At 31.5% G+C, this 128,808-nt stretch overlaps 13 protein-coding genes, 2 long non-coding RNA genes, 1 other non-coding gene and 1 pseudogene across 40 annotated transcripts; 8 read left to right on the top strand and 9 right to left on the bottom strand.

Annotated features, from left to right (window-relative positions):
* Positions 1 to 1,812: 1,812 nt before the first annotated feature.
* LOC107889522 (3,9-dihydroxypterocarpan 6A-monooxygenase) lies at positions 1,813 to 3,965 on the bottom strand. Its single transcript, XM_016813965.2, has 2 exons — positions 3,010 to 3,965; positions 1,813 to 2,844 (listed from the first exon to the last, which is right to left on the bottom strand). The coding sequence occupies exons 1-2, from the start codon at positions 3,916 to 3,918 to the stop codon at positions 2,200 to 2,202; spliced, it is 1,554 nt and encodes a 517-aa protein (XP_016669454.2). The 5' UTR covers positions 3,919 to 3,965; the 3' UTR covers positions 1,813 to 2,199.
* Positions 3,966 to 8,483: 4,518 nt separating this feature from the next.
* LOC107889523 (uncharacterized) lies at positions 8,484 to 9,704 on the top strand. The gene is made up of 2 exons (XR_001681770.2): positions 8,484 to 9,078; positions 9,218 to 9,704. It is a non-coding gene; the product is annotated as an uncharacterized lncRNA (long non-coding RNA).
* A 4,446-nt stretch (positions 9,705 to 14,150) lies between these two features.
* LOC107891901 (3,9-dihydroxypterocarpan 6A-monooxygenase) lies at positions 14,151 to 16,076 on the bottom strand. Its single transcript, XM_016816829.2, has 2 exons — positions 14,979 to 16,076; positions 14,151 to 14,857 (listed from the first exon to the last, which is right to left on the bottom strand). The coding sequence occupies exons 1-2, from the start codon at positions 15,900 to 15,902 to the stop codon at positions 14,243 to 14,245; spliced, it is 1,539 nt and encodes a 512-aa protein (XP_016672318.2). The 5' UTR covers positions 15,903 to 16,076; the 3' UTR covers positions 14,151 to 14,242.
* Positions 16,077 to 39,557: 23,481 nt separating this feature from the next.
* LOC107890340 (uncharacterized) lies at positions 39,558 to 40,490 on the top strand. Its single transcript, XR_001681925.2, has 2 exons — positions 39,558 to 39,791; positions 40,227 to 40,490. It is a non-coding gene; the product is annotated as an uncharacterized lncRNA (long non-coding RNA).
* A 2,048-nt stretch (positions 40,491 to 42,538) lies between these two features.
* LOC107889525 (3,9-dihydroxypterocarpan 6A-monooxygenase) lies at positions 42,539 to 44,391 on the bottom strand. Its single transcript, XM_016813968.2, has 2 exons — positions 43,405 to 44,391; positions 42,539 to 43,316 (listed from the first exon to the last, which is right to left on the bottom strand). Exons 1-2 carry the CDS (start codon positions 44,311 to 44,313, stop codon positions 42,702 to 42,704), a joined length of 1,524 nt encoding a protein of 507 aa, XP_016669457.2. The 5' UTR covers positions 44,314 to 44,391; the 3' UTR covers positions 42,539 to 42,701.
* Positions 44,392 to 44,636: 245 nt separating this feature from the next.
* On the bottom strand, positions 44,637 to 46,545 carry LOC107890341 (3,9-dihydroxypterocarpan 6A-monooxygenase). Its single transcript, XM_016814797.2, has 2 exons — positions 45,566 to 46,545; positions 44,637 to 45,439 (listed from the first exon to the last, which is right to left on the bottom strand). The coding sequence occupies exons 1-2, from the start codon at positions 46,514 to 46,516 to the stop codon at positions 44,828 to 44,830; spliced, it is 1,563 nt and encodes a 520-aa protein (XP_016670286.1). The 5' UTR covers positions 46,517 to 46,545; the 3' UTR covers positions 44,637 to 44,827.
* A 3,496-nt stretch (positions 46,546 to 50,041) lies between these two features.
* TRNAL-UAA (transfer RNA leucine (anticodon UAA)) lies at positions 50,042 to 50,124 on the top strand. The gene has a single exon. It is a non-coding gene; the product is annotated as a tRNA-Leu (tRNA).
* A 2,272-nt stretch (positions 50,125 to 52,396) lies between these two features.
* LOC107889529 (ras-related protein RABA4d-like) lies at positions 52,397 to 56,436 on the bottom strand (annotated as a pseudogene).
* A 1,034-nt stretch (positions 56,437 to 57,470) lies between these two features.
* On the bottom strand, positions 57,471 to 60,511 carry LOC107889526 (transcription factor bHLH130). Of its 7 annotated transcripts, none has more exons than XM_016813969.2 (6): positions 59,562 to 60,493; positions 59,021 to 59,286; positions 58,739 to 58,909; positions 58,573 to 58,638; positions 58,426 to 58,494; positions 57,471 to 57,779 (listed from the first exon to the last, which is right to left on the bottom strand). In XM_016813969.2, the coding sequence occupies exons 1-6, from the start codon at positions 59,959 to 59,961 to the stop codon at positions 57,690 to 57,692; spliced, it is 1,062 nt and encodes a 353-aa protein (XP_016669458.1). In that variant the 5' UTR covers positions 59,962 to 60,493; the 3' UTR covers positions 57,471 to 57,689. The 7 variants fall into 7 exon arrangements, with proteins under 7 accessions (XP_016669458.1, XP_016669461.1, XP_016669459.1 ...); XM_016813972.2 differs by having other exon boundaries at positions 57,471 to 57,775; positions 59,562 to 60,491; XM_016813970.2 differs by having other exon boundaries at positions 59,021 to 59,274; positions 59,562 to 60,491.
* Positions 60,512 to 66,610: 6,099 nt separating this feature from the next.
* On the bottom strand, positions 66,611 to 70,399 carry LOC107889527 (OVARIAN TUMOR DOMAIN-containing deubiquitinating enzyme 4). Of its 8 annotated transcripts, none has more exons than XM_041076604.1 (8): positions 69,969 to 70,373; positions 69,174 to 69,318; positions 68,176 to 68,586; positions 68,008 to 68,106; positions 67,766 to 67,887; positions 67,428 to 67,468; positions 67,029 to 67,127; positions 66,611 to 66,919 (listed from the first exon to the last, which is right to left on the bottom strand). In XM_041076604.1, exons 3-8 carry the CDS (start codon positions 68,573 to 68,575, stop codon positions 66,748 to 66,750), a joined length of 933 nt encoding a protein of 310 aa, XP_040932538.1. In that variant the 5' UTR covers positions 68,576 to 68,586; positions 69,174 to 69,318; positions 69,969 to 70,373; the 3' UTR covers positions 66,611 to 66,747. The 8 variants fall into 8 exon arrangements, with proteins under 8 accessions (XP_040932538.1, XP_040932539.1, XP_040932536.1 ...); XM_041076605.1 differs by having other exon boundaries at positions 70,131 to 70,373; XM_041076602.1 differs by having other exon boundaries at positions 68,008 to 68,586; positions 70,131 to 70,399.
* Positions 70,400 to 74,590: 4,191 nt separating this feature from the next.
* LOC107889530 (protein cornichon homolog 1) lies at positions 74,591 to 77,243 on the top strand. Of its 4 annotated transcripts, XM_016813978.2 has the most exons (5): positions 74,591 to 74,870; positions 74,945 to 75,126; positions 75,677 to 75,799; positions 75,933 to 76,029; positions 76,908 to 77,243. In XM_016813978.2, exons 1-4 carry the CDS (start codon positions 74,796 to 74,798, stop codon positions 76,009 to 76,011), a joined length of 459 nt encoding a protein of 152 aa, XP_016669467.1. In that variant the 5' UTR covers positions 74,591 to 74,795; the 3' UTR covers positions 76,012 to 76,029; positions 76,908 to 77,243. The 4 variants fall into 4 exon arrangements, with proteins under 4 accessions (XP_016669467.1, XP_016669470.1, XP_016669471.1 ...); XM_016813981.2 differs by lacking the exon at positions 75,933 to 76,029; XM_016813982.2 differs by lacking the exons at positions 75,933 to 76,029; positions 76,908 to 77,243 and adding an exon at positions 76,596 to 76,816 and having other exon boundaries at positions 74,605 to 74,870.
* A 2,423-nt stretch (positions 77,244 to 79,666) lies between these two features.
* LOC107889532 (transcription factor bHLH48) lies at positions 79,667 to 85,822 on the top strand. 4 transcript variants are annotated; one of them, XM_016813986.2, is made up of 7 exons: positions 79,667 to 80,676; positions 80,813 to 80,941; positions 81,054 to 81,119; positions 83,258 to 83,326; positions 83,440 to 83,511; positions 84,364 to 84,568; positions 84,685 to 85,612. In XM_016813986.2, exons 1-7 carry the CDS (start codon positions 80,179 to 80,181, stop codon positions 84,768 to 84,770), a joined length of 1,125 nt encoding a protein of 374 aa, XP_016669475.2. In that variant the 5' UTR covers positions 79,667 to 80,178; the 3' UTR covers positions 84,771 to 85,612. The 4 variants fall into 4 exon arrangements, with proteins under 4 accessions (XP_016669475.2, XP_016669477.2, XP_016669478.2 ...); XM_016813988.2 differs by lacking the exon at positions 84,685 to 85,612 and adding an exon at positions 85,670 to 85,822 and having other exon boundaries at positions 79,668 to 80,676; XM_016813989.2 differs by having other exon boundaries at positions 79,670 to 80,676; positions 84,666 to 85,612.
* A 202-nt stretch (positions 85,823 to 86,024) lies between these two features.
* On the top strand, positions 86,025 to 88,764 carry LOC107889531 (exo-poly-alpha-D-galacturonosidase). The gene is made up of 3 exons (XM_016813984.2): positions 86,025 to 86,637; positions 87,695 to 88,026; positions 88,120 to 88,764. The coding sequence occupies exons 1-3, from the start codon at positions 86,075 to 86,077 to the stop codon at positions 88,647 to 88,649; spliced, it is 1,425 nt and encodes a 474-aa protein (XP_016669473.1). The 5' UTR covers positions 86,025 to 86,074; the 3' UTR covers positions 88,650 to 88,764.
* A 389-nt stretch (positions 88,765 to 89,153) lies between these two features.
* LOC107889533 (putative pentatricopeptide repeat-containing protein At3g13770, mitochondrial) lies at positions 89,154 to 92,476 on the top strand. Its single transcript, XM_016813992.2, has 2 exons — positions 89,154 to 89,771; positions 90,170 to 92,476. Exons 1-2 carry the CDS (start codon positions 89,276 to 89,278, stop codon positions 91,612 to 91,614), a joined length of 1,941 nt encoding a protein of 646 aa, XP_016669481.2. The 5' UTR covers positions 89,154 to 89,275; the 3' UTR covers positions 91,615 to 92,476.
* Positions 92,477 to 107,067: 14,591 nt separating this feature from the next.
* On the top strand, positions 107,068 to 113,362 carry LOC107889534 (uncharacterized). Of its 6 annotated transcripts, none has more exons than XM_016813994.2 (9): positions 107,078 to 107,289; positions 108,538 to 108,656; positions 109,134 to 110,411; positions 110,506 to 110,797; positions 110,942 to 111,151; positions 111,273 to 111,446; positions 112,146 to 112,346; positions 112,459 to 112,572; positions 112,769 to 113,362. In XM_016813994.2, the coding sequence occupies exons 3-9, from the start codon at positions 109,324 to 109,326 to the stop codon at positions 113,111 to 113,113; spliced, it is 2,424 nt and encodes an 807-aa protein (XP_016669483.2). In that variant the 5' UTR covers positions 107,078 to 107,289; positions 108,538 to 108,656; positions 109,134 to 109,323; the 3' UTR covers positions 113,114 to 113,362. The 6 variants fall into 6 exon arrangements, with proteins under 6 accessions (XP_016669482.2, XP_016669483.2, XP_040932530.1 ...); XM_041076596.1 differs by lacking the exon at positions 107,078 to 107,289 and adding an exon at positions 107,297 to 107,770; XM_041076597.1 differs by lacking the exon at positions 107,078 to 107,289 and adding an exon at positions 107,403 to 107,609.
* Positions 113,363 to 113,696: 334 nt separating this feature from the next.
* LOC107890124 (AP2-like ethylene-responsive transcription factor BBM) lies at positions 113,697 to 116,426 on the bottom strand. Its single transcript, XM_016814632.1, has 9 exons — positions 116,143 to 116,426; positions 115,965 to 116,075; positions 115,807 to 115,871; positions 115,693 to 115,701; positions 115,370 to 115,458; positions 115,208 to 115,281; positions 115,040 to 115,090; positions 114,864 to 114,940; positions 113,697 to 114,640 (listed from the first exon to the last, which is right to left on the bottom strand). Exons 1-9 carry the CDS (start codon positions 116,424 to 116,426, stop codon positions 113,697 to 113,699), a joined length of 1,704 nt encoding a protein of 567 aa, XP_016670121.1.
* Positions 116,427 to 119,566: 3,140 nt separating this feature from the next.
* LOC107889535 (probably inactive leucine-rich repeat receptor-like protein kinase At5g06940) lies at positions 119,567 to 122,769 on the bottom strand. The gene is made up of 2 exons (XM_016813996.2): positions 120,310 to 122,769; positions 119,567 to 120,210 (listed from the first exon to the last, which is right to left on the bottom strand). Exons 1-2 carry the CDS (start codon positions 122,594 to 122,596, stop codon positions 119,837 to 119,839), a joined length of 2,661 nt encoding a protein of 886 aa, XP_016669485.2. The 5' UTR covers positions 122,597 to 122,769; the 3' UTR covers positions 119,567 to 119,836.
* Between the last annotated feature and the right edge of the window lie 6,039 nt (positions 122,770 to 128,808).

Raw genomic sequence — 128,808 nt, 5'->3', positions numbered from 1 at the left:
AGTCTAATTATTAATAAATGCATAAATTTATAATTTTTTATTAATTTGTTACATATAAATTTGTTAGAATTTAATTCTCATATTTCATAAAAATTAATAAGTTAATCCAATTATTAATTTATTTCATATAAAAATTATTAAGTTAGTAGATGGCTTTGCCTTTGAGACTCATGGACTGAGGATAGTGCATCCATAGATTTTTATACATTGCATTATTCTTTTAAGGAAAATTTTTGATGTACTACTGGTGTATAAGTTTTATTCACCATCAGTAAATAATAATATGACACCTTATCATTAAATAAAATAAAAATAGTAAAAAATTTATAAATAAATACTAATAATTTTATTTAAACATAATTAAATAATAAATAATTATTAAAACTCTATGCCCAAGATCTTAGACCCTAAACGTAAGATCTTAAACTTTTAAATCCAAGATCCTAAATCTAAAAGTTATTAATATTTATTTATAATAGTTATAATATTTAAATAAAATTATTAGTATTTATTTACAAGTTCTCCATATTTTTTTGTTTAACTTAATGATGATGTGTCATGTTATTATTCACTAACGTGGATGAGACTTATGCACCTACAATCAATGTTTTTTAAAGTGGACTGGCGCTCAAACCGATTAGGCCACAATCCGCCAGTCCTACTGGTCTAATTAAAAAATTATTAAAAATTTAAAAAAAATTTAAAAATTCTAACTCAACCATCAATTCAACTAGTTTTAACTGGTTCAATTGAATTCTCAATCTAACTCGTTCAAAATTACCTTTCAAGTCAGTACTCTAGCCAATTTCCAATCTAATCAACTCACCAGCCGGTCTACTACATACAATACATTATTGACTACATACATGAAATATATATCCTATTTTTTTTACTATTTACAATTAATTATTATATTTATTAGTACAAAATATAGATAATTATTATATTTCATAATATCTTCACGATTCATATGTTAATATCTATTTCGCAAATTAAAATATATAATAAAGACAAATAAAATTTTAAGAAAAATGACATGATTATATACTTTGAAGTCTTTTGTTAATCTTTTATAAATTTAATTTTATCTAGTATTATAATTAATCAGATGTATATTATTTATATTTGTAGTTGTGATGAATCTTATACTTGATAACCTAAGAAAAATCATATCACTCCTTCCCATGGCTTTCCTCACTTCTTCCACCCAACTTATTAGAAACTTCCTTGAGCTTTTTTATTCCTTCCATGCAAACCCAGATTCTTACACAACCATTGAAACTTGGCAAAAGTTTTCTTCAAAAACTTCGTATACGGGTCTGTACAGAGCAATAAATCAACTGAGCCATGCATAAGAAACATGACCTGGTTCTCAATAAGAGCCATGTATACGCGTCTGCATTTGGTTGGTGTGGCAAACCAGAAATGAGAAGCCTGATCAGCAATAGCTACTCTGTGTTGGTCGGACATTATGACAATATACCATGTTTATATACTTATCTGAATAGTTATGAGATGTTACTATTTAGATAGCTAGTAGTGTCTATGGAAAGGCATGTAATTTTGCATAAATACAAAGGATACACAAACATACGATGAAACTCTAAAATCATTATTCTATTTTCCTTTTATCTTCCAGCGTTTATATTGTTATATAATTAATTACCGTAATCTCATTATACACTATTCGATGAATTATTTTCGTGAATACAAAATCACAAATAATTATTGAAATTTATTTTATTTGTATGAATAATCTTTAAATAAAAAAGGCAACAAAATTTGCAGAATGGATGAAATGGATGTAATTAGTTAAACTGCAAAGGAATAGTTTCATTCATCTTATTGGTTGTTCATTTTCTTTGGTTATACCCGATGGTCCAAAAAGGAGGAACATATGTGGCAGTTTGAGATACGAACATGCACATCGTAAACTCATAAGACAAAGGAATTTATTGACAAGGCGATTTGGCAATCGCAACAGAAGTAATTCTAAGAAGAAACGAGTTCCATACGAAGCCACACAACAATGGCAGAGCGCCTAGTCATCCCACATTTTACAACTTATAAGAATAGAAAATGTGGACACAATCGACGGTTTACATACATCCTTATTTATACTAATATTGCACTTTCTACTACATATTTAGATGTAGTCCAAGCATGTCTGCAAGGAGAAAAGGGTGGGTATCGGAATACTCATAGTGCTGGAAATGGAGATAGCCTTGTGACTGGGTGACAAACCAATGGATGAGCTCTAAGAAGAGTCATTCCAGCTTTTTCCTCCATATTAACAGTGCCATTTGCTCCATCTCTAACCTTCCAATCAAAGCATTGTACCATTATGCCAAGGACTGTTGGGACAACCTGTAGTGCCAGCGAAGCTCCAGGGCAGCTTCTTCTTCCACTCCCAAATGGCAACAGGCTGAAGTGTTGTCCCCTCACATCCAAAAACTGGTTCTTGCCTTGCCTCCACTCTTCACTAAGAAATCGTTCTGGTAAGAACTCAAGGGGGTTCTCCCATTGATTGGGGTCCCTACCAAGAGCCCACACATTGACAAAGAGCCTGGTACCTTCCGGAATCTCATAACCACCAATGACACAATCTTCTGTTGACTCTCTCACAACTAATGGTCCACCAGGATGAAGCCTTAATGTTTCTTTTACTATAGCTTGCAGATATGGGAGGTTTGATATGTCAGATTCTTCCAGTATTCTGTTCCTTCCAACCACAGAGTCAATCTCCGTTTGTACTTTCTCCATCACATTTGGGTGATTAATAAGCTCTGCTATTCCCCATCCTATTGTAACCGAGGATGTATCCGTCCCAGCCCCAAAAAAATTCTGAAAAATTCACGTTATGTCATCGTCTATCCTCTACTACTAACAGTTGATAATAGCAAAATATAACTAGAATGGTTAATAATTTTTCATGGTCAAACTAAAATATGGCTATGTTACGTGCATGTAAATGTTATTTGCACAAAATATGCATCTAAGTCAAATTACCATAACGAATGCTTTTACATTCTCTGCGGTCAATTTCATCTCAGCATTTTGGTCTTCTGATATTCCGATCAAAATATCAAGTACATCTTTCACAGTGTCAGCTGCAGTCGATTTATTCTTCTTTCTTGCTTCCTTGTGTTCCAATATGATTTTCTCCATCAGAATATCATATCTATCTCGAACATCCTTGAGCCTTTTCCTAAACCCTTGCAGATCTAAATTTTTACAAAACCAAAGTAAATCCGATAGATTAAACTTTGTGCCAAGTTTGTTCATCTCTTTCACTATTGTCTGCACTTCATTGGCTTCATCTTCTTTATCTGAACACCTCTTACTAAGTAGCATTCTTGATATTATGTTGTTGGTCAGCCTCATCAGTTCCACTCCAACATCAAGTGCTTCACCTGTCTTAGCTTTGTCTTGTATTAATCTTACAAATCTAGTCATCTCCTCACGTCTGACGGGAAGGAGTTGGTCCAAGGTTCGAGTCCCCAAAAGTTCAGACATGCAAAGTTTCTTCATGTACTTCCAAAGGGGACCATAAGGTGCCATGGCCATATCAGCAGTACCATATGTAAGGTAATCAAGATTGACCATTTTTGGGCGGTTTAAGAAAGTAGTTTCATGGTTTTTAAATACTTCTTTTGCGGTTTCTTGGGAAGACACAAGCAGACAAGGCTTTGATCCGATGTAGAAGTAGACCAAAGGTCCAAAGCGGTCTGAAAGTTTGTTAAGAGCTTGGTGAGGTATGGGGCCAAGGAGGTGCATGTGTCCAATAACTGGAAGGGCACGTGGGGTGGGTGGAAGATGGGGTTTTTTCCCTCGTGAGTTGCTAAGGATGGCTCGGAGAAAGAAGATGGTTATGAACCAGATAAGGAAGAGAAGAATGTATTCTTGTGAATCAACCATGTTTGAACAGTAAGAAAAATATATGCAAGTTGCAAAAACTGGGGTTTCCTGCATATTCTTATATAAGGTCCAAATACAGAGTTGTTCTATCAAAATCATTTTGCAGCAGGAGAGCAAGGGGACCACAATATATGAATGCTTCCATTGTGTAACAGCACTATTTTGCCCGGCCAACGCCCAAATTAGGCAACCTAAACAATATCCAAACAGTCCATTATACAATCCAAGTTCAAGTCCAATAAACCCAAACATATTTTACAAAAAATCAGACCCAAAATAAACATGGCTCAATGGCCCAAAATGTTAAACATTTTATCCAAATTCACTTTAAATATTTCATTAATTTTTTATCCAAATTCATCAAAAAATAGAGTTTTTTTAAAGGTAATGTTCTGCATTTGGAAATTTAAGAAGCCGTGCCCTAAGGTACTAGGTTTTGATTTTTCCTCGTTTAACCTAAATAGTGGAATATCCTTTTAGAACCAAATACATAAGTTTTAAACCAAAAACCTTATTCTCGAGAATTCGAGGTGTTGTGTCATAACTTACTAGATGTGATATTTTGTTACCTCGAGATGAGATTTTTAAAATAAATGCAATATTCTATATTTGGAAATTCGAGAAATCTTGCCCTAACTTATTGGGTTTCGATTTTTTCGCGTTCAATCTATATAACCAAATATCCAGTTTTAAATAAAATTAAAAGGCAAGCTTATCCTCAAGGGTCGAGGTAGTGTCCCAACTTACTAGATGTGACATTTTGTTATCTTGAGATGAGAAAGTCTTTGGCATACGTTTTAATTTACCCAAACGATTTTTAAGTAAATATTACCACAAAGAGGGATCGTATTTTAAACTCTCTTCAAGTTTTTAATTTTCGACACTAAGATGTTAATTAATCAACTAGGTACCAATTTTGGGCGTTACGAGGGTGTTTATCCTTTCTCGTACGTAATCGACTCCCGAACCTGTTTTTCTAAATTTTTTAGGCTAAAATCGTTGTTTTAATAAATTGAACCGTTATATTTAAAACAGCCATTTTACGAGGTGACCCGATCACACCTCATCAAAAAGGATTGGTGGCAATTCCTATTTTTTCATTTTCGAAATTAAGTCGACTTTTTTTCAAAAAATAGTTTCGACACATTGAATCACTGATATTAAGTGAGAACTTTGAAACTTGATGATAAATTACTCCTTTTTGCAGTGTTTGAATATTTACTGAAGTTGATCAAATTAATTATATTCCCTATACTCATAATCACAACAAACATACAAACATGAAGCGACTCCACAAATTTAAATTGATGGTCCCAATATTATGTTTTTATTTTATGGGAGGATGCATGTATATTTCTCCTACCATTTCTCTTGTTTTCTAATGGTCCCCATATTATGAGCTCTTCCTCCTCTCCGCCTAGCTTAATTATTATACTTATATCTTTAAATTTTCATGAAGTCACAATGGAAAATGGACCAATATGTAAACTATGGTGTCAAACATCGGCTGATGCTTTCTATCTTAATTTTTAAAAGTTGCCATTATTTGATAAAATAGGTAAATTTCTTAGTCGATATTTTTTCTACATTTATAATAATATTCATACTAATTAAATTAAGGCTCAATCCGTTATTATAATAAAGGTTTAACTTCAAGAATTGCTTCCTCTTTACATTAGAGGAATTGATAATAAAAAGTTATAATAAATTTTCTAATTATAATTAAATAATTATATAACTTACTAATTAAGTATCTAATTTATATATATTTTTATAAATACAATCATTTTAATTTTACCTAATAAAAACATATTTTTATATTAAATATTACAATTTTAAAAAAATTAACTTACAATTAAATCATCAAATTTACGTTTATTAATTATTACATCAAATTAATCAATCAAAATTTATAATAAAATATTATAATATTTATATTTTAAATGATTTATGAGTAAATGCAAATAATAAAAAAACTAAAATAGTGAAAATAATATATTTATACTCTAATGACATTACACTTCAATTTTTATATTAAATTTAAAATTAAATTTTTATGTTAATGTAGCATAATGAATGTATACAAAATTAAGATAAATCAATATATTACATAATTTAATAATATATATCAAGTACATAACGAATGTAAATAAAATGTATACTTAATATATATATAAAGATTTTAACTGAATATCAACTTAGCTGTTAAATTGCTAAAATAATTTTATTTTAACAAAATAATAAATATTAAGTTAAAGATATTTTTATCTTTTTATATAAAATTTAGAAAATATTCATACTTATTACTTATGCTGAGATTTGAACTAAAAACATTAAACATAAAGTCTCTCAACTTTACCACTTCAATTAAAATAATAATTAGTTTCATTTTAAATTCTTAATAAATGTATTACATAACTATTTTTACCCTTATAGTAAATATGTCATATAATGAGTTATTATTTCTTTGGTCGTATCTATAAATCATAATAAAAGTAGGATACAATGCTAAAGCATTGCAGATGTGTTTTGCTTAGAATCTGACATCATTTTTACCCCTTGTTTTTGCTGTTAGATGGAAAAATAAAAAATGGAAAAAAATTTTAATTTTGAATTGAATTATTAATAAATAAATTATAAAAATAATTTTTGAAAACCCCCAGCATGGAAAAGGTTCTAGTATACAGATGATTGGAGGAGCGGAGATCAAACCAGTAGCTTTCAGTGAATAATAGTATATTAATTATATTTCCACGAGAAGTAGTAGTGCATTTTTTTTATTTTTATAACTTGATTGAGTTGGTCTTTCAACTTAATCAATATTAAATTTTATTATAAAGACATATATCTGTCAATAATTTTGTAATTATTTAAATTAAAATCTTGGGGAAAAAATAAAATGCATGAGTGCTAAGGTAGGTAGACATAAAATTCTTTGAATGTAGATTCGTTCATTGATGTTAATTTATATAATTTTTTTCCATTCACAACATAGATGTTACATAATCTAATAATATTAAATTCTTTCTGTTGGGTGGCAAAATTGATTTCTTGGATTATGATGAGGCTTGCTGAATAATACTTCAATTTTCTTTTAAACAAAATTTAAAATAAAAAGTAGTTGTTCTATGAAAGGGGGCCAAAATTTATGTTTAATTATTTTTATGTAGATGTTAATTAATTTTTGTAGGATGATAAAGTGGAGAATAATTTGAAGAAAGAGCTTAATAATTGAATTATTAATATCTTCAGAACGTCTTTTTCTATCTAAATCTTTCAACTTATTTTATTACTGGATTGTTTAAATCTTCTTTGAAATCAGGTTCTTAGATTCAAACTTTAACAATAAAATTGATTTGGTCCACTTAATTTTCTCGTTAAATAAAAAAATATTATATATTAATATTTATACATTTTAAAATTAAAATTAAAGAAATATTTAAAAAAAAACATTTTCTATTGTTTGATCTTGATTGACGTTAGGTTGAATTGGCCATATTCAAATTTAAAAACTATAGTGGGTTCAATCCATGATGAGACCCATCAAGATGGTAGTAGGAAGCAAAGCAATCTACAGCAATGGTCAATGAGATTGAAAACAATATATGAAATTTCCTGGACATTTCATTGGTGAATCTAAGAAATTAGCTCAAACTAGTTTTTTTTTTACTCTGAATTAATTGTATATATATATTTAGAGTATAATATATTTAATTTAATGTTGCAGAAGTAAATTACTAAAATTAATAAAAACATTGTTGTTAATCTAAATATTTTTGTTATGCGATGTATTTTCTTTAGCTAAATATCATATTGCTTGAGAAATAAATAAAAAAAGAGGTGTTTGTGACAAAGTTGGTAAGAAGCCAAAACATTGTTATTCTTATATAAGATAATTAATTGATTCAAATCAAATTAAAGATAATGATAAATAGTAATGCAATTTGTTGAGTCTATCATAGCATTTAAATAAGAATGTGGGCAGAAATTAATTTTATAAAAATAAATATTTGAGAAATTTAGGCTATTAGTCAATTATATCAAATCATTCTAATAATTTATGAAAAAGAAATATCAGTTGAAATATGAAACTGTATGTTTCGTTGATGAAGGCCATTATTTTCATCAAAAAGTCCAGGGCTAAATGAGGAATATAACAATTCATAAGTGAAAATCTTTAAAATTTGCATATTTCACTAATTTTCTAAATAGGAACATGCTTCCATGACCTTTAATTTTTTTCTATTTGTCTCTTATAGATTAAAGTGTTTGAGGAAATTGAGAGAGAGGGAGTAGTGAAGTAAGTAACTTAGATTTTAATTACTGGACATTTTTGTAGATGAATGTGCTTGTTTCAGTTATGAATGCTTGTGATCTGTTTTGTAATCGCCTTTTCTCTTGGTTTTTGATTTAACATAGTTGTTTTCTATTTGATTGCTGAGAAAGTGAAGGAAAATAAAGGAAACTGTTGGTTTTTGTTCTTTTTTGAAAGGTTCAAGCTTGATAGGCTTCCAAAAGAAATATTTTGCTTCTCATGGTCGTTCTTCAGCCGCAAATAAGTAGGTCTAACGACTTGTTCGTGAATTTGAAAGTGTTGTTTTATTAAAATAAGAAAAAAAAGTAATTAGTAAGTGAATTAAATCAAACCTGTAAATATTCTAGTTGATTTCTTTGAGTTTTGGCTTTTGTCATTGCAAAATCAAATCTTGCGTAATATATCTATCAATTTAGTCCAACTTTATTGTTGCTTAGCTTAGCATTATGGCTGAGTTGTAAAAAGTTTGGTCTAAAAAAAAAGTGCATTTGGAAAATGTTGCTTTTAAAAATTATGGTTTGGGAATTTTAAGCTTTTAGCATTGCTGTTAACTACTGTTATGAAAAATTAAAATGTCAATTTTAAAAACATGATGTTAGAAGAAAGACGAGACAAATGAGGTTTTTTTGCATTTTTCTTTTTCAAATCATATTTTCAAACAGCAAAACCATCAAAGTGCATCTTCTTGATTTGGTTCAAAAAGTATTTTGTCGAAAAGCTTTGGCTACTTTTTCCTGGTTTTTGATTGTCTACTGCTTATTGTATGCTTTCCAACAAGGTGAAAAGGGCTCATCCTTTGCAGGTTTGGGCAGCTGGTTTTGCTATTGCTATACTGAAGCAACAAGGTTTGGGCAGCTGTAGCCTGGGAAATGGCTACTGGTTTGATTGCATATTGATTATCTATACACCCAAGGCAACACAATTTTTGATGCATCATTTGATATTCTTTTTAATGCTTGGTATCTAAATCAAACTTCTCTGCAGATATTTGAGAAGAACCCTACCAAGATCAAGAATTATGGTATATGGCTCCGCTACCAAAGCCGTACTAGTTATCATAACATGTACAAGGAATACCGCGACACTACTCTAAACGGAGCTGTTGAACAGAAGTACACTGAGATGGTTTCTCGCCACAGAGTTCGGTTCCCATGTATCCAGATTATCAAGACTGCAACTATCCCAGCCAAGCTATGCAAGAGAGATAGCACCAAGCAGCTCCACAACTCTAAAATTAAGTTCCCATTGGTGTTCAATAAGGTAAGGCCGCCTACCAGGAAGCTGAAGACCACTTACAAGGCATCAAAGCCTAACTTGTTTAAGTTCTCTCATTGCAATGAAAAGAGAGTTAATGTGGTTTATAGTTCTAAAATTTTTGGTAGTGAACACCTGTCAGTTTGTTGATTGGATATTGTTTTTCATTTGAGAAGCCTAGGCCACATCTGACTGGTTGAAGTTGAATTTTCTTTAATTTACTATCAAATTTTGTTTACTTCGATGAGCTGGTTTGCAATGTTTGAACTTTATTGTCCAGTGTTTTTGTTTCTCAAAGGCAACTAGGACGCTTTAGTAAAAGAAATTGCTAGCTTTATTTCACAAGTTTTCTAATAAATTTGATGGTGTATCATTTTTTTGGGACTTGAATTTGGTAACTGATACTACATTGGGGCTTAAATTTATTATTGATCCACTAAGTTAGGCAATTATTCTTACACTCGGGTTTGAACTAAGCAATTATTTTTGTTTTAAGGCTTGAATTTTTGTTTTGTCCAAGTTAAATCCCAAAACATGGCAATGGTTCCTATATAATGGTTTAAAATTTTTTTGTCTAACTTTTTTAGAGTAATATAAGAACTTGGCAACTTGTACATGCTTGATATTAAATATATATATATAATAAACTCAATTAAACAATGAAAAGATAATAAATTCTTAAATACATATTTCTTTAATTTAAAACAGTTTTTCGGAAATTATTTTCAGGAAATTTGCTAAATAACAGAAAATATTTTACACAGATTCATCCAAAAATCAGAAAAATAAATTATTTTTCAGAAATTATTTTCCAAAAAATATTTTACTGACAAACCAACGGAGCCTTATTTTATCATCTAAATTTCAAACCGAAAAGGCTGAATCCCTTAATCCCATAAATAGAAATTACATGATTCTTTTATAAAGGTAAATGGCTGTAAAAATTTCATGCTGAACAGCCGGACCAAAAGGATAAATAAAAACAATCCATGTCAGCCTTTAAAAAAAGTCCACAACACATACTTAACAGAACTTTCATCATCATTATCAATTAGAATTAATTCCTCAATTAATAACATTATTCACAGTTGTACGAAAAAAAGCAATCAATATTTTTAATTGAAAATTGTTGTTCTATGGAAAGGGGACCAAAATTGATGTTTATGTTTTAAATAGTGAATTTAAAAAAAAAAGTGTTCTATTAAAGGGGACCAAAATTGATGATTTTGTATTCAGTTTTGGTCCCCCTTTCATACAAAGGGTTTTTTCATTGCTAATGTGTTGACAATTAGAGCTTCATTGGGTTAGTGCTAAGCTAAAGTAATTTCAAATGTATAGGATAGATATTTGTAAACACTAGTTTTCTTTGTAATTTTCATGAGGTAAATAATAGCAAATTTATAAATAAATAAAAAAGAAAAAGAGAGTCATGTTAATTATTTTTGTTGTACGATAAAGTCGAAAATTTTAGGGAAAAACTCTTTGGTTGGCTTCAATAATTGAAAATTATAATATCTTTAGAACGTCCTTCTCTTCCTAAATAAGATACTAAACTTATATTATTTTCTTTAAACTTTTCTTGATTGATATCCTACCTAATATGTATTCTATATAGATTTGTGGTAAAATAATTTATATATATATATATTATGACTAAGATATTATTTAAGTTTGTTTAACTGAACATGAAAAATAATTTTTTCGGAATTTGTTTTTCTCAACCATATTATTTTTAAAGTTCAAATATGAATTCTCTCTTTAAAAGTACAATACGCTTTACCATTGCACTTAATACAAATTATATAAAATATTTTAAATATATGGAAGAACATTAGCAAGACTTAATATCTTGATTCTGGAAGAAGCTACATGGGGCACTAGGTACTTGCTTGGATTTTAGTATTGTCTTTCATCCGCAAACTAATGGATAGTCTAAGCAAGTCATTCAGATCTTAGAAGATATGCTAAGGAGTTACATTATCAAATTCTGAAGTAGTTGGGAGGAACATTTGCCTCTAGTTGAATTCGCTTATGATAATAGCTTTCAGTCAAGTATATAAATAGGACCTTATGAAGCTTTCTATGGTTGTAGTTGTCGAACACCATTATGTTGGATTAAAGAGGTGAAAGGAAAATTTTGGGTCCCAAAGTGATATAGGAGTCTAAGGGGAAAATTAAATTATTCCAGGATAGGCTAAAAGCGGCTTCGGATAGGCAAAAGTCATATACAGACCTAAGGAGAAAGGACATTGAATACAATGTTGGAGACCAAGTCTTCTCGAAAATGTCTCCATGGCAAAAAGTGTTGAGGTTCAGACGAAAGAGCAAGTTAAGCCCTAGGTTCATTAGACCTTATCCTTAAGAGAGTCAGTCCAATGGCATACCAATTAAAATTACCTCATTAACTGGACTGCATCCATGACGTTTTCCATGTCTCCATGATGAGATGATACTGGTCTAACCATTCCCATATTATACCAATTGAAGATATTGAAGTGAGACCAGATTTGTCCTTTGAGGAGGAATTCGTACAAATTCTAGATCATGACGTAAAGGTTCTGAGAAGGAAACGAATCTCATTTGTTAAGATTTTGTGGCGAAACCGTGGCACTGAGGAAGCCACATGGGAACCGAAAGAAATGTTTCATCAACAATACCTTCATCTATTCGAAACAAGTAAATTTTGAGGACGAAATTTCTTTAAGTAGAGGAGAGTTGTCACACCCCAAAATATAAAGGGTTAGTTGAAAGGATTAACCAATAAAATAAATAGGGTTGAATCAATTAAGTGTTTAACGTCCTTCCTAGAGATATTAGGTTGAAGCTTCCGTCCTCCTATTTTCTTTCATTTTATTTTTGGCAATCTAAATTGAAAGCCACAACTAAAATATGTACTGCCATGGATAAAAACTAAACAAGAAATAGGGATTATATTTTAGTTTATGGAATATGTTGCGGTTAATTCTTTAAAAAAATCATATTTGATTCATCTCAAAAGTATTTAATTTATTTTAACTCAAAATATTACATAAATTTTTTATTTTTGTAAATTTAAGGCTTAATTCATTAGTAGGTATTTTTGTCTATTTTAATACATGTATTTGACAAAAGTAATACATTTTGATATTCAAAGGTAACGTACTCAAAGGTAACATTTAATTTTTTAGAGTTTAAGTCAGATTTTAGGGTTCTAATGAAAATTAATTAATTTTTAATATTATTAAAATTCAACTTTCATGATTTTGTTAATAGAATAAACTTAGTGTTAATCGTAAATTCGTTTATTTTTGAGTTAAATAATTTGATGACTATAATTTTTTGTGAGATTTAGGGATAAAAATTAATTATTAATAGTATTAATTAATTAATTATAATTTTTTATTAAATTAATCCTAAAATTTAAATTAAATTAAATATAATATTAATGTTTTTAAATATCAAAATATAAAACTTTTCTCAAATTGAAAACCACATAACTTTAATATTTCTGTCAGTTCAAAATTGAGGATTATGAAAGGAAGTTATTTGGCAAAATAAAAAATAAAAACTTTTGGACATTAAGATTAAATGCTAAAAAGATTTAAATAATTGGGTAAGGTCATTAATTCGTTAATCATATATTCATAATTTGTCAATTATGTTGTTTCTATATGAATGATGCCATCAAATTTTAAAAGAAATGCTATACTGCCGTAAGCTTTAACAGTGGTCCAGGGGATTAATCAAAGTTGCATTTTCTCATTTATGTAATTCCAAAATTGTCGATTATCAATAATATATTTTACAAATCTATTGTCATACCCTTTCACAAATAGGTTTTTTTAGATTTTTTAAAATTCAGTTGAGTTTTCGATTTTTTTATATTAATTTTTAAAATTTATTTTGATAAAATAAGTTTTATTTTATGATTCTTGAATATTATTTGACAATATTTCAAGTCTTTTTATAAATATTTCTAAAAAATAATAAATTTTAACAACTTTTAAATTATTTTTATTATTTTAAATATAAAATATTTATTTTTATACTATAAAAAAACAATAATTTAATTTAATTCAATTTTAAATAACCATAATTTTTAAAATTATATTTCATAAACCGTTTAAATAGTAGGGTTGAAGTTAATTTTGGATTTGAATCTTTTTGTTCAACCCACCCAAATACCACCCACTCTTAAAGAAATAACCTAGGCGGTTATAGACATTCAATTATTCAATGGGCAATGTTGTAGCTTCAGAGTCATTAAGGCATTAGTGATAATCATTTCATCTAGTTTAATTTCATTTAATGATTCAACTCTTTAGACTTATTAAATCTCAGAAAAGAAAAATCACATCCAACCCATTTTTCGAACTCGGTAACTTCATATTCAACCTACACTCTTAATCGAGCCTAGGTCTCGACTATAATTTAAATTTAATTACAATTCTTGATACCCATATATCCTATCGGGTGTTGGAGTTGATATCGACGTTAGGGTTAAGATTTAAGATATTGGGGTTAAAGTTACAATTTAGGATTTTGATATAAGAATTTTTGTGGATTTGTGTAGATAGATTTTCTTTTTATGTTTTAAATTTGGTGGGGAAAGTATGAAGTGGAGTGATGATATATAATAGACAATGGAAATAGAATTCATTATTTGGCAAGTATGTGTCCATAATTACATTGAAAAGTCCAAGATACTTTGATCTAATGAAGCAAACACAAGTACATTGAGTAATGTTAAATAAAAACAAGCTTCAAATCTTGGGCTCATTCCTGAAAAGGATAAAAACGGGTATTGGGATAACACAGGAGAGGAACTGCAAATGCACCCGAATAACCAGTTCCAGCTGCTTCAGTATCAACTTTCTCCGCCTCTTTCACTTTCCAATTAAAGCATTGTGTAAGGGCTCCAATGGTGGCATGCATCACAAACATAGCATGAGATGCACCAGGACAGGCTCTCCTTCCACTGCCAAAGGGAAGGTAATGAAAATCCTGGCCCTTCATTTCAGTACTGTTGCCTAAGAAGCGCTCAGGCATGAACTTTTCAGGTTCCTTATAGCAATTGGGATCCCTCATGATCATGTAGACGTTAATGAAAACTCTAGTCCCTTTCTTGAGATCGAAGCCGTTGATTTTGCTATCTTTGTTTGGAACCCGGCGGAGTAAGGGCCCTGGAGGGTGTAGTCTTAGGGTTTCCTTCACTACTGCTTGCAAGTAAGGGAGTTTTGGCACATCAGATTCTTTGATTAGTCTGTTGTTCCCCACAACTGAGTCGAGCTCTTCTCTAAGGATTTTGAATATGTTGGGATGGTTGATAAGCTCCGCAATTGCCCATCGTATTGCCGCCGCTGTTGTATCCACACCAGCCATAAACAATTCCTATATCAGCAGAGCAAACATTTTGTTTGATTTCAATATGATGCATATATAACAGATAATGTGATGGCTGGAGGGTGACTGTTTTTGTATGGAGTGAGAAATTAAGCAGAAGTTTAGTTACCATGAAAAAGTTCTTGATCTGATCCCTAGTCAACTTCACTTCAGCATTTGTGTCTTTGTAACTCTCCAACAAAATATCCATCACATCTTTTTCATCATCATTTTCACTAGTTTCCAGATCATTATCTTGATAATCCTTCATAATCTGCTCTATCATTTGATCATAACCCTTTAGAGTCAACTTAAGCCTCTTTCCATTACCGAATAGGTCGAATTTCTTCAAAGGCCCAAACACTTCTCCAAAATGAAACTTTGCCGCATATTTCATGGAATCTGTAATAAATCTTCTGATTTTCGCAGCTTGGTTAGGATAGTTTGAACATCTCCTTCCCATTGCCATTCTATAAATCATGTTATTTGTCAGCTCAGTTACCTCTGCAGCCAAGTCACATGGCTCCCCTGCTTTAGACTTGTTCAGCAGCGATTTTAAGAGTTTGCTAGTCTCTTGCTCTCGAATTCCGTTGAACCGATCGAGCTGCGAACCCGTAAACAGTTTAGTCATACATAATTTCTTCATGAATCTCCAATAAGCACCATAAGGAGCATTAACGAAAGAACTGTCTTCATATATGTGGTAATTAGTGGGACCGGGTTGGAACTTGGAGGCAAAATCAGCGTCAAATGTTCTCAAAATTTGTTGAGCTGATTTTGCATCCGAGGCCACAACGAAGTTAGCAGCTCCGACCCGTATCTGCATTATGGGACCGTATATTCGGGCTAGAGATTGGAAAGATGTAGGCAATCCAGATTTTAAGAGATGAATGTGACCGATGATGGGAAAAGCTGGAGGGGTGGGCGGATACTTTGATTTGGACTTGAAATTTCTGAAAGACTTAACCAAGAAAAGTAGGAAAAGAGTAGAAATGATGAGGATTAAGAGGTGGTGGAAGTAGTCGGTGAGGCAAATAGAAAGAGTAGGCGCCATGAAATTTTGGTATGGTGCATGAAGAGATGTAATTCTGCGTATGTACTGCTAACTGACTTGCTTATATAATTGGACATTCGGTATTGTATCAAGGCAAACTCTACTCTTCTAATGGTTTATTTATTAATTCTTATGTCTGTATGAGTCCAGTAGAAGTCTACATTCAAAAAATTTATATTTGGAAAGAAGATCAAAAGGAATATGTGTGCATTTCAAAAAAAACAAAAATCAGGATTTCGTGGCTGAATTTCTTTTTTTATATATGGATCAAGAGTCTTGTAATTGATATTTTACAGTAAATAATTACAAAATTTTTATGCTAACATGAAAAATTAGTCGGACCAAAAAGATAATTAGAAACAATCCATATGTTGGATTGGTTAAAAAGAATTCCAGAATACATACTTTAACACAGCTTTCAGCATCATTATCGATTTCGATTAAATCCTCAACTAATTACATTACTTCTAGTTAAAAGTTGTTGTTCTATGAAAGTGGATCAAATTTAATGTTTATGTACTAAACTATGCTTTTTTTTATTAAAAATTTTGTTCCTCTCCGGAAAGGGGACCAAATTTGATGTTTACGTATTATCAACTGAGTCATGTTAATTAAAAATATATTTGATTCATTTCAAAATTATTGAATGGTGTATAGTTAATTTATTTTAACTCAAAATATATTTACTCTACGTAATAACTAATACATAAATTGATTAATTTTTGTTTAATAATATTTTTTTCATATCGTATTACGGGAAATGCAAGAGGTATTTATACATATTCCTACTATTGCTATTACAGCTCACAATAAGACTCAATATTTTGTCTCGGTCTTAGGGCCGATAATACTAACATTCCTTGTCCTTAGTGTTGACATTCTCTAGGCATCCCTCGGTTTATTTGCTTTCTAATCCTGGGACTAACTCCCCCAGCAAGCCTCGTACCTGCTAGTCACGAGCAGGGATCCCTTGCAGGGCTCATGATCCCTTTCTGTAAACATAGCTCGCGACCTCATTCCTGCGAGGCTTACATGAGCTCTCCTTGCAAGCTATCTTTGCTAATATCTAACATTCCAATAGGGTCCCTAACGAACTATGTCTATAGGCGAATATTCTTCTTTCTGGACAAGTATATTCGGGTTAGAGATCTGGATCCTATTGGGTCATTTGGGCTAGCGGTTCCCAAATCCTAACAATTTTAATAACCATAATAACTTGCTTTCCATTCTTTTTTTTTCAAAAAATAATTTAATATGAAAGTATATATTATTCAATTTTTTTCACCCTAATATCTTAATAACCATAATTACACAGTGAAAAAAAAGAAGAGAAAGATCAAGTGTTTTTGGTTTTATTTTAATAAAGTAATATAAATACAAAATCTAAGGCTTAGAACTATTTATTTTGATTTAATAGCTAAGACAATTTTGGTTCTCATGGTTCGCATTTTAATAGTTTTCACTATAGTTGCCACCGTTGAATTTATATTAAAATATTATTTTGTTTCATACAAGTAAATATTGACTTTTATAAAATTATTTATTTTTTTATAGTTTTGGATAATCGATAAATATGGTATTTTAAATATGAGAAATTATATAGTACATTGTGTGGAGTTTTTAGACTCTATAAGTAGGTTGACAAGTGTCTTATAGAGATAATAAAATATTAAAAGAAGAATTAATTTTTTAAGGTTGCTTATAGAATAAAAAAAATACATTGCAATGTATCAAATACTCACCCTCCAAATATCTCAATTTTTAAAAAGAAGGATAATTTATTTCTAACTTTTTAATGAATCAGATGGCTTATAATAGACCAAGGACTATCTTCGATTGCTTGCTTCATAACCTTCTCTGAATCAAACAATTTCATGAATCAGATGGCTCATAAATAGAAATTACATAATTCTTTTATAAAGGTAAATGATTGTAAAAAATTCATGCTAAATATTCGGTCCAAAAAGATAACTAAAAACAATCCGCATCAGCCAGCCTTATATGTTGATTGATTAAAAAAAGTCCACAACACATACTTAACAGAACTTTCATCACCATTATCAATTTGGATTAATTCTTCAATTAATAACATTATTCACAGTTGTACCAACAAAAACTAGTATTTGCAGTTGAAAATTGTTGTTCAATGGAAGGGGGACCAAATTGATGTTTATGTATTAAATAGTGAATTTAAAAAAAAATTGTTGTTCTATTAAAGGGGACCAAAATTGATGATGTTGTATTCAATTTTGGTCCCCCTCTCATACAAACGATTTTTTTTATTGCTAATGTGTGGGGAATGAGAGCTTCATTGGGTTAGTGCTAAGCTAAAGGAATTCCAAATGTATAGGATAGATATTTGTAAACACTAGTTTTCTTTGTAATTTTCAAACAAAATTGCAAATGTATTCTCCGCAACTTCCCTTACACAGATCACTTGCTTCTGCTAGATACCACTCAAAATACTCACCATCCCTTTCCGATCAAGGGCTTTATCCGCAGTGATCCTTCCCACTACCATAAGCTTCATCAATTGAAGATGTTGCACATTAACTCCTTCCAATTGAATTACTATTTAACAACTCCATTATAATTGAAAAAAATATATATATTATCATCGTATTTCAAAAAAAAAGAAGACGGACAAACTTAGATCAAACAAAGAAATTGCGATGAAGAATTTTCGATCCCTTTGCAAATAAATGATAAATAAATAAATAAATAAACTCAAATCCTAACAATCAAAAGGATTTAGACTCAAAATCCTAAAGCAAAATTCTTTAAGATTCAAAATCAAAGAAAGCCTATATTGAAATTAAACTTAACCTAGAAAAGGAATCTGACTCTTCTTAAAAAAGACGGAAAAACTCAGAGAGAAAACTTCCAAGTTGGTAGTTTCTACAAGAGTTTAATCTTCATTTAAACTTTACACAATTAAAACAAAAGAATCCTAGTCCATTTAGGGCAATAGTCGATAGGGAGCAAGAAAGCTTCTCATGCGCACTTTTCTAGGCCATATGACCTTGCTTGTGCAGCAAGGCTTAATGCCTTATGTTTTGTAGGCTATCCTTAATTAGATAAAATAAAAAAAGCTTAATTACTAATTAGTGTCGAAACCATTTTTTGAAAAAACGGGTTGACTTTATATTTTGAAAAGAAAACGAAAATTGGGAGTCGCCACCAATCTTTTTTTTGTTTAGGTGTGATCGGATCACCTAAAAATTTGGTCATTTTAATAAAACATTTTGATTTACTAAAACAACGATTTTGGTCTACGAAATTTAAGAAAATGGGTTCGGGAGTCAGTTACGTACGAGGAAAGATTAGCACCCTTGTAACGCCCAAAATTAGTACCTAATTGATTAATTAATGTCTTAATGTCGAAATTTAAAAACTCGAAAAAAATTTAGAATACGATCCCTTTTTTATGTTGATATATACGAAGAATTTGCTTGAGTAAATCGAAATGGATTCTAAAGACCTTCTTGTCCCGAAGTAATAAAATGCCACATCCAGTACGGTAGGACACGACATTTCAAACCCTCGAGAATAAGTTGGCCTTTTGATTTTCAAAACTCACGTGTTTTAATTTTAAAAGGTTATTCGGTCATTTGGATCAAACGAGAAAAATCGAAACCCAGTATGTTAGGGCACGATCTCTAGAATTTCCAAATACAGTACATTGCCTTAATTTTCAAAATCTTTCGAATAAATACACATGTAATGTTTAAAACTATGCATATTTATTTTATTTGGATTATAATGTAAAGAATGGACATTTAAACACGGCTCGTGACATAATTGGAATAATAGTAGAATGATAACACGAATAAGCGATATGACTATATATAATGATGAAGCAGCAATGACAATGATCAATCAAATTTAATATTAATTAAGTAATAATAGTAATAAAAATGAAATAAAATGGTGATAAGAAAGTAGGTAAAATGCATATACATGAAGTTAAATTTAAGTGTTTGAAAACGAAAGAATGAAAAATAAATAAATTAGTATAAGCAAATATAAAATTAGGTAAAAAAATGAACATAAAATATTAATAACAATAATATTAGTAAAAATAATAAAAATAAATAATATAAAATTTGAAAGTATAAAAAGATATAAACAAATAGATAATAAAAATGATAATAATAAGGGTAAAACTAAACATAAAACCAAGCTATAAAAAATAATAAATAAATAAACAAACAAATAAATATTGAATATTAACTAAATCAGTTTAATAGTATAATAATAATAATAATAATAATAGTAATAATAACGACGCGAGTAAATACGAAAAGGAAATATACAATGTAGTATAAAATTAATATGATGATAATAATAGTGATAATACAATGATAATAATAAAATGGAAGATACTAGTGATGATACATTAATAGGAATAATAATATAGACTAATAATAACAATAACAGAAAAATAATAAAATAATAATAATAATATAATGAATAATGACAACAATAATATAAATAGTAATAGAAAAACAATAATAGAAATAGCAACGATAATAATAAATAATAAGAGTAATAGTAATAATAAATAATAATAATAATATGTAATAATACTCTAAACGTAGAAGCATATAACAATGTATGTATAGAGAAATAAATGAATAAACAATAATAATGCAAGTAATAAAAGCATATTATGAAGATATCAATACGTGAAGAAATAAAAATAAAATAAAATGCTGAATATTAGATAAATTAATTTTAGTAACATAATAATATTAATATGGAAGGACTAAATTGAAATCAAAATGGGATTTGAAAGCTTAATTTGGAAAAGAATAAAATAAGGGATCACATTGAAAGGCGCGGATAATGTGGAGGGACCATATGGGGGAATATCCCCGCCCTCCAAAATGCTGCACTTCATGCAAGATTAAATTGAAAACTAAAATAAGTTAATAGGTACAAAATAAAATAACTTAATCGCAAATTGATTAAAAAGTGAAAGGGCTGAAAGTACAATTATCCCTTCCGCTACAAAACACATGGCTCCTTGCTAGGGGGGTCGGGTGGCCTACTTCACCCCAAAACGACACCGTTTTGCGTCTGGAGGTTTAGAGCCAAAACGGTACCGTTTTGGTACCATTATTTAAATTAAAATTTCAGTTTTTTTTTCAACACTTTCAAAAAAAAAAAAGAAACCAGGTTACCATCTCTGTTATCTTCAAAGTGCTGAGATCCCTTTAGGCTCATATTTCACTCAAAAGGAGACTCGGAGTCAATGGCAGCGTCGCTCACGTTATTGATATCTAGAGACCTGTTGTAGGTACGAAGGTAGATTCTAAAGAAAAAATATTTCCAAAGATGATTATTTGAATGGTACGATCATGAATGAAAAATATTCGAAAGAATGTCCAAAAATAAAAGAATCTAAGAATAATTGTTTGTACGGTATGAAATGGAAAGAATATAAAAATATTTACTCAAAATGATAACAATCATGCATTTTATTGAAATAAAGATTTTGGATATAAGCCTATTTCACAAAAAGATTCTTGTTGCTTCTAGGCTTAAAGCAGCAATTGTAATACCTCCTACCCGTATTCATTGCTGAAATATGGTACAAGATATTATTGGAGTTTATGAATTAATTTAATTTTTTTACTCAATATAACCCCCTTATAGATACCTAACCTTCCCTGCAATTTTAAACCAAAAACAATCCACATCAACCAATCCAATTCAATATATTTTCAAGATAGATTAACGCATATAGATTCATGCATATTTATAAGATAATGTCATCACATACCAAAACTAGGTTTGTTAACCATACCTGTAGCGACGTAAATTTTTTTTTGCTTTCGGTCGCTAATTGAGGCGATTTATTGGAAATTTGAAAATCGATTTTCGATTTTATTAAAAAGGGAGTCGCCACCGGTCCTTTTTTCTAGGTGTGATCGGACACCTAATAAATCTCTTTTTTAAAAGAAAATTTATTTTTTTAAACAAAAAGAAGGCCGAGTTTAGGTCTACGTCAAAAACCAGAGTAAAATTGGGTTCGGGAGTCGGTTACGCGCAAGGAAGGTATTAGCACCCTCGCGACACCCAAAAATTGGTATCTCGTTAAACATGTGTTGTCTTGATTTCAGAAACACGAATTCAATTTGACATTTAATCGTGATCCGATTGAAAAATGAGAATTTTTAGTTTTCGATTTTTTTAGAAGGGGGTCCCGTTTTTAACACGAGCCGACGAATTTCACCCAACATAGCGATGAAATCGATGACTTAATGTTAAATCGGTACATGGCCTTATTTATTGAAATTAAAAAACATGAATAAAAATATTTTTTTAAATAAAAAATTCATAAATAAATAAACGGTGCAAACAATGATATAATGAGGTGATTAATAAAAAATATTATAACATAATATTAGGATATTAGAGTAATAATAAATAATATTTACAATAAAAGAAAAAAAAGAATAAATGTATTAATACCATAATAAAATAATATATGTATAATAAAAAAATAACAATATGCACAAAAAGATGTATGTATACCAAATAATACATAATAATATTAAAATAAAATAATAAGTAACAATAGTGAAAATAATAAGTATAATAATAAATATAATGATATATAAAAATAATACTATATATAAAAAGTATATATATACACGTATAATAAAATATATACTAATATTAATAATAAATATAATAGCGGTGAAATAGGTATAATAATATATTAGATAATAATAATAATAATAATAATATGTGAAGGTTGAGAAAAATAATAATATAATAATAAAATCCGAAGTTTTAAAATCATAAAGGGGATATAAATAAATGGCAAAACAAAGTAAAATACATGTATGTAAGAAAAAAAGAATAGATAAATAAATATAAAAGAAATATAATAGTAATAGTAATAATAATGCAAAGCTAATTAATTTAATAATATGATAATAATAATAGTAAAGTAAAAGGAAAATAATGAAAGGGAAATACCGGGAAATATATATAAAGAAATGAATAATAGATGGATAGACAAATAAATAAATATTAGTAGCGTGAAAATGATAAAAATAACAAATATTTAAATGAAGATAATAAGAACAACAAATATTTAGAAAGTAAGTATTAAAATCCTTAATATATATGTGAGGGATATAATATAATAAATAGATGAATAAATAATATGTTAATAATAACTATAATAACCGATGGAAGAAAAAAAAATTAAAGGCATAAAATACAAAATGCAAATAAAGTGAAAATAATAACCATTTAAAAATTAAAGGAAGATAAATAAATAAATAAACTAGACAAAACAATCATACATATAAAATAAGCTTTAAGTTAAATAAAGGATTAGATTGGGATTAAAATAAAATTCAGAGTCTAAAACATAAGAAAATAGATGAATAAACAAAAAAGGGACCGAAATGAAATACGAGCAAAAGTGGAGGACCGAATTGGGAATATTCCCACACCATCAAAACGGTGCCATTCTAACAAGTACTAAAATGTAATTAAAATAATATTTTAGGCAAAATTTAAAAGTAACAATGAGCTGATTTGAAAGGACCAGAAAGGAGGAGGGACCATTTGCACAATTTGTCCCAAAAGCAGAAACATGCTTGGCCTAGGGTTTGTGACGCCGTTTCATTAGTTATTAAAACTAAAAAAAATCATTTTGAATGGCCATCTGCCGTTTTCTACAAAAAATCAAAACAAATCCCTAACCCCCATTCTTTTATCCCTCATTTGGAAGCCAGTCATTCTTAGCCCACGATTGGAAAAAAAAGGTTTTCCCTTTATTCCCTTTGAGCTCGGTCTCGGCGACGGAGAAGGAGACTCCGGCGACGTGACCGTGAGGCGATTTAGGTAAGTTTCTTTTCTTCTTCCTTTTATTTTCGTACATATATAAAAAAATGAAGAAAGAAAAATAAATAACGCTTTAAAAACCGAAAATAAAAAGGTCACCTTTAGAAAGTTTATTTCTCTCTTTCGATTGATTGTCTCTGTTTTTGTATTTTCTTTGTATTTGACTGCTTTTTTTTTGCTTCGATCTCTGCTCTCTTTTTTGTTAAAAAATCTTGTTTTTTTATTATTATTGCAATACAATGTTTTCTTTGGATTCCAAAAGACCTCCCTTTTACATTCGATTTTTGGTGGCTTTATAGTCGATTTTACATTGCTTTGGCTACTGTTTATTACGTGTTCGTCCTTCTTTTTGCAGGTGACGGAACAAGAGTAGGGCTGGTAGAGGCAGGTGGTGTCAGAGAAGCATGGAGGTTGGCGATGGCGTGTGGGCAACGGTGGTAGAGGCGCACAACGGCTGAAGCTAGGTTTTTTGTTTTCTTTAGGTTTGGGTTAATTGGGCTAGGGTTTAATTGTTTGCGTTTAGGGATTTAGTTAAAATGGGTTGATGTAATTGGGGTTTGGGTAGGTTTAGGTTTTATTTTTTTGTTCAAAATTGGGCCTCAACAATACCAATGGCTAATTTTACATTCATTTCACGTTAACATTTACTTTATTAGCTTATACATGCCATTGATTTCCAAAATAAAGTTTCTTGATATACCGAAATCCTGAGGTTGATAGTGTGATGTGTCTCCGACCAAATCCGACCTCTGAGCTCTTAACACTACAAAACAGGGGAAAATGAAACAGGGTAAGAACTTTATGCTTAGTAAGCTCATGTAACAAGAATTATACTTACCTAATATTTTCAAAACAATACAATAAACATTCCTATATTCATTCAATGCATTATTACCCTAACATGCACAAACTAAACATTCAAGTTAGTACAATAATTTCTATGTACCAATAATATATACCATGATTGATGAACTCATCAATACCATAATTTTCATTCCCTTATTATTTTTTCATATTTATCCCGTTGAATTTCTCGGAATTTCGATTGATTTTCAGAGATACACTTTTAGTGTACATTTTCGAGTCCGTCAATTCATATTCATGTGCGCACATTTCCATTTCAGAGAGCACACTTCCGCGAACCTCATCCTTACAGCGGGATTACCAGTCCAGGCTAAGTCCCCTGTAATATAAACTCATAGAGTATTGTTGGGATTACTAGTCCAGGCTAAATCCCCTGCAACGACAATTACTCTAATGAGCTTGGATCTGAATTACCAGTCCAGGCTAAATTCAGACCCTAATTCGGATTACCCGTCCGGGCTAAATCCATTTTCCACATATTCTTCAAGAGGGCTATATCAGAATAGGATCATCTGTCCGGGCTAGATCCTTTTTACCGTCAATTCCTATTCAGAGATCCATCGAATTTTCCTTTCATTCAACCAGGATTTCTTCCCATTTTATCAAATATATCAATGTTTCATTAATTTTCATACAATAAACATTCAAATCATATTCACATCAATAACATACATTTCAAGCATTAAAGAATATAATTCAAGTTACACGAACTTACCTTGATACTTGTTCGTGTACAAAAATCTATTAATCTCAAACTTTTTCCTTTCCTCTATCTAGCTTCTTATTTTAATCTTCTGGATCTAAATAAATAAATTTAATTATCAATTTAATACATTTCATGTTCATATGCAACATTCTCTATAATTCAACTATTATTTATAGTTCATTTAAAGTTATCTACTTGAGTCATAGTCACTAAATTATTTTTATCTTGAGCTAAATAAGTCCAAATTAAGATATTCTAATTTTCCTTGAAACTAAACTCACATATATTCTTACCATAAAATTTTCAGAATTTTTGGTTTAGCCAATAAGTACTGTTTATTCTTTAAAGTCACCCCTGTTTTGCTGTTTGACAGTTCTGACCCTTATTCACTAAAAATTAATTATCTCTTCATACAGGATTCAAATGATGTTATTGTTTGTTTATCTTAAAAATAGACTCATTCAGTATTCTATACATATAAATTTAAGCCAATAATTATTTTTATTCAATTTTTTATGATTTTTCAAAGTCAGAACAGGGGAACCCGAACTCATTCTGACCTTGTCTCACAAAATTCATTATATCTCAATATTTACAAATCCATTTCTTACACCGTTTCTTCTATGAGAAACTACACTCAATAAGCTTTAATTCTATATTTTTTCATATTCTAATTATATTTCCACAATTTATGGTGATTTTTAAAAGTTAGTCTATTGCTGCTGTCCAAAACTGTTTTAGTGCAAGCTGTTTATTACCATTTTTCCCCTAGGCTTTTAATAAATGATAATTTCATCCCTACTCAATTAGCCTCTCAATTGAGATGATTTTTCTAAATTAGCACTTTATTCTATCACCTTAAACTATTTTAAAACCTTTAAGAATCATAATTTCAGAAATAGACTTTAATTCCAAACATTTTCACAATTAGGTCCTAAAAATCAATTTCTATTGAAATTACCTAATAAAATCATCTTATAAACAAATTAAAGCTTAAATTTCATGCTATTCAATCATAAAATTACAGAAATCAACCATGGTGACTTTAAATTACATCCATGAAATCAAAAACTAATGAATTTAATAGTAGGACCTAGTTGTAAAAGTCCTAGAAACACAAAAATTACAAGAAATAGGCAAGGATTAACTCACTTGGTGAAAAAATTATGGAATACCAGCTTAAAGAGCCCTCCTATGGCGTTTTTAGCTACTGGAATTGAAGAGAAATCAAGATATTTCATATTTAGTCCTAGCTTTATTTAGTTAATTTTGCAATATTCCAATTTTGCCCTTAATTTATCAATTTTCCTGCTGATTTCATGCCCTTGCCGTCCAGCCCAAATAAATTTTGGGTCTAATTTCCTTTTAAATCCTCTCTCATTAGACACTTCAGCTACTTAATCATCCCATCGACTTTTACACCTTTTACAATTTAGTCCTTTTCATTTAATTAACTACCCAAACATTAAAATTTCCTAACGAAATTTTAATACCACGTTACTAACATTTTATAAATATTTATAAAATTATTTTCGACTCAGTTTTATGAGATAGAGCTCTCGATACCTTATTTTTACCCAATTTATTCAATAATTTCTTTTTCTAACAACCACTAAATCGGTAAAATTTTTCTATCAATATTTTCATTCGATTTTCCTATCATATCAATTTTCATGCAAAAATATTGAAATAAATTTCTCTTTAAATCAGATTTGTGGTTACGAAACCACTGTTCCGATAACCTCGAATTTAAGCCATTACAACTCTGCCCCCTTTCAGGATTTTCGTTCTCGAAAATCTTAACAGTAAAGAGATTTGGGTATTGTTTCCTCATTGCCTCCTCTGGTTCCTATGTCGCTTCCTCAATCCCGTGCTTTTGCCACAATAGTCTCACCAAATTTATCTTTTTATTTCTAAGCTCTTTTGTCTCCCGTGCCAATATCTTGACCGGTTCTTCACTGTAAGTCATATCCGATTGGATCTCCACTTCTGTCAGAGAAATAACATGTGAAGGATCCGATCGGTACCGTCGTAACATAGATACATGAAAAATATTATGGATTCTATCAAGTTCCGGTGGTAATGCCAATCGATAAGCGACCGGTCCAATTCTTTCTATGATTTCATATGGCCCAATAAATTTTGGACTCAGTTTACCCTTTCGAGCGAATCGGAGGACTTTCTTCCAAGGAGACACTTTCAGGAATACCTTGTCACCAACTTGAAATTCAATCTCTTTTCGTTTAAGGTCAGCATATGATTTTTGACGATCGGAAGCTGCTTTTAGACTATCTCGAATAACCTTTACTTTTTCTTCTGTTTTCAAGATCAAATCAACCCTATGTATCTTCCTTTCACTGAGCTCTGTCCAATATAACGGTGTTCTACATTTTCTACCATACAAAGCTTCATACAGAGCCATTTTAATACTAGACTGATAACTGTTATTGTAAGCAAATTCAATCAAAGGTAGATACCTCTCCCAATTACCTTCAAACTCTAGTATACAACATCGGAGCATATCTTCCAATACTTGAATTACACGTTCAAATTGATCACCTGTCTGAGGATGAAATGCAATGCTGGAATACAACTGAGTACCCAAGGCTTCTTGCAATTTGTCCCAGAAACTAGACATAAATCGGGGATCTCTATCTGATATAATGGAAACAGGCACTCCATGTAAGCTGACAATCTCACATATGTACAGTTCAGCAAGTTTATCTAAATAATAATCCATACGTACGAGAATAAAGTGCGTTGACTTTGTCAATCGGTCAACAATCACCCAAATAGCATCTTTTTTCATCGGAGACAACGGTAACCCCGATACAAAATCCATAGTGATCCTTTCCCATTTTCATTCCTGTATAGTAATTGGCTGAAGTAACCCCGAAGGTACCTGATGTTCAGCTTTAACTTGCTGACATATTAAACACCTTGATACAAACTCAGAGATATCACGTTTCATTCCCAACCACCAGTACATTTTATTTAGATCATTATACATTTTATTACTTCCCAGATGTACATACATAGTACCGCTGTGAGCCTCGCGTAGAATCTTCTGTATGAGCTCTGAATTTTGAGGTACACATACCCTACCTCTGAATAATAAACAACCATCAGAACAAATCTGAAATTCAGAATCATTAATTGACTCACACTGTGCCCGTTTAACCTGTAACTTCTCATCATTCTTCTAAGCTTCACATATTTGCTGTAGAAATATTGGTTTAACTCTCAATTCAGCTAGGATTGAACCATCATCAGTCAATGATAACCGGGTATTCATAGCTCGTAAAGCAAACAGAGATTTCTGGCTCAAAGCATCAGCTACAACATTAGCTTTACCCGGATGGTAATTAATAATAAAATCATAGTCCTTTATCAATTCAAGCCACCTGTGCCGTCTTAAATTCAAATATTTCTGTGTCATCAAAATATTTCAAGCTTTTATGATTAGTATAAACATGACATTTCTCATCGTACAAGTAATGTTGCCATATCTTCAGCGCAAATACAATAGCAGCTAATTCAAGATCATGTACTGGGTAATTTCTTTCATGTGGTTTAAGTTTTCTTGAAGCATAGGCTATTACTTTACCTTCTTGCATTAAGACACAACCTAAACCATTTAATGAGGCATCACTGTAAATAACAAATTCCTTACCCGGTTCAGGCTGTACTAATACAGGTACTTTCGTTAGTAGATCTTTTAATCGGTTGAAACTCTACTGACATTCATCAGTCCACTCGAACTTTACATCTTTCTGTAATAATCGAGTCATCGGAGAAGCTATCATAGAAAATCCCTGTACAAATCTCTGATAATAACCAGCTAAACCAAAGAAACTTCTAACTTCGGATACATTTTTCGGTGGACTCCAATTGACAATAGCTGAAATTTTACTTGGATCTACCCTGATGCCTTCGGCAGATGCAATATGTCCTAGAAAACCCACTTCTCGAGGCTAAAATTCACATTTACTGAATTTAGCATAAAACTGCTTCTCTCGCAGAATTTGCAACACAATTCTGAAATGTTCTGCATGTTCTTCTTCATCCTGAAAATAAACCAAAATATCATCAATGAATACTACCACAAATCTGTCTAAGTACGGTCTGAATATCCGGTTCATCAAATCCATGAATACTGCAGGTGCATTAGTTAACCCAAACGGCATAACCAGAAACTCATAATGCCCGTACCTGATTTTGAAGGCTGTTTTTGGCACATCTAACTCCTTTACCCGTAACTGATAATAATCTGATCAAAGATCAATCTTTAAAAACACTGTAGCACCTTTCAACTGATCAAATAAATCATCAATCCGGGGTTATGGGTACTTATTCTTTATGGTTACTTTATTAAGCTGCCGGTAGTCGATACACAATCTCAAAAACCCGTCTTTCTTTTTCACAAATAGTATCGGAGCACTCGAAGGTGAATGACTCAGTCGGACAAAACCCCTGTCAACAAGCTATTGCAACTGTGTCTTTAACTCCTTTAATACGGAGCTATGGAAATCGGAGTAGTTCCCGGAATCAAATCTATAGAAAATTCCACTTCTGTTTTTGGTGGCAACCCTGGTAATTCCTCTGGAAACACATCGAAAAAATTCACATACTATTGGCACTGCCTGTATCTTTGACTCAGATACCTTGGTGTCGAGTACATAAGCCAAGTAAGCATCATACCCTTTTTTACATACCTCTGTGTTGCCATTACTAAAATCACATTAGATAACCCCTCTGTCTGATCAGATTTAACCCGGAGTAACTCACCATTCTGACATTTTAGCACAATATATTTCTGTCTACAATTTACTACTGCATCATACTGGGTTAGCCAATTTATGTCCAATATCACGTCAAATTCATCAAATGGCAGTAACATCAAATCAGCCGGGAAACAATAACCTTTTACCATCAGTGGATAATTTTTACAAATTTTATCCACCAAAATAGATTGACCTAGGGGGTTCGAGACTTTAACCACAAATTCAATAGGTTCAATAGATAAATCTTTAACACATACAAGCTTTATACATATATATGAATGCGTAGAACCAGGATCAATTAATGCAGTAATATCAATGTCAAGTAAAGAAAATGTACCAGTAATAACATCGGGTGCTGAGACATCTTCTCTGGCACGAATGGCATATGTCCTAGCAGGTGCTCGTACCTTAGGCCTGCCTACAGTATCTTTTGTAGCTCCTCGACTACCACTGATATTACTGGATGGTCGAGGTGGTCTATCTTTCGAAACTGGATTACTCGGCTTCGATATCTGTTCAACTTCTTTTTCAACCCTTTTTGGACAATCTCTGAGGAAATGGTCAAAAGAACCACATCAGTAACAAGCCCTGCTCTTTAATCGGCATTCACCAAAATGGATTTTATTACAATACTGGCATCTCAGCTTAGGAGTGCCAACACTGCTAACACTGGTCACTAACGGAGTGGAAGGTCTTGGATTAATGCGTTGAGAACCTCGCTCTCTGCCTGAATACCCAGTGGCCGAGGTAGAACGATCCTGGTACTTCTTCAATTTCTTTGAAGCAAAAAACTGGAATTTTCCCATCAGTCTTTTACTAAAAATTCTAGCTTTCCTCTCAGCTTATTTTTTTCTTTGCTGAATTCTTCTGCTTTATAAGCTCTCTCTACCAATGTAGCAAACTCTCAAATTTCAAGAATTCCGATCAGTAGCTTGATGTCTTCATTCAACCCTTCTTCGAATCGTTTGCACATTTCAGCTTACGACTGTACCCATTCTCGAGCTTATTTACTCAATCGGACAAATTCTCTTTCATACTCAGATACCGATCTATTGCCCCGTTTGAGCTCAAGAAATTCTTTTCTTTTCTGGTTAAGGAACCTCTGGCTGATATATTTCTTTTTAAATTCATTCTGAGAGAACTCCCATGTAATTTCTTCTTTCGGAACAACTAAAGCTTTAGTATTTCACCGATGATAAGTTGTGTCTTTTAGCAGTGAGACGACACATTTCAAACATTCTTCTGGTGTGCAAGATAGTTCCTCCAAAACCCGAGTAGTATTCTCTAACCAGAATTCAGCCCGTTTGGAATCATCATCAACTGCTGCTCGAAATTCTTCGGCCTCATATTTTCGAATTTTATCTACTGGAGCTTTTCCTTTTCTGACAGATTCAGTACCTATACCCTGTGAGATCTCGGGAACCGGTGGAGGAGCAGGAAGGGGAGCTTGAACTTACTGCACTACAGGGTTAGTTCTTAAGTATTGATTAAACCATTCATTCATCATTTGAAAGAAGGTTGTTTTTGCCTTCTCCCCTCGACCCTCTATCCCGGGCCTTCTACTGCTAGTTTCTTCTCTTTATACTGAAGCCAGAGCATGACTCCCAGCTTCCTCAGATTGAGCTCGGTCGGATGATATTACTATAAGAAAAACACATTTTAAATGGTCAAGAGATATCACGCTATCAATAATAATTTAAATGGCATGTATAGCTAATCCCGTATTTGCTACATCAGTCCTAGAACCGGCTAAACCATAGCTCTAATACTAACAAATGTAATACCCCCTACCCGTATTCATTGCCGAAATAGGGTACGAGGTATTACCGGAGTTTATGAATTAATTTAATTAAATTTTTTTACTCAATATAACCCCTTTTATAGATATCTAACCTTCCCTGCAATTTTAAACCAAAAACAATCAACATCAACCAATCCAATTCAACATATTTTCAAGATAGATTAACGCATATAGATTCACGCATATTTATAAGATAACGTCATCACATACCAAAACCAGGTTTGTTAACCATACCAATGGTTAACTTTACATTCATTTCACGTTAACATTTACTTTATTAGCTTATACATGCCATTGATTTCCAAAATAAAGTTTCTTAATATACCGACCTCCGAGCTCTTAACACTACAAAACAGGGGAAAATGAAACAGGGTAAGCACTTTGTGCTTAGTAAGCTCACGTAACAAGAATTATACTTACCTAATATTTTCAATACAATACAATAAACATTCCTATATCTATTCAATGCATTATTACCCTAACATGCACAAACTCAACATTCAAGTTAGTACAATAATTTCCATGTACCAATAATATATACCATGATTGATGAACTCATCAATACTATAATTTTCATTCCCTTATTATCTTTCCATATTTAGCCCGTTGAATTTCTCGGAATTTCGATGGATTTTCAGAGGTACACTTTTAGTGTACATTTTCGAGTCCGTCAATTCATATTCATGTGCGCACATTTCCATTTCAGATAGCACACTCCTGCGAGCCTCATCCTTACAGCGGGATTACCAGTTCAGGCTAAATCCCCTGTAATATAAACTCATAGAGTATAGTCGGGATTACTAGTCCAGGCTAAATCCCCTGCAACGACAATTATTCTAATGAGTTTGGATCTAAATTACCAGTCCAGGATAAATTCAAACCCTAATTCAGATTACCCGTCCGGGCTAAATCCATTTTCCACATATTCTTCAGGAGGGCTATATCAGAATAGGATCACCCGTCCGGGCTAGATCCTTTTTACCGTCAATTCCTATTCAGAGATCCATCGAATTTTCCTTTCATTCAACTGGGATTTCTTCCCATTTTATCAAATATATCAATGTTTCATTAATTTTCATACAATGAACATTCAAATCATATTCACATCAATAATATACATTTGAAGCATTTAAGAATATAATTCAAGTTACACGAACTTACCTTGATACTTGTTCGTGTACAAAAATCTATTAATTCTGAACTTTTTCCTTTCTTCGATCTAGCTTCTTATTTGAATCTTCTAGATCTAAATAAATAAATTTAGTTATCAATTTAATACATTTCATGTTCATATGCAGCATTCTCTATAATTCAACTATTATTTATAGTTTATTCAAAGTTGTCTACTTGAGTCATAGTCACTAAATTATTTTTATCTTGAGCTAAAAAACTCCAAATTAAGATTCGCTAATTTTTCCTGAAACTAGACTCACATATCTTCTTACCATAAAATTTTTCAGAATTTTTATTTAGCCAATAAGTACAGTTTATTCTTTAAATTCACCCCTGTTCTGCTATCTAACAGTTCTGACCCTTCTTCACTAAAAATTATTTATCTCTTCAGACAGGATTCAAATGATTTTCTAGTTTGTTTCTCTTAAAAATAGACTCATTCAGGATTCTAGAAATATAAATTTAAGCCCATAATTAATTTTATTCAATTTTTTATGATTTTTAAAAAATCAGAACAGGGGAACCCGAATTCATTCTGACCTTGTCTCACAAAATTCATTATATCTCAAGATTTACAAATCCATTGCTTACATCGTTTCTTTTATGAGAAACTAGACTTAATAAGATTTAATTCCATATTTTTTTCATATTCTAATTCTATTTTAAAAATTTATGGTGATTTTTCAAAGTTAGTCTATTGATGTAGTCCAAAACTATTTTAGTGCAAGCTGTTTATTACCATTTTTCCCCTAGGCTTTTAATAAATGATAATTTCGTCCCTATTTAATTAGCCTCTCAATTGAGCTTATTTTTCTTAATTAACACTTTATTCTATCACCTTAAACTAGTTTACAACCTTTAAGAATCAGAATTTCAGCAATAGATTTTAATTCCAAACATTTTCACAATTAGGTCCTAAAAATCAATTTCTATTGAAATTACCTAATAAAATCATCTTATAAACAAACTAAAGCTTAAATTTCATGCTATTTAATCATAAACTTACAGCACTCAACCATGGTGACTTTCAATTACATTCATGAAATCAAAAACTAATGAATTTAATAGTAGGACCTAGTTGTAAAAGTCTTAGAAACACAAAAATTACAAGAAATGGGCAAGGATTAACTCATTTGGTGAAAAAATTATGGAATACCAGCTTAAAGAGCCCTCCTATGGCATTTTTAGCTGCTGGAATTGAAGATAAATGAAGAGAAATCTAGATATTTCCTATTTAGCCCAAGCTTTATTTAGTTAATTTTGCAATATTCCAATTTTTCCCTTAATTTATCAAATTTCCTGCTGATTTCATGTCCTTTCCGTCCAGCCCAAATAAATTTTGGGTCTAATTTCCTTTTAAATCCTCTCTCATTAGACACTTAAGCTACTTAATCATCTCATCCACTTTTACACCTTTTACAATTTAGTCCTTTTTATTTAATTAACTACTCAAACATTAAAATTTCCTAATGAAATTTTAATACCACATTACTAACATTTCATAAATATTTATAAAATTATTTTCTACTCGGTTTTATGAGATAGAGGTCTCGATACCTTTTTTTACCCAATTTATTCAATAATTTCTTTTTCTAACTAACCACTAAATCGATAAAATTTTTCTATCAATATTTTCATACGATTTTCCTATCATATCAATTTTCATGCAAAAATATTGAAATAAATTTCTCTTTAAATTGAATTTGTGGTTACGAAACCATTATTCCGATAACCTTGAATTTAGGCCATTACAACAATCTTGTTTTTACTCTAGATTAGCTCTAAAAGTACGAGGGTCTCTTCTATAGTCTCATGGTTCAAAACACTCCCAAGTATATAAGGGTAGATGCTCGAAAAATTCTATTCGCGAGTTTCCTCTTCTGATACGTCGTTAATGTTCAGATTCCCCAATATCAGGTCTTGTATTAGAGTCCTGAGCTCGATGTACTCTTAGATCTCATGGCCCTATCCATAATGGAACTCATAATGTTTGCCCTTTTAACAGAAAAGTTGGGTTACGAATTTTCTACACCAGAGGGATCATCGAATTTCACGATACCCAATTTGATAAGTCTTTCGATTAACTTTTTAAAAGCGGTATAGTTCTCGATGGAATGCCCCGTGATTACCACATGGTACTCATATTGGCCGCTTGCATCATACCATTTACAGTATGGAGGCTGTATTGGTTCCACGTAAAAAAGGGACACAACATGTGCGTCAAACAAAATTTAATACAACTCCCTATATGTGATTGGGATGGATACGAACTGGGGTTTTTCTGAGTTCAGTCTTGGATTGGGTTCTTGCCTTGGGGAGACCTGATGGTTGGTAGTTACCGTCCTTGGCTAGCTTACTGTAATCGGCTCCGAATGGCCCTTGTTATACCTACTTGTACTATTCACTTCTTTTTTCTTCTTCTTTAGGGCCTTTAAAGAGTCCACTCTCCCCTTTCCTTTGTTTCTGCAAGAACAACAGGTTTGGCTCGATCATCCTCCAGGTTAAAATCTGAACCTATCGAGAAGTTCAACAGTGCCGAGGTATCAGTCTGATATTGAGGTCCGATAATGATAGGTACCCCTTGCGTATCTGGTTGGGTCCAGACGCTTATTGGGGTAGAACCTGGGGAATAGATGATGTTTTTATTATCATCCCCACTATTGACCATTGGGTCATTCCTTTTTTCAAGTTCTCCGGCTACTAACTGGGTTAACTGACCCATTATATTGCTTTGGAATTCTAGCATTTGTTCTCGCATCTCTCGTTGAATTTTGGTCAATTGCTCCTGGATCTATATTTGCATTTGTTCTATTCTTTCCAACCTTCGGTCTATGGCTTTTGTTCTTACGCAAGTACCGTAATGATTCTTAGTTTAGTAGACTTTTGTCGGTTCCCAGGTTAGCTGAAATAAATTTATCTAATTAGGGTCCCTTTATGAAAATCTAATGCATATGATGAAATGCAATACAAATGCATGGGATGGATGCAGAAAGAAAGAGAGGCGTTGATTCTGGATTCAATTCTATTAGAACAACTTTTCTAGAAAACAAATTTATTTACATAAAACGGATTACATATGCGGCTTTGCCCTCATATTCCAAGCGAAGACACCTATCTTCCTCTTCATATCCAGATGTTGTGGTCGAGTCTTGCGAATTTTCCAAAAGATGTCCCTATTAACTCATTTTTACTTGATCTTGGCTGCGACTCGTTGCTCACTTATCCCTGCGATGCTCATCAGCTTCTTTAAAACACGACAGCTCTCGAATAATCTTTGTTAGCTTGAATCCTCAAGCGATGAAGCAAAGTTGTGTATCCCTTCATGGACTATCAGCCTTCTTTTATTGTTTACTCGGACCCTATTTGGACAACCGTATTATATTCCACTTTATCAAGAAATCCATTCTCTCATGACAAGCTTTTCTATTTAGCAATCGAATATGAATCAACACCTTCTTTCTATGATGATGTAATGCAATGCAATCGTAGACAAAACAAAATAAAATACGTCAGTGCCGAAGAAATAAAATAGAACACCTATCTAGGTGACCTCTAGGGTTTGGCGTGGCTCTACCTAAGGTGGGCTTCTAGGTCCCTCTATTTGTGGTTCGGTTCTAAGGAAAGGGTACCTGAACCAGCAGATTCCTCGATCTTCACCCATCATAGGCTCATATGAATCGAGTTCAGTTCAGGGGAATACATTTCCCTATGGCTACACAGAGATGAAAATCTCACGAAGACATAGGCACAGACGTATCCCGAAAGTGATTCACTATCCTACACAAAAGTGAATACCTCACGAAAGAGTAGTTTCTCACTCCCACTTAAAAGGGTGATATCGACCGATCATGCAATGCAATATGCAAAAAGATGCCTAAACTCAAACCGATACAACAAATATAAATCGCAATGATGAGGATCGTAACAAAGACGGGTGAAATATAAAAAAGATCTCTGAAAGGAAAATGCAATGCAATCTCTAAAAGAAACACATCAGTACAAAAACATGAATGACAAACAGAGCACCTAATCGGGTGACCTCATGGGTTTGGTGTGGTTCTACCTAGGGTTGGCTCTTAAGGCTTATTATATGTGGCTCGGTTCTAAAGTGAAGGTACCCGAATCGGTAGATTCCTCGATCCTCACCCATTATAGGCTCATATGGATCGAGTTCAGTTCAGGGGAATACATTTCCCTATGGCTGCACGGAGATGAAAATCTCACGAAGACATAGGTACGGATGTTTCCCGAAAGCGATCCAGTATCCTAAGCGGAGGTGAAAACCTCACGAAGGAATAGTTTCTCACTCCCACTTAAAAGGGTGTGACCGCGCGATCATGCAATGCAATGTGCCCAAAAAGCTCGAAACAAATAAAGAAAATATGGATAAAATGATGAAGATCGTAACACAAAACAGATTAAATGCAATGAAAGGATCGTATATTAAAACTAAAGTTTCTATTTTCAACAAAAAGACAAAAAATTAATCAACTTGTGGCTTGACTCTCTTATTCTTTCCCCAGTGGAGTCGCCAAGCTGTCGAAAATATTTTTTGAAAAAATGGGCCGACTTTATATTTTGAAAAGAAAACGAAAATTGGGAGTCGCTACCAATCTTTTTTTTTTGTTAAGGTGTGATCGGATCACCCAGAAATTTGGTCATTTTAATAAAACATTTTAATTTACTAAAACAACGATTTTGGTCTACGAAATTTGAGAAAACGGGTTCGGGAGTCGGTTACGTACGAGGAAGGATTAGCACCATCGTAACGCCCAAAATTGGTACCTAATTGATTAATTAATGTCTTAATGTCGAAATTTAAAAACTTGAAAAGAATTTAGAATACGATCCCTTTTTTATGTTAATCTATATGAAGAATTTGCTTGAGTAAATCGAAATGGATTCTAAAGACCTTCTTGTCCCGAAGTAATAAAATGCCACATCCAGTACGTTAGGACACAACATTTCAGACCCTCGAGAATAAGTTGGCCTTTTGATTTTCAAAACTCACATGTTTTAATTTTAAAAGGTTATTCGGTCATTTGGATCAAACGAGAAAAATCGAAACCCAGTACGTTAGGGCACGATCTCTAGAATTTCCAAATACAGAACATTGCCTTAATTTTCAAAATCTTTCGAATAAATACACATGTAATGTTTAAAGCTATGCATATTTATTTTATTTGGATTATAGTGTAAAGAATGGACATTTAAACACGGCTCGTGACATAATTGGAATAATAGTAGAATGATAACATGAATAAGCGATATGACTATATATATAATGATGAAGCAGCAATGACAATGATCAATTAAATTTAATATTAATTAAGTAATAATAGTAATAAAAATGAAATAAAATGGTGATAAGAAAGTAGGTAAAATGCATATACATGAAGTTAAATTTAAGTGTTTGAAAACGAAAGAATGATAAATAAATAAATTAGTATAAGCAAATATAAAATAAGGTAAAAAAATGAACATAAAATATTAATAACAATAATATTAGTAAAAATAATAAAAATAAATAATATAAAATTTGAAAGTATAAAAAGATATAAACAAATAGATAATAAAAATGACAATAATAAGGGTAAAAATAAACATAAAACTAATCTATAAAAAATAATAATAAATAAATAAATAAACAAATAAATATTGAATATTAATTAAATCAGTTTAATAGTATAATAATAATAATAATAGTAATAATAACGACGTGAGTAAATATGAAAAGGAAATATACAATGTAGTATAAAATTAATATGATGATAATAATAGTGATAATACAATGATAATAATAAAATGGAAGATAATAGTGATGATACATTAATAGGAATAATAATATAGACTAATAATAACAATAACAGAAAAATAATAATAAAATGATAATAATAATAATAATAATAATGACAACAATAATATAAATAGTAATAGAAAAACAATAATAGAAATAGCAACGATAATAATAAATAATAAGAGTAATAGCAATAATAATAATATGTAATAATACTCTAAACGTAGAAACATATAACAATATATGTATAGAGAAATAAATGAATAAGCAATAATAATGCAAGTAACAAAAGCATATTATGAAGATATCAATACGTGAAGAAATAAAAATAAAATAAAATAAGATGCTGAATATTAGATAAATTAATTTTAGTAACATAACAATATTAATCTAGAAGGACTAAATTGAAATCAAAATGGGATTTGAGGGCTTAATTCGGAAAAGAATAAAATAAGGGATCGCATTGAAAGGCGCGGATAACGTAGAGGGACCATATGGGGGAATACCCCCGCCCTCCAAAACGCTGCACTTCATGCGGGATTAAATTGAAAACCAAAATAAATTAATATGTACAAAATAAGATAACTTAATCACAAATTGATTAAAAAGAGGAAGGGCTGAAAGTGCAATTAGCCCTTCCGCTACAAAACACGCGGGTCCTGGCTAGGCTGTCGGGTCGGCCTGCTTCACTCTAAAACGACGCCGTTTTGCGTCCTAGAGCCAAAACGGTACCGTTTTGGTACCACTATTTAAAATAAAATTTTAGTTTTTTTTTTTTAATTTTCAACACTTTCAGGAAAAAAAATAACCTTCAACTCTCTCTCACTCTCCCTTCATCAGAACATCGATTCCGGCGAAAAAGCCACCGTGGTGGCGATGGACGAACCACCAGGTGAGACTTTTGCTCTCTTTTCCTCCCATTTCTGTATTTTCTTTCTTCTAGCTAATGAAAATAAGGAAAAATAACGATAAAAAAGAAAGAACAATAGATAAAAGCACTACCTTCTTTAGAAACTTTTATTTTTTGATTGCTTTCTGAGTTTGTATTGATTTTTTTTGCATATGAGTGTTCATATATAAGAGAAAATAAAATAAAATAAACCCGAGAGAAATCAAAGAGAAACGAAATGAAAATCCTCTTGCAAATATTGCTCCTTTTTCTAAATTACATGGTAAATTCAGCTTTTATAGCCTTTTGTACATGTCATAGTTTTTTTTTCTTTTTTACTTTTCTTATTTCTCTGCTTTGTTACTATTCAATCACTTTTCTGTATTGTTTTGCTTTTGCTTACCATTGTTTCTTTGCTATTTTGGTCTTCTTTTGCAGGGATGGCAGAGGAGTTGGTGGTGACAGACCACGGGCGACGAGCGCAAAGGAGGCAACGGCGCATTAGGGTTTTTACTTCTGCTGGAGTTGTTTAGGCTGTGGGCCTATTAGGCTTAGGGTTTTTTTAATTTTGGGCCTAATTGTGGGTTTAGTTTAGTGTTTTGGTTTGGGTTTGTAATGGGTTGTATTGGGTATTGAGTAATGGGCAAAATTTGGGTCTTACCATTAGGATTTCATATTTATTAATAATTTAATTTAATTTAATTTAATTTTATATAATTAAATATATCACATAAGCTAATGTTAATTTCATTAAAATCAAATAAATTATACCATATTCGAATATATGTATAAATATATTTAAATATGGATTACTTTGACTCTAAATTTAATTAACTATGATGATATCTTAATTTTATTTTTACTTTGGACCCATTTTTTAATTTATTCATTAAAAAAATTATATTAACTCTATGCCGTCTCTTACTCTTTCGAGAAAATACAGTTACTTCAATTAGTAATGTATGCAATCTTTCTCTGATTTTATTATCTATAAGTGAAGTTATATTATGTATAAATCAAATACCCATCGTACCTCTCAATTGCATAGCATTATGAAAGCTATATATGAAAATCCTAGAATGTGTTTGTTTTATTAAAAACAACTTTTGAAAAATAATTTTTAAAAAATGGTTTAATTTTTTTTTGAAAAAATTGATACTTCTTTTGTGTTTGGATGATTGTGTAAAATATTTTTCATTGTTTGAAATTTTTTCTTGAAATCTTTTTTTAAAACTTGTTTTCAGTGAAACAAATACAACATAAATCATATTTGTTACATAATATTATATTTTATAATAAATAACATCTTATATAAAAAAAATTTGAAGGAATCTTATATAAACTTAATTATAATTAATGCCTAATTAAAATTTAATTTGAAGTTACATAAAACACACACATATATATATACAAAAGTAGATAGTGATACATTAGAGATAAAAGAGATAAATGAAACTAAGTAGGATTTAAACAAATACTTATATTTATATTATTTAAATATTTATATTTTATACTATAAAACATTTATTACTAAATATTTATAAATTTTAATATATATTTATTATTAATTTATTAACAATGTTCAATAAAATATTAAGAAAATTACTTAAATTTTTAAAGTATTATTAATTTTATATTTTATATTTAAAATAAAATTTATATTAATAATTTTATTAAAATAATAATTTATATTAATTACATTAACAATTTATTTTATGATTAAATAGAAATACGTATGTTTAGTAATATTGAAAAATGTAATATTTGATATTAATTTTTAAATATTTTTAAAAATTAAAATTAAAATCTATTATTAATATAATAACATTTGTCTTTTTTAAAAAAAAATTAACTTTTATATAAAAAATCAAGTTACTAATAAAGGGTTTTTCTCCGAAAAACAACTTGCTTTTTTCAAAAGGGGAAGTCATTTTTCAAATGGTTTCTTTTTCGTTGACTAGTATGTCATTTATCATTAGCTAAACTATTTTCCATGAAATAAGAATATAAGAAAATACATAAAACATTTTACATAAGTTATTTTTGTGTCATATGTGCTATCCGTATAGTATATTTGTGATCCTTTAAGTTACATCCATTCACGGTGTTTGATCATCGCTATTTCAAGGTTCCATTGTATCTCCAATAAAAATAATGATCATTAGTCATACCAGTAAGAATTAAATCATTTGTCCCAAACAGATGAACCATGATCATGTTCAATTTTCATAACAAGTACAATGTGTTTGAGACAGTACTATTAATTCTTTATTCAAATTATGATTTCACTATGTATAAAAATAATTATATCATCTATAAGTTATATATCTAACATACTGTCCTATTGCTTATTATTTCAAGACACATCAATTATCAAGACACCAAAATATATATCATTCACTTATTAAATACTAATTAATCAAAATATTAATTTCAACCCATTCAATTATCATATGAAAAACTGAAAAATTAATGTCTTAGAACATCAAACTTAAGATGATGGAACTGAAATGAAATCTAAAAGCAATTTGGTTTTTCAACCACTAGCAAAAGAAAATTATGTCTTCCAAAGCCTCCAACCATTAAGGCATTTAATGCAAAATTGTTGAATAAGGATGGAGGATATTAGAATGGAAAGCAACTTCTATTGAGGTCATAAAGGTAAACAAGTGGATCATATTCTAGGCTGAATATAAACTAGAAAGTCTAATTTATCTACTGTTGAAAAATGTGCCGGACAAATTAAAATATTGCCATCACGGAATTGTCCTATTCAACATTCAAGTGCATTTTTCAATCAATACAGTTTTCTTTTACATAATTCAAAGGGTAATATAATCTGCTCGAATGAAACAGGAACAGAAACAATTAGATTAATAAACGCAAATCAAACAAGTTTTCAGATCTTTGGGCTCATTCCTGAAATGGATCAAAACGGGTAATGGGATAGCACGGGAGAGGAGATGCAAATGCACCCGAATAACCTGTTCCCGTTGCTTCAGTATCAGCTTTCTCCCCATCTTTTACTTTCCAATCAAAGCATTGAACAAGGGCTCCAATCGTGGCATGCAATAGGGACTTAGCAAGGGAGGCACCAGGGCAGCCTCTCCTTCCCCTGCCAAATGGAAGATAATGAAAATCCCGGCCCTTCATTTCAGTACAGTTGCCTAAGAACCGCTCAGGCATGAACTTTTCAGGTTCCTTATAGCAATTGGGATCCCTCATTAACATGTAGACGTTGATGAAAACTCTAGTCCCTTTCTGGATATCAAAGCCGTTGATCTTGCTATCTTTGTTTGAAAGTCGACGGAGAAAGGGCGATGGAGGGTGTAGTCTTAGGATTTCCTTCGCTACCGCTTGCAGGTAAGGGAGTTTCGGCACATCAGATTCTTTGATGAGTCTGTTGTTCCCCACAATTGAGTCTATCTCTTCTCTAAGGATTTTGAATATGTTGGGATGGTTGATAAGCTCCTCCATAGCCCATCGAATTACCGCTGCTGTTGTATCCACACCAGCCATAAATAATTCCTATATCAGCAGAGCAGGCATCAAATTGTCATCAATGGTGGTCGACTGTTTTTGTATGCAGTGAAAATTTAAGCAAAAGTATAATTACCATGAAAAAGTTCTTGATCTGATCCCTAGTCAACTTCACTTCAGCATCTGCGTCTTTGTAAGTCTCCAACAAAATATCCATCACATCTTTCTCATCATCATTTTCACAGTTGTACTTCAGATCATTATCTTGATAATCCTTCATAATCTGCTCGATCAACTGATCGTAACCCTTTAGGGTCAAATTAAGCCTCTTTCCTTTACCAAAGAGGTCAAATTTCTGCAAAGGACCAAACACTTCTGCTAAATGAAACTTTGCTGCATATTTCAAGGTAACTGTAATAATTTTTCTGATCTCTGCGGCTTGACTAGGATTGTTCGAATATCTCCTTCCCATTGCCATCTTATAAATCGTGCTATGTGTCACCTCTGTCAGCTCTGCTGTCAAGTCACATGGTTCCCCTGCTTTAGACCTGTTCAGCAGTGATTTTATGAGCTTGATTGTCTCTTGCTCTCCGATATTGGTGAACCGTTGGAGCTGTGAACCCGTAAGCAGCTTGGTCATGAATAATTTCTTCATGAACTTCCAATAAGCACCATAAGGAGCATTAGCGAAAGAACTGTCTTCATAGATATGGTAATTAGTGGGACCGGGTTGGAACTTGGAGGCAAAATCAGTGTCAAATGTCCTCAATATTTCTTGAGCTGATTTTGCATCTGAGACCACAACGAATTTAGTAGCTCCCAAGCGTATCTGCATTAAAGGGCCATATTTTCTGGCTAGAGTTGCGAAAGATGTAGGTAATCCAGATTTCAAAAGATGGATGTGACCAATGATGGGTAGAGCTGGAGCACTGGGTGGATACTTGCCTTTGGACTTGGAGTTTCTCAAGGACTTAACCAACAAAACTAGCAAAAGAGTAGAAATTATCAGGAGTAAGAAGTCTGTGAGGACAAGAGTTGGCGCCATGAAATTTTGGTATGGCAGATGATGAGAAGTAGTTTTCTTTTGTTTTACATATGGGCTGATAACAATCAGACTTTTATGATTGTACTTGTTTACATCAAGTGGCAAGCATTGTTATTTTAAGAAATGGTGACGATATTTACATTCATGTGATACTCGCCTCATTTATTATTTGTGTGTTAGGTTTGTGCCGGGTCTAAAATTTGGAAAGTAGAACAAAAGGATTATTTATGCTATTTAAAAGGAATCGGGTACCTACCATTTCATTGCATGTTGAGCTTAATGGATCTTGATTTCAAGTCTTGCAAGTTGAAAAATTAGACTCTGGAAACCAACTCGACTTCAAAATAGTCAGGGCTCAATATTACTACGGGGAACTAGAGTCCAAAAAGAAAAGAAATTAACTTGGAACAATTATTTCAAAACCCAGAAATTTGCAAACCCAAAAGCCATACATACTACTCTGGGAGAGTTTTATTGAGAGTGCTTGGAACATTTATACGACACAGCTTATTTTTCATTCCTGAAATGGATCAAAGCGTAAAATAGGGTAACATTCCATGGGAAGTGCCATCGCACCTGAAAATCCTGACCCAACAGTAATGTCAACCTTTGCCCCATCTTTAGTTTTCCAATCAAAGCATTGAACCAAGCTCCCAATTGTCCCATGCATAACTAGGTAAGCATGTAAGGAACCAGCGCATACTCTTCGACCACTCCCGAATGGAAGGAACCAAAAATCCTGATCCCTGTTTCCTCCCGAATTCTCCAAAAACCTCTCTGGCAAATACGTATCAGGGTCACTCCAGGCTTCAGGGTGTCGCATAATAGCATAGGCATTGATGAGGACTCTATCCTTCACCTGGAGGTCGAAGCCATTGATGTTGCAGTCTTTGATGCATTCCCTATGGAAAATAGGCACCGGAGAATGCAGCCTCAAGGTTTCCTTGGCGATTGCTTGCAAGTAAGGGAGGTTTGGCACGTCGGATTCTTTGACTACCCTCTTGGTGTTGACTACTGAATCGATCTCTTCCCTTAGCCTCTTAAATACTTGTGGATGGTTCATCAACTCTGCCATGCCCCATTGTATGGCTGCCGATGATGTATCAATGCTTGCAGTAAACAGTTCCTGTCACATATTTGTTGTTAAGTTAATCAATGCAACTTTTGATTATGTATGCTACATGTAGTCCAGCATAAACTTTAGCTTTATTTTACAATTTGTACATTAAAAAGTAAAATGAACAGAACTCACAAAAATGAAATACTTGATCTGTTCTCTTGTTATCTTCAATCCAGCATTCTTGTCTCTATAAATTCCCAACAGAATATCCATCAGATCTTCATTTCCAGATCCATCATCCACCCCATAATTTTCTTCATAATCCTTTATAATCTGTTCCACTAATTTGTCATACCTTTCAAGTCCCTCTCTAAGCTTTTTCCCATTACCAAAAAGGTCGAATTTCTTCAATAGACCATGCACTTCATTCACTCCTAGCTTTGCCGCCAATCCCATTATCTCCGTCACCAATTTCCACATCTCATTGCCTTCACTATTATCTTTTGAAAACCTCTTGTTCATTGTCATCCTGAATATCAAGTTGTTGGTTAAGTTGGCTAACTCCGCACTTAAATCACACCACTTCCCTTCCCTGGATTTCTTAACCAATGATTTCAACAGCTTCACCATCTCCTCTTCCCGTATATGGTTGAAACGGTCAAGCTGTCGTCCTGTGAAGAGCCTTGTCATGCAAAGCTTTTTCATAAACCGCCAGTAGGAGCCATAAGGACCAGTGATGAAACCAGCATCTTTGTATATGTTGTACTGGGCTGGACCAAACTCGAACCTTGAAGCAAACTCAGCGTCATGGACTTTCAGTACCTCTTTGGCGACGACGGCATCTGAAACAACTATGAAGATGGATTGGGCTATATGAATGCGCATGAGGGGACCATACAGCCGAGCTAGGGCTTGGAAAGACTTGGGCAAGGAGGAGCTTAGGAGGTAGAGATGGCCGATAATCGGGAGTGCCAGAGGGCCGGGTGGGTACCGGATGGACGATTTCGGTTTTGCCCACCTTTTTATGAGCAAATAAACGATGATAATTGAAAGGACGGAAACCAACAAGGGGTTTCTACAATGCAAGAACTTGCTGCTTGTCGCCATGGCAGCACTACTGTGGGTAATGTAAGGGAAAACCATATTTTCTTCTTATAAAAAAAAACATATACGATGATTCAAGTCCTGCTTATGCTATATTTATTAGCTACCATAAGCATATGGCTTGATTAAATGAGTATTTTTGTGTGTGTAAAAATAATACATTAATCTCTATAATTATAATTTTGCATCCCATGCATTTATCGGATCATCGGTTTCATTAATTTTTTTTATAAACTACTACCTAGTAATTAATATAACTGAATGTCAACCGATTCTATGCATGTAGTCACATGGACTAAATTCATATAAAATTAAGCACGTGATTTACCACTGTAATGGTACTTTTTTTTGTTAATTAAAGCTTCTAATATGACTTTGCTTCGAGTCTAATTGCTTCGCTAGGACGACATGGGATTTCCAGTAAGCCAACATTATTTAGAATGGAGAATTCGATGATTGGCTTACAGGTTTGTTCAAACTTCAAATTGCCAACACTTTTGGTAATTCATTTGTTGGATTTCCCAGGATCCGACTCTAGCGGCTAAAACCATTGGTTCTACTATGTTAACATTTTAATTCTTTTTATAGATTAAGCCATTATAACCAGAAACAAAAAACAGTACAAAATTTAAATTCAATAAAAGGATAAATTAATACTCGAAACATAAAGTCATGTTACAAATTGCTCAACCATGCAATAGCTCAAACACATGATGAACCGTAAGGTGATAAGCTGCGAAATGAATCGTGAAGTGACAAACTGCGAAATGAACTATGAAATGACACAGTCAAGTGGTGAACTACGAAATAGCAAAGTGCGAGATAACTTCGCAGGTGGCGAGATGCAGCTAATGTCTTGATGCATGCAAACTCAGCTCGAATGCATGCGTCACTGGTTTGGTTTTTGTTTAGTTCCTTTATTATGTTACTTTGTTGAAAATGAACTTAGTTGTTAAGCCTTGTTGTGTTTGGGTAAAGAATGACATGTTTAGTTGATTTATTTTGGTGTACAAATAATGTTTTCAAGTTTCAAGATAGTTTAGTGGGATTAGTTGAGTATCTGGTGGTGTAGTTCACTTTAAATGTATTGTTTTCTTGTTGAATGCTAGAGCCAACAGATACATGCTCCCTTGCTGCACGTTTGTGCTTATTGTTGTCTATTCATCTTTGATAACATTACCAACGAGCCTATTCTTCCGTCTCCTTAATCTCAGAACTTCATTATTACTTGGAACCAGTTTGACTTGGTTTGTCAATAGTTGTATGTCAAAAAGAATTCCCAACTCACCTGTGACTTACCAAGGATGATACTGGTCTAACCCTTTTCCTTGTTTATCAATCAACAAAATTTGATCTCTCTTTCTTTAAGGAGCGTAAAAGCCTCCATAAGTCATAAAGAAATTATCACAATTTTTAGCTATCATTGCTTCTCTGAAATATATAGGTTTGTAAAATGTTGAAAAATGCCTGTTAGTTGCCAGTGAAGTGCCAAATGGATCAACAATTAAAAGAATCAAAATAGAGATTGACACGAGAGTTCATTACTAGTTCGGAGAGATTGACACAAGAGTTAATTACTAGTTCGGAAGATTTTATGTCTGTGGAACGCTATCCAAAGAATAATCCATTATCAATCACTAGCACAATATATAATTTAAGTTTAACTTACTTATCAATTTACAACATCACTCCTAAACATCAACTAAGACGACTCTCGCCACTTAAACTTTCGTCTTAAAACTTAATTACAAACTGAACATAAAAACAATTTATATATAAAGTAATCGCACTAAAATTAAGTTTTTAACATTGAATGGATAAGTGATCTCTCTCAATCATACAAAATCAAGTAAACAAACCTTCTTTAAAGTCACTATAAGCTTGCAATTCTTTAACTAGAGTTAACATGAAAACCCTAGAATTGTACTTGAATAATCTCAACTCTTCTGCTTGTTAAAGAGCTTAACGGGTCAACTATTTATCAACACAAGTCACTTCTTCATCTAGATACTCTATTAGTCTAGCCCAATCAACATTAGTTGTTCTGGTAGTTGCAAACCCAGTTACAACTGGTTCAACAACTCACACTTGGTTCTGATCATTAGCTTCATAGTCCTCAATATCAAGATTCGAGTCAACAATTGCATGTTTCCCTCTGCTCCACTTGTGTGAATACTTCAACTCAGGTTATGGTGGCATAGTGACATCTCATTCCTGAACTAAGTCTTTCTTTCGTTGCAACAAGATTTAGTTGAGTGAGAGAAATAGTAGCATGTGCCATTTATTTCTAGGTCTCTACGTGTTTGACAATCTCATCAAAAATTAATTTGACAAGATCAATTGGAATAAAAGATGTTACCGTGTAAAGAATAGTTTCCTTCTTTTTGTTAACAACCATGCTTGATATGGTGATAGTCATTTCCTAGTTACAATGGATTGTAGTATAGCATAGGTTGGTTGAAGCTCTGAAGTTCTAGAATTAGCCCCTTTGGTGCCCGACACATCGATCTCTAGAGTCTCCACAGCTTCTCCTTAAACGTACTCCGTAGTTTCATTCCTTGAAGGCTAAGAGGAGTCTGGAGGGCACCTACAAGGCATCATCGCCACCACATCAGGGCCCCTAGACCACATCACGCACCTAGGTAATGTCGGTCTCTCTTCCTCCCTGGACACTAACTTTGTTTGCCATCTCTTCCAACCAAGATCCCAGCATCAGTCACTCTTGAATACAAACGCTCTCCCCATTACGGTCCTAGAACTAATTTTTTTTATTTTTTAAAAAAAATATTATATTGTTTTATATTTTTTAATATTTTTAATATTTTTTAGTTATTTGCTGGCGTGATATATAATATAAAATAGTTGAAATATTAAATTACGTCAAACTTGACATGCATAATTTACATGAATGGAGCATGAAATATAATGGTTGAATTATTAAAATATTAATCATATAAAAAGTTATGAAATGGTATAAAACCATTTTAGTTTTACATTGAAATAAGTGAATTTCTCCTCTAACATAAAACAGTACAACATCAGCATCATTATACACGTGACATGCCACATCATTACAATAAACTAAATTAACAATCGTTAGCAAACACATCATTATGGTTGTGAGGACTTAATAGGTAATGTAAAGTTTTGTCCATCAAAAGAATTACTTGATGTATTTTCTTAGTTTGATAGCTTGATTGAGTTCAAAACTTTCGTCAAGGCTTAACTATTTCTTTTGAAAAATTATATGATTTTTTGAATCCTTAAACCTAAATTTTCTTTTTAAGGTAAAATTGTTGCAATTCTTCTATGCACTAAAAAAAATTGTTACTTGAAATTCATGATATCTTAGGTTTAAATCTCTAGTGTTTTTTTTATTAATTTTATATAAGAATAAAAAAAAGTAACTTCTAAATAATATGATTTACTTTATAAAAATATTGTATTTTTTAGCTGAGTTGGTGATTGAATAACTCGTGACACCAACTCAAGACGGGTTGTAATGCTGAATTGCAGGATTTCTGGTTAGCATTATATAGCTTTATGCACAAAGGTATCCCAACAGCAGGTTTGCCCGAGAGGTTAAGGGGGAAGACTTAAGATCTTCTGTGCATAAGCACGCGTGGGTTCAAACCCCACAGCCTGCATTATAAATTCTTTTAATTATATTAAACAATGACAATTTGGAAATCCGGGGATATTGGAGACAAAATATTCAGAATGATTAGCGGCTGTAAATGTCGATAAACCCCTTAGATATCTATTATATGAAATCCGGTTGTTTATGCCAATAGCAGATTCGGATTTTCGTGTTTAGTTATATCACCTCTTAGCTATGATTTAACCATTTTACATAAATGTATGAAAAACATAATAAGCAATATTATTATTAAATATAATAATTAATAATTATTTTAAATAAATTTTATATAATTAAATCTTTCATAGACCGAGTCAAGTCTAGCCACATCTTGATTTCAAAAAAAATTTCAAGCTAAGCCTGCAACTTGCCTAAAAAGCTCATTTTAGCTATTTAAAAATTATTAATATATTAAATATTAATATTTATAATTAGATTTAAATTTAAAAATACTTTTATTATTTAAATTGAGTTTGAACAAAAAAATATATATTATTCAAGCTCAAGTCTAGTAAGGTCAAGTATATTTTTATAATATACTAAATATAATTATGTCAAATTATAAAATAAAATAATATTATATTATTTATTTTAATTATATAAATATTAATTAAATTTAACTAATTAAGTTGATAAAATAATAAAAAAGGGTTGTGACAAATTTAAGGATTCTTATAATTTCATCCCATTGTCTAATTAGGTTTACGGACGCATAAGAATAAGATTTAAGAGAAATTATATTAGACCTATCCATAGGTCAAGTAACCTATTTAGTATATTATAAAAATATATAGATTACTTGACCTATGGATAGGTCTAATATAATTTCTCTTAAATCTTATTCTTATGCGTCCGTAAACCTAATTAGACAATGGGATGAAATTATAAGAATCCTTAAATTTGTCACAACCCTTTTTTATTATTTTATCAACTTAATTAGTTAAATTTAATTAATATTTATATAATTAAAATAAATAATATAATATTATTTTATTTTATAATTTGACATAATTATATTTAGTATATTATAAAAATATATAGATTGAAATTTAAGGATATATAACATATCAATTGTTATATATAAATAAATTATGAATGTATAATAAGTATTATAGAATTGTAAATTATAACATGCATTCTTTTATGAGTGACATAACCTAATATATACAATTAGTATATACATGTAATTAAAGGAGATTATTAATGATACGTGATATTATATATAACTAATTTTATGGTATATTATAATTTATAAATATATACAACTAGTTTTTTACCCCGTACGAAGTACATGTTTGGTTGTATATATCAATTAAATGTCGTAACATTTCAACAATACTAATATTGAGAAAGTAATAAGAAACCAACATTGTTTTCTGTAATTTTTATTCTGATTTGAGTTATAAATGCCATTTATTTTTATCAACAAGTGTTAAGTATAGTGGTAAAATATATTATACTCTCACAGAAAAATGTAAGCCCAAACCTTGAAGATGACATTGTTAAGAGGGGCAACCACATATCCCCTAAAGGAATTAATCTTCATGAACCGTAAAACAAACATAAAAGATATTTTAATTGTACAAAAAAAAAACCAACATTGTTTTAAAACATCAATTAATATTTTTATTATTTAAAAAAATATATATATATATACGTTAATTCTAAATATGAATTACTTAGTACTATATTATCATTTTAAAAATAAGCTGTCCTCAAATATGACTTATGCTAAAATATTTTGCTTCTATATTGTAATTTAAAATTTAATTGTATATTTTAAATTGTAAAGAAGAATATATTTTTTTTAATGGAATATTAAAGTATTGATTTTTTAATGTGAAATTTTGACTCGTATTAAAATAATAAATTATTTTATTTAATTGCTTAATATTTTACTATTCAGATTTTATTTTCATTGAACTTTTATTGTAAATTAAACCAATTAGTAAATATTTTTTTAATTTATAAAATATATTATTTAATAAATTTAGAAATAAACACAGAAAATCGCATATGATAACCAGTTTATATTATATTGGATTTTTTGTCTTTTTTGAAGAAAACAAAGTTCATGGCACTAAATTTTTGAAAGGCTATCATATCTTTATTCTTCACAAAATTTTTGAAAGAACGATAGTACTTTTCCACTATAGATTTTAGGGTTTTGATAGTGTAATGAAAGGTAAAATAATATTTATATGCTCAACAATTTAGATGTTGGTAAATTAAGTGGGAATAAAACTACTAATTTTGTTCATTTGGAGTGGGAAGGGTAATATTCTTATTAAGAGATATATTTAATCAATTTTAAAAAATTGGGTGGGTGCAATTGCCCCCTTAAGCGCGTAGATAGATGAATTACAAAACTGAACCTAAATTAACATTAGGATTATCCGCAGCAGCCACCTCTACTGTCTTTTTGCATCTCCTGATTGGGAACAATAATCCGGGTTCCCTTAAGAAGTGCTGCATTGCCATTAGGATCTAACTCATCATTAGCAGTAAGTGTTTTCTTGCTGATTATTCGATATATCTCTGTTAGAACCGTAAAAAAAGCTGTTTCAACATTGGTAGATTCTAGTGCTGATGTCTCCATGAAGAACAGGTTCTCTCTTTGTGCAAACTCTTGTGCATCTTCTATTGGTACCGCTCTCAGGCTTCCCAAGTCACACTTGTTTCCCACAAGCATGATCACTAGATTCTGATCAGCATGTCCCCTCAATTCCTCTAGCCACCTTGCCATGTTGTCAAACGATTGCCGCTTGGTCATATCATAAACCAACATCGCTCCTACTGCTCCTCGGTAGTATGCACTTGTCACAGCCCTGTACCTGATTTCATAAAGCAACAAGGGTACTTCAGCCGCACATCATACATTATGAAGGAAAGCAAAAGCTTGATGAAACAGCCGTTGCCATGTTTACTTTGGGGTCTTAATCACTGAGTTAAAATGATTAAGGACCAAATCTAAATCACTTAGTATGCCAAAGAAGATGGTTTGATTTTATATAGTTCCACATTGATGAATGGTTTGGTTTTATATAGTTTCACATCAAAGCAGCCTGCACGAAGACTGTCAAATATAAATATTAGCAATCTCTGCTTGTTGCCACAGCAGGATGACTAGTTTTTTTTTAAAGCAAAGTAATTGTCATCATCAACATTTAAGATGAACAACCATAACAAACTGATAAATCAAATTTCTTCCTTTCATTTATGTGAATGCACTAATAAGTAGCATTTCAAGATTAGATTGGATGCAATGTGTATGACCAATAACACCCATTTTGCCAATATGCATACCACATAAAGGAATCTATATCAGGGTTTATCTTATAGATTCAATCTAATTCTGGCAGAACTTGTGGATCTCCCTAGACAACAAGTCACTGTCCTCTTAAAAATCATATACACAAATCCCTTGATATGCTTGAGCTCCTCTAGAAATCGCAAAAATAAACTAAATATGTCCGTGAATGCACTAGCACATTCAGATAAACACATGCATACATGCATGCAAATAGGTAAAGGTATATGCATCCATGTAATGAAAAAACAAGCATACTTATACATGATAGGCTCATCCATGTGCTTGTGCAAAAACACATACAAAAAAAAAATAGCAGAGAGCTACAATAGTAGTAGACAAGTGACCAAAAATGATCTTTCAGTAATTGAACTCGATAGGGAACAAAATATCTGGCAAAAATGTTGAGCAGCTTCATCTAAAATTTCAACACTTCTCTACGGCTTTTCAGTCGGGATAAGAAAAAGTAATCTTGAGGCAATAGAAAAAAAAGGATGCATGCACATTTTAGTTAAGACTTTCTAGATGCAAACAGAAAATTCATGTTTCATCACAATTCAAGGATTATTTCAAGGTCCTTGAAGAATACCAAGCATATAGGTTTTTGTCGTATTGCAAGGCTGAAGTGTGTTTAGATATAGATATATATGTAAATAAAGATTTAAAGTAAATAAATTGTTGTGAAAATCTTATAAAATATATTTTATTTAATTTTATTATAAAATAGATTTAAAATATTAAAAAAATAAAAGTTTAAATAAAAAAGTTTCAAAGGTCTTACAACCTAGATTGAGTTTTGAACAAGCTAAATTTTTTGTCATTCAAGCATGGCTTGATCCATAAATAAATAACTTAGCATGAACAGATTAAGTTTAAATATCACATATAACATTAATCTAGCAAACAATATATAAATTCCTTAAAATAAAATAAAATATCAATTTTTAATAATCGTAGCATAGTTGCATATGTAAATTTTTTATGTTAGAAAGATATCCAGTCTAACTAAAATAATAAAAATCAATATAGAATTATTTCATATTACAAAAGAAAAAAGGGGTTGTATACAATAATAATAATAAAAGGAAAATCCATGTCGATCCAAATTTAGACAACTATTTGGACCAAGCCATCAAATTAGTCATTATATATGCATATACATATGCATATATTTCAAACTAGCAATATTTTTAACTTTGCTCTTCGTATCTATTTCCCCAGCCTAGCAATAATCTTGGCTTTGCCCCTGCTTATATCTATATGTAATTGTGTTCTCTCACTATGAAGGGTTAGGGTAAAGAATACGAGAAACAGTAACCATTATGCAGAGGGTTCACCATTGAGTAAAATGATGCAGCAATAAGCTAAGAACCCAGGGCAGTGATATATGGACAAATCCAGCCCAAGAATAAACCATAACACAAACAATCCATCAAGTCTGAAAATCCTGAAGTCTAACTTTGATGTTTTACTAGTATGTATGATGTTGGCATTGCAACATATAAGAGTAGGAAACAATACAACAGCAGCCAAGATCATTACATTTCACTTCTCATTTAAAAAATTAGCATCTTAACCAGCAGAAAATTACTCTACATTAGAGGACTAAAATTTTCCAATGAATTCCATCTAAAAGCATTCCTAGAGAGCACAAACAATAAAAAAACCTGGTAAGTGGTTGTTGGCCAGGTAGCTCAGCTTCTATGACATTGCAACTAACCATTTCAATCCAGCATAGTGATAGGATCAGAAATAGAATTTATAGGACTCAAGTTCCACATTAAACAACCTTAACACCGGCACCACTCTCCCATATTATCATTACAGGATGTATGAAGGCATTGTCTTCCTATCTTATTCTTGGTCCATCCAATGAAACATTGATCCAGTTGCACCTTCTAATGTATATTAAGTTTCCTAATTACCTAGCTAGAAATAATGATAGTGCCCTAATTTCCTAGCTTGAGATAATTAGACTTGGTCTGCCTAATACAAATATTCCAAGGATAGAAAGAAGGATGTAACATAACTGTTCCTTGACACTTTCTACTCCAATTCTTTATTTCCATCAATTATAACAATTATGCAAATTCAATAAAATAAAGTAAAATAACTAACTGAAAATTTCAGGGGAAAAAATCGCACCTTTCTTGGGCAGCAGTATCCCAAATCTGCGATTTAACAGTCTTGTTATCGATTACAAGGGTTTTAGTCTGGAATTCAACACCAATTGTGGCTTTTTGAATCCACACTGAATTCGTTCCTGGCGAAACGAGCAAGCAGCTGAGATTTCCCAACTGCTGAATCCCCAATCAAAACCACTTTGAATACATAATCAATCCTTTGGTTATAATCGCCATATAAGTTTGACATTGTCACCACCCAATCAGATGCCCACTGAGATGAATCCGCCGCTCAAAATCCACGAATTTAACCCGATCATAAAATACAATGATAAATATTCAGATTATTCGTGTGGATCTGGCACAATATGCAAGAAATGAAGCCTCGCATGGCATAATTATAATCACAGTATGAAATGTGGAGAATGGCTAAAAGGGATGATGGAGAATGGGAGATTCGAACCGGTAATTAGGGTTAGGGTTAGGGTTATAGGAAGCCAGTTAACGAAGAAGAAGATAAAAAAAGTTTGGATTCAGTGAAACAGTAAATTTTCTTTTATTTATTTATTTTTTGGGCTAATAGGTGAAGGAGAAAGACGATCACTTCCCCATCAACGGTTTTTAGTTTCTAACCTTCTACCTATGGCTATTCTTTTATTTATGGCTTAAATATTTAAATAAACAAATAAAACTCTTGATAAAATCATGTAAAAATCAATTAAGTTTTTAATTAAAAATAATATTCAATTAAATCCTTCCAATTATGAATTCAACTCAAACAACACAATGGTTAAAATATGATGCTAGTCCCTATACTCTAATCAAGTTTGAGATTTTATCCATGAACTTAAAATGGTAAAAATAATTAGAGGACTTAATTTAAATATATTAAAAAAGTTTTATTAAATATTTAAATTAATACAATGTTAATGATCTTTTTATCAAAATATTTAATAACAAAATTCATGAATATTTAAATAATTTTTACAATTATTTTAAAACTAATACAAAAGGTTAGAATATTTAAATTAAAAGTATATGAAATGAAATTTAAATATATTAAAAAATATATATTAAATCTTAATATTTTAAAATATAATTAGTTAAAAGTAAAACTATCATTGGACGTTCAATTAATTTTAATTTACAAAACTTTAGACTATAAGAAATGAATATTTTTCTTAAAAATATGTATATACATTTGTCCAATTTATTTCCCAATTACAAATGAATAATATTTTCCATAATCTTTAAATTTTCGTAATATTTAATTATTTTAGTTAATTGGCATAATTTCCACGATTAACTTTGTATTACATAATGTTATTAATTTTATATTACATAATGTTATTAATGATAAAAAGATCTTTTTTATTTTTTATCAAAATAATATTTTTATATGAAAATAATAAATATGATTTTATAAAATTATATAAACTGATTTTGTTATTATACATGTGATGTGCAACAATAATTTATTAATAAATTTTATTTCAATTTGAATGTGTGGGACTATAATTAAGTTGAGTGGGTAATCCATATTTTAGAAATTAAGAGTATACTTATTTGAGAAGGTTTCCTTATTCCAAAATTTTTGATACAATCATAAAGGCTGCCAAAAGCCATCTTTAGTCAGTAATTTGGATTCAGTAATGTGGGTTTTGAATAATTAATATGGAAGTGGATAAGGATTGTTGAATGACCAAATCTTTATTTACTCTCCCCGATATGGGATGATAAACAAATAAAAGTTAGCCACCTACACTTCCGCTATTTTCAACTAACCAAAATCATAACCACCTGAGAAATTATAACCAAGAGTGCAACCCTCTACGTCTACTCTCCCCTGACTTTTCATCTAAATATGTTGATTAAACTATTTAGTATGTTTAAGCACTTAATTTTAAATAAATACAATTATTATTGAAATATTCCAAAGCTTTTATTTGAGTTGTTGAAATATTAAAATTGTTGTTGTACGACTTTCTTTGTTCACATTACCTACACTGATCGAAAGCTCTTCTACTTGTTCTCATCTACAATTCTTTTTTTTTTATATTTTATGAAACAGCTTTGAATGTCACGAACTTACGAATCAAAATTCAAACAACTTTTCTTTCCAATCTCCGACACCGATCATCAAATCAACTTGGATCTAAGGCATGTTATTCTACTTGCTGATGAGTACTGGTCCATCATACCAATCGTTGGTTCGTCATTTAGAGCTTGCTAGTCAAAAGAAAAAACATTAATAGTTCACTGACTTGAATGAAAACTTTCGAATAGCTCATGGTCATTTTGTAACTTTTTGAAATTGAGTGATCAAAACGTAAACTTACTAATAGTATAGTGATCAAAATATAAACTTATTAATAATTTAATAACGTTGAATAATTTACCTAATAAAAAAACAAAATACATTCATGTTTGATAAATACTTGAATCTATATAACATAGAAATGCAGTACCAAAAAAAATGAACAAACTGAGAAGAGATTGTAGTGTGAGAAATGGTAATATGAGGAATGCAATGCATAAACCTGTCCTATACAATTTTCTCTTTATTCCGATACTGCCATGAAGTGGGAAGCTTTCTTAGCTTACACGATTAAGAATTCTGTGATGAAAACGCAACCAACTTTTTACATCACAAAAAGGAAAATTTTTAAACAAAAGAGAGAAATCTGAAAAACAAAGTAAAATCATAAAACTTGATTAGGGATCGGCTTCTGAATATTTAAGCACTTGCAGTTTGCACGACGGTCGTTTAGCGTCTGAGAAACAGATAATATTATTGCAAGTGTAGGATGAAATAAAAAGCAAAGAGCACCAGAAAGAAATGTTGAATTGGAAATTGAGGTTCTCTTTCAGTTACCTTGAACTGTTTCTGAAGGTCCTTGATGTAGTCCACAGCCAAATCTAACATGTCTGCTGTGTTTGTTTGCTGCTAAAATGGAACCCCAAAACAATCAATTTCCAAATCTAGAACTGCTAAGGCGAAAAAAAACAAACGAAACCATACCTTGTCCATGTTTGGGACAAGCTCTTGTAGCTTTCGCATTCGTTCACTAATTCGGGTTCTTCTCACCTGGAAGTAATTTACCCTTTATGATCCTCTCTAATGCAACTCAAAGTTACAATGATGTGTTCATGCATGTACACTAGTATGAGATGAAGGTATTCTTTACCCTTTCGGCAATGCTTCGAGGATGTGTAGCGCACCCACGCTTAGCTCTAATCTTACAAGGGACTGGATCTTGAAAGCTTAGAAACTTCTCCATGGCAGGCGTTTCATTCGATGTCTTCGGCAGACTCAAATGGTGAGACAATACATGAAGACGACTTCCACTAGCACTGTTCTATTGATAAAGAAACACACATAAACGAAAATTGATTAAGACAGCTCTAATCTTCATTTATCGGAGGAATTTAGAAAAGCAATATTCGAAGTTAAGCAACTTCGATCATACCTGGTTGGCGGAAAAGAAGTTGGAGTCGTTATCTTGTGTCGTTTTCGAGCCAGAAAAGTTCTCTGGGAAGTTTGCAGAATCGTTCCAAGAACCGTATTGGCATCCAGTTTCGAGTTTAGCATCATCGACAACTTCGGAAATCTGTGACAAGATGCCCAAGGATGAAGGTAGTCTTGATGAGAAGCTAATCTGATTCTTCAATCTGTTTGAACTTGAAGATGGACTTAGCTCTCCATTTGTATAGCTTCCCAAGCCTGCAATTTCACCTGAAGCCATTTTCAGTATATTTTAATTTGCAATAAGTTTAATGATTATCAGCTTGATAGATCTATAATCCAACACCATATCTATTCAGCACAATCAAAATGTCAACTTTAAAGGGTATAGGTCGCTATCCAATGTCGAACGATAAGAGAAAAACAAATATCTTCTTCTTTTTTTTTAGAGGGACTGGTCCGTACCAACTAATCAAAATGTTCCAAAGCATTCAAAACCTCAAGAAAAGAAGTTGGCAATCATAGATGGGGACAAAGAACAATACCAGTTTGGACAAATAAGTTGGTAAATAGCCCTGGGGGCGAGCTGCTTTGCCTCAATAGGCTGGACGTAACCGGTTTCCCACAACGTGGATCCATTCCCAATAAGAGATATGAGGTATCCATAGCAGAGGAGGTTTGTCTGGGATAATGAGGGGGTAATCCGGGAAACGTCCGCCGGGAATTCGCGTGGTCAATAGTCGCCTCTGTCCCAGATTTATCCTGGCTTGGATTCATGAATCTGTATGTCAATCTGTCGGAGTGGGGACCGCCTTTGCTAAGGCCGGTATCAAGGCTTTCGCTGAAAGTAGCGAGAAGAGAATTGGGAGCAGAAAGGAAACGCAACAACTCCGAATTGGGTTGGCTGTTTTGGTTTTGACAACTTGGAGGGGTACTTGAATCCATCGCCAACTTCCTCTAGTTTTGCCCCTGTTTTACTTGTGTGTGAGAAGTTTTAAGCTAGAGAGGCATTGTACGTAGCAGAAGTCAGTGTGGAAGGGGGAATTTAAGCATAAAAATTGCAGGAAGCAAAATTTGAGCTTGATTTGTAAGCAGAGTGGGATAAGATCTTGAAGAAGAAGCAAAGCCCAAGATAATAAGTTGACAAGGGAAGGAGAAAAAGGAAAATAGAAGAGTGTTCCAGGGAAAAAGTGGAACTTGAAAGTTATACAAAGAGATGGACTTTTTGGTTAAATAAGGGATTTTGTGGGCAGAGAAAAAGGGAAAGAAGAAGACGATGAGAGAGATATGGAGTATGAGGGCAAAAAAAGCAAGGAAGAAAGGGGGCGCTGAAAGTAGAAAAGCGAAACACTGAAACAAATGAGAAGGAAGAAAGGCTGCGATAGTTATCTGCTTTGCTTTGGTTTTGTGTTGAAATGAAAGCAGTCAATGTCAAAGGGCAAAAGTACAAGGAGAGGGAGAGTCATCAATGTAATCCATGGCTTCATTTCATGTCTTCCCTTTTTTACACCTATGCCCTTTCTATTTTCTAAATCAATAAATATTACTCTTCTTCTTCCAATTAGAGCACCTGCCTAACATTTCAATTGCACTCAAAACATTTGTTTTATTTTTTAAATTTTAATTTTTTTATTTTTTAAATTTTAAAATACACCTCCAAGTCTTAAAATCATTGAACTTATTAGTGTAACGTTTTGAAATAATAAAAAATTACTCACTTGGTTATAATTTAACTAAAAAAAATAACATTGCAATGAATATAAATTTAACAAAATAATTTTAATAATATTAACAGTTAGACTTAAATTTTAAAATTCGTAAAGTAGAATGAGTAAATTCTAATCTTATGAAAAGTATAAGGACTTATAACTTATTTTAACCTAAGAAGTCAAAGTTATTCATCTTTTGATTTTTAGTTCATCTAGTTCAATTACTTTAAAAATTAAAACAAATAATAAAGAAAAATATTTGATACACTATTAATGAAGTTTTTAGACTTCACAACTGCCGAAGTGATGACAATTATTTTATAGAGAATATGATAAACTATATAAAAAAATGGGACACATAATAAATTTTTAAATCTACTTGTGAAATTAAAAAGAACATTATTGGTGTACTAAATAAATATGAACGAGAAGATGATAAAATTCCAAATTTTTTGTTAAAATATTTGAAATTCCATTTTTTAATTCTCAAATTTTGGTTTTCTACCATTTCAAAAAAAGGTTATGAATATTATTTTGTTATACATCACCAATTCCACCGTCCCGTTTCAACCCAACCTAAGGTTTTTAAAATCGGGTAGGTAGTTAAATGAGTTAGATTTTCGATTTTTAATTTAATTAATTTTGTTTAATAAATTATTAAAAACTATAAAAAAATTAAAAATATAGAAAATTGGTTCAGCATGTTCTTAGCCCAATTTGTAGGTTAATGATCTAACCCTTTATTTTGGACAAGTACATTAGACGGATGTTGGTCTAATTGACTAATTTGATTCAATTTTTAAAAATAATGATTCAATCAATTAATCTAATCTACTTCTGTAACCATGCCGTAAATATATGCATGAATTCTCTCTCAAATATATTTTGTGTTTAATCTCTACCATAGGCATTACCCAAATTTATTTATCTTAGTCAAAATATATTGAAATTTTCAATCCAATTATCTTTTACATTAATTTAATCCTAGTTCTAAATATTTTAAAAAAATATATTTGTGATTGTACTTATAAATTCCTAAAAAATATTTTTAAATAAAAACTAATGAAAATGAAAATATATGTTTATATTAAGATTTAAAAATTGTTAAGTATAGTTCTTAGTATAAGAAAATACTTTTGCAATAAAATAAAAAAGTGAATGAAAAAAATTATAATTGAATTTTTTATACAATATTAGAGATGAAGATAGAGTAATCTAATTTGAATTTGTGTTAAATAAGTGCTTAATAAAAGTTTTAATCATCATCATACAAATCTAACATTTTTTTTAATTGAGATTTATATTATGTTTTATTTTTAAAAAAATAAAAAATAAACTTTTTAAGTAAGTAGTTAATTTTTAAAATTAAAAGATGAAAAATAATATTTTTAGAATGATTAATTAAACGTTTAATTTTAATTTTAATTAATTAGTTGTTTGAAAAAGTGTACAATGATATATTCCAAATCAGCAATTTTTTAAAGAACCAAATTAAGACACGCACTTTTTAAACCTACAACCAATTCTCACTGTAATTCCCACCGTTTTGTCTTGGAAAATAAAAACCGTGTGATGACGTTTTCTTTAAATAATTCAGTGACGTATCATTTTCTCTTGTCGGCTAATTTATCAGCATAAGCTGAAAAAGAAATTAACAATATATGTTTTTTTAATTTATCCATTTACATTATTTTTTTAGAGAGAAAAAAAATGTCTTACAAAGCACGCTTTCAACTACATCAATAAAAAACGTAGTTTACAATACGGTTTTTCCTGAAAATTAACACATCAGTTTTTATAGTTAGAGGGTTAAATGTTAGTAGTTTTCTACTTGAGGACTCAATCATAAAATTACAATTATCTAATTATCTAACCAAAAAAATTACTGTGTCAAAAAATTTAATTTAAAAAAAAACTTAAAACAACATGTTTTAATAAAAAATACAAATGCTAGTAGGAAATGAATCAAACTTAGGATTTAATAAAAAATTACTAATATTTAACCATTTAATCAAAAAAATTAATTTGTTAATGTTCAATGAAAACATACTTTTATAGGGCGTGTTTTTTTTTTCTCAAGCAAACAAGGTAAATCAATAAATTTTAAAAAACATATTTTTAATTTTTTTTCCACCATATATTGATAAGTTAGCCTCTCTTATCATACTTTTCAAATAATATATTATTAGATTTTCAAATTCATAATAAGGTAAAAAGGTTATTTTAAGTAAGATTATTAATTTTTTTATAAAATTTTGATTGAAGTTTTAAAATTTTTATAGAGATTAGAGTCATAAGTTGAAATATCAATATATATGAATTTTTATTAATGTTATTTAAAAAATTACTGTTACGATAATATATATATGTATAAATATCTTAATTAAATTAGTATTCGAAGAATTTAAAGTTATTAAAGAATCTACGGTATAAATGTTTGACATGATACTTAGGTAGTTATCAAAAATAGAGTTGCTAACGGGAGTAATTACTTATGCAGTACTGCAAAGGCCACTGACTACAACAATATTGTCTCTAATATTTTGGGTAAAAGTTGGTTGATATATTAAAAAATCAATCTTTAAGCTCTAAGTGCGTGTTCTTCGTAGTAATACTACATTCATCACATGGAAAATGAAATTTTGTGTTTCAAGTTTTCATTGTGCTTACAAGTGTAGGGTCAAGTTTACACCCTTTATCCATAAAGGCCACATGCACAAATTTAACATTTCTCAAGTAAGATTTATTAAGTGTGATAGAAGAGTGGGTAAATTATAAATATACGTCTCTAAAATTTGATATTTCACCTATATATATAAAAAAATATACAAAATATTAAATTTTAATATAATAAGAAAATATTTAAATTATACTACATTAAATACAAAAAAATTTCTTACCATTTGCAATTAATCAATCGAAATATGCTTGTCATCTAAACAAATTAGAGATTGTGTCATTGTTAATTTCAAAAAACATGAAATAAATTGTAATAGAGAAAATAATTTACGAAAATCTTAAGACAATTTTAATAAAAAAAAAGAGTTGACGGATAAATAAAATTTGATTGAAAAATTAAGAGGGAATTGAGAAAAATTTGAGAATGTGAGAGAGTTGAGATTGAATAGAAAAAAAAAAGAAATGGGAAGGTTTATATAGAAAATAAAAAGTGATCGTTTGGGGGGCTGTTGGTTCCCACGTAGACCTGATCATGGGTTGAGCCACCCAGCTTGGCCTAAAGGCTTGCCCAAAAAGTGAGATGGTTTGGGCAAAAAAATAAGGCCCGTTTAAAAAATGAGTCAGGCTTTGGATAAGGTATTTTTGGCCTGGACCTGGCTCGACCCTAATTCACTAAAAGATAAAGAAAATCTACTCTCTTTTTTTTAACGTTATTTTCTTGTTGTTTTCTCCTTATGTTGTTACCATTTTACTATTATGTTGCTACTATTTTATTGTTATTCTTTGGATATTGAATAAAACCTATTTTATTGTTAATTTTGTTATTATTTTAAAGGCATTTATTAATTTTGTTATTAATTTAGAGGCATTTGCTTGTTAAGCTGTATTTATCTTAGTATTATTTAAGTCTACATATTTTTTAAAATTTATTTTCAATTTGCTGGGAAATATTTATTTTGATGTATTATATATATTTAAAAATTATATAAAAATAAGATAAAAAATTAATACAGGCGGGCCAGGTCAGGCTAAGGTTTCAACATTTTTATCCGGGTCGAGTTTGGATAAAATTTTAGGCCCATTTTTTGGGCCGAGCTAACTATGGCCTAGTAGATGGGCCTAAAATTTTAGTTGAGCCCAAACCCGACCCAACCCGACCCATGAGCACCTCTATGGCTATTTAAGGGGGTGATCGTTGAGGGAAGCGTTTACGTTATTTTAACTTGATCCCATCATTTTACAAAAAAATCAACTTAATTCAATAAATATTTTTGAAAAAACGACATTTTTTATGTAATTCAATCGATTAATTCACTATAATTTATATTTATGTAATTATTGTATTAATACACTTTAAAGTTCATTTTTTTTAAAATTGTAAGAATTTATTTTGACTTAAAATAATTACAGTTAGATTAAAATATTTTAAAAAACTTGAATGATGTGAAAATAAAGAGAAATAGTGACATCCGTTTTAGGGAGTAAATCTGGAAACATGTATATTCTACTCAAATAAGCTTAAATTCTTACTCAGAATAATAATTGATGTTAAGAGTAATAAAAAATGAATGTCAACCCTACTATGAATCTGTGACTCAATTAACCTTTATGATTAAATGAAATTAATAAAGAAAGAGAAGAAGGGGAATGAATAGTGGAACAGAAACCACGGGGATAAGGCGGAAACCACACGAAAATTGAAACTTATTGGGTCCGTGATTACGCCTCCACTCACGTCACCCGTGACATCACTTAATCTACCGCCTCCTTTCCATTCATCTCATCTCCCACCCTTTTTTCTTTTATTATTATTTCTTTTTCGTACTGTCTCCAACCTATTTTGTTTTTTTTTTTTCTACTTCACCTGCTTCTCCATTTCTTTTTTGAAGTTACTATAAATATAGTTTTTAATGTTTCTTCTTTTAGTTCTAAAAAGAGTGAAAAGTAATTTTTTAAAAATACCTTACTCAGCATTATAAGAAGTAAGTGGGTTCATAGTTAAGTTTAAATTTAATTAAATTCTATTAATCAGTCGGTGATTAAATTTAATTTAATTGAAGATTAATTAATGATTTTTAAAATTTTTAACTATCGATTAATTCAGCTTGAAATTGAGTAATTAATCAAAATAAATAATATATATTATATAATTGTTAATTTCAGTTATTGATGTATTTATTTCTTTAAATATGTATAATTAAATTAAAATTAAAGTTTTAAATATAAATTTGAACCACAATTAAAATTTCACGTGTATAATTACATTAAACTAAAACTTATATGTACAATTATACATTAAATTATAATTCATGTATAGTTTTAAAATTTATCTCAAAAAAATATGCATCAATTTAGTAGAAAAAACTGTCAAAATTTGCGCGAATTATAATTTAGAAGTTGAATTTTCAATTTGAAGATAGGTAAGAAATCTGGATGTATATACTATGTTTAGTTTTATGGAGTTAAAACCCATTCTCATGAGCATCCGAGAATTCAAGAAGAAATTAGACTATAATTCTAATAAATAGAAAATTCAAACACTTTGTCATAGATTTATTATAAAAATTTCTTATTTTTAAAAACATCTATTCTTGACCCAACTACATCGTGGATGCATCCATGCCGTAGTTCCATCACACTCCAATTTTCTCCAAATGTAAGGATTTATTTCCTTTATTTCTCTCATCTTTTGTTTTAAGATAATAATTACTTTTACTTTAGCTTTGAAATTTTTAAAATTTGATCATTTAATATAGTATAATGAATATAAAAGATGCGATTAGCTAAAATTTTAAATGTTAAATACTGTTAATTAATACAGACTTTAAAAATAAATTTTCATTTTCAATCTCACCACTAATTTTAATATAATAACTAAATTATCCAATATCATTACAATAAGTAAGATCAATATCGCTATTTTCAATCTCATCCTACGCCCATTTACATCTTCAAATAGAGATCGACTCCCAACTGCTGCTGAGTCACCTAATTTGATTTTCTTGTAGTCATTTTTAACCCCACGAGATGTACTATAATCGCATTTTACCCATCAATCACAAAACCAAAACCAAACAAACAAAATATCCCACAAACTGTCCACTATTTCTCACCTCACTATCCCTACATAAATGTCATTTTACATCTCTTTTCGTGATAACATGAATATAATGTGTGTATTAAACGAGTTTTATGCTCACATCATGTACAAGGTCAAATGAAAAAGTAATTTATTACGTCAATAAAAAAATCATGAATAATCTTTAATTTGCATACAAATAGTTACACGTTATATGCCCTAGAAATTCAATGGTAATACTTATTAGCAGTCAGAATCTGAAAGCTAAAGCTTTGATTTACCTGGTTTACTTCCAGGCATCTGCAGCGCATCATAATGACCAAAACCATGGTAGAGAACTCTGATTGGATTTTCAGTACCATATTCTAGGCCATACTCAGCAATGGCAATCAAGCCACCGGCATCCCTGTCATACATGTAGACCGTAATCGGCATCCTGCCAGATGCCATCATCAAGTTAACAGTACATTTATACATTATTTGATTTATAAAAGGAAAGAGGGAAAGAAGCCATGCTCAATAAAATACACAAAACAAAGACTTACTGGAGAACATGTGAAGACATGAACAGTTCAGGTTCACCTCCCCACACATGTGGCTTCCTTATATGTGAAACATAGGTATCGAAATCTCCTTCAACAAACCTGTTGGCATTATTAATCAGATACATGTTTAAAAGAAATGTTTTTTAACCCAAATCATGCAATGTCTTCTTTAGAAAGGTGAATGTCGTATGTTTTTTTGCCCAAGGTGAATGGCAAAGTATTTTTGTTTTCATGTAGATAAAGAATTGCCTACATGACTCCTCTCATCGAAGTCTTTCTTTCCTTTCATAGAATTTAACAATAGGTGGAACTTTGGAAGTTTCTTCTGGCAAAAAAATAGCAGCCAGAAAAAGTGACAAAGAAATGAGTCTAAAAGCTGACAAAACCAAACAGGCTTACCATTCCGTTTCTTTTCTTCGTTTGATGAATTCATCTGCAACCTGAAAAATTACATATTGCAGAGAAGGTAACACTAGATTATGCATCAAACGAAATTGTCGGCTTAAAAAGATCAGGAATCTAACAGATTATCCATATATCAAACAAACCAGCATCGAATTTGATTCAGTAAAATATTTTATAAGAAGGTCAGGAAAATCTGCAAACTTAGCAATCGCAAGTTATAAGAAGGGATATGCATAGTATATAATCAAGAAACCAATCAGAAGGAAAGATGCCTTTTTAATAAAAACAACACCAAAGAAAAGAGTTTATGGAAGCAGAGATTAAGAATGTACTTTAGCTCTTAAGTCATCTGCCAGCTCTCTCTGAACTTTCTCACTTGGAGCTGATTTCCCAGATCTTAAACAAGCTCCATGAGCCACAGAGCGAAACATACATCTTCCATCTCCAGGTATTCCTGCATGATTTAAGACTTAGGGAAGTGATTAAACTGATACCTCCAGTTGAAATTTGATAACTGTGAGCAAGTACTTTCTGACCAGGCTGCATAAGGACTAGGGTATAATCTGCCACTCACCAATAACAGAATAATCGGTATAGACCTTTTTCCCATGAGAGAATTGAGCATGAGAAGGATCATGCTCATCTTCCTTTCCCTGCTTTGCCCCACCAGCTTCTGCATGTACTGGTTCAGAACTCGAATAACAAATTAACAAACCAAAAGCTAAGCCAGCAGATACAGAACCTGGAGGCCAGGATTGAGATCCTCCGATGCATTTGAATTTTTGAAATGTTCCATGTTTGGGCAGCAAAAGCCTCATTTTCATACTTTGACCGGCCCAAGAAATTTCAAGCTGTCTTTTCAGTTTTTCTTTATTACTAATTGATTCGTTAATTGCTAGAGTCTGGAATTTGCCACTTCGCCTAGATGAGCGGAAGCAGCTTGCTTGGAAGTCTTGGCAGCCAAAAGACGTTGTATTGGATACAGAAAGACCAGTATATTTCACCTTGGTTCCAGAGTATAAACAATAGCAGCAGGAACTGGATGATCCGCAGGAAATGATGCCGCGGAGACTGCTGCTCATCCGTCCGCTCAAGTGGACAACATTCTTAACACATGTGCTGATGGGAGAACAAACCATCATGTTGGCGAAACCTGATACACAAGCACAGTACAGAGAGCTTAATGCACAATAACCCAAAGGAATAAATGTCAAATTTATGTAATCAAACAATTAGTCGACTTAAAAAACAATCATCAATTTGAAAAAATCAAGTTGCATTTTTTCCCCATTGTGTATAATTCAATTTATAGAGATTATACACAAGTATCAGCCAAATTATGGAATAACCATACTCAAAACATCATGCATGAGTATAAGTAGGTTAAATACTACATTTCAGTACCTTGACTTGAAAATTTTATACTTTGCAGTTGGGCAAAATGGTTTTTTCAATGGTAAATAGTATCATTGATACCCATTACTTTATGAAAAACAGTTTCTCGGAATTGGACCTATGGTGAGAAAGGCAATAGCATAATGCATGTCATACTACTCCAAATGGGGTCCCAAATGCTAATGTTTCCCACCTCGTACTTAACATATCACAAGAACATATATTCTTATGATGAAACACATAAAGTCCGTATAAGAGTTATCTTATTACATACAGACAAAAAAATTTCTCTTGAATAAAATAATAAGTCTCAGATTTAGGTTAGCTCAATTGTTGATTCCTGACCTCATAATCGGCCATATTTTTCATGACAACCTGATCGGCCCAAGCCAAAGAACAAACTAGGTTGACTGCTGAATTAGGAATGTTCAATTCTCAAATTGAAACTCTGAACAAGGTTAGCTTTAAATTTCATGTCAACCTGAGAACCCTGGCCAAAAATCAGATTAGGTTCATTGTTTGTCAACTGAAGATTCATTTTGCACCATTCAATTCCATGAAAAATTGAATAAAGAAAATTCCCCCCCCCAACACACACACAAAAAAAAAAGATTACTTAGAAAAAGTTAAGATCTGAAGCAATTAGGAAAACATTAGAATGATCATGCCATTTTTTATCGAATCCCTAAAAACTTTGGAACCACTTCTGAATACTACTCATCCTTTTGCCATATTCATATACTCATCGGTTTCTTACTTAAAGCAATACTCTATAGCATCTTATTGAAACAACAAGAAACTAGACCCTTATGATTCTATTATTATTACTAATGCTGATTCTGTATTGCAGATACAAAAGCAGTCATATCATCAGTTCATCACCAAACCAACTAACCCATCTGTTTTGGAAATTAGAACCCTCTTATCCAATGCTATAACTATAAGGCCAATGTTAAAACTCATAAAGTTAATTGTAACAACAACAAAGAGCATAAATGTTCAAAAAAAAACAGGGAGACAAAATTAAATAAATAAAAAGTGCCCTAATAATAAAAAAACGAAGAAAAATTCTGAAAAAGATAGATAGATAGAGAGAGAGAGAGAGAGATGAATATGAAAAGAGAAAAGGAGAAAGCAAACCTGATGGGATGAGAAAATGGAAAATGATAGTTTAAGAAAAGGAAAGGAAATGGAAGAAAATAGGGGGCGAAAAAGGGAAGGATCATAAGAGTAGATGAAAAGAAAGGGTTAAAGGGTTGGATTATGGAAAGAGAAAAGAATCATCAGGAAAGAAAGAATTACCAGGAAATCACACCAAAAAGGTTCAGTTGAGAGGACAAGCAATGGATTTTAGTTTCCCCTCTTTCTAAAACTTGTTCTAATAATTCATTATCCCTTTTAGGCGTATCGGAGATGTTAGCTTCTTGCTCCCTCTCCTCTTTCTCTCTTTGTGTTCTTACATAGAAAACAGTGTACTGTTTTTACTTCTGGAACAACCGTTTTCATCATGGTCCAAACCTGAGTCATCTGCACGGCATCGTTCCTTAACGCTTTCGCTGCTTATTTTGAATAGAAACAGCTTGAAGTTTTATGAGGGTTAAAATATGTCATAGGTCCCTATACTCTAAAATTTTATAATTTAGTCCCTGTACTTTTATTTTCAGAAATTTAGTCCCTCTACTTTTTAGATATTAAAATTTAAGGTCAATTGTTAACATTGTTAATTCTTTTTTTAATTTATTGGTGTGACATTTTAAAATTTAAAAAAAATCGTTTGGCAGCAATGTAACTAGAAAAAAACATTAATAAACTTAAATTAAACAAAATAATTTTAACAGAATTAACTGTTGGACCTGAATTTTAAAATCTAAAAAGTAGAATGACTAAATTTCTGAAAATAAAAGTACAATGGCTAAATTATAAATTTACGAAGAGTACAAGAACATATGGTATATTTTAATCTTTTATTAATTGTTTAATAGTCGATGTATTTTCATAAATTATAAATTTAGTCATTATACTTTAATTTAGTCAATTTTAATATCTTTTACTTTAAAATTCTTGAAGTTTCAAATCCAATAATATTAATAATTAAATTCATTAAGTTAAATTTTATTATTTTAAATTTTTAAGTGATGTTTTTCACTTTTAACTCCAATAGTTTAATGCCCTTTTTTGAAGTACTGATTACTTCTAGGTGGTGTTTTTCTGAATTGATTTGATTTTTTCATCCATGGGTAAATTTCATCTTTTGTCTGTCATAGTTCACTATCTACAAAAGGCAAAACAAATCATTAATAGCTTTAGTAGCAATACAAATAAATCATAGACACTTCTCATTTTTCAAGGTCTTTCACTCGAGCTTTCTCCAACATGGATAGGAGAAGATGAAGATGGAGGGATCAGGTCTTGCATTAATGTCGTGGTCTCTTGTTCTTCTTCAAAATACGTAAAGAAATTGTAATAATGTTTTTCTTATGCCTCTAAATTTCAACTTCCTCATTTCTCGAACTTAACATCTTGATATACACTAATTTTTCTATTATTTTGGTTAAGTTAACATCTCATTACACTCTGCTCTAGTTTATTCATTAACTTATTTGTCACTTAAGTTAATTATGAATAAAAATTTGAAAAATTAAGTTAGTTATGATTAGACCTATTTATGGCTAGACCACCCGGCTTAGTCTAAAGGCATGTCCGAAAAGTAAGAGGTTTTTAGCAAAAATATAGGCACGAAAAATAGGTTAAGCAAAAAAACAAATGAAACGAGTCTTGTTTAAGGCTTTTTTGGCCCTAAACCCAGCCCAGCTCGAACTAGCAAAAAAAAATACTATTTTATTATTTTTTTGTTGTTGTTGTTGTTTTGTTGCTATTTTTTTTTGTTTTCTCACTGTTTTGCTACAATTTCACTATTATGTTATTACTATTTTGTTGTTATTGCTTGGATATTGTATAACTCTTATTTTATTATTAATTTTGTTACTATTTTAGAGTGTTTTGTTTGTTAAGTTACACCTATCTTGAGTGTTATTTAAGTATAAATATTTTTTAAATTTATTTTCAATTTGTTAGGAAGCATTTATTTTAATATTTTTAATATTTTTGATGTATTATATATATTTTAAAAAAATTATATATAAAAAATTAATTCAAGCAATAAAGCTAAGCCCGAACCTAGCAAATAGGCTTAAAATTTTAATAATGTCCAACTCAAACTTAGCTCAACCCAGTCCATGGAGATATCTAATTATGATGTAAGCTGAACGAAGCTTAACTAGAAATTGTGAATCCAACCTTGTGAGGATCAAGCATGAAGATGAAAACTCCATTATATTTAGGGAGTTGTGATGTAGTTTTTGTTTTACATTTATTCAACTGGATTTGAAGCATGGATTTTATTGACGTGTAGATAAAAAGTGGTTGTTTATTCTAAATCTCGATTAATCTTTTGCTCATAATTTATATGGATACTCTATAGTTTGTTTATGCATTTTGGATGTTACGACTGGAAAAGACCACTAGAGACATTGTTAGCGTCGGTACTAGCTAATGTTACGAAAGTACGAAAGGGAGAAATGATTAACGTACCATATCAATTTAGGGCTATTTTATTAATTTAATTCAAAATTTTTTAATATTTATAAAAATAACTCAGGTTTAAAAATAATCACTAAAATAACTTAAAATGAACAGTAAAATAGGGTTTTGAGAATCCAATAACCGGCACTACCCAGTGTTTTGGTCCCATGATTGGATGATTATAGTGTTAGACTTTAAAAAATTAATTTTTTTAACTTTGGTACACTAATAGCCGACACCAAAGATGTAAAAAAAATTATTTTAGTGAAATTTAAAGGCCTACATCCTAAAGGCCTACTCCCTAGTAATTAACCCAATATTTCAGGCCCACAAAATAAAAGAAAAACCCAAAAAAATTGAAATAAGAATTTTTTGAAATAAGAATTTTTTTTATTCAAGTAAAATTTAAAATTTTGTAATGGAATGATATTTAAATTGAAAAAAATTAAATAAAATATGAGAAATTATAAATAACCCTAATATTGAGATTAATTATAATCAGATATGAAAAAAAATGAAATGAATTGAAAAAAATTTGAATTAAAAAAAGATAACTTGAATATGAATATGAAATGAAATGTAATTTGTAATGAATATGAAATGAAATGAAATGATGATTATGAAATGGAATAAAAGTTTAAATGAAAATAAATTATAAATTTAAATGAAAAAAGTTGAAATGATAAATAAAAAAATAAATAAAAATAGAAAATTTAAATTTAAATGAAATGAAATGTAAATAAAATTTAAAATTCAAATAGAAATGAAAAAAATAAAAAAAGCTTGACATGTCAGAGCTTGTGCTTGAGTCCAGCTTGCATCATTGCCTAATGCTAAATTGACATACTATTGTCGGCCATTAAAAGGTCAATTTGACATTGGGCAATAATGTAAGCCTAACACAGGCAGAGGCCTTAACATGTCAATTTTTTTTTTCATTTTTATTTACATTTTATTTCATTTAAATTTAAGTTTTCCATTTTTATTTATTTATTTATTTCACCTTTTTTTTCATTTCAGTTTTTATTTTCATTTAAATTTATAATTTATTTTCATTTAAAATTTTATTCCATTTCAGAATCATCATTTCATTTCAATTCATATTCATATTCAAGTTATCTTTTTTCAATTCAATTTTTTTTTTCAATTCATTTCATATATTTTTTCATACTTGATTATAAGTAGTCTTAATATCAGGGTCATTTATAATTTCTCAGATTTTATCTAAATTTTTTTCAATTTAAATATCATTCCATTACAAAATTTTAAATTTCACTTAAATAAAAAAATTTCTTATTTAAAATCATTTGTGTTTTTTTTTTATTTTTTTAGCTCTGAATTATTGGGTCAAATATTAGGCTTTTAGGATGTAGTCCTTTAAATTTCACTTAATTTTTTTTTTACATCTCTAGTGCCTACCATTAGTGTACCAAAGTAAAAAAATTTACATTAGGACACGAAAAAGGTCTGCTAGCGCGCTTTACTAATAACATAGAAAGGGCTTTCTTTTCTCGCTTGTTTAGAAAGTCAAGTTTTTGGCCTTATCTTGCAGGTGACGACGACGTCGAGTTGGCGGCGGAGAAAGACTCGGCATTCAGGCGAGCCGCCCGGTGGTGTGGTACGTAGTGGGTTTAGTACGCCCCGCCAAAACAAAACGGCTCCGAAACAAACAAAAAGGTGCGTGCCGCACTCACGAGGGACTGCCAGTGATATACTAGAGGAAGGTGGGGATGACGTCAAGTCCGCAGTTGGCCAATTTTTTTTAAATACTGATATTTTTATATACTAGTATGATACGATTTAAAAAAAAAACTCTGGTGCTGGACATTGGGTTCCCAAAGTAAAAAATAATAATTTTTTAAAGCTTGACACAATAATAAGGCAATCATGGGACCAAAACACTAGGTAGTGCTGGTCATTGGGTTCCCAAATCCCTATTTTACTATTTATTTCAGGTCATTTTAGTGATTATTTTTAAACCTGAGTCATTTTTATAAATATCAAAATTTTTTGATCTCGATTGGTAAAATAGCCTCAATTTAGTTTTACGTTCTTAAATCCTACATTGTCAACAGCTATAATATAGAAAATTGATAATATTAGTGAACTTATAATAAATTTTAAAAATTTTAAAATGATCTATTTTGCAATTTATAATATTATCTCATTTTGAGGAAGCCGAAAAAGGAGAGGCACGCTCCTACGCTGAAAAGTGAAAATAAAAGACCTTCCGTGTTCCATGATCCATTTATTCCCCTTTCACTCAGTTCAAATAAAGTAAAAAACCCTGTAAAACAAAGGGTTTTTCTTTTTCTTTTTCTCTCTGAAGGAAATAGAAGAAGAATAAAAGGCTGCTAATCAGAGCTTTAAAATTGTTGGGGGAAAATGGCTTGGGATTTAATTTTCTGGGTTGTCTGTTTCTTCATCAACATTGCTCTTCTTGCTTCATCCTTCTATCAGGTAATCATACTCTTCTCTCCTCTTTTCTTTCTTTCTTTGGTTTTTTGATCTTCTCTAATTTTGTTTTGGCACAGTTGTTATCATTATCAGATCTTGAGGCTGATCATCTGAATCCTTTCGAAGCTTCGACTCGGATTAATTCGATTGTTCTCCCGGAGTTCCTTTTGCAAGGATTTCTCTGCATTTCTTTCCTGCTCACCTGGCATTGGTTCATGTTTCTTTTCACTCTTCCTATTGCTGCTTATCATCTCATGTTGTAAGTTCCTTTCCTTCCTCCCTAAATAAACTATGCATTTAAGTTTACTCTGATTATTCTACAATGGCACCCCCCCTTCTTTGCTCTGTTAGGTTTGAATCAGGTCAAATAATTTAGACTTTATAGGTCGAGACCGATGATGATGTAGATATACGAGAACAATATTTGAATCTTGCTAGGAGCTTGGTTTTAAATTTTAATTTTGGACTTTGACTTGGATCTTTGCCCTGTGGTTATCTGTGCTTTCAAAACTGTTAGTATTATATTTAGAAAGTTGTGAATTCATAAGATTCTATCACCATTTCAGAGAGACAGATGTGTATAGTTGTGTTAAAGGAAATTCTTCAAGCAAGAAATCTTTTTAAGTTAAAAGATTTGTTTTGAAATGCTAACTCTAGGCAATGCTTGTATCATGGATCCTTATAATCGATTGAAAAATGAAGTCGACAAGTGAATCAACTAACTTTCCTTTTAATATAGTTACGTTTTGAACTAATTTCTGCATTCAATTTGTGACTGCATAATGTTTTATTTATAATTGATGTTTCAGGTACTTGAATCAGAAGCATCTTCTTGATGTTACTGAGATTTTCAGAGATCTTAATACTGAGAAGAAATATCGTTTTATCAAGTTGGCCGTTTACTTATTGCTCTTCACTGTAGTTTTGTTCAGGTTATTTCGGAACTTAAGCAATATTTTGTTTTTGATTCACTCCTATATTTAGCACTATTATTTCTGCACTGCCATGTACTTATTGCATGATTCAGTCTTTCTAATTTAGCTTTTCCCTCTTTGTTGGGTGTAGACTCCTTTCTGCAAGCATATTCTTTTTCTTCACATGGAAGTTTGAAGAATTAGACATTCGAACCTCTCTTTTCTACTAGTATTTTAGGAACCTTTTGGTTAGTCCTCTTGTCATAATTCAGCACATGCATGTACCGTTTCTCTCTTGTTGAAGTAGATTGCTGCATTTACAGTTATATCCATGCTAATATTGCATGCATGCATAACCTGGCTAGTTTACTGTTGCATTATGCAAAATAGTTTCCAATGTGTCCAAATTTTAGTATTAACTTGCGTATCAGATTTGTGATATTTGATTTATTTTTCTTCAACTTTTGACTGTTTAAGATTCAAGAATTTCATTTTCGAAAACTGAAACTCCCTCACCAGGGATATGTTATTAGTAAAGTTATGGCATACTTGCAAACAAATCTATTTCTAAATGTATTTAAAGATTCTATTTTCATTAATAGATTATAATTCTATATGTATGAAAGATTCAATTTCCATCAATAGGTGTTACATGTCTTTGGACCCAAACTGTCTTTGTTAGCTATACATGATGTATCTTGTGAGAACTGCGAAGTATTCAAACGTAATGCAAGCTTCATTTGTTTATATTTTCTCCTAGCTGAATTATCGTATTTTCTAGTGTAAACTAGTGGAATTAAGTAATTTCTTTCAGTACCCTACAGCTAGGAGGATGTCACAATTAAGCAGTGATAAAAATGCTGGTGTGTCTTTCATTCAGAGGTGTTCAAAGAGATGCATGCATGTTCATAATGGAGACAAGTTAGCTCTTTCTTTAATTGATGTGAAGATTCTGTAGTTCTGTTGTTTGCTGCCTTAGAATATACACATCCTGGAAATTATATTTCTTTCTGTCTATATAGTTTTCTTTCGTAATTAGATTCTTTTTGCCTTCTTGAAATTTCTATTCGATTTCTCTGTTTCCCTATGCATGTTATGCATGCTGAAAATAACCTCCAATTTGCAGGCTAGTGATAACTGCGTTCAACTCTTTACATGATGAAGTTGATGTGCATGCATTTTGATTACTTGGCAGTGTGGTAGTTGGTATTTGTAAGTCTGTGTTGAAAGTGAAACCTAGCTAACTGGAGTAGATGTTTCAAAAGTTGATAGTTTGATTAGTTTACTGAATGGGTTTTTACTCGGGCTGATTGATGCAAAGGGGAGGTTACCTAGATAAATTTTCCAAGTTTTGAAAAATCAAGTGAAAGGAGTGTTATCTTCCTAAAGAAATGATTGAATCAAGTATGCTTTTTTTCTTGAAGTTCCTTTTAACATATTGAACTGATTGATGATCCGTTTATATTTTTGCTGTCATGGGCACATGTATTTCCTTCCTCGACTTCTGTTTTTATTTTCTAGATTGGACCTTAGGCTTGAATTTTTACAGCGTTGTTACCTTCAATTTCATTCCATTTTGGTATTTTCAGTTTAAAATATTCGTCTTTGAGCCAATTGAGCTTCTGTTGACACTGTTGTGGTTTACAACGATAAGGAGGATGTAGGTACCGGCATACTGATTTTATCATAAAATATAAAAAACAAAAATTATAAATTATAAATTTCACAATTGAATTGGAAAAAAATTATTAGCTAAATTTTTATCTCACCCGGGGTGAGTTGGAATCCGAAAGAGGCCCTAGACAAATTCGCATGGCTTGGATCAGTACACTTGACCGTAAGTTAATATTTTTTATATATTATTAATATATTAAAAATAAAACAACTAATGTCAACTGTTCCTTACTGTTAAATTTTTATTATTGCTAAAGTGGTAATTAAGTTTTTCCCTTTAAAATGCACTCAATTAAGTAAGCTTTTTGATCAAATTATCTTTGATTGTTATTGTTGTTAATGTGGTAGTGTCAGGTTATTTGCTACATAAAAAAATAAAAAGAAATTTTTTTTTATAATGTTTTATTGGAATCAACTTGGATAGATTCATTCATTTCAAAACTTAATCTTTTTAAATTTATAAAAATATTAAATAAAACTAAAATTTTCAAAATAATAAAAACCATTTAGAAGTTAAATTCAAAATGAAACAGGAGATATGGTTGTCCACATTCACTATGAATATGGACATATAGAAGATAATTTTTCTAAATTATATAAAATTTTAAAAATATTAAAAGTTATTTTATTTAAAAATATGATATAAATTCTATTGATACATTTTAAGAAATATAAAAAATAAAAAATATATATAAATTTATTTTTCAATCTTTATATAAGTACATATGGTCATGAAAAATCCATCTCATGTTTAGATTGATCTTGATCATGTGCTTTGGTCCATCTCTTATTAATATATGAACAGTCGAGTTCATGAAAAATGACATGTAAAGTTCACTTATTATTTTATTTAATTGATGGATTTGTTGTCCAATAACGAAAATTCTTGGCAAGTGTTAAATTCCCCTTCCTTTCCTTATTGAAGAATAAATTTATTTATTTTCCAAAATAAATTTTTATTTTTTATATATCTAAAAAAGTATCAGAATTTAAAAATTGATACATATTTAAAAATATATATTTTTTAATATTTTAAAATTTTATATAATTTAGAAAAATTGTCTTCAATGAATCTAAATGGTTATTGATCGGGCTACTCATCTAAGTTAGAAAGCTCGCCTGAAAAGTGATAGGATTTGGATAAAAATATAGGTTTGAAAAATGGGCTTGAACAAAAAATAAGATCTATTTTCTAAAAGAGCCAAACATTGGGTAATATTTTTTGGCCCAAACTTGGCTCAAATTTGCCTTTTTTTTTCTTTTTTTTTGCTATTATATTGTTACTATTTTGTTATTATTATTTGGATATTGTATAACTCTTTTTTTATTATTACCCTTACTACTGTTTTAGAAGCATTTGCTTGCTAAGTTACAACTATCTTAGTTTTATTTAAGTATAAATATTTCTTAATGTATTTTTAATTTATTGAGAAACATTAGCTTAATGTTTTTAATGTATTTCATGTATTGTATTTATAAAATTGTTTTTATATAAAAATAATATAAAAATTTTAAATACTGGTCGAGCTGGGCTCAAGTTTAACATTTTTTATCTAGGACGAGTTTGGGTAAAATTTTAGACCTATTTTTGAACCAAATTTGGGTCTAGAAAACATAATTAAAATTTTGTATTAGCTTAGCCCGATCCGGCCTCTTAGAGTAATGAATAAAGGTGGTTAGTCAGTTAGTCAAGACCGTTAGTAGTAGTTAAAGTGGCAGTTAGTAACTGAAAGGGTTAGCTTCAACTATATAAAGATGTATGTACTTCCTATACGATAGTAGTCTTTGAGAAATAATAAAAGCAATATTCTTGAGATATCATTTCTGTATAATTCAACACGACCTATAATTAAGTCTACATATTTATAAAAAAAATTAAAAAATTAATTTTTAACTTTTAAAAAAAATAAATTTTGAAATGAATGAATTTGGACAACTATTTGTTTAAATTCATTCATTCAAGTAAAACATAAAAAATATTCCTTTTAATTTAAAAAAATTAAAATTTTTATTTTTTACTAAGGTGGCAGCTGACTTGACACTGCCACATCAACAACTGTTACTGACACAAAACGTTACCTTAATGCTACAGTAGTCAAAGATGAAAAATGTTGCAAAAAATTTAATTGATACAACTTAAAAGTTTAAAAGTTTAATTGAATATATTTTTGGTGAAGAGGGTTGATTGATTTTTTTATTTTTTTTTTGAGAAAGGAAGTTTATATACCCTCAAATCTGATTCAAACTAGATAATTATTCCCCTACTACTTGATGATAAAAAAACACTAAAAACGATTCGGGAAACCGGATTGAGCCGAAATCCAAATTCAGCCCCAATCTTGTAAATATTGGAAGCTTATGGCAGCTCGAACTGACCCAAAAATCTAACCCAACCCAGCGAACTTGTTTTCTCCTGATCTCAACCAACTGTACAAGTTTAGTGCGTTTTCCTCGTCGCTTTCTCTCTCTGCAGAAATAATAAAAATTTATAAAAGAAATTTCCTAATGTGTCTGCACTTTTCAGGGCGACAAACGCTCTCTCCAATTCTAAGCTTGAGCTGACCGCCCTCCACAAATCTAACCCAACTTTCTCGCTTCACTTCTTTAACCTGTTAACACTGCAATTTGGGTTGAACTTACCAAGTGACTGCTTTTTATTTTCCTCAATTTTGAACGTGGGTATTTTTCACACTTCCCAAATTGCCTAGTCCCCCCGCCCTCTAATGGAGTCGAAGGCAGGGACGACGGAAACCAGATCCAACATAACGGCGTCGGACGGGGAGCAAGTTGCGGCACTCGAATCGCTACAATTTACAGACGAATTTCACCGTTTAATCTTGGCTCCGACATCTGACAATGTGACTTCTCTCACGGCTCTTCTTGAACTCCCGGCTTCACGAGCCCTTGAGCTTCTTCACTCTCCGGCTTCGGCTAAGCTTATCGCTGCTCCGGCTCCCAGCTTTGAAGCTTTAAAAGGAAACTTTCTTTTTCCTTCTAATACCACTTTGATTGATCAAGCTGCGAGGTCCTCTGTGTTTGCTGGAGGGGTTAACAACACCAATAACAAGAGCAACGCGCCTGAAACGACGTCGAACAATTCAACCTTGAATCTTGAGAAAGCAGTGAAGAGTGAGCCGGCGGAGACCGAGTCATCTCAGCCGTTGGTTTCTGATCCAGCGGTGGAGAAGCGGAATTTCAAGAGAAAGGATCACGAAAAGAAGGTGGAAAACCATACACAAAAGAAAATTTTGAACTAGCGTTTCTGGGAAAATTTTGAACTAGCGTTTCTGGGATTTTCCATTTTCGGCATAGTTTTAATTAATCAGCTTAATAATTCGTTTTTGAGGGTTTTTTTAGGCTAAAGATTCAACGAAGAAAAGCAAAACTGCGGCGAATGATAGCTCAGTTGGCCCTGAAATGCTGCCCTATGTTCACGTTAGAGCTCGCCGGGGAGAAGCAACGGATAGCCATAGCTTAGCAGAGAGAGTAGTTCACTAATATCCTATGAAATCACGATTAACTCCTTAATTAATTTTCTTATTAGTATTTGCTAATTTATGTTGAAGCTAAATTTGGTGTTTAATACGGGGAATTATAGGCAAGGAGAGAGAAGATTAATGCACGAATGAAGCTACTACAGGAGTTGGTACCTGGTTGCAATAAGGTGAGTTTCAATTGGATTAATCGGTTGGTTACTGATTTGATTCTTATTTTTTTTATCAAACTAGGATTATCTGTCTAAACGGGCAACAAGAAAGGTCTTTAGATTCTTTTTTGTTAGTAAATGTTGTCTTTGTCACCTTTTGCACAATACTTCCGTAACAATAAAAGTGATGATCTTGATGTCCTAATGGCAGTTTGGTGATTTTAATGTTTTAGCTACTTTTCTTTTGCGGGGAGAGTTTGTTCAAAGTCACTTTTCTTTTCTTTCTTTTTCTTTTTTTTTTAATAAAAAAGGGTTCATTTCATCCTTTTTCTAATAGCAAGTCCGGTTTTGTTGTCCTTTTAGCGATGTTAGTATAAATCGGAAAGCTAGATTTTCTAAGATCTTTCTACTTGGTGTTTTGGACTTTGAATCATTTATGGAAAGTATAGTTTTGGTCATGCGCAAATGCTTGAGCTTGACATTACCAGGAAGAGCTCTGTAGGCATGTCTAGTGGCTTGTTAGATTAGATGTCTTTTTGGGGTCCCATTTCATTGATATAGAATGGTTGCTAACTTCTGTTATAGGTTCGGTATCTGTCCTGTACAGGATAAGTAGAAAAAGGATGACAAAAAAAAATGCCTTTTACATGCCAAATATCCTGCCTAACTACATGTGGACATAATGGGGTAGTTCTTGGCTAATTAGTTTTAATTGTTCAGGACATTATCTTGATTTATTCCTTAACATTTCATAAGATCTTTTTAACAAAATAACAGGAGATCTGAGTCTTTTTCTGGTGCCTTTTCTTCATGAAGTGACCACAATTCAGCAGAGAGTAGATAAGCAAACCTGTGAATAACCTTCTTTTCCTGGACCACAAGTCATGATCTCCTTGAAATTTTAAAGGACAAGAGTTTAGGAATTGTTGAAAAAAAATTGTTGATTTTAATTGCTTTCAGTCTGATGCCTTTCACATTACATTCTTCAGGAGATTGGAACTACAGGATTCCATCTAGCTTTAGATTTTTGTTTTGGAGGTAGTCAGGTTGGAACTTATTTTAGTATGAGGCCATGATTAAGCCATCTATCTGTGTGTCATGAAATTTTCAATTCTCTCATGTCTTTTAATGGTTCCTGGTACGCAGCCTAAGATAAGCTTGCATGGTTATTCCGAAAGTTGAAGCCATAATTTTCAAACAATCAAAATCTAGTTGGATTCTACTATACTAAACTGGAAACTTATCTGCTTCCGTTTGAGTTGACTTCCTGCTCTTTAGTCTGGTACTCAGGCCATTTATTTCCAATATCTCAATCAGTGTTGTTAAACTGTGCACCTTAGCACCAGAAATCAAACGTGCACTTTTGATCAGGTGCACACTTGTGCGCCTAAGCCCACTTTTCTGTAAGGCAATAAGCACCCAAAAATAAAAGTCTAGAAGTTATTTTTAATTAATTGTACTTTTACTAGTAAGAAATGGGATAATATTGAACTCGCTATTCTCAATATTTGAGTGTTCAACAACATATATGATACTAAGGAAATCATGCATATTGGCCAATAAAAGAAAAATGGAAAATTTGTATTTTTGTAAGATAAATTGGATTCCATACGTGAGACTATAAGGAAATGATGCATATTGTCTAAGAACAGGAAAAGAAAATCTTGCATGTTTTGCTAGTTAAATTGAATTTACGGTTTAGAGTTTAGTATTATTATGGGTGTGGGTATATAATATATACACATATTGCACCTTCACTCAGACAAATGTCTGTTTTGTGACATGCTTTCCAGCAATATGTGGGTTCTAGCACGTAAGTGTGCCTTGTGCCTTTGACAACACTGACATTATTTTCAATTAATGCTTTCATGTAGACAAAGTATCCTTGTAGCCTATACAAATTGTTTCTGGTAGTTTCAAATAAGAACAATAAATTAAAGTTCAAATGGTAGTCCACCCTTCTTGTATGTTTATTATAAAAATATTCTATGAGGATCAAATATCAAGAGCTTTGTCAGCAATGTTTTTGTTTCTTAAGGCATTAGGTTCAAGAAGTTGAATGTTGTCTGAAGCGCTTTTAGTTTGAATTTCTTTACAGAATGTCTACAAGACTACTAATTTAAATATATTCAACAAGTTTGTAATCTGTTCTGCAGATTTCTGGTACAGCTTTGGTGTTGGATGAAATCATCAATCATGTGCAGTCCCTACAAAATCAAGTGGAGGTGAGAATTGTTCATCTCAAGCATCATTTTCGTGTTGCAGTTCTTATCAATGAGACTTGCAATATCTTCCATTCCCGTGGTCTGATTCTGGTATCATGTTTCTTTGGTTGCAGTTCTTATCAATGAGACTTGCTGCTGTGAACCCGAGAATTGATTTCAATCTCAACAGTATATTCACAACAGAAGTAAGTATCTGGCACCTTGTCTTATATGCCTAGTGTAACATTTGGAGTTGAAAGCTCAGCTCCTTTGGTAATTCTCCTAGTTCATTTGACTGGTAGTTCTGCAAAGTTTTCAGCCTTCTTTAGGTTCGGTGGGAGCTAAGCTACGACTATATTCCTCCAGAGGACTTTAATGTCAGAGGTTTCTTGAAATTTTCTTATATTCATTCTAGAATTGTTGTTTATGAACTCAGACTATAGATTGGTAAAGCATAAGTGGGTGTATGCTTCGTTCTATGGCTTCTTCCACCAGATTCCTAGCTGATATTTTAAAGGACTGCTTCTCATCAATATTTGGAGGGCAGTTGCTCATGTCACGACCACCATCGTCATCTGCTCTTTATGCTTTCAACCGTTGGTTAATGTGTGACTGGGAAAAATGGTTGTCAGTCAGCTGATGGTAATGTAGATTTCGATGGAAAATCAGAATAGTGCCAGCCATGATGGCCCATTGTTGCTGGAAAATATTGAAATTCATGGGTCTTCAAATGTTTTGTAATGCTGTTAGCAGAATGGTTTGAACGGAAAATGCTGAAATGCTGGTTCTATATTACCTTTTTGTGGTGAAATCTGGTTATATAAATTGGTAATTAGACGAAGCCATAGAACGAAGCGTACATATAAATTGGTGAAATCTGGTAATATAAATTGGTAATATAAACTGGCTCTATAATTGATTATGTTGGGTAGGAGCATATATATGATGCACGATTTACATGGTCTACCATCAAGTTTCTCTTAGTCAAGACAATAGCTATTGATTTAATTACCTGAAAATTTCCACTAACAGGTGTAATCATCGTTTAATACTTGTAGAGTGGATCTCTACCGGACAATAAATTCCCCAGTATGGTTATGCCTCTAATATGGCCTGAGGTTCAAGTCAATGGCAACAAACAACAGCATCAGCAGCAATGGCAATTTGATGCACTTCAGCAGCCTGTTTGGGGGAGAGAAGTCTGCAATAATTATATCACTCCAGAGAACTCACTTTTAAGTTATGACTCCTCAGCAAATTCAGGTAGATAAGGAATGAGTTTAGTTGCTTTCTGAATTATCATAATTAGTAAATTTGCAAAACCACAACCTAACATTTTGAATCACTTCTAACTTTCAAGTTTCATCTTAAACAAGCAGTAGCAAAGCTTGAACTATTCTCTTCAAATGGTCAATGGACAACCAACAAGGTGGTTGTTGTCAAGTTTCCTCGCAGATTGCATTGAATTTTGACATTTCCCTTTAATAAATTGAATAGAATTTTTGAGAAAGAACGGTGTAGCAAATTATGGAGAGTCGGAGGAACTTTTTGAGGTTAAAGGTTTAAAGAGTCATGATTTAGTTATCTCTGTGGTTATCTGCACTGGCTATTATTGTACTACATTGCTGGATAAAACCAAGGGAAAAGCTAGGTGGGAAGGCTGTCTAATAATTGTATTTCTCAAGGTTTTAAAACTTATCCTACAATTACTTCATTCAGAGAACTTCATTTCTTTGTTGAAGAATTGATGAGAAAATGATGTCGTCAGCTTCCAGTTCCAGATGTTTGCTACTTAAAACTTTTATCAAGTTTGATATTAGTCATACAATTTCGTTTCATACATGGGTTTTGTATCTCATGCCAATGAAACAGAGAATGAGACTAACATCTATTGCAACTTTGGTGCAGCAACGTTGCATGCAAATCAAACTGAAAATGGAGCTATGAAGTCTGAAGTAGTTCCAACGGTTAGACTTGTGGAAAGATTGTTGTAGTTGTAGCTAGTATTGTATATATATCAAATATTAGAAAATAGCAGGAAGTAAAGGAGAGACTCCTATCATTTATCTCTTGGTTTCCATGTCATATATTTACTCAGAGTTGGTTGGAAACCTTGGGATTTCTCAGGACCAGAGACAAGAAAGTCTCAGTATGCTGTTACTATTATTATATATATATTAATTACTATATATACTAAACTCAAAAGTCCTTCAATTAATACTTCATTTGCGGGGTAGATTGATTCATATTGTAAAATCATAGAACGAACTATGGTTACTATTATGAAAGATAGTTTCTTTTGTTCAATATTATATATTTGCTTTAGTCTTTGACAGACTGAATTTGTGTATGGACTATGAGAAGGGTTTCAGTGGCGCCTGTTTTGTCCAATTCTGTTTGGTTGTATTTGATCGGAATGACGAGGATGGCATTTACACATTTCACGCCCATGAATCAATTATGGTGACAATAACAAGGCAGTCTGAAAAATGAAACCGATCCAGTGAAAAGCCCCCCCTCCCCCCCCCCCCCCAAAGAAAAACGTAGTAGATTACTCACGCCATAATGGTCCACTCTCCAATGGCCCAGAGCTCTTGTTTGTTACGCAAATTCCCAATGATTGCTGTGTATCGTATTTAATATTTCTCTGTCGATAAGAAGAAGGAACACTACTTCATAACAAGTTTCCGCTTTACTAAACGCCAATTTCTTGGCTTGGCTTGGCCTGGCCATTTCCTTTTCCTAATCAGTTGACCAGATCCAAAAGAAATGGGTGGTGGAGCAGCAGCAGCTCCAATTCCCCGTCTAACAGCGATCACTTTCCTATTCCTCCTCCCCATCGTCATCCAATCACATACTCCCACGATCTCCGTCAGAGACTTCGGAGCCATCGGAGACGGCAAACACTACGACACAGCCGCCATCCAGTTGGCCATCGACAGCTGCCGCACTAAACCATGCTACGTGACCTTCCCAACAGGCACATACCTAACGGCCACCATCTTCCTCAAATCCAACGTGATTTTGGACATCCCGAAAGGCTCCACCATCTTGGGTGGGACCAAATTGGAAGACTACCCGAAAGAGTTCGATAGGTGGTATGTGATATTGGCAGAGAATGCAAGGGATGTAGGGATAACAGGTGGAGGGGTGGTGGATGGGCAGGGTTTGGAGTTCGTGGTGAAGTTCGACGAAAGAAAAAACGTGATGGTGAGCTGGAACCAGACAGGGGCTTGCTCCGGCGATGAGTGTAGGCCGAGGTTGGTGGGTTTTCTTGACTCTACCAACGTCAGAGTTTGGAATGTTACCTTCAGGCAACCGGCCTATTGGTGGTAAGTCCCTTTCTTTTTCTCTCTCTATCACGTTGTGATTGCATATGTGTCAGAATCGTATTGGTTACGAACCTTATCCCTTTTCAGTTTGTCCCTCAGCATTATTTAGTCTTGCATCTGAGGGGAAGCGATCTATTTTATTCAATTTCAATACAGACTTGGCAGTCGTGGATGCCCCTATCCGTGGCTGACACATTGCATGTGAGGCTTTTACTGTTAAAGTTACATATTATTATAACTATAGTTTGATACTCCATGGTTTTTCAAGTAAGTGAGTTTTAGCATTCCATGCGTATGCATATTTTAGCTGGTTATCCTCGCAATGATGATACTATTCTGTAAGGATACTTGGATATGAATATAGAGGTCTAATTTTCCCAAGATATGAGGTAAACTTAGAAAAGAATTAAATATCGCACTCTTTCTTGGGTTGGGATAACATAGCTGCTGTGAGGACAACCCCCTACTAGAGGATGGTCAATGCTGGCCAACTTCGTTTTAGACTCTCTCTTGACCCAAAATTCCAATTTTGCTGGATGCCTCCTTACACAAGTTACACCCCTTTTTTTAGTATTACTTGTTTTGTTTTCTTTAAGTTGCTTTTGCTTCAAAGAATATAATATTATCTATCGGAATATAATTCATATAAGATTATTTAGTAATTAATTATTTAAATCATATTTCTTTTTCAATGGAAAGCATCTTGCAATTGAATATATGTTTCAGGGACAATTCCAAGGTACAAATTCAAGGGATACCATGTTTCTACAGTTACTTTGGTTTGTTGTGATTTATGGAAAGATTAGGATGGATGTAACACATTTGAATGTAAGGATGGATATAACGTAGGGAATATAAGATTTGATCATGTAGATTTGAAGTATAGAATGATTTTCATTAATTGCTAGGTACAATTTCCTGTTACTTGATATTCTTCTATTTCAAGAGAAACAATTAGTAAAACCTGAAAATTGCTATTAGAAAAGGGCTTAGATGATATAAACAAGAGATTTGGGTTATTCCATGTATCCTGATGAACAATTTGGATAAATTGCAGCTTGCACATAGTTCGATGTGAAAACACATCTATCCATGATGTTTCAATCTATGGAGATTTCAATACACCTAACAATGATGGAATAGACATTGAGGATTCAAATAATACAGTGATTACAAGATGCCACATTGATACAGGAGATGATGCTATATGCCCCAAGACATACACTTCCCCTCTATATAACTTAACTGCAACCAACTCCTGGATTCGAACCAAATCTTCTGCAATTAAACTTGGAAGTGCTAGCTGGTTTGAGTTAAACAATTTGGTCTTTGACAACATTACTATTGTAGATTCTCATAGAGGGCTCGCATTGCAGATACGTGATGGAGGTAACGCTATCTGGTTTTCGTTTTTTTTCTTCTTTGATCGTCAATATTACCCGGTTTTACGCTAGCTTAGTGAACAATTTTTGGTTTGTGCAGGAAATGTAAGTGACGTTACTTTCTCAAACATAAACATCAGCACGAGATACTATGATCCGTCATGGTGGGGGAGGGCGGAACCGATTTATGTCACGACTTGCCCACGGCACTCAGATTCATCAGAGGGTTCAATCTCCAACTTGAACTTCGTAAACATCTCCGCAGTTTCCGAAAACGGTATCTTCTTATCAGGTTCTAAAGGTGGACTGCTAAGGAATTTGAGATTCATCAACGTTAACTTAACATACAAACGATGGACGAAATACATGGGAGGGTTGGTTGACTATCGGCCAGGATGTCAGGGACTTGTGAACCACAGCACAGCAGGGATTATAATGGAACATATTGATGGTTTGGATCTTGAGAATGTAAATATGAGATGGTTCGATGGACGAACGGTGCAATGGGATAATCCTTTGGACTTCAGGCCTTCTACTGTGAATAACATTTCCTTGCTTAATTTCCATTCTGGTGTCTACAAACAGAGAAGGGGGTCATCGGAGCAGATTTCCCTTGTTGGCTCAAATTGAATTCATCATTTTTACACGAATTGTAAGCGTGGACAAACCTTTGAAGGTGTAATTTCACTTGTAAAACTCTTTATCAGCAAAGCAATTTAACACAAATGATTGATTCACTCTTTCACTTTTTAGGAGTAATTAATCATGTTTGCTTTTTTTCTTTTGGCCATGGATACTAGTGTTCACCAATTGCCACGAAGTCATATTTTGAGCCTTTGAGGAATAGAGATAGATGATGGGGAATTTTTATTTCAAATATTAACTTTTTTTTAAATGATGTATAAATTAATTAAATTTGAACCCGAATCATTAATTAAGAGTGTTTATCTCATCTTAAAATTACGAGATTAATTTACAAATTTTATCATGTGTATAGTTATATAAATTTAAAATCGTACTGTATAAAATTTAATTAAATTCTATTTAAAAATCATTTTAAATATGGCTTTTTTAAGATGGGTTCAACAAGAATAATCTTTTTTTATATAATATGAATATGAACCCATAAGGAAAAAGTTAAATCTTTTCCGTTATAACTATTTCATTCACTGAGATAATACGTAGATTTTGTGACATTTTTCTTAGTGCCATAAAGAATAAATGTCACTGAGTTTAGAAAGATATAGTTTTTGAAGATGAATTTACTTCGAAAGCTGAACTGCCTTTTCCATTACTATCCCAAAAGTGCACCATTTTCATCTTTAATCAGCTCCTTTACCACTCACCAGCTAACTCTCACTACCTTCCCGCCAGACTCACAAATTATTTTAACTACCTTATGCTCCAATGGTCAACTGAAAGAAGCTTTGATAGAAATGGCGGCTCCAGGCCTTGAAATGAAGTTTGAAAGCTATGATATGCTATTAAATGCTTGTATAAAGAAAAGGGCATTTAGAGAGGGCCAAAGGGTCCATGCCCATATGATCAAAACAAGATATTTAGCGCCTGTTTACCTTCGAAACAGGCTGATCATTTTTTACAGTAAATGTGATCGTTTGAGGGAGGCAAGGAATGTGCTTGATGAAATGCCTGAGAAGAATGTGGTTTCTTGGACTGCCATGATTTCTGCTTATTCTCAAAGAGGGTTTGCCACTGAAGCGTTGGATCTTTTTCTAGAGATGTTAAGATCAGGTATTTATCGCTAGCATGATTCTATACAATTTTTGCTACATTTCTATACAATTCTAGAGATGTTAACGTGGACTCAGTTTGCTACGTTTCGAGTTTTTTTATTTTAGAAAATGGGATGTTTATTGTGTAGACTTGGCTTCTAAATTTCAATACGGAGTTATCGCTCTATAATCAGTTAAAAGAATATGAGCTAAAAGAGATTGGTAATGTCTAATGTAAAAACCACATTTTCAGTCTTGTAAGTCTTGTTGTGGTAGTTTACTAAAAATCCCGTATTGTCAACGGATGATATAACTTATTCTTGGTGGTTTATGAGTCGCCTTTTATTAAAATGGATTGGCACCTTACTTATTTTGATTTGGTTTCTTGTTACCTGTGGTGACATGACCTTGCTGCAGTTACTGAACCGAATGAATTCACCTTTGCCACTGTACTATCTTCTTGTACGGGGACTTTTGGTTTTGAGCTGGGAAGGCAAATCCACTCCCTTATAATCAAGAGAACTCTTGACACCCATATATTTGTTGGGAGCTCACTTCTTGACATGTATGCCAAAGCTGGTAGAATTCATGAAGCTAGAGAGGTTTTCGAAAGCCTGCCAGAAAGGGATGTTGTTTCATGCACTGCCATAATTTCAGGGTATGCTCAGTTAGGGTTAGATGCAGAGGCACTAGAATTATTCCGAAGATTGAATTTAGAAGGAATGAGTTCAAATTATGTTACTTATGCAAGTGTTCTAACTGCATTATCTGGGCTTGCAGCATTAGATCTTGGTAAGCAAGTTCACAACCATGTACTGCGATGTAAACTTCCCTTCTATGTGGTACTTCAGAACTCTTTGATCGATATGTACTCAAAGTGTGGGAACCTCATTTACTCGAGAAGGATATTTGATAACATGCCTGAGAGAACTGTTATTTCATGGAATGCAATGCTTGTGGGGTACAGCAAACATGGAATGGGAAGAGAGGTAGTGGAGCTATACAAATTGATGAGAAATGAAAATAAAATAAAACCTGACAGTGTCACTCTGCTGGGTGTTTTATCTGGTTGCAGCCATGGAGGGATGGAAAATGTGGGATTGGAAATCTTTGAGGAAATGGTGAATGGGAAAGATGGGGTCGAGCCTGACATTGAGCACTACGGGTGCGTTGTAGATTTGCTTGGGCGTGCTGGTAGAGTAGAAGAGGCTTTTGAATTTATCAAAAAGATGCCTTTTGAACCAACTGCTGCTTTGTGGGGTTCACTTCTAGGTGCTTGTAGGGTTCACTCAAACATCGACATTGGTGAATTTGTAGGGCATCGACTGCTAGAAATTGAGCCCGAGAATGCAGGGAACTATGTTATTCTATCAAATTTATATGCTTCTACGGGGAGATGGGAAGATGTAAGAATGGTGAGAGATTTGATGTTGAAGAAAGCTGTGAAGAAAGAGCCAGGAAAGAGTTGGATTGAGCTTGACCAAACCCTTCATTCCTTCCATGCAAGTGATCGTTCGCATCCAAGAAGGGAAGAGGTGTTTGCAAAGATGAAAGAGTTATCAATAAAATTCAAGGAAGCCGGATACGTTCCTGATTTAAGTTGTGTTTTACATGATGTGGATGAGGAGCAGAAGGAGAAGATACTCCTAGGCCACAGTGAGAAATTGGCATTGACTTTTGGGTTGATTTCAACCTCTGATAGAGCCCCACTCCGTGTGATTAAAAACCTCCGGATTTGCGTTGATTGCCATAACTTCGCTAAATTTGTTTCTAAGATTTATATGAGAGAAGTGTACTTGAGGGACAAGAACCGGTTCCACCATATTTCCATGGGAGTTTGCTCCTGCGGAGACTACTGGTGATGTCTGAAGTTTCAAAACAGTTTTCTACAACTGATAGTTCACCAGAAGTAGTGTCCTTGCCTACTAAGAAACCTTGCCAATGAAAGAGGTCATCATAATCATATTGAAAATAAAAGCAGGAAATGACTGCCAACTTAGTGGCACCTGGATAGATACTGTTTCAGCTATGGTAGTCAAAGAGCAGGGAGTGACTATTGTATGGGATGAAGCAGAGAAGATTACAGGATTGGAAACACCTTTGGCTAACTCAGGTAATGTGGAGATCATCTGTTCTATAAACGGATTTGGGTGAAATTAAGAAGTCTTTGTTTGACTACACTACTAAAACTGATTTGGGTGAAATTAGAAGTGGTACCTCTTTGGCTTTGGGCAGCGATCATAAGATACATATGGCTATGGGTGTGATCAAAAGAAAGGGAATGGAAAATTAGTATAATTCAAAGGTTACTTCACCTCATTTCATTCACTCTGTTGACCGTAGTTTTTTAAGGTAGTTTTAGAGTGAAACAATGCTAAAACCAATTGTAAGAAATAGAAATTGTAGCTTTTCCATTTGGAAGATTTAACATTCTTTTTTGTAATATTTATTTTGGATATGCAATTATTTTTTAAAAAAAAAAACTTATTCCAAATATATAATATTGTATATTTGAATTTATGAAATTTCTCTTGGATAAATATGTGACGATAGATGTCTTTGAAAAATTATGGCATTAGTGAGAAAGAAAACAAAATTGTAGACTACATAATTGCATTATTAGAGGTATTTCACACTATCATCTAAATTTGAATTATAATCTTACCTCTGATGTTATATTACTTTGATGAAAACGAATTCCAAGATTCTCATGCCATTTTTTATGATTGATGTCTGCCTCTTACAGGGGCTTTTTTACTTGTATGTCCACTGATTGTGTAAAATCAATTTATTTCCTTAATTAATCTAAAACACAAAGCCTTTTCTTCTTTTTTTCCTTTTTTTTTTAATTTTGACTAATTTTACCTTCACTTTATGCATAACTAGTTTAATAATAGTTTTTTTTTTTTAAATTACATTGGTATGAAAATTGGCTAATAAAGTTTTATGGTAAACTATCTGGGTGGTTACCCAATTTTTAGGTAATTATTATTTTGGTCAACTAATTTTAAAAATTTTCAGTTTTATCACCAATGTTTTTAAATTTTAAATTTTAATAGAAAGCAAAGCTAGGCTTTTTTTCATTGATCTAATAATAAATTTAGCCTTTTAATACTTGCATATTTTAACAATTTGATTCGAAATCTAAAAATTCAACAAATTTAATTTTTAATTTTTAAAAAATGTCATTTAATTTTACTTATAAAAAATTCAATAAATTTGACTCGAATATTTACAAAATTTATCAATTTAATTCTAATTCTAAAAGTTAAAAAATATTTAAAAATATCATTTTTGGATAAAAATGATAAAAATGATTTAAAATTTTAAAAAGCATAAATAAATTATAAATAGAAAACCAAAACATATGCATTTAAAAATAAAAATGCAAAAAATACATATATAATAATTCAATAAGAAATGAACACAAAACATATGTATTTAGAGAGATGAAATTAGATATTCCCATGGAACATTAAATCAACAAAATTATCTCTTTTGGTTTAATTCAGTTTATATTTTCAATTCCTAAACTAGATTTTATGGGACTTTAATGGTTTGACTGATGTATTTAAAGCCTTGGACTATCCAAATTTAAAAATTATTAATAACATATCCAAATAAATAAATAAATAAGCAGGCGAATTTTTGTTTTTTTAGGTTTTTCGTTTTGTGAAATATTTTTTTTATTCTCTCTATTCAAAGATGTATATTTTGAAAATATAAAAAATCAAAATAATTATTTTGTAATAATTTAAAAATTGTTAATTAAAAAACTGATTTTTTTTTGTATAACTGAACATTTGTAATAAAATATCTTTAATTAAATATATATATAAATTTAATATTTAATTAACCCTTCCAAAGTCGAGTGTCAACATTCATCATTGAATGGAAGTTACCTAAAATTAAACTTGAAATTAATATTAGTAGAAAATTTGATCACAAATCACTCTCAGTATTTAAATTATTAATTATATACTCTTGAACGTAATAATAAATTGAATTTGATGCAATTTATAACCCAGTGTTTTAATTTAATTTTCAAATAAATTGAAAAAAATAAATGTGATTTTTATAAAAATAATATTAAAAATTAATTAATTATAAAAATAAAATAAAAAAATAATTAATTATGAAAATAAAATATTTATTATAGTAATTTTAAATATTACTTAACGGTAGCACTAGTAAACCTTTTAAAAAATTTTTGACAGAACAAAAAGTTAAAAAAGTGAAAAAAATAAATTTGTGATGCCACCCAATATCGGCAATACTAATGAATTTAAAAAAGAAGCCTTGGTAAAAAAAAAAAGTTAAAAAAAGTGAAAAGTGAAAAATAAAAAATGGTTTGTGCTTCCGGTCAATAGTCTTTTCTCTACATACGTTTAATGCCTCAATATCTTTTCTTTGCATTTAATATTTTAATGTCTTGTCTGCTTTTAATCTTTCATACAGTTTTTTTTTTTTAATTTAAGTAAGAGAGTATCATGTGATACATTGACGGCACTAATTAATAAAATATTTTTTTTCTCTTTTTTAACTTTTTTTGTTATATATGTTTTAAAGTTTATTAAAAAATTATAGTGACAAACACTATTTTTTAAATAATTTATTTTCTACCTTATGTTTCTAATTAATATTATTTATAGGGGTATAAATGGTATTGTATGGTGACGCAGGACACGATGTGAGGGGAGGGTGGAATAAAGTCAAATGGATGAACGAATGATTGACAGGAAAACGTGTAATTGTCGGTGGTGGAATAAGATATGAAAATAATTTTTAAGAATAAAAACCAAAATTGATGGTGGGCCCAATCACCGCCTCTTCCATTTGCAAATGTGACCTTTCCCATCCCATCAGCACTTGGACCCCGTAGCTGAAGAAGCTGAAAAGACCAATTCATCCAATTTCATCATCTTTTTATGGAAGAGTAGTGTAGTTTAGACATCACCATTCATCATTGATCAAAACAGTAAATCCAATTTCTAAGTGAACTACATTTTAATTAAACTACATTTAATTGCAATAATGCTATTTTAATCAACTATGTATGTCTATGAGTTTAGATAATTTTTTATTGTTTACTATATAATATTTGTTGTTTTATACGTATTTAGGGTAAATTTTTAATTAGTCACTTAATTTTTCATGTGTTTCTATTTTGATCACCGAATTATTAAAATTTTCAATTTAATCATTAAACTATCTGAATTCATTTTTTAAGCCTTGTGCAATTTGCAACTGAATGTTTTAATTTAATTGTCAAGTTAAGTTTGACATGGTTGGGTAAAGTCGTTGTTATAAATTACATAAATGGTGACTTAATTAGAAGAGTGTTTTTATTTTAGTTACCTTAACTATAATTTTTTTATTGTTTTATTAAATTTTTTGAAATTAGATTTTTTAGTCACCATATAATTAAGTTGATAATAAAAGTTTGACGAAGTTTAGTCCTAATTCTAAAAAATCTAATAAATTTAACCATCAACATTTATAAAATTTATTAATTTATTTCTAATTATTGATTTTTTTTTTCTCTCTGTCTATTATTTCATGCTCTTAGCTGATGTTATTCAACATAGGAAAACTTAAAAGTTTTCAATTTCCTATGCTAGAAAGATCATAAGTTGCGGGTAAATTATGGTGCTTCTCCAACAATAAAAAACTAAAAATTTTTAGTTTTTTATGCTAGAAAGATCGTAAGTCATTGATATTTTTATATTATAACAATGGTTCTCTAGTGCCAAAAAAAACCCCTCAAATCTTACAAGCATCAAATAAAAATTTATCTAAAAAACTTTCTAGCTCCAAATTCTATTAAGAATGTTTATATATATTTTTTATATAGTTGAGTGACAAAACAAAAACATTCTCATAGTTGAGTGACAATTCATGTAATTTATAATAGGTAAGTCATCCAATTGTTTTAGACTTAACAACATAGTGGCTAAAAGAAACAAATTTAGATAGTTTATGATCAAATTAGATTTTTCATAGATCGATGACCAAAATAGAAACATGTAACAAAGTTCAGTTCAGTGGCTAATTAGTTAATTTATCTATTTTTTTTATTATTTATAAGATCTATTACATATTTATATATAAGACTTTTAATTTTATTCAAATAATTGGTTAAAAAATTTATTTAATAATTAATAATTAAAAATTTATATTTAAATCATTATGTTTCAATTAACCCAAAAAATATTACTTTTGTTTTAAATAGAAAATTTTAATTATTTATATAATAAATAATTTTATATTTCATATGTAAAATTTTATAAACAATGCATTTTATAATATAACATATTATATTAATATTAATTATATATTTTGAATAAATTATTATAGCTAATATATTGGCTATTAAGAAAATAAAATAAAAAATAAAAAGTTTAATTTACAATATATTATTTTTTATAATTTTTACAAATGCTTTAAATTATATATACACGAAAAATATGGTATATAAGGAGTTCTTACCAGACAAAAAAAATATATATATATATAAAGCATTTAATTTCTAATTAAAAATAAAATTATTATTAAATACATTTATAATATAAATATGGATCTCTGGAATATATCACATAATTTTTTTAATATTATACCATTACATTAATTATGTTATTTATTTTAAAATTGTAAAGTAGTTATATAGGGTTAATACGTAGTTTTCAAATTAAATCTCACATATTTCCAGACTAGAAGAAGAAATATGTTATAAAGTAAAATATTTAAGAAAATCTAAATGAAGCAAATTAAAATTAGATTTGCCCAAAATTAAGTCATATGCTTGGTTTGGGTGTTGGGTGTCTGATTGGCCAAAATGATGAGCAGAAAATCTCATATTTTTGGAAGGAAGTTGGATTTGAATAAACATTCTACCTACATAAATCAACAAATTCACATGTACACTGTGACCATCTCTGTTTTATAATTAGCAAATTATCATCCCACCATGACTTCCTTAACACAACTTGCATTTAGTAGTTGGCAATGCCAGCCTGCATGCATCCTTCTTTGAATATTTCTTTTTTTTTTTTTAAACTTTCTGTTCCTATTCATTTCTGTATATTCTTATCTAAATAAAAATAGTTTTAGATAGTAAAATAAAATAAAAAATCCAAAGTTTAGATTAGACATGATTAGTTTGTTTAATTAATAAATTAATACCTAATTTGGCAAACTAACTATTGATTAGTGATATTTCAGATCTTGATTTTTTTAAAAAGGTAAAAAGGGGTGGAAATTGAGTTTCAATCTTTGGGGATGGATGAGAAATTGAGAAGGAAACTTCCAGAAACAACAGTTGAGTAAAGAAATTTTTCAAAAAGAGATGCGTTAAACTTTTTAAGTGCTTCACATATGATTTTTTTTTTGAATTAATTTTTATTTAAATTTGTATCATTATTTAATAAATAAAAGTTTAAGGAATAATATTTGATGTACTATTCGTATATAAATTTTGTACATTATTAATGATCCATATTATAATATTTTATCATTAAATTAAACAAAAGTATATCAACTTTTAAATTTAAACATAATTAAATATAATTATAACTATTATAAGTAAATAAATATAAATAACTCTCGAGTTTAGAATCTTGCAGTTAGGATATTGGATTTAAGGGTTTAGGGTATTGAATTTTGAGTATCGAGTTTAGAGTTTAAAATTTAGGTTTATTTATAACTAATTATTATTTAACTATGTTTAAATAAAGTTATTAATATTTATTTATAAGTCCTCTACTATTTTTTTTATTTTATTTAATAATGATGTGTGATGTTATTATTCACTATGCATAAAATTTATGTACCTACTATACATTAAATATTCTTCCGAAATTTAATTATAAAAATATATGATAAATTGATTTATAATTAAATCTACATTATTAATAATAAATAAAATGTTAACTATAAAAATAGGTGAATCTCAATTTAAAAATAACTTTTAAATGTTTTAAGATTTTTATATGGTAAAGAAGATTTGTTGAGCCTTATGAATTAGGTTGTATTTTTTTTTTCTTATTTAGAAAACTTAACATGATTCTTCCATTGTAAATCTAAGTTTCATATATTATTAGTATAATTTTCATGTATGCTTCGGATTGGGTTAATTGTTTATTTATGGATTAAATTATATATTAAAAATTTAAATGTTATAATTTGTTTAATTTTTTTTATATTTAGAATTTAATCTTTATACTTTTATTTTTAAAAATTCAGTTCCTTTACTTTTTGAATTTAAAATTTTAGGTCCATTTGTTAACAAATTTAAAATTCTTTTGTTAAATTCGTTGGTTTGACATTTTGAAAAAAAAAACTCACTTTATATCCATGTAACAAAAAATTAATGTTATAATAGACTTGAATTTAATAAAAAATTTCAAGTGTGCTAACAATCCTTAAAAATTCACATCATCGTTTTAATTAGAATAAAGTAGTTAGACTAATTAATGATACTATAAAAATTGAGGTATCAAATTATGTCAAAGTTAAAGTATATAAAATATAAAGATCAATTTGAAAATTAACTATTCTTATAATCTAAAAAATAGAGCGATTGAAAATGAAATTTACCCATAATATTCTCATATCAAAAGATAAGAGAAAAACAAGGGACAAGTGTGCATTATGAAAAGCCTTAGGTCGAATAGGCTAAATTTAATCGCTCAGGTCTTCTCAAAATTGTCTTGGATTTTAAAAGTTCTTTTCTCTTTCTTTTTTAATTTAAATTTTTTATACAATTTATATTATTACTTACAATCTCACTTAATTCATAAATTGAAAGATAAATACATACTCAAACTTATATTCTTTTTATTTTTTGTGTACCAACTAAGTTCAGGTGCAATCGATTTTTTAGTTTAAACTTTAATTCCTTAGTATATATAGAAGAGATGTAAATATTGAAAATCTTTTGAAGTTTTCCTTTAATTGATCTCAAGAGTTTATGATTTTAAAAAAGTAAAAACATGATAGATATTAAAAATAATGCGGGTGTATAGATATATAAATTCTATAGAATAGAAACATATGTGAAAATAGCCGAAAGTCCCATAATTTGGAGGTGTTAATACATAATAAATATGTCTATTTTCATGTATCAAAAGTTTTACTAAAAATATATATAGATGAATAAATATAAACCATTATTTAATTAATTTTGATCACCATGAGGTAAAAATTAGACAGAATTATTCAATTGGATAATCTTAAAATTGGCAACAATAATATGTCCCATTGGTGGGCAGGGTGACAAATTAGGTGCTACATTTACATCTTCCATTAGGTCAACTGCTAACCCTCAAAATCTAATCCTTTTCCTTTTTCAAGTATAATTATTTGCTTGTAAGAAACACAAATATAAAATTTATCAAAATTATCTAAACATTCTCTTTTTCTTTCAAAGTTTCATTGCTTAATTAAATAACCCATTAGTATTTACATAACCTCTCATCTTTAAATAAATTATCCACACTTTTATTAAATTAACTTATTTTTCAAAATCTAAAATTTGTATAGAAAATATTATTTTCTCTATATAGTGTTGCATTTTGGTCTCAGGGTAAACTGGACTTTGTAAGATGAATTAGTAAAATAATTTAGGTGCGATTAAATGCTTATTTTAGTTTTTCTATTATATATAAGAGATAATAATAAATCTAGTCCTTGCCTAACTCCTTTAATTTGGAGTAAAGTAACCCTCAACTTTTTATCCCTATTATAATATTATTTTATTTTACCATGTGAATAAATAATTTAAAAATTATAAAAAAATATTTTTTTTTGAAAAATTCAAAAATTATAAATCAAAATTATAATTTAAAAAATATGAAAAAAATTCTTAAAAAAATAACACTATGATTATTATTGCAAATTAAAGGTTACATATGCACATTCTCTATGATTATTATTGTGTACAATATTAATGTTTCTCCCTTAAACTCTTGTAATCAAATCATGAACCATTCACGAATCTCTAATGAAATTGAATATAAAAGTTTTAACATAATGACAATACTTTTAATTGTTTAACAAATATCATTTCGAAAATTTCTCTCAAAAGTATTAACGTATTCAACATTATTAGCATTGTGATTAAAAGAGAAACCTATTAAGTGATTTAAGAATTTGATTTGGATAATTATGATTTTTCACCCCAAGTGTAATATTTTTGTTGTGACATATTTTCTTCCTTTCACATCATATACGCAAAAACAAAAGATTTTGATGTGAGTTTTCATCTACATATTTAAGCGTAAATAATTAATTTTGAGGTTGTATTCGTACAGAGTAATTATAAAGATATATATAATTATTAAGTAGTAATCGCACTTTTTTTATAATTAAAATTTTTTAACTCTAGATGGTAAACTGTATTTTTTTTAATAATTATAGAAATATAAAGATTAAAATTTAAAAATCATCGTATGAAGTATGAATTATTAAATTTTAAGAACCATGATATAAACATATAAAGTATGAAAAGACCTAATCATAAACTTTAAAAATAAAGGTGATCTTAAAAAGAATTATTCCTAAAATAAAAACATTCAATTTATACTTATGAAACATGACAAGATTGGATTCAACTTTATTTACGTCTTATTTTTTTGTTATATTTTTATATTCAATAAAAACTAAATACTATTTTATTTTGGGTAAATTATACCAATAGTCATTAAATTATGAGTAAGTTTTGGTTTTGGCCACTAAACTAAAAAGTTACAATTTTGTCGTTGACTATTCGAAAGTTTTCATTTAAGTCACAAAGCTGTCAAAATTGTTGTTATCTGGCTTTCTCTGTTTGCACTGTCTGCACCAATCAAAAGCTCTCTTTCTCGTTCTCTTCTACAATTCAGATTTCTTTCATGAAATAACTTTGGACGGCACGAATCTGCAAACCAAAATTCAAACAATTTTTTTTCGTCAATCTCCGACATTGATCATCAGATTGATTTAGATCTAAATTATGTTCTTCTACTCATTGATGGGTATTGATTTACCGTATCGATTGTTGAATCGTCGCTTGAAACTTGTTAGCGTAACTTTAAAAAAAAAAAACTTAACAGGATAGTTACTTAAAATAAAAACTTTTAGATAATTCACTGACCAAATTATAATTTTTATAATTAAATAACCAAATTAAAAACTTACTTATAGTTTTTTTTAATGAGTTACTACATATTTTCCAAAATTTTATTTTACTTTTTGTTTCCAAAATCTAATGTGGTATGATATACACTGGAATGGTATTGCAATCTTTCTTCTTCTTTTTTTTCTTTTTTTTTACATTTAATTTCTAACTTAGATTATTTTTGGATATCATAGATCTCTTTACGAAAATGGTTAAATTAGTTAAAAAAGCTTTTTTTTTAAATTAACGGAATAGGTCAGTTTCTGTGATATTTACTGGAATAGGTCGATTTTAGAGAGAGAATATGAAAACGCGTCCAGTTAAATGCGTTTTTACCCTATCAAGGCCACAAAACGCCTCTCATTGGACGCGTTTTTCCCCAACAACCATAAAAACGACTAATTTTAGTGCTATATAAACTCAAGTCTTTTCCTCGTTTTTTCATTCAAATTCAATTCTCTCAAGATTTTAGTTCTAAAAATTTAATTAAAATTCTCTCAAGTTCATCTTGATTTAATACTGTATGTCGATTTTCATTTGTTTTAATTGAATTTTGTGATGACAAATACTCTTATTCGTTTGAATGATAACCGTATTTCTGCGGTCCAATTGCAAATGGTAATAAAATATTTCTAAATTTAATCTTTTTTGTTTTTTTATAATCAGGTCGAAGATTAGATTTTGGAGACATATATACACAATCTATCTTCGAGGCCATCACCTATTATTGAACCCTATTTGGAAGATGTAGGGTTCTTATGTGTGTCATGTATGCTCGAGTGTGTAAATTAGACCCTACACTTATCAGCACGCTGGTCGAAAGATGGAGACCTGAGACACACATATTTCATCTCCCATGTGGTGAGTGTACAATCACATTCGAATACGTTTAATTATAGCTCAGTTTATTAATGGATGAACCAGTCGTTATGAGATCAGCGGTCGTTGGTGATTGGAACAACATTTGCGAGCAACTATTAGGCAATGTGCAAGACAAGTTTTTCGATAGCCAGATAGAGATGAAATGGTTGCAAGAAAATTTCCAATATCTCCACAAGAGTTCAAGTCCCCTTAAAATAGAACAACACACCCGAGCATACGTCCTGAGGTTAACTAGAGGTGTTCTAATGCCCAATAAATCTCAAACTCTTGTACATTTAAGGTGGTTGCTACAACTCGTCGACTTGAAAGAAGTTGGCTGACTTAGTTGGGGATCAGTCATGTTGGCAACATTATACTGAGAGATGTATCGGGCGACACAACCATAAAACATTAAAATTGGTGGTTACGTACTTCTTCTGCAGTCTTGAGTATTGTTTCGACTACCATTTTTACTTCCTCAAGTCGACTACCCTTATACTTTCCCACTCATACTAAGGTAAAATTAATTTGATAATACAATTATCATAATATTATTTCATTTTTATGTCCTTGAGCCGGCATGGAAATATGTTTCTTTCACCACATAGGTTACCGACTAATGATGTGTCCCTTCAATATGAATTTGATGCATTCTGTTAGGTTCGTTGTCACGTGTCTATACTGTTGACCCCCATTGTACAATTAACTCCACTGGTTTAACGGTATGTTAGCGAGGTATGCCGCACCACAATCGTTAATAACCCGCAATTTCTTTAACATTTTCATGAAAACGATGTTGGACAAGCTTGTACCTTGTCGAATAAAATAAACAATTTATCCATGAATGCAAACACTGCAAAGCAGTTAAAGCATGATAGTTGAAATAGTGGTGAACACATACCCATGTTAATGACTTGTGTCCGCTAACTACAGAATGTTGTTGTCCGTGGTAGTTAGCAACTACATGTCTTATACAATATCTATTGTATGTGATCCCAAAAGCTTTCATGTCATTCAATTGCTGTCAATATCCGGGTCCCCTGTCGGAGATAACACATATATCAGGTTACGGGACAACATGCCTTCTCAAGTTAAACAGGAAGAAATATCAATCATCTGCCTTTTTTCCCAGCGTTACTGCAAAGGCTATTGGCAGAATTTTTTTATTACCATTCTGTGCAGCAATCAACAACAATTGATGCTCATATCTCTTGTATAGGAATGTGTCATTGATTTGTACCAATGGCTTATAGTACCAAAATGCTTCTTTGCATAGTTCAAAAGTCCAAAAGACACGATGGAAAACTCTTTCCTCATGGACCAAATGATTGTGGAAGTACACAGGCTTCGTTTATAGATCAGTTATGGAACCTGGTACGTATTAATGCAGTACCTAACACCATTGCCACAAATTATTATATGATTTATCTCACTCGTTATGCATCTTCTCTATAGTCTTCTGTTTTACGATCAATACATTGTGGTACAATGGTGTGTAATCGAATTGACTATAGATATTGGTAATTATAATTGGCACGTGAATCCTAAAACTTGTTTTCATCATAGGTAATATAATGTCCGAGATCATGTCCAAATCCAACTTTGAATGATCTTGTGCCATACCTGCAACAACATGATATTTCAAAATTAGGAGTTCAATATCATATATGAGGCCACCATACGTTTATATTGAACAATCTTGTCACTTACCTGTGACAACACAACTATGCAGAACATTATATTTATTGATTATCCTGAGCCCTATATTCTTTCTCACAAATGTTATAATTTTCCATTGACATCTGTTGTCACGGATTGCGCACTTGGCCTCGAATTTCTTCAACCGGGATTTAACAACGTAGAAGTTTACCCCGTGCCTCATGTCGTATCGCTTCATTGTAGGGACAAAAGTATCTTTCAAGAAAAACTCCATCCCCACTTGTAAATCGCCCAAATTTAACGAAGAACTCGTATAGTCCTGTTTTTTGTGAGGGAGTTTTGAAAGCTCTAACTCACCTTCAATTGAGAGGTCCACAGTATGCATGTAAATCAGATGTGAGTATGCCTTGAAACGCATATCAATTTTGTCAACATTGTCCGGACCTTCATTGTCAGAACCATCATTTTTTGGTTCAGTTGGAATTGGTTCTGGTTTAGAAAATAATGCAATTTTTGAACCCTCCGACCTGGACTCTCGGATTGGATCATTGTCGAATTTAGTGCTCTCTTTGATCTCAACCCTAGTTGCATGTCCAATGTTGGATGTCCCTTCGTTGATGCAAGTTGTAGGGTACTACATCATCCATTCTTATATACATGTTGTTACAACCAAAATCACTTGCAAATTGCCCGCTGGTGTAACTTGATGGCATATTTATATTAATGTTTCCGACGTAGAACATTAGCATTTGGAAGTTGAAATCAAAAGCACTAATAGAATATCGTGTCAGGGTATCGAAGTTTCGATTACCGATAAACCTTGACTAGTGGATGTGCAGTGTGTTAAAATTGAAATATTGGGCTAAAACCGATGAATGTCTTCTCATTGATGATTTCGATATTTCATAATAAGAGCTTTGTAACAAAGCTGTGAACCCACCACATAGCCGTGTGGTTAGACTTTCAGCTTCCTATTCCATTTTGGCATTAACTGGAATAGTTTTCAACCTCCGACAACCTTCATCGCCATTGACAAGCTTGGCATATAACTCAAGTATAGGTGATCCAATATGAATCTAGGTCATCGCCTCAATCACCATTAGCATCTAACATTAAATATTTCATATTTTACGAGGTCCTCTAACGCTAAATATTTATACTTCAAGAATGACATTTTTGCAGTTCGAATTGCCTACTTTTCGCTTAATTTTTCCTTGGAGCTCCGACAATTAAATGTTCGGGTTGAAAGCCAATTGCATTGTGTAGGCTGATAAAAAACGACCCCTATGTCTATGTCACGAATTTCACCATTGTAATAAACAACAACATTAACCCGTCCATTCATTTTCAACCAGATAACCTGTTTCACATGTTTAAAACCAAAACATTATGTAGAAAAGTAAAGTACCAATTATCCATTAACAACAACAACGAAACTTACTTGATATAATTACGTGTATTTGGTCAATTTATGAAATTCAATTCTTTCACGTAAACAACCTTATTATTATGCAAATCTCCTCCTAGAGACAGTTTGCTCGAAATTTTAGGTTAGAACATCTTAGCATAATGACCACTCGCTTTATAACAAATACTAGCTTTATATAGGCAACTGGGTGGACAACGAGTGAAAAAGAAAACAAAAAATATGCCTCGATTAATCAAATAATACACTGAGATTCCTGAGATATCTGAAAAATGAGGATAGGGATTCTTGAGTTTTGGAAACTTTTTCAAGAGGGTTGAAATTGGGACACGCTCTTTCATTGCATCTTTCTACCATATAACTGAAAACGTGCCATGGGTAGATCATTTTCTCTTTCCCATTTTTAGCCCCTTGAAAAGTTTCCAGAACCTGAAAATATTACATTAACATCTGTCAACTAGGAGCCCTAGTTATATTACAATCAGTGACCATATAAGTACCGTGAACTCGAAGCCTGAGTTGCAATGCGATGAGCTTCTAAGGCAATAGTTCCATCCCAACACGATAGTAGAAATGTATAGGTCTCCCAGCGTTATCACATCACCATAAACTAAAATATACCTTTAAGCTTCCACAATGTCTAACTTAAACACGAACACAATTAAATCGGCCTCTCCATATTTTCAACCCTAAACCCGACCGAGTTGAAAGAATATAAAAATGCATCCATCAAGATGCGTTTTCCTACAAACTCAATTGAAAACATGCCCAGCTGGATGCGTCTTCACCTTTTCTCTCCAAAATCAACTTATTTCATTAATTTTTTTTTAAATTAGCTTCTTCTTTTTTTACGGGTTTTTTACTAAAGAAATATAAAAAAATTAAAAAATTCCAAAATAATACACTTAAAAATCTAATTACGAAAATGGTATGGTCAGGGTGGTCACGCCACTCTGACAGGCGGCACCACCCTGACGTGACGGTGAACAGTGACCCGCAACAGTAAAAAAAAACACTGAAAAAGAAAAAAAACTGAAAACGAAAAAAAAATAAAAAATGGGTCATGTGGGTGCCAGAGGCGGCACCAGTGTTTTATTAGGTAAAATAAAATTAAAATATGCATTATTAAAATTAAAATAAAATATTAAATAAGAAATAAAATTATAAAACAATATGTTATTTGGAAAATAACTATTATTGTAATGAGATACATGTTTTATTAGGTATAAGTATTTAAATTTTTGTTTTTGTAATGTGATACATGCGTAAATCTATATATATATATATAATCATATTAGTGAATCTACTAATACATACTTTATCCGGATAAAGTATGCATTATTAAAATTAAACTAAAATATTAAATAAGAAATAAAATTATAAAACAATATGTTATTTGAAAAATAACTATTATTGTAATGAGATACATGTTTTATTAGGTATAAGTATTTAAATTTTTATTTTTGTAATGTGATACATGCCTAAATATCTATATATATATAATCATATTACTGAATTTGCTAATACATATTTTATCCGGATAAAGTATGCATTATTAAAATTAAATTAAAATGTACATAGGCGGCACCACCCTGGATTTCTGATCAAAAACAGTAAAAAAATAAAAAAAATATTTTCATTTTAATATTTTAATAATGCATATTTTAATTTAATTTTACCTAATAAAACACTGGTGCCGCCTCTGGCACCCACATGATCCATTTTTAATTTTTTTTCGTTTTCAATTTTTTTTCTTTTTCAATATTTTTTTACTGTTGCGGGTCACTGTTCACCGTCACGTCAGGGTGGTGCCGCCTGTTAGAGTGGCGTGACCCCCTGACCATACCATTTTCGTAATTAAATTTTTAGGTATATTATTTTAAATTTTTTTAATTTTTTTATGCTTCTTTGATAAAAAACCCTTTTTTTACTAAGTTAACCTATGAAAACATCTCACCCTAAGTATTATGGTTCGAATATTAAAATAAAATTTTGTGGTACTATAATTTTCAAACACAAAGTAAATTTGACTGAACTGAAACTGCAGATAATGATGGCAGTTTTGGTATTAACAATTTCTTTTTCAGAAAAAGCCTACTAAAAAATGGTAAATTTTGATTCGTTAAAAACCGTCAACCGGTGATTCCCGGTGACTGTCCCCCACCGACACCCAATTGGTCTCTTCTTTATCTTCTACTTCCGTACAGTTGAGACAAAGCGGACCCTCCTTCCTCACTCCATTTTAAATGCCCCTCTCTGTTTCCCGCACTTCAGCCTTTGCCCTCAGAGACTAAAATAAGAAACTTCGTTGCACGACACTCGAAGCCAAAGGGAAAAAGAAATACATTTAGAGAAGGTTAGGATCCCCAAAGGTTATCGTTGTCTGAACTCTCTCTGGACCTTACTTTTTAGCCCTTCTTCCAACACAAAGCTTTGGTAAGTTCAAACAAACAAATGTCTGCACCAGCTTTGTTCTTTTTTCCTTTTGCATTACAGCTTTTCTTTGGTTGGCGTTTTTCTTTTTTCTTTTACGTTTGCTGTTTTGTTTTATTATCACTTCTTAGTATTTCTGTTACTAGCTCGAGATAAAATTACTGCATTTTTCTTTGCATCGAGAAATGGCTTGAATACTTCCATTTCGATCTGCTCTTTCTCTGTTTTGATTTTTTCATCATCCAGTGATTTTATCTTCTCTGATCTCTGATCTCTGATCTGCTGTGGGTTTTCAGTTTGCTCTCTTTGAGTTCCACTTTCGGGTTTGTTCTTCCTTGTATATATTTGAATTCTTTGTCCATCTTTAGATGCTTGAACCTTTTTCAAGTGGTGGCTAAGTTCCTGTGATTATCATTTTCTTTCTCAAACGAATGAAAAGTATAAAAAGAAAAGTGGGAGGTGCTGAATTTCGATCGACATTCAGGTGGTTTGGGTTCTATATTCGTTTATGATTAAGATCTGTAATGAGAGAAAACTATGTCGTTTTCAATAATAAAACTTGGCGCTTCTGATTGGTAGGGGGCAAAAAACTTGAAAGCTCAGCCGTGGGTCAGAAAAGAGAGATTTTGGCTAAAAAAGTAAAGTTAGCTTAGTTTCTCCGCTGCATATATGGGAAAAAAACGGTGTAAAACTAAATAAAATTTACACACGTTTTAAAAGTTTTATGTATTCAAACTGTCCTTTTGTGATTCTTTCTGCAGGCTATGTTTTCTTAGTTGATAATGCTATATATATATATACCCAAGGAAATATCTTTTCTGAACTTCTTTTGGGTCATTTTCATTCGTGATTTTCATGATGAAAAGCATTTAACTTTGTTTCTAATACTGGAAATACATTTCTTGACCTTTATTTTTACTTTGATCTGAGTTCTGGAAATGATTCGACATTAGCTTTGAATAGAAAGTGCATATCAAAGTAAACAGGAACTTGAAAATGCACAATTCGGTCTGGAAACACTGATCTAAGCATTTTTTAGTCAGAGCAGGGGATTTCACCTTTTTAGTGTATGAATTATGGACCAATGTTATTTATCCATTATTTTAAACCCAATAGTTCTGTAGCGGTGAAATTTACCGTTAATTTTCTAGCTGCAGGTTTTTGTCATTGATATTAGCTGCAAAAAACCACATTCTAGATAGGCTTAAAGGTTTTAAATAGAAGATTTAAACAAATTTCTGGTTGTTTCAGGTTGCCAAATTTTTTAGCTTAGAATTTTACTGGTTGTTTAATTGGAAGTTATCAGTTGCCTCAAATTTACTGGTTGGACTCTACCGCCATTGTTTTGTCTTGGTTGTGACTTTAAGAAGGTGAGTTATTCTAGTGACATAAAAGTTTCTTTATTGCTATATTTGTTCCTGTCAATATTTTCAAGGTTCACAAGATGCTTAATGCGTCTACGATTCAGGTCTGAGGTTTTTTTTAACCAAATCCTTGTTGCATTTGAATGGCAACCTGTTGTTTGTATTTTACTGAACCTATAGATATAGACCTCATATTGTTGAATGAATTGCATGCTTCTGCCCTTGTTATTTGTCCTTTCTTTTCTTTTGCTCGTTCTTTTTCCCCAGCACTTACTTCCTATGCTTTTAGCTTGAAGCTCTAATGTTCTTAGTATTACCCACTGCTTTCTGTATGCTCTCAGAGCATCGAGTTTTTGGTTTCCACTACCTTGATTAAATAAAGCTTGTATATGTTTTTTGTTCTTGGTGAAGTGTAGCTGAACTTGGCTAATATCAAGTGATAGATAATTCTGTACTGATGATCCCACCTTCTCTCTTGTGCAGAAGCACTGAAGTGATGAAAGGGCCCAAAGAAGATTGCCTTGTTGTCGAGTGGGGTGGTTTCTTCTAAATGGGTGCAGTTATGTGCCAATTTTCATCTGATGTTGACATTCAACTAATGGGTTTGGTAGGTCTCTCTCTCTTATCGTGGTTTCTTCCATAACCGTAGTTTAAAGGTGAATCAACATTAAATATGAAAGACACTGGGAACAAGAGGAGAAATTCAGCTAATGTCCAATCAAAGCACCCAGGAAGAACTGATAGGAGAAATAATAAACCTCATCAACAGAATGGTGGCAAAACTTTGAAGGCGAAAGAAGCTGAATCCAAAGCTTTAAAAGCTAGATCAGACCCTAATTCTAAAGTAAGTGATTCCAATGTGGGCTCTGAGCCCATTGAAGTTTACGAGAATGTGATTGTACATTATGTGGATGATGTTAACAAGTCTGAAGAAACATCTCCTGATCCAAATGGTAATAACATGGTCACTAAATTAAAAAAGGCCGAAATTTTAGATGATTGCTCCAGTGATATAGAGGGAGAAACAACTCAGCAAAAGGAAGAAGAATCAGACTCTGAGACTATAAAAGATTCAGCATCATCTCTAGGAGATTCCTTGACAGCTGAGGATGAGAGAGAAGAGGGTGTTCTGGGAGCTTCTAATGGTGTTCACAATAACAACCTCAAAGATGGCTCTTCCCATGGTTCCAGAATGGGATCTGAACTTGAAACTAATAAATCACATTTAAAGGCATTGAATAATACTCCAAAGAAATTTGCAAAGTCTAATGGAGCCCCCCATAAGAATGCTACCAAAAGTTCTGTAGAAGAAACCTTGAAAGTTTCTCCTAAATCTTCATCTGAGTCTTCAGAAGGATCTAATGGCAAGCATGCTGAAGAGTTAAAAGAAGTTGATGTCTTGGATGAGACATCAAACGGCGATAAAAGTTTTGCAAGTGGCAATGAGCCTGTTGATGCTGAAGACAAATTTCAAGTTGAAAATGAGGCAGCTTTAAATGAAAAGATTAATGAGATGGAGACGAGAATTGAGAAACTTAAAGCAGAGCTGAGAGAAGTAGCTGCCCTGGAAATTTCTCTCTATTCTGTTGTTTCAGAGCATGGGAGCTCAGCACATAAGCTGCATACACCTGCTCGACGTCTTTCTAGACTCTATATACATGCTTGCAAGCATTGGGAACAAAACAAGCGAGCCACAATTGCTAAAAACACAGTGTCTGGGCTTATTTTGACTGCAAAATCTTGCAGTAATGATGTTTCAAGGTATGTATATTATAGTCAGATATTATTTCCTTGAGTGCTTTAGAATTTTCCCATTTACTGTTGACAGCTGAATAATGTTCTTTTGCATTTTAAGGTTAACCTTCTGGTTATCAAACACCATAGTGCTGAGGGAGATCATCTCTCAAGCATTTGGCAATTCACGCAACTCAAGCCCACTTGCATGGCTCTCCGAGTTAAATGGCAGTAACAAAAGGAGTGAAGTAAAGCCTTCAACTCTAAAATGGAAAGGTGGTGTTGGTAGTAAACAAGTAAATAGTTTTATGCCGCTTGTTGATGATTGGCAAGAGACTGGAACCTTCACTAATGCACTAGAAAAAGTGGAATCTTGGATTTTCTCTCGAATAGTTGAGTCAGTATGGTGGCAGGTAAATAGTTGAAGTTGTAGAATTTTTTTACATTAGGGGGACAGTGTTATTTAGAAGATGTAGGTCATCTAATTGTTGCACTACAGTTTTGGGGCTCTAAATTACAAATAAGAAAAGGAATTTTATGCCTGGTCCTTATTTCAGGCTCTTACTCCATATATGCAAATTCCTCTTGAGGGTTCACCTGTCAGCAAAACAATAGGAAAGTTGTTGGGGCCAGCCTTAGGAGACCAACAACAAGGAAGTTTCTCTATCAACTTATGGATAAATGCTTTCCAAGATGCTTTTCAACGACTTTGTCCTGTAAGAGCAGGTGGTCATGAGTGTGGTTGCTTGCCAGTTATTGCAAGATTGGTATGTACTTATAAATGTTTTCGTTCTGTAAATTTTAAGCAGTAATACGCTGTGTCTTTGTTTTGTTCTCATCTTTCTTTTATTTTCCTGGTGAACTAATTGTTATACCCTTTTTTATTAGGTTATGGAGCAGTGTGTTGCAAGGCTAGATGTAGCAATGTTCAATGCTATTTTGAGGGAGTCTGCCCATGAGATCCCAACAGATCCTATATCTGATCCTATTGTAGATTCAAGGGTTCTGCCTATTCCCGCCGGAGATCTTAGCTTCGGATCTGGTGCACAACTCAAAAATGCTGTACGTATTATATCAGCGGACTTCTGCTTTTGTTTTTTTTTCCATTTTATATCTGTGGTATATTCAGTTGTGGCTAGTCGTTGCACTGTACTTCTTCACAATAGGCAACTATTGTTCTGAATCTGAGTAACTCTCGTGCTTGTTATATGAACTTATTCCGTAGTTCTCATGTTTTAATGGAACATTGCCTCTGAGGAATTTACGTCACCCTATTGGTGGAGATCCTGTGATATACTGCTATTGGTTGAAAAGAGTGGTTGTTGTGATGGAATATGCTTCATTATCTGGAAACTTATGATGCGGAAAATGTTGGATATTTTAGGTTGATATTTAACCGGTTTAATTTTGAACCAAAGATCATATGGAGAATGTTTTACCTATGGAATGATCTTACCAGCAGAGAAAATATATAGTTCATTTATGTATATTGAATAATATATTGCTAATGGAAAGATCTTGTATGCTGCATGACATGAATTTTCATGTTCTTTATAGGAAGTCCTCAATTTGTGCCATCCATGATACTGCTTGAACTTTATTGTGAAGCGAGAATAGCTGTTGGAATGATTTCCATCTGCTTCCTGATTGCCATATAGAGATGAATAAGATAATTGGGGGTTTCAATACCTTTCCCGTTCATAATACCTTTTACATGAAAAAACTATACCAAGTTCTTAAGGAGGGACACTTATTTTTCAGGTTGGTAATTGGTGTAGATGGCTGACTGATATGTTTGGCATGGATGGTGATTATAATTTAAATGAAGATCAACGTTCCAGTCAAGATGATTTCAGAAAAAATGGAGACGGAGAATCTAAATCTTTCCTTTTTCTTAATTCCCTGAGTGATCTTCTAATGCTTCCAAAGGACATGCTAATGGACCGTTCAATCAGAGAGGAGGTTGATTTCTAATTAAGACTCCATATTATGGACATACTAGTAGATTCGTTCTCTGATGTCTTTGTTGGTTCCTCTCTAACTCTTTTTGACTATTTTATTTTCATGGCTTTAGCTGTGCCCATCAATAGGTCTTCCGTTGGTTAAACGCATTCTCTGCAACTTCACTCCAGATGAATTTTGTCCAGATCCTGTTCCAGGAGCTGTATTGGAAGCCTTGAATGCTGAGGTATGACTAGTTCGGCCTTTCTCTCTTCTACACATTTGTTTGTTGGACTTTTTAATAACTCCTAATAAAATTCTTAAACTCGTCTTCCATATTTTATTTGTGTTTCATATTTCATTGGACTCAGTCTTGCCTTTAACCAGTATAAAGGCAGAAAAAAGTTGCCTGGTTTTTGATTTATGGTTCTTTCATTTGTTAGACTATTGTTGAGCGGAGGTTATCAGGGGGCCCGGCCAGAAGTTTCCCTTATACAGCTGCCCTCGTTGTCTATACTCCTCTATCCTCAGCAGATGTGGCTGAAAAAGTTGCGGGGGCAGGAGGGAAGTCGCCACTGTCTAGGAATGCATCAGTGGTACAGAGGAAAGGGTATACCAGTGACGAGGAACTGGAGGAATTGAATTCTCCACTTTCATCAATAATTGAGAAATTGCCATTGTCACCAACAATTGTTACCAATGGAGAAGTGAATGGAAACCATGAACATGCAGGCTATTGTGGTATAAATGCAAGATACGAACTCCTTCGCGAGGTATGGTCCGTGTGAGTGTTTATGTTAGATCGTTGTGTATATCTCTCATGTTTTTTAGCCATGGAAAAGTGAGGGTGAAGGTGAAAAAACTCAAGGTGAAAAGTTTAGATGATCAAAATTACAGGAAATTCTCAAACATCGTTTATTGGCTTGATTGTACAGTTGGAAGAACTTGCTTTCTTTTTGTTGAATGCTGAGAGGCTTGAAATCAACTGCAATTATGTCTTCGATATATAGAATAAATTCTTACTGTTTTTTTTAAAATGTGCTGAGTATACATTTTTTTTTATGGCTAAGTAAATATATACGATTTTTAAGAAGAAAGACTGAAAAAGGGGAAACATAAGAAGATTAAAATTTTAATAAGCATAACGAGCTGAAGTATCAGCCATACATGCACTGCTATTGCTTAAGATGAAGTCTGTTATTTCGAGTTCATTATTAGATTTAGAATAAAACTTTATAATCAAAGCAAAGTACCCATTGATTTTCAGTTTTTGGTCAACCGTAAGCCTTATCCCCCTTAGAAACTCATAGGTCCCAGTTCATTCAGTGCTTGCAAACAACTGGAAAGGTCTGGTTCAGTCTTTCAAGAATTTCACTCCATTTCCAGTTTTTCCAGGAGTGGCTTTTCCACCATGGCTGCTCCTTGGCCTGACTCATCGTTGCCTCCTGTAGAATCATTCTCATTCTCCTTTGTGCTTGGAACCTCCTTGAAAATCCCATAACTTGAAGCTTCTGCATTGTAGCTGCCGCTCAATGGATAGACCGGTACCCGAATTGTTTGAAAATTAATGGGGTTTTGAGGGAGGTTCTGGGTGGTAACATCTTCAGGCTGGTCCAAGTATTTGAGAGAATCTTGTCCTTGTAGAGTTAACAGGCCCTGAAGGCTACCTGTAAACTCCCTGTTAGTCCCCACACAATTTCCCAAGCCATTGCTGGCAAGATTTTCTGGAAACTCAACAGGGTTTTGATGATAGGGATGTAGAAAGGGGAAGCTTGAAATTTGATGCAGCTTCTCGAGGGTTGAGAAGTTGTGTGAGAACTCAAAAGGCTGCATTTCACCAAAGTAATTTTCAGCAGCCCCTGAAATTGTAAAGTTCCCATCCGAATTCACATTAAAAGGATACTCCAAGTTGAAATTAAAGCTTGGATTTCCATCAGTGCTCATATAATTTCCAAAGCTGTTGAAGCCTTGAATTGGAGTAGGACTAGCCTGAAACTCATCAGGGTTCTGGAAGCCATAAATAAGAGAGGAACTAATGATTCGGTTCATGTCCAGGTTGGAATTGGGGGTGCATGAATCATCTTCTTCATCATATACCAAGGAGTTTCTGTCACTGACACATCTTTTCTTTCTAATAACATCTTCGATAGAAGATTTCTGCAATAGCTTAGAAGCACCCTTGCCAATTGGTAGCTTCGAACTTTGAAGAATGTCATTCAGATCATACTGATTTATATCGAAATTTGTAACTGCATTTGCACCTTTCAACCTAATGGCAGCAACATCGTAAGCCCTAGCTGCTTCCTCTTCAGTATCTGATAATTGTTCCAAAAAAAAGGGTCTAACTCATATGAACCTTGAAAGTTGTAGCATTGTTTATCTTGTACACGTAATTTGATTCTGGAATTTAGGTTACCAGATCACATTTATACTAGAATAAGTTATAAAAGATTACTTGATTCTCAAGTTATCTTCAATGACAGTAACCATTGTATATTAATTTCATCAACTAATGAAATAAGTTAGGATGTTAGTTACCAAATGTTCCTAGGTAAATTCCTTTGATATCTTTCCCTTTCCCAATCCTTGCTTGCCATTTCTTGAAATCCGAGTTCCTACCATGTGATTTTTCATTTCATGATAGAAGTCGCAGAGAAAAGGAAGAAGAGAACAGGCAGGGAGAAGGAAGTACTATTCGAATAAATTTAAGTTACCTAGAGACTCCACGATAAATGGATACACCCTTTGAGAATCCCCTACTTTTTCTGAAATTAGTGAAGTTTTCAGAATACAATTAATCAATTCATTTGTATTAATGGATCATTGATTTAATCACTTGCAGTTGCAGGAATATAATGCAAATAAGTCAATTTATAAATTACCTTCTGATGTTACGAAAATATTCATGTTTGGTATAGAGCTTCATCTCAACCAAATCCGACTTATAGTTACTAATCTGGTGATACACCAAGTCAATTTAGATGCTAATTAGCCACTGAATCTGATTGATACAAATTTGTAATATGCAGAGATAGAAAACATACTGGGAAATTCAGCGGCGCAAGTTCACCCCATAATTTTAGAGCAGCTAAATCGTAAGCCCTTGCTGCCGATACTTCATCATCATATCCACCTGCAAAACCACCAAGTTTTAAAAATCTGGTCTCTAAAATAATTTGTCCTCCACATGCATATAAGTCTTAGTGTTTGAGGAAAGGTGTAGATTGCTGCAATGTTACTTGGTTTGAGTGCGACTACGTGTCCAACACAGATGTGTTAGTTTCTTCTAAGTTTTACCTCAAGAAAACTTCAACATAAGTAAATTGTATGCAGAATTAAAGAAATAGCATCGAATGAGATCACTGACCTATATAAACTGCAAAAATGCGGACAGAAGAAGAACAACAGGGTTAGTAATCAATAACAATGAAATTAATATATATAATAAAATGCAGAAAAGCAGAATAGAAAATGTACAGACCAGTCTTTGGTTTTTGCGTTGGATCAGTGTTATTCCATAAAAACGCCTCGTATCGACCAGTGTATCTGCATGCCATGTTATGCTTACAATTTTAATCCTAAAATACATTACTTGGAACATTATTATGTATGTATGTATGTAAGGTGCCTGAAATTAACCTGCTAACTCCTCGGTAACTTGAGCTTCTGGCACCGAAAATCCGCAGGGGCTCCTGCCTTGGCTGTCGCCGTCTCTTACTTGTATTTTCTTTATTATTATTGCCCTTATCACTGTCACATAAATTAAATTTGTTCAGTTGAGGGTCAAATACACAGATCCATAGAATAATATATCTACAATCTTAACTGTGTTTCTTGTGCCTGTTTGTTCTTCCTTTGGACACTGCTGGACTCAATGTTATTGCTTCCGAGGATACTCATTTCCTCAACCTCAAGCTCCATAGGAAAGGGAGAACTTGTCATGTCTTGAGACAGCAAAGAACAAGTTTGATGGTGTGGCATTGGGAATAGGTCAGGGTTTTGGAGGAATTCTGTATTAGAATCGTCATCTGTTGCCAAGGGATAGGAGACTATTGGACTGAGGGAATTATACAGCTTTTCATCAATGTTTTGTGAACTCATGTTCATAGATGACAAAATTTATCCCTACAGGATTAAAATGAATGTGAAAATCCCATAAATCTAACAAAATTTGCATTTCTCTAAAAAGTAAATCAAAATTTAATTAATAAAATATGCATGCTCATTTAAGATATAAAAATAAGAAATATACATTTGTTTGATCGAGAGTCTGAAAATATTTGATTTTGATTCAATAATAAGATGATGTAAGCAATTCGATCAATTTTACACACATTCAATTTTAAAAATAAAATTATAGAATGAAAACAGCCCTTCGAATAAAAAGACCACTCCAACTTTACAACTTTACAAATTTTATAAATTTTTGGAGTTAAATAAATAATTTCCTATTTTAGAGGGCCAAGGCCTCATCAGTCCCCCACCCTTCGCCCTTACGTGAGTGGATTTTAGGTTAATTGACAGGAGGTTTAGTGTTCAACCCCTGTATTTGTAAACATTTTTTCAATTATAATAGTACTTCTTCATTTGTATAAAAAATAATAATTACTCGAGGTTTTGAATTTTATTTTTATTTCTTTGCAGAATTTATGATATTTCCATTTTCATTTAAACTAAGAAGTTAATCATTGCTTTTATTCCATGGGATATTTTAAATACTTGCACATTATTATTTTCCAGTTGCAAGTGCACTTATTAGGAACACTTATACCTAGTATACGAATGTATACGCTTTTTACTATTATAGCTAGTTTTCACACACCACATTGTGTATGCAAGGAAAAAAAAAAGGGGTTTTTTTAAAGGAAATAGTTAGTTATTTTATTTTATTTTTTATATTAAGGTATTGAAATTTTTTTAAATACTTTTAAAAATTACTTAAAATATACCCTAGCTAATTTTATATTTCGTTATTAAATTTTTTTATAATATCACTGATTCTATTAAATTGTGATTTTAAGTTTAATTCATTACTTTATAATTAATGTAGAATATCTAAATATCATTATTAAATATGTCACAACTTTAATTTTACTATTTCAATTAAAAAATATGTTAATTTTTTATAAATATAAAATTTACATAATTTTTTTCATTTACATCTTAGCATAATCTAATCCTGAGATGGTTATTTACATTAGTATTAGTTTTTGACTAGAATCCTACACTACAGAAAAAGACCAAATTTTATTAAATATAACATACTATATATTTATCTTTGACATGAAATCAAGATTTGAAAATATATCTTAAACGTCGTCATCTCTCTTTAAATTATCAAATATTGGAAATGGTATGACTTCACGTAACTTATCTCGTTTTTCTTTTGGCTAAAATGCTAATAAAAATATTGATAAAATAAAAATTAAAATTGTATGAAAAAATAAGCTTAAATTAAAAAGAAAAGAAATGTGAATAGAACGAGAAATTCTTAATTAAAACTGACCTGATTATAATCGTAATGGAATAACTTTAAATCCAAAAATCTAATTTTGTTTTTCTTTTGAACATCATGTTGGTTCTTCAATATATATACTAGAGAAAAAGATAAAAAAGTAAGGTAAAAATAGTAAATTTAATTGTGGGTGAAAATGGAAAATATATAAGTGATAAATAATTTAAGATTTTAGTAACTATATATAGGTGTATATAATAAATGGTGCAACCATGGGAACGTAGTCACATGAATTTTAAGTGTGGGTCCCACGCTCTCTTTCAACTTATATACGCTCTTTTCCTTTGAAATTTTTTATACAAAAAGAAAGCAACGGATTAAAGGATGAAATAATATTTAGTTGTTTTAGGCATAGCCTATGAATTTTGAGCGAATTTTTAAAAAATAAATAAATGTAAATTGAGGTAGGCAATTGCGTATGGAATAATTTCAATTATTGCTTGACTTACTCCACCTACCCATTATAAAATTACCATTTACCCTTCTGTATATATAATTATTATAAAAGTAAATTTGTAATAATTTTAATTAGTAGTAACTTTGTCTGGTTACAACTGAATGAATACATGTAAGGAAAATTCAATGAATTTTCGATTGATATCAAAGTTAGATATTTGACGCACCAAGTGAAAATCCTATCATCAATATGCAATTGAGATGGGAGGTTTATCGATGTATAGACTCTTTATATTGGATGGAACGAACTATGTATATTGGAAGGTAAGGATGATGGTATTATAAAGTCTATGGATGAAAAGGCATGACATTCAATCCTAACTAGATGAGAGTGTCCAGTATAAGGGCTGAGAAGAAAAACAACCAAAGCTAAAATCTGACCCGAACCGAGGTATTTGGATGGTTTATGAAATACAAGTTAAAAAAATCATAGTTACTCAAAGCCAAGCCGAATTCTTTTTTTTTATTTAATATAAAATTGATTTTAAATTTTTTATTAGTGAAAATAATTAAAAAGTTATTGCAAGATTATTTTTTTAGAAATATTTATGAAAAAGACCTTGAAATTTGTCAAATAATATTCAAAAGCCATAAAATAAAGCTCATTTTATTAAAATAAGTTTAAAAAATCAAAACAAAAAATTAATATGGAAAATTTGAAAATTAAATTATGATAAACGATTTAAAAAATCTAAAAAAATTGACCAAATCAAACCGATATCACCGTTATCTAGTAATTTAATTTTTTTGTGGAGTAAACCTTGAGGAATCAAAGTAGATCTCTAAATGCACCATTACTGAAGAAGCTTGGACAATCATTGAATCTGCTCATATGTAATGACAGTGGATAAAAAGCCAAATTCGATTAATATATATATTTATAATTTAATAACAAAAAAAAAAGAAAAAAAAAACTTAAAACATAATTCACTAAGTTGCATTTTATATTTTAAATAAGAAAAAAGGATGAGTGGGACATGAAGCCCAAAATGGTTTCTTGCCCAATTAACAAAAAGCTTACTTCCCAGCAATATAGTCGTGTTCTTATTTTGGTTTTTCTAAAGAGAAAACAAATATCAGACATTAATTACTACTACTACTTGATAACGATTTAGTTACTACTGCAATAGTGTTTAATAATGATTGTCAACTAACTCCAACAAGTATTTTGATCTCAATTTTTGCTTGATTTATTTTTTAATTTTTATTGGAATTAGTATATCTTTGTTATTTGATTGTTTTTCAAAAGATATAAAATTTGTACTGAGCATTCCCAAACCAACAGTATTATCTTATTAGCAAAATGAAGATGAAGCACCTTTACAAGCAATACCAGATAAGTAGTAACACTCGCAATGCTGTGTGCACCAGTGATTAGAAATATACCTTGTAAAAACCTCATCATATTACTTTTAATGCACTTCCCAAACATCCCCTGGTAAAGCAATGGGCACACCATGCGAACAAGAAGTCAGCAACGCATGATTTACATACAAAAACATGAACCAGATTGCATGGGGTCATCTTTTAATTTCAATTTTCAAACACCAACCGACTGCATTTGCTCCTCGGAGTCCAAAGTAGACGGAACACATGAACCTGAGTTAAGAGACTCAAGTGTTTTCACCACTTCAATCATCGATGGCCTTTTTTCTGGCATAACAGCGGTGCAGTGCAGGGCGGTTTCCAGAGCTCTTAGCATTTCCTTCTGGGAAGAACTTGATGATATCTTAGGGTCAAGAATTTGTAATGCTCCATTGGTAATATTAACTTTTCTTCGAACCCACTTCACGATATCGAGTGAGTCCAAGGATTCAATGTCTTCAGCTTGTCGACCAGTTATGAGCTCTAACAGCACCACCCCAAAGCTATAAACATCCATCTGTTCGGTAGCTTTCTTACTGTATCTACATTCTGCAATCAAACAACTAGCATAAGTTGGGAATTTTGACATTGATAGATTTATGAAAGCATCAATTTGGGCTAATCTTGGACGGATGTAGGATTCCTTACCTGGTGCATTATAGCAGGAGTGTGCAAATTCTGAAGTAATGGTAGACTGAAATGGAGCTTCTCCAACTATCCTATCAATTGCAAAATCCGTAAGCTTCGGTTCATAATCCGCATCGAGAAGAATGTTCGTTGACTTGAGATTTCTATGAAGCAAATGTGGAACATAACCCTTGTGAAGGTATGCCAATCCTTGTGCCACCCCGGTTGCAATCCTCAATCTAGCACTCCAATGCAACTCAAAATCCGGTCTGCAAATCAAATCCCCTAAACTACCCTTCTGCAGGAATTCATAAATGAGGAAAATCGATTCATCCGAATGGCAAAACCCCAGAATTTTAACAATGTTCTTATGCCTCATCTTGGCCAATACCTTCACTTGGGCCTTTAACGCTTTGGAAGGTTGGGTCCCAAAATTGACCAGTTTCTTTATAGCAACTAGTTCACCACTGGGTAGACTTATGGTATAAACCCTACCAAAAGGACCACCATTTCCTAGAGCACTTTTCTCATCCATCCCCATTACTAAATCATGCTCGGTGAGTCTAAGAGGGTAGAAGAAGACTGATCTCCAAACGCCTGGCTGAGACTTCCTCTTGGAAAATCTATGAAACACAAACACGCCAGCAGCAACAATCACCATTGCCATGGCAAAAGCTATAGATATGAGGGCACATGTCAAGGTTGTCAAACCAGAAGAATGATGTTTCGGGTGTTCATCGGAGCAAGGATTTGGCAATCCAGGGCCGCAGAGTCCAGAATTTCCTTCCAAAAATGAAGCTGGTAGGCCTGATATTAGAGACGATGGGACCCTACCAGAGAGTTGGTTGAAGGATACGTTGAAGAGAGCCAGCTTTAAGTTCTGCAACGCTGGTGCAATGGAACCACTAAGTTGGTTATGAGATAGATCAAGGTAAGTTAGCACTGGTAGGTCAGCAAGGGAAGGTGGGATTTCTCCAGTAAGACTATTGTCTGCTAAAGACAAGGAAACCAGTTTCCTGCATTTCCTCAATTCTGGAATCTGACCTGACAGGGTATTGTGGGAAAGATTTATTATGCTCATAACAGGTGAATCACAAAAGTTTGGAGGTATTTCACCAGAGAAACCATTAAGAGAAGCTGAAAATCTGTATAAGCTCTTTACCAGGCCAAGACCCTGTGGTATTTTACCAGTAAAGCTATTATTGTCTATCTGAACTTGCTCCAACTGAGCAGCCTTTGATATTGAATCTAACAATTCCCCAGAGAACCTATTGTTTTCTGCTCTGACCAGCATAACTTTTGGTAAGGACCATAATCCATTAGGGAAATCACCTGAGAATCCATTGTTTTGAACTTGAAAAATCTCAAGGTTCAAGCACTTAGAAATGGACTCAGATATTGAACCATTAAAGAAATTAGTATGGAGACTGAGGATTTTAAGGCCTTTTCCATCACAAATACCACTTGGAAATGACCCCAAGAGCTTGTTCTCTGAGACGTCAAAGGACACCAAGTTCTTTAGAGAAGAGCCTAGTGTTTGTGGAAGCTTACCAGTTAGATTGTTCTGAGAAAGATCCAAAGTGATCAAATTATTTAAACCAACAAAAGATTCAGGGATTTCACCAAGAAAACCAGATCTTTGCAAAAACAGCTGCTCAAGCTTCTCAAGCTTTCCGATATCAGTAGGAACCGCACTCGCCAAGTAAGCATTTTGGGACAAATCAAGTACAGCAAGCTCAGTAAAATTGCCAAACACAAAAGGAACAGTACCTGAAAGCAAGTTGCTTCCCAAGTTGAGCACTTGAAGATGCACCAATGACCCAATACTCTCAGGAATCTTCCCTTCAATATGATTTTTGCTCAAGTCAAGAACTTTCAAGGCATCAAACTGTGAAATCTGATCTGGGATGGTACCCCAAATGAGATTTTTACTAAGATTCAAAGTCTCCAAGGAACTGCACTCAGAGAGGTGCAGTGGAATAGGCTGATTAAAAAGGTTATCAGCAAGGTTAAGATGAGACAAATAGGGCAGTTCACATATTGAAGATGGTATTTCACCAGAAAGATTCAAGCTTTGAAGGTCAATGGAGGATACATAGAGTGAAGGAGTAGGAATGCAGGTAATACCAGTCCAGTTACAGTGATGAACACCTGAATTATTAGACCAACTGGAAAGAGAGTGATTAGGGTCATCAATGAAAGCCTTGAAATTAAGAAGGGCATCAGCTTCTTGAGTTGAAGCTGAGGAAAACATGAAGAATGTGAAGCAGAGGGAGAGAAGAAAAGGGTATTTGCAGAGTGTAGCCATTGGAAGGGACTGGAAGAAGAGCTTGGGTTTAGTTGTTTTCAGTGTTTCCTATAAAACTAAGGTGTGAAGTGAGCGAGTGTCACTCAGAGAAACGTATTTGCTAAGATGTAGATAGGCTGGTGGATGTATCTATGCTAAAGTTGAAAACAACTCTCCATCATAACCCATGGGATTTCTTGGTGTATATACAGTAGTTTCTTTTTCTTTTTGTTTTGATGTTACTGAAAAGGGAAAAATGAGACTTTCCTTTTCAAACTTTTCTCCTCTTATTTTTAATAATGTTTCTGAAAATGTGTTAACTATATGGAATGAATTTTCTGAAATAATCATGAATTTTAGGGCTTTTATTTTATCGTAGAGTAAATTTTTTTTCATGACGTAATTTGTTTTAAGGTTGTAGTAAAATTATAATAAAACAAGTAATTTATTTCCTAGGGTTTTTTTTATACTTTACAAATTATTTTAAAGTGTGATAAATAAATTACTCATAAAATAATTTAGAACAACACTTGACATTATTCTAAATATACTGTTAAAGTATTTTTACTCTATTCACGATAGATAAAATCATTATTACAATTGCCTTTAATTCAGAAAATTTTTAATATTTAATTTTACAAATTTTTTATTTAAATAAACCCAATAAACACAAAAGATACTCTCTTTCTTTGGTTGAAATAAAAAATACTAACTGTTACCTGTAGTCTTTGTTACGTAGGATATTGTGCCATAAGTGTTGACCTATTGCCAAAGTAGAACCAATTAAAAGTATTAGATTTAACATATTGAGTGTGCGATACTTTTTTTATTTTTATTTTTAAACAGTATATAGAGGAAATATATTTTTTTTCTTCAAAGGAAACTCATATATTAATAAACAGAAAATCAAGAATAATTACCTTAAATATTCGAAAGATTTTTAAAATCTCAAACCGATAATTTTATACAAAGCGATGTGGGAAGAGCTTCCCATATTTGACAACTATCATTGAACAAAGCTACCCAAGTAAATTCATGAGCCACGCCACCTTGTTGGCAAACCGTCTAGTCTACCAAATTCAGAAATATTCAAAAAAGACACATTAAGAGCCATAATGGTATCACTACAATCCAATTCAAACATTAAATTATCCACTCCTAAATAGCAAGAAGTTCGACCATGATCCCAACACTCCTCACACAAAGAAGCCGTCGTAATCCCAAAGAACGGCTGCAAAGGAGGACACATTCTGTTGGATATTCAAATATATAGTGAAATGTATAAAATTAAAATTAAGATAAATATAGAATAATTAAAAAGAGTTTATCATTTTAGGGTTTTGGTTATTCTCACTAGTTGAAAATATAATGGATTTAAAGAAGTTTGAGGAAAAGTAGAACGCTTTGTCTGACTACCAACAAAAAAAAACACCTTTTTCCAGTTTTGCTTTGGTTTTTTACTTTGTAAATTGCCCCCTAAGATTAAGAAAGAGAAAACCGGAGTTAATAGGATTTGACCTTTCACCAACCTCATTCAACCCAAATGCCAAGTGCCAACCAAGTCTAATTTTTATTATTTTATGGTTGGTTCCGATTGCTTTAAAACTTTGGGCTTAATATATAGACTAGTCCTTCAACTTTATAAATTTTCTCGAATTAGCTCTTAAATTTTTTTTTGGATCCAATTGGTTTCTAAAGTTGATATCCGTCGTACAAATTGGTCCCTACATTAATACCGATTTTTTTTTTAACAATGGGATAAAGTGGCTAAATATTGAGGTGATATGTGGACAAATGGGGGAGAATGACATGTGTCTTCTTATATAATTATTTTAAATTTTAAAAAACTTAAAAATAAAAATAATTAAAAAAAATAAATTTAAACAATTTTAAAAAATTAGTTTAAATCTTATAAAATTATAAAAATTGAAAATAAATAAACAATTAAAATATTTTAAAATTTTAAAAGTATAAAAAAAGTTTAAATTACAAAATTATAAAATTATAAGAATTCAAAAATGAGTGGGCATTAATCGGTGTTGATTAATGTTGACAGGACAATTTTTTGCTTTTTTATTTCTAATATTTTTTTTGAATTTTTTATATTTTATATTTTATATATTTTTTAAAATTTTAACAATTTCAATTTTTTTTGAATTTTTTTGAATTTTCAAGAAAATGTGATTTTTCATTTTTAAAAAATTTTCAAATTTTTGTAAATTTTGAGAAATTTAACTAATTTTTATTTTTAGTTTTAGTTTTTGATACATTCAATTTTTTATTTTTTATCATAAACATATTTTGATCAGTACAAAAGTATCAGAACGTTTCATTTGTCCACGTGTCACTTCCATATGTGGCCACATCACCCATATTTTGAAAACTTTAATGGTTTTCTTTTAACTATAAAAATTTCGTAAACTTTAATGTAAATAATTATGTTTTGATACTCTTTCTATCAATCCAAACGTTTTGTTCTCGTAGTAAATTAAAATAATAAATTTTTAGTTATATTCCGATGCAAATTTTGATCAGTGTCAGTTTTATTTTAAAATATAATTTAAGTTTAGTTTATATGTCTTTATTGATAATATTATTTATAATGCTAGTTATGTTTAATATTTTATATTTGATGCTAATTAAATATTCAATATTTTATATGTTTCACATTTTATTTGCTACTTATGGTTTTCTTTTTTGTTGTGATGTACAATATAATTATAAATCATGTTAATTGATATTAAGCATACGTGAATAAGTATTTTTTTTTTGCAAGTTTCGTATGCAAAATGAGTAACAATATTTTTTTCATGGATATTACAATGGATAAATTCATTAAACTAAAATTGGTATTGTATTTAAATCAATGCATCAAATAAACATGAAATTCAATAAAAGTGTCAATATTTATGAACTAAAGTTAAATATCAAATCAAAAATTATAACTCAATTGAGATGATATTATATATCAAGAATTTTCTATAAATTTTCAATGTCTTCCAATTACCACATGTATAACTCTTTTGATCTTGTTGATAATGAAAACAACACATTACTCGACAAGGAATGTTGCAATGGAGTTATATGTCGAGTTGGATGATGATGAGCAAGGGTTTAGGGAAGCTGATATTTTAAGTTCATTCAAACTTGTCGTACATCTTTCTCCACCAACTTATTGTAGTATCTTATAACTCGGGTTTAACGATCAGACTGGATAAGGAGTGTTTACAATGTAAGCTTTATTATATTACTTAAACTGATGTTTGTTGTTGACTTCGTCTACTGGCAAATGCTCAAGCAGATGAACTTCACTCACCCCCCTTCCCCCTTGATGTTACTCTTATCGACTAGATAATGCCCACTTAACCTCATTACTAGCTCAAAATCATATTGAGCCACACTAATTACAACACTACCTTCAATTGGAAGGCCCATGATTAGGGCGATAACTTCCAAGGTGATTATTGTTGCACCACAAAAAAAGTGAAAGATAAAGAGTCTTTGAAGTCTCCACATTTTCACCATGGCTAGAAGCAATGGCTCTACATACATTGGAATAAGAGGTAATCCAATGACCTTTAAAAAGCTCGCTACCTCTATACATGTTTTCAATCAAGGTTGCTCTTCATTCAGCATGAAAAAATATACATTTTGTCAAATTTGAAGATTGTGTTCCCCAGCAAGTAAACGAAAATAAAAATAATTAATATATTATGTTTAACATAATAAAAAATTAATACTAAGATTAAATAGTAACAATGAATAAATAGTAACTTAAAAAATTACAAAAATGATCATATAGATAGCTATTAAAGCAATATGATTACTTTTTGAAAAATTGAAATTAAGTTAATAAAACCCACTTTGAGGACTTAAAAACATAACAAAGCTTTACTCAACCAAGTCTAAAAGATAAAAACAGTAAAGTAGAAAAGGAGCGAATGTCAAACCGTGAAAAACAAAAATGAAATGAAAAAAAAAAAATCTTAGGATATATAAGTTCTCGTGAATAGCATAGAATAGAGTGAAGACAACCGAAGACTGAGAAGACAACAGACAAAAGTCGTAGATTGGACTTCGATGTTTACATATATTGTTATTAATTAATTAATTATAGTTAAAAACTATTTTTAAAAATAAAGAAAGAGGAAAGCTCTAATGTGTTGTCACCGTCAATGAAGAACTTTGCATGCCATAAAAAAAACTTAATTTTGAAAGAAAATTAAATTAAAAAAAAATAAAATGGTATTGAAGAGTGTAAGCAAGGTATCAAGATTAGAGCAATTGTTGAGGAAAGTGACACCCGGTTTTGCCGCTGACATATTCTTAATAGTTTACCATTTTATCAGATTCATTTCAGGGAATAATTTTTCTTTGGATTTCTATATTTACGGATATATTTCTATCCTTTTTTAAATTTATTTATTAATTCTTCAATATCCCAATAATCTTCAGATTTTTAACTCACCCTCTCCAATCCATTTTTCTCTTCTTCTTTTTTTTGTAAAATAATCTGTTGTCTCCTGCCTCTCAGCTGCACCCATATTTATTATTGTTTATAAGATTATCTAATTTCAGTTTAAAAACATTTTATCAACATATTCATGAATATATTCATGAAAAATAAATATTTTAACTTTTAGATATAAAATAAGTACATAAATAATAAAAATAATCTTATTAATATATAATAATTAAATAATAAACAAATTTTAAATGAGCTTTAAATAATTTATTAAATGAGCTTGTTCATTGAACCAAACAAGTTTTGATCGCTGAAAATTTTGTTCATATAAGTTTATTTAACTTGATAAACAAATAAAAACAAACTATTTATGACCTGTTCATTCTTTGGATAGAGTTTTGACTTTCCATTATAGTTACTGTTACAGTCATTCTTGTGCTTTTTTTTTTTTAAAGATGCATCAAGATTGATTTGATCTGGATCTTTTTTCTTTTCATATGTTGTTTGAAGCCTACGCTGGTATTTTCATCGCCAGGACCTGGACTGAGACTCTTTCACATTAAGGTGGCCATACTCGCCTTATAGTTTTGCAACCAAAGTAATCGGCATGAGTCTGCCTTGATTCCATTTAGTCAACCGTAGAAGTCTGATTGAAGTGAAGAACGCTTTTATTATCTTTTGGACTTTTAAGCTTTTATGTTGTACGAGATTGTAGTTGTTAAATGTTTGTAATCCTTTTTCTTTAATAGAAAACAACAAGCGTGTTTAAGTAATTAAACAAATAACGTGTTTTGTTTTATGGAAAGGGTGTTAAGATCTTTAATCATTTTTAGTCAAGTTTAAAATACTTTGCTTAGATTGTATTGCTAAGAAACCAGGTCTGTGTGTTGTCTGCATTAGAAATTTAGCAAGCCCCAGCCTGATTTTGTGGAAGTGCTGCACAAGAGTCAAAAACCTTAACCCATTCTATTGCCTACGGTTAGGATCGTCCTGATTAAGCAACGAACAAGTAAAAATAGTAGAAGAAATTGAGAAGATGAACACACAAATTTAACGTGGAAAAACCCCTCAAAAGAGGATAAAAAACCACGGGCAAAGATACTTTTACTATAATGGCAAAAGAATGAAGAGTACAAAAGATGGAGATAAAAACTAAACCCCGAAAACCCGAAAAACAAAGAACCCGAAAAACGTAAACACAAAATTCTCTGAATGTGTTATGAGTTCTAATCTAATGGGTGTCTCTTAATTCTAAGATTGTAAAGGAGCCTATTTATAGGCTAAATTAGTAAGTCAAATAAACTATACTAATAAATGCTAAATATATTATACTAATAAATACTAAATCTTCTAGAAAGAAAATATATTTTTGTTTAACTTGACTTGCAAGCAATCTCTTAGAATTTGGGTCACACAATTCTAACACCTACTCACACTTCCTCTAAAATAGTAAGCTATACACATTTGAGAGGGAAAGGAATTACAAGTTATACTTATCTCATAGGAAAATATTATATGAAATAAAGATGTCACATTATTTTGCATCTCTTATTAATTATTTAGAGTCATTTCAACATTTTTTTTCATATAATTGACACATCTGTAATTTTTTTAATTTAAACCTTATACCTTAGACCTTAAACCTTAAACTCAAAACTCTAAATTCAAGATTTCAAGATTATACAACGATAATCTCAATTGAGTGGTGCTACAACGATGCCTCAAGACATCCCTAATTATACTATTGACTTTACATTACACTAACAAT

The sequence above is a fragment of the Gossypium hirsutum genome, chromosome A09 (assembly GCF_007990345.1).
Source record: "Gossypium hirsutum isolate 1008001.06 chromosome A09, Gossypium_hirsutum_v2.1, whole genome shotgun sequence".
Taxonomy (NCBI): domain Eukaryota; kingdom Viridiplantae; phylum Streptophyta; class Magnoliopsida; order Malvales; family Malvaceae; genus Gossypium; species Gossypium hirsutum.
This window is presented reverse-complemented; position numbering and strand designations above follow the sequence as displayed.

What these genes read in the sequence shown, in the direction of transcription:
- LOC107889522 (XM_016813965.2), bottom strand. Translation starts at nt 3,918, where the DNA reads ATGGTTGATTCACAAGAATACATTCTTCTCTTCCTTATCTGGTTCATA. An exon ending in ATGTAAAAGCATTCGTTATG is followed by an intron (nt 2,845 to 3,009) that starts GTAATTTGACTT and finishes TGAATTTTTCAG; the next exon opens with AATTTTTTTGGGGCTGGGAC.
- LOC107891901 (XM_016816829.2), bottom strand. Translation starts at nt 15,902, where the DNA reads ATGGCGCCTACTCTTTCTATTTGCCTCACCGACTACTTCCACCACCTC. An exon ending in AGATCAAGAACTTTTTCATG is followed by an intron (nt 14,858 to 14,978) that starts GTAACTAAACTT and finishes CTGCTGATATAG; the next exon opens with GAATTGTTTATGGCTGGTGT.
- LOC107889525 (XM_016813968.2), bottom strand. Translation starts at nt 44,313, where the DNA reads ATGGCGCCAACTCTTGTCCTCACAGACTTCTTACTCCTGATAATTTCT. An exon ending in AGATCAAGAACTTTTTCATG is followed by an intron (nt 43,317 to 43,404) that starts GTAATTATACTT and finishes CTGCTGATATAG; the next exon opens with GAATTATTTATGGCTGGTGT.
- LOC107890341 (XM_016814797.2), bottom strand. Translation starts at nt 46,516, where the DNA reads ATGGTTTTCCCTTACATTACCCACAGTAGTGCTGCCATGGCGACAAGC. An exon ending in AGATCAAGTATTTCATTTTT is followed by an intron (nt 45,440 to 45,565) that starts GTGAGTTCTGTT and finishes AATATGTGACAG; the next exon opens with GAACTGTTTACTGCAAGCAT.
- LOC107889526 (XM_016813969.2), bottom strand. Translation starts at nt 59,961, where the DNA reads ATGGATTCAAGTACCCCTCCAAGTTGTCAAAACCAAAACAGCCAACCC. An exon ending in CAACTTATTTGTCCAAACTG is followed by an intron (nt 59,287 to 59,561) that starts GTATTGTTCTTT and finishes AAATGGCTTCAG; the next exon opens with GTGAAATTGCAGGCTTGGGA. An exon ending in ACTTCTTTTCCGCCAACCAG is followed by an intron (nt 58,910 to 59,020) that starts GTATGATCGAAG and finishes CTTTATCAATAG; the next exon opens with AACAGTGCTAGTGGAAGTCG.
- LOC107889527 (XM_041076602.1), bottom strand. Translation starts at nt 68,575, where the DNA reads ATGATGGTTTGTTCTCCCATCAGCACATGTGTTAAGAATGTTGTCCAC. An exon ending in TACCGATTATTCTGTTATTG is followed by an intron (nt 67,888 to 68,007) that starts GTGAGTGGCAGA and finishes TAAATCATGCAG; the next exon opens with GAATACCTGGAGATGGAAGA. An exon ending in CAGATGACTTAAGAGCTAAA is followed by an intron (nt 67,469 to 67,765) that starts GTACATTCTTAA and finishes GTAATTTTTCAG; the next exon opens with GTTGCAGATGAATTCATCAA.
- LOC107889530 (XM_016813978.2), top strand. Translation starts at nt 74,796, where the DNA reads ATGGCTTGGGATTTAATTTTCTGGGTTGTCTGTTTCTTCATCAACATT. An exon ending in GCTGCTTATCATCTCATGTT is followed by an intron (nt 75,127 to 75,676) that starts GTAAGTTCCTTT and finishes TTGATGTTTCAG; the next exon opens with GTACTTGAATCAGAAGCATC. An exon ending in TTCACTGTAGTTTTGTTCAG is followed by an intron (nt 75,800 to 75,932) that starts GTTATTTCGGAA and finishes TGTTGGGTGTAG; the next exon opens with ACTCCTTTCTGCAAGCATAT.
- LOC107889532 (XM_016813986.2), top strand. Translation starts at nt 80,179, where the DNA reads ATGGAGTCGAAGGCAGGGACGACGGAAACCAGATCCAACATAACGGCG. An exon ending in ACAGTATATTCACAACAGAA is followed by an intron (nt 83,512 to 84,363) that starts GTAAGTATCTGG and finishes TAATACTTGTAG; the next exon opens with AGTGGATCTCTACCGGACAA. An exon ending in TGACTCCTCAGCAAATTCAG is followed by an intron (nt 84,569 to 84,684) that starts GTAGATAAGGAA and finishes TTAAACAAGCAG; the next exon opens with TAGCAAAGCTTGAACTATTC.
- LOC107889531 (XM_016813984.2), top strand. Translation starts at nt 86,075, where the DNA reads ATGGGTGGTGGAGCAGCAGCAGCTCCAATTCCCCGTCTAACAGCGATC. An exon ending in AGGCAACCGGCCTATTGGTG is followed by an intron (nt 86,638 to 87,694) that starts GTAAGTCCCTTT and finishes GATAAATTGCAG; the next exon opens with CTTGCACATAGTTCGATGTG. An exon ending in ATTGCAGATACGTGATGGAG is followed by an intron (nt 88,027 to 88,119) that starts GTAACGCTATCT and finishes TGGTTTGTGCAG; the next exon opens with GAAATGTAAGTGACGTTACT.
- LOC107889533 (XM_016813992.2), top strand. Translation starts at nt 89,276, where the DNA reads ATGAATTTACTTCGAAAGCTGAACTGCCTTTTCCATTACTATCCCAAA. An exon ending in TCTAGAGATGTTAAGATCAG is followed by an intron (nt 89,772 to 90,169) that starts GTATTTATCGCT and finishes ACCTTGCTGCAG; the next exon opens with TTACTGAACCGAATGAATTC.
- LOC107889534 (XM_016813993.2), top strand. Translation starts at nt 109,324, where the DNA reads ATGAAAGACACTGGGAACAAGAGGAGAAATTCAGCTAATGTCCAATCA. An exon ending in TTGAGTCAGTATGGTGGCAG is followed by an intron (nt 110,798 to 110,941) that starts GTAAATAGTTGA and finishes TCCTTATTTCAG; the next exon opens with GCTCTTACTCCATATATGCA. An exon ending in ACCGTTCAATCAGAGAGGAG is followed by an intron (nt 112,347 to 112,458) that starts GTTGATTTCTAA and finishes TCATGGCTTTAG; the next exon opens with CTGTGCCCATCAATAGGTCT.
- LOC107890124 (XM_016814632.1), bottom strand. Translation starts at nt 116,426, where the DNA reads ATGAGTTCACAAAACATTGATGAAAAGCTGTATAATTCCCTCAGTCCA. An exon ending in ATTTATCGTGGAGTCTCTAG is followed by an intron (nt 114,941 to 115,039) that starts GTAACTTAAATT and finishes ATCACATGGTAG; the next exon opens with GAACTCGGATTTCAAGAAAT. An exon ending in AATTTACCTAGGAACATTTG is followed by an intron (nt 114,641 to 114,863) that starts GTAACTAACATC and finishes AACAATTATCAG; the next exon opens with ATACTGAAGAGGAAGCAGCT.
- LOC107889535 (XM_016813996.2), bottom strand. Translation starts at nt 122,596, where the DNA reads ATGGCTACACTCTGCAAATACCCTTTTCTTCTCTCCCTCTGCTTCACA. An exon ending in CTCCTGCTATAATGCACCAG is followed by an intron (nt 120,211 to 120,309) that starts GTAAGGAATCCT and finishes GTTTGATTGCAG; the next exon opens with AATGTAGATACAGTAAGAAA.